At 35.3% G+C, this 144,179-nt stretch overlaps 1 pseudogene; it reads right to left on the reverse strand.

Moving 5' to 3' along the window:
* Positions 1-20,777: 20,777 nt before the first annotated feature.
* Positions 20,778-21,912, reverse strand: LOC109701842 (large ribosomal subunit protein uL4 pseudogene; annotated as a pseudogene).
* Positions 21,913-144,179: the final 122,267 nt, after the last annotated feature.

Here is a 144,179-nt window from a genome sequence, read left to right on the forward strand (position 1 = left end):
GTACAAAAACTTCAAGGAAACAGAAGATAATTCATTTAAAAACCATGGCAGTGATAATTTATGTGGTGAGAAGAAGGGTAATGCTTGTGTAAACACAAGGTGCTTCAAAGGTATATGACAAAATCATCGTTGTTACCAAATGTGTATATTTACAATCTTAAACTGTTTTTTAAGTTAACGGATAATTTTCAAACAATGTTTTTTGATATAAGGTATAATTCTTTTCCAGTTGAAAAATGCTAAGTTACTTAGGGAGGAAAACTTTATAAAAGATCATTAAACTTGGGTGTATCACGTATAAGGTAATTACTCAAAAAGATTTCTACTGGAGCAAGATAAAAATTAAATCTGTTTGCATAATATTAAAGCAAAATAAAGAATCATAGGACAAATTTAGAAATTAATGAGTATTGAGATCTGAATGTACATTGACAAATATATGTGGAAATTGAAAACTCATTTTGCTAGGGAAATAAGTTGCTTCAGAATTCAAACTTTTATTGTCATCTAAATGAACACATTTTCACCTTTTTTATTGAGTTACCCAAGAATTCAACAACAGAGTATTTGCTATTTTATTTTTTGTTTTTCATTGTATCAAGTTCATATCAGCTTTATAATATGTAAGCATATGAAAGATAGCTTAGATTATTATTATTAGAATTTGCTTTTATGAGTACTAGTGGAGTTCTTTAAATACAATAATATTTGCTGTCATGTACTAACTCATTTTGTACTATTAATATCAGCAAGAAAATTAAAATTAAAATAATTAAATCAGTTGCCTCTAAGAATAAACATCTAATATGTGAGCAAACCAGTTATGAGGTTCATGTGTTTATCGGCATTTTTCACAAGCATGCAGGTATTATACAGGAGAAAGTGAGGAAAGCTGCAAATATAAATATAATGCTAAAAATAGTTCAAGAACAGGTTTACCAGAAACTCTAGATGTATAATTGATCATAGGTACAGAAAACAACAACAAGAACTCCTCTCAGACCTAAGAGTAAAAATTTGTCTGTCAAAATCGGTACTTCTATTCAAAAAACAACAGTTATACTAAGTGCTGACAAATTTGTTTCCTTTATTTCTTTTACATTGTGATTGAAGATTTAGAGAGAATATTTGGTTTGATAGACAAAGTGAAAAAGATATACAAACAGGTACTCAGATGTAAGAGACCTTTTCTCCATGCGATGTTAGACACACAAGGAAATGAAAATTCTTGTGACTGGAGTAGATTAATACCAATGACAATGTCAACAAGAAGGAAAGCACTAATGAAGGACAGACTGCAGAGGTCCCAAAAGGTGATACTTGTCCAAGGAGACATTTCTCCTTCCCAGGAAATGTCTGTTTGCACCTGGGAGACATCTCCACCCTCGGGCAATACAAAAAAGGCTATAAAGCCCACTTTCCAACCTGACCCATGGGACCACATATATATTTTCTATAAGAAGAGAGGGAGTGTCTGAAGGCATTGTTTCCCCCTCCCCCCGTGGTAAATGACAAAAACAGAGACCATGAGGCCCCTTAACTCTTTCTGTGCTCAGGGCAGACCATGGGAACCTGCTTAACCAGATCAACTAGATGCCTAACAAAAACAGTTAAGCCCAAGTTAGAGAGCAGCACTTTTTGGTGTCTGTCATAGGGGATGTTGGGATCTCTCCCAGACTCAACTCAAGGAGGAAGCCCACTGCTGCCCAGGACAAAGTGGGAGGCCACTCATCCTGATCAGCTTAGGAAAGAGGAAGGAGAAGCTAAGGATTGGGGGAAGGGAAGGGGAAAAAAGACAGAGACACTGGATACCTAAAAGGGAATCCCGATTGATTCCCAATTCCCACAGGAGATCAAACAGTGCCTAGGTATGATCCTGACTGGGACCTTGAAAATGACAAGAAAGAATGGACCTGTAACTAATTCCTCAACTGCATTCTTGAGGCTCTAAGGAGAGCCAAGATAAAACCCTTTAATCCCAAGTCATGATTGTACAGCAAGGATCCTTAAAAATGCCAGATTTCCTACACGGACTTAAGGATGCTTTACAAAAGCATACCAACATTGTACTGGAGCCACAGGAGTTGGAGATGGTCCTAAAAGATAAATTTCTAACACAATCAGTCCCAGATATCCATAGAAAACTTCAGAAACTGGTGTCTAAAGGGAGCAGAGATCTAGACCAATTGTTCCATGTAGCCACATCCATATACTGTAATAGGGACTTAGAAAAAGAAAAGGACCTGGAGAAGGAAAAGAGAAAGGATAAATGGCAGGAGGCTCTGAATGCAGTGCTCAGAGAGGTTCCCCCAGAACAGAGTCCAAACCTGAGGACATGTTTTCAATGTGGACAGGCAGGTCATTTTAGGAGGGAGTGCCTTCAGAGGAAGCTAACTCAGGGACCCTGTACCATTTGCTAGGAAAATCACAAGAAGTCACACTGCCAGAGCCTCCCACCTGATGATAGGTTCTGGAGCCTCCCACCCAGACTCCTGTGAGCACCATAAAGCAGAGGAGCTCTGGGTGATCCTTAATACTATAAAGTACAAGGTCAGCCTCCTTATCAATACTGGAGCCAACATTTCAGGTATTCCTTTCTTTTCTGGACCCAGGTCCTCCAAGAAAATTATTGTTTGGGGCATATCAGGCTAGCATTTAGAGTGTTATTTCACTCAGCCTCTAGCCTGCTTCTAGGGAGATTTCCACTTCTGTCACTACTTTTTAATTGTCCCAGAAACCCCTACTCCTCTGCTAGGGTGAGGCCTTCTATCTGAATTGGGGTTCCTGCTCCTTATTCCTCCAGGAGAGTACTTTTGCTTGATCCTAATAGAGGAACAAGTAGATCCCATGGGGTGAACACATGGACATGCCATAGGACAAGTGCAAACAGTGGTCCCAGTCCTAATTCATCTCAAGGACCCCTCTTGGTTTCCTCATCAAAACCAATATCCTTTAAGACTAAGAGTTAAGGAGGGGCTAATTCCCATAATCAAAGACTTAAAGAGACAGGGACTGCTAACAGAATGCTCTAATCCATATAATACTCCTATTCTTGGTGTCAGGAAGGGACCTAACAAATGGAGGCTAGTCTAAGAATTCTGCCTGATCAATGAAGCAGGCCTCTCCACCCTGTAGTTTCAAATCCCTCTATGCTTCTACCCCAAATACTCCCAGGTACTGATTACTACTCTGTCCTGGACTTAAAGGATGCCTTTTTTTGCATTCCCATACACCATACAAATCAACTTATCTTTGCCTTTGAGGATCCCACATGAAAGGGAGGACAGGTCACTTGGGCTGTCCTCACCTAGGGATTCAGAGACAGCCCCCCACCTCTTTGGGTTGGCTCTAACCTAAGACTTGACAGAGTAGCAATATCCACAAACTACTCTGCTACAATATGTAGATGACCTCCTCCTCTGTTTACTGACTGAGCCTGTCATTTCTTGAGCCACTAAATCCCTACTAAACTTTCTAGCAGATAAAGGTTATAAAATCCCTTTAAAAAAAAACTCAATTGTGTCAGTCTAGGGTTACATATTTAGGTCTTGTCCTAGAGAAGAAAATGGGGCTCTCAGAGAAAATAGAATCTGTCTAATCTTGATGTTTCCCCTACCTAAGCCTCTAAGATAATTGAGGGCCTTTTTGGAGGTGATAGGACACTGTAGAATTTGGATCCTGGGATACGCAGACCTAGCCAGGCTTCCAGACACTTAAGGAAGCACAGAAGGACCCCAATCCTTTATTGAATGGGCTGACAAATCAAAAAATGCATTTCACCAGTTAAAAAGGCCCTTATAAGAGCTTCAGTCCTGGATCTCGTGGTGAGGGACAAGTTTCAATTACATGCCTATGAAAAGGGAGGATTGGGTCTGAGAGTGCTGACTCAGCTCTGGGGCATCACTCCTCAGCCAGTGGGCTACTTAAGTAAAGAATTAGATCAGGTAGCCAAGGAATGGCCAGGATGGCAGTTGCTACAATTAGCCTTCTAATGCCTGAAGCTCCAAATCTTGTCCTGAACCAGCCCCTGACAGTTTACACCCCACATGACCTAGGGGAAATGTCAAACTCAAAAGAGAGGTTACTCTAATAGTTTTAGGGATAACAACACTGATTACATCCCTAGCTGGATTCAGCTATGGGGTGATTCCTAACCATGTAACTACAAAAAAACCTAAACAAAGTAGTAGAGGGCACCTCAGGCCAGGTAGAATTTGACATTAATGACATGCAAAGGTCTTTGTCCTCCCTAGCAAACATGGTCATGGACCACTGCCTGGCCCTAGATTTTCTTTTGGCTGAGCAAGGAGGGGTATGTGCCATTGCCAATACTTCCTGTTGCACATATATAAACACTGCAGGCATCATAGAGGAACATGAAGACTACATTCTCCAACAAATTAAGTGGCTCCAAGAACAGTCTTTTGAAACTCAGGTTTCTACACAAGTATGGGACCAAATAAAATCCTGGCTCCACTTCAGGTCATGGTTCTTACCCTTTCTGGGGCTTATAGTTGCCATCATTCTCTTACTTGTAATTGGGCCTTGCATTTTAAACTTACTTGTCAAGTTTGTTTCCTCTCGCCTAGAATCCATCAAACTACAGATGCCCCTGATGGAAATGGAAACGACTTGCTATTGTGATCCCCTCGATAACCCCTCTCCTGGTCAGCCTTGATGCTGCGAGCCCCATCATCACCCCCTGTCAGCAAGAAGCAGTCACCAAATAGACTTTGTTGTCCCTATTCCTAACAGCAGTTAGGGTAATCATTGAGAGGAGAAACTTGAAGGATGGACTGCAGGAGGTCCCAAAATGTGATAATTGTCCAAGGAGACATTTCTCCTTCCAGGAAATGTCTGTTTGCACCTGGGAGACATCTCCACCCTCAGGCAATACAAAAAAGACTATAAAGTCCAATTTCCAACCTGACCCATGGGACCACCAGTTTCTAGGTCCTGCTGCTTCCCTCATGCAGACTTTCTCTTCTCTTCTCTACCAATAAAATCTTTCTGACCTCTGCTACTGTAGTTCACCTCTGCTTTCAATCCCAGAGTGGACCCAAGAACCCTGAACACCCAAAAATTCCTGTGTGTCATCTGTGTATCATTAAAAGGACCCAAACTAAAAAGATAGACAATAACAAACATTGGTGAAGATGTAAAACAACCAGAATATGGCTAGTAGGAATATAAATTGGAATGATTAAGCCAGAAACTACATTACTTATGAAAGTTTAACACACACATTTTCTAGATATACCTAGAAACATACTTTACTAGATGTATACCTAATATAAAATATACACTATCAATACAATATATAAATTAATAATACGTATTTCATAAAGTAAAATACTACACCGAATGAAACTAAATAGCATAACTTGACAAAAGAATATATAGGTGACTTCTCAAAGTAATCTTGAGCAAGAGAGTAGAAACTAAGTGGGAAAAAGGCGTGATTTGTGATTCTATTTGATATACATGTTCAAAAATATGAATCATCCTGGGTTACTAACAGTCAGCAGAGAAGTTAGCTTTGTGAAGGAAATACTAGGCATGAGGGTTTATATTCTTTGTCTTACATATTAATTACATGGGTTAAGTCACTTTGTGACACGTCAAGGTACTGTAACAGGAAGAGACATCTATGTATGCTTACAAATGAAGTTGTAGTCTAATAACTAACTCACTTTACCAGCCAGCATGCTTTCAGTTCTGCAATGTTTATTTATTTGTTTATTTTTGTCAGAAAAGCTTTAAACAGACATTGTTTTTTCTTTTCTTTATCTTGGTCTGTCCTCCACCCACCCCATCCTTTTCTCCACTGTGAGGAAACTAGTGAAAGTCTTTTCGGCTCCAAGTGAGGTCATCACTCTCATCTCCTTACCTTGCTGACCAAGAGAGTAAAGGAATATTTAGGACAACAAAAGACCCAACCCTGGGGACTAACACCAGTGCACTGGGAAATGGGAAGCCCCAAGACCACCATCAGGCTTGCAGTCATGCTGAAGCACATACATCTGGATGCTGGGGCTCCTCCTCACCCTTGGGAGTAGGACTGCAGCTTTGAAAGCAGCAGCACATGCAGTCTTCAGTTTTTCCTGGCAAAATTAACAAACTGTCCCTCCCAACTCTGCTCATTGTTTGTGAATTGGCATTCACTCCAGGGCACTGAATTTCTAGTATCGGAACTGAACCCTTATAGTAAGGGGACTTTTTCATCTGTGTGTTAATTATCAATAAACAGAGAAGATATGAATGTATAACTTTGTTGTCTGAAGCTGCTGTAATAGAATTTCACAATCTTGATGGTTTGAACAACTGGGACTTGGCACTCATAGATCAAAGTGCTAGCAAGGGAAATTTCTTTTGGGGGTGTTTTCTCTTGACTTGGACTTGGCCACCTATTTCCTGGGTGGTTATGTGACATCTTTTTAGAACATATGGGGAAGGAAAAAGAGAGACACAGAGAGTGCACAAATTGGTGTCACTTTTTAACAGATGAAGGCTCCTCCTTTACGACCTCATTTAATCTTTGTGAACCTTGAAGGCCACTTTTCACAAAAGTCATATTCGGGCTTAGGGTTTTGACATATGAGTTATGGAAGGACACAACTCAGTCGGTAGCAGTGTATAATTTAAATAATTTTAGCATCTTGAGATTTACATAAAATATACTAAGCCTGTACCATGGAAGTCATAAATCTTTACTGACATCTGTCTGTATTTCTATCATGTCACTATCTAGCTACCAGGAAAGAGAGACATCATGTTCCAGATAGAGGCTTTAATAGTTGCAACATGACATTTCTTCCTAAATTGTACTATAAAATTTATGTACTTTTAATATGTTATAGTGAAAAAATTTAAGATAGTACATTTAAAAACAATGATAGCCAATAAATATTTGAAACAGTAGTAATTTAAGGACCTTATTATTCCAGACATAAAATGGGCCATAAAACATGCCATAAAAATACAATAATTAAAACAGAAATATTAATGAATCAAATGAGAAAAAAACTGCATATGAAATAATGCTAGACCCTATTCTCAAAAACATAAGATAGTTTCAAATGACTCATGTAACTAAGTATATGTTTATAATCTACATTTTGTTTTATATCTATATGTGTGCATATGTAACTTTAAAATATCTTTAAGTAAGGAAGACCTTAGAGAATTTAAAATGAGACAATATAAAAATTGGTTTAAAATCATGACTGTACAAATAGAATGGAAATAGAAACCCAACTTTATAAGATAAGCCAACATAAATTAAAAGGAATATTTTCATAAAACATGATAAAATATAACTTTCTAGTACATATATGTATATATATTCATATATATATATATATATATATATATATATATCAGCTTAAACTATTATAACAAAAAATACTACAGTCTATGTGGTTCACGTGAGACATTTCTCACAGTTATGGAGCCTAAGAAATCCAAGATTAAGACATAGATACATCTGGTGTCTCATGAATGTTCTCCTGTTTTGAAGGCAGACATATTGTCTTTGTGTTATTTTATTTTCACATGCACATGGTGAAAAGGAGAGAGAGAAAGAAAGACACAGAAGACACACAGAGAGAGAGAGAGAGAGAGAGAGAGAGGGAGAGAGAGGTGTCGGTACTTACAAAGGCACTAATCTATTATGAGGACTCCATTTTCAGACTGAATTACCATCCCAAATCTCACATGTTAATACTATAACCTTGGAAGTTAGGATTTCAATATACGCATAGTGAAGTACAAATACTGAGTCCATTCACAAAATATTCAAACATACACCAGTGGTTGTATAAATTGATAAGAAAAAATAAAAATCACCTTGAAGAAAAATGATCATTTCACTACAAAAGCTGCATAAAAAATAAACTGTTTTGGTCAATTGAAACTATTAAGGAAAAAAACTTTATTTAAAACCTTCCATTTTCATTCTTTTCTGTGATTGCTAAGGAAGAAGTAAAAAGGAGAGAAGAACCTTGTAGGACTGGTAGCACATTTATTTCCAGAAACTGAAATTGCTTAACATACATCACAAAACCTGATGTTGTATTTCCACTGGGCATGTCAGTTCTGGCCTATTGATAATTCCCTTTAGGTAGTACTATGCATCTGTGACCTATGTTTCACTCTAATGTATGTATATTCATTTCATTGTGTTTTATAAGCTTTATAATTCTTTAACATAAGTTAGGGAATCATCTGTCTAAACCATATTTTCAACTTCCCTATTTATAAAGGATGTAATTCTCTAAAAAGTTATTTTGATCATGTTCTTTTTTTGGTGGTATAGGGATTTGAACTCAGGGCCTATCCCGTGAGCCAGTCCACCAGTCCATTTATGTGAAGGGGAAGGGTTTTTTTGAGATAAAGTCTTGTAAACTATTTGCCTTGGATGGCTTAGAATCAAGTTCTTCCTGATCTCTGCCTCCTAGTAGCTATTATAGGTGTTAGCCACTGTTGACTGACTTGATATATTTCAATCAGAAAAAAAAGTAAATTAGTGTAATTACAATTATTTTTGAACCATTATGATGTGCATTGTAGATACATGTGTCTTCACTCACTGATGATATGAGCATAAAATGGTGAATCCCTTAGAATAGTGATTTGCTATCACTTAACAGAATCATGCTAAGTAGGATTTTAAGCTAACACTTAAGGATATTCTTCCAATATTTCATGTAGCTTCTACATAAAGCAAATTGATTACAAGTTGCCTGTTGACCTCAAAATAAGAAGTTTTGATGATATATTAATAGAAAAGTAAACAATTCTTTACTAAGACAAGGTATAAAACACTGTGTATAAGTGATATAAAAAGATAATTCATAAAAACATGTATAGAGAAATTAAATACATGTAGAAAGTGAATTAAAAGATTTGAGTAGAAATGTGAGGATAGATTTGAGAGCATTTTGGGTACTAATTATGGCAGAACTTAGTGCTATAATTGAGAAAGAAGTATGTGACAAGGATAATTTTAAGAATTTAAGTAACTATCCACAGCATAAAGAGAACACAAGAAGACAGTAAACGACAGCTAATAACTGACACTTATTCTGCTCCTTCTCCTACCATTGCAATACTACTGTCATATATGTAATCTTCACATTCTATCTGAAATAGGCATTGTTACAGTTTCAATTTTTAAGCTATGAAGCTGAGGCACAAAGAGATTAAGAAACTTGCTAAAGTTGCAGATTTCTAAACATTAAAGCTAGTATGAAGTCCACCCACTTTAAGTATAGGACCTGTTGTTTTAACTGTTATATAAAGTATTATAGATTCAGGGATTTTCATGTTGAGTTAAAATCACCTGTGTGATACAGAAATGGAATAAGAAAGTTAGAAGGGATGTAGCATAAAAGGGTTGTGCTACATGGCAAAGCTGAGATTTTTCTGAGATGACAATTTGAGGGAGGGAGAGGTGCAAAAGACCTGGATTAAGTAAAATAAACCAAGTATTATTGAGCAATAAAAGTACATACAATGGATCCTAAGAAAAAGAAATTTAAGAGCTTTGAGAAATGAAACTTTTAATATGAATCTTAACATCTTTGTGGTCAAAAACTAATGATCCTTATCTTTTCTCTATTTTATATTTTATTTATATCTATTTTGTGTCATTTATTTTACTAATTATGTGATGAAAAGTGGGTATTGTATCATTCTCTTTTTAATAGGAATACGGAATGGACTGGACAGACAACTTTCATATCTTTCTACTCTATTTCTTTCTTTGTCTAGAAAATATTTTTCTATGATTAAAATTCAAATTAGCCCCTCACCCCTAGCATGCAGTCACAATTTCATCTACAAATGCACTCACTCTCTCATTAATGAAAGTGTTGCATCCCAGTTACAGAGGGGTATTCTCTCTAGGTTCCGCTTTTCTTTCCTTGGTCCTTGAGACAGATTAGGTTCTTCTGATTATTCTCCAAGTTTTGGGGTAAATGCAAAATGCAAGCTTTGAGTTAGTTGCAAAATACAACTATCCTCAACACAACAGATAGACCATTTTGGACAAATGAATAGTACAAACATGATTATAAAATGCCTTAAAGAAAAGAATGTCTAAAATTGGATATCTGCTTTTAAATTGCAACTTTACAATTTAGTGCTGATATAACTGTGCTCACATTATTTCTGATTTCCTTCCCTTGTTTCTTGTTCTTTAAGAGAAAGTTTACATGAGAATTTTCTCCATGTGCTTACAATATAGCCAGAATTCTTCAAATAGCTGTACATGTGTTAACTCATATAATCTTTATGAATATCTCATGTACACAATACTGTTCATATATTTATTTTAATGCTGAGAAATATGAATCTCAGATTTTCTTAAAGTCATAACACTAGAAGTTGGTAGTGACAGGGAGAAATCTCTGGTGGCAACAAGTAGCCTGGGCATCAATTCAGAGCACTGTCTTTATCCTACAAGGGAGAGTGTTCTTTTTGAGAAAATTTAACTTCTTTGTAGGTTGTTTACAATGAGGGCTCACTTGGCTCTTGTACTTCAGAATTCCTCTGAGGGTAGTGCTAGAGAAAAAATGTGCAGCTAGGAATGCCCACTTCATTATGATTGCCTTCAGAGCTTTCCTTTGCTTGGAGCTGAGAGGCTTTATTTATTTGGTTCACTTCAAGCAGATGCCCATGTCTGCCAAACCTAATTGTGTGTGTCTGTTTGTGTGTGTGTGCATTGGTTTGGGCTACAAATTCTCTTTTGGGTATGTATTCTCCAAGAATTCTACCAATTCTAGTTGTTTTCCTGGTCTATCTGTCCATGATTCAGTCTCTAGCTTGATGATTTGCAAATAGCTGTTCCAGGAGACAAAACAGAAAACTTTATCACTTAGCAACCTGTGCTTCCCCACCATTCATCTTCCTGCCTGAGGGCACCAGTGGTATATGGTTTTATTTAAGAGTGGGGATTCAGGGACTTTTCCTTCCACAATGTTTTAGCTTATCTCCCCATATTCTTTAGTGTTTAGCAGTGCTAACTAAACTTCACAAACCAATCTATCTACAGAGAGCTTCCACACAGGATACATAGTATCCAGGAAGGTTGTGTTTCTATAGCCTCCTAGCCAATAGGCCATAAACATGTCACCTCATGTTCACTCAAGGCAGCTACAAGACCCTATAAATATTTATCAGTGAACCTTATAAATTTAGGTCAGGCAGCAATGTATCCTGTGGTTCAGAGTGGAAAATGATGGACTTCTGGGACAGCCTCACTTCCAGCTACATAGTCTTATTGTAGCAGTAGTGAAGTTCACATTTTCACTTCCTTTTTAAGCTACCAGAGACTAGAGTTCTTATCATTTCTTATGGTTAAACTACAGTTGTATTTGCTCCCTCTAAAGAATCAACTTCATGTGTCACAAGAGCTAGGCTCCTACAAATTTCAGGGGACAAATTAGATTGTTGATTTGCACTCTGCAGTTCAAAGTGACAGGTTTATGCCCCAGTAGTTGGAGAATACTAATTGTGTTCTATGATGTCTCAGATTAAAGTGTTTGATTTTTGCAACCAAATTCTCTCTCTCACAGTGATGATTGCTGTCAAAGAACAGAGATCAGCTGAAATATAACAGGAGATTCATTGTTTACCTCTCAGTAGTGAAGGACTATATATAACCTGGCTCTGCTAAAGACCTAACACAAGATTTAGTAACTCAGGAGCTAGAGTACACTCAGCCTTTTTGAAGCACATGGGTTCACAGTTCTGTCTTTCTCCTATTTTTACATTACTTATGTTATGGAAATACATTTCTGGGAAATAACATATTACGAGACTAAGTCAGCTGTTCATCCTTTATCAATTTATCTATGGATAGGAGGTAAATTCGTCTGTGCTTACATGGACACCATGGTCATCCTTCAGCAAGGATCTTAGGTGGTGGACAATTATCAGAGACAGTAAGTGGGACCTAGACAGTTTCACAAAACTTCATTGGTTCTGAAACATGAGTGTGAGAAATAAATCACAGCATGTAGAGAAAGTATTTATAGCATTGTTCTGATAATAAAACTGGCAATATACCAAATTGAAATTCACTAAGAAGAAAGCAATCATTCAAAGAAAGTGAAGCAGATGGAGGGTCTGATCCAACATAATCCGATGGCAAAAGATAGAAAGAGTTGTTGGGATCAGATAGCCAATTTTGGTTGGAATACAAGTTCCTCTAGAAACCAGTTATTTGACTTTGGTCAAATTATTTACTCTTTGCAAACACTACTTTTCTTTGTTATAGAATATGCTCAAAGTTCTTAGAAAGCATACAAATTGTATTAATAAAATTTTGTTCAATTAAATCATGAAGTAAACACATAGCTTGCAACAAGATTTATTCTGTCTTATGTGTGGAAAATAGAGATAAGACAAACAGCAATATTATGAAAAACGGTTCATGGTAAGGGGAGGTCACAAATGAGAGAGGTAAGGTAAAACAAGGAAACTAAGAAGGTGAATAAGGTTCATGTACTTTCTATACAAGAATGAAAATAAAGTTTTTAAAACTTTTGGAATCACTATAAGAGGGGGACTTAGGTAGAAAGAAGAAAAATAGAATAGATGAACCAATTTGGGGTACAATACATATATTCATGGATACATCACAAGGAAACTCCCTGTGTAGCTATCTTAAGCAAACAAAAATGTCATTTTATTTTTCTTTTATAAAATTGCAGATAAGTAGAGTGGAACAGGTCTTGTTTGGGGGGGCATTAGTAGCAGTGGGAGGAGGGAGGATGAAGAGAAAGGGATAGAAGGGTGAATGTAGTGTCAATACTGTGTACACATGTATGTAAATGGATGAGACCTCTTGAAACTACTCCAGGAATGGGGGGAAGGTGAGGATAAAGGAGAATGATAGAGGGGGTGAATTCTACTATGATATATTTGATATATGCATGAACTTTTATAAATGTCATAATGAACCCCCACCCAGAACAATAAAAATTAAATTAAATAAAATTCTTAAAAGTCAGTGCTAGCCCACAAAAAATAAAATAGAAATAATATCTTTCAGCAACTATGAAAAAAAGTTAACAATAAGTACAGGAAAAGTTTAGATTAATAAGCACAACAAAATAAGTGATTTTACTCATAAATAGAGTTAGAGTTAAGGAGCAGAAATGTTGATGGAAAGAGAATGAAAAATATCACTTGTGCTTGGTTGCCAATCATAACTCCCATTTTATGAAAGGTTTTTGAGCATGGTGGCTATGGAAAGAGAGAGTAGGAAAGGAAGATGAAAATAAAGAAAATTGCACCTGTATCAAGCCACAGGAACAATGATTAAGGAGAGAGAAGGTACAGGAAAGAAAAGGTGGTGTATGCACACAGTATCTCACTGATATTTATGGGCTTAACGAAGTAAACCATGTGGCATTCAGTCTAAAAAAAAATCTCAACAACCCAATTTTCTCTCAGCATTTCAGATAGAGATTTTAAGGTACAGGGAAGTATGACTAGGGATGCTAAATTACAAGAATTCTTACAATTGTTAAGGGCAAGATCTGTATATCTTTGTTGCTTAGCATTGTACTTGATACATAATTCATGCTTTAAAAGGAAAGAATTATTTCCCCTGTCTTCCTCATATTTATTCAACAAGTAATCGTTTAGCATGGACTGAGTGGATATATGTTATGGAAAAGTTATGAAAAGATAAATGTATGCAAATTTCCTCCTCAACATACATCATGCAAGAGATTGCTGGAAGTATGTTTTGAAACACTATCAGCTGGTGCTCATAAGTAGTATGGGAATGATTAGGTTTGTCTAGAACAATTGAAAAATGCTTTCAGGGGAAATGACATTTAAAATAGGTCTTAGAGGTTGATTGGAAATTCATGCAAGCAAAGACAAAGATTATTCTAGTAAGAGACAGCAGCAAACACAAGTTCAAACAGATGAAAAAGCAGTCTATAAATTATTTGAACTATGCTCTCCATGATTATTTGCAAACCAGCAAGATTTTCAGATGCAGTTTTGATGCTGGAAATGTCTTGACATTTTGGTTATATAATATATTTGAACAAGCCGTAAGCATACCAACTCTTTCTAATGCACGCACTGTGTAGCTATAAGACTTAAGTACCTGAGATTTATAAAATTTCACTGTTTTTCAGAACACAGTGATTTTCAATAACCCAGATTGTTTTCAGAGCTACTCATCTAAATTACTTGAATGAATGAATCTGGACAACTTTAATGTCTCAGAGACTTCTCCTTGTTCAGAGGTTGAAATGGTGAGTACATGAAGCTGAGTGAAGGCCTTATGAGTCAGAAAGGAAGATGTAGGTTGAGTGCAGACCTGCATGAGTCTAGATAAAGCAGATATGGCCTTCTGTAAATAGTTGTGATTTGTAAATAGCTTAAACATTTGGACATACTGATACAGAGAAAATTGTTCTGGCCCTGACTGAGATCAAAATTCTAGAGTCAGCTCTGGTCCATGCTGGAGGTAGAACTTGGGCAGAATTCTTAGACTCTCTGATCCTCAATTTGTTTCTATGGAAAAATGGAATTTTAATATTTATCCTCAGGACTATTTTAATGATCAAACAAAATAACTTGAATAAAAGGATTTTAAAATCATAAAGATCTGGAGAAATGTAAACTATTTCTATAATTTCTAGAAAGTGTTTTCCAGTGACATTAACAATTTTTAAACCAGCAGCTGATTAAATGACAATTAAAGTGTTCATTTAATCCTGAACACTTCATCATAATGTGCTTTGATTTATAGATTATATGAAGAGCTTTGAGGCCATGTGAATATATCATATGATACCTGTTGCAAGTGGTACTGACTGAAGACAGAAAGCAAAAATGTCATTTTTTTCTTTATTTCTTTTCACTTTTTCTTCTACAAAATCAGAGAACAGGAAGGAGGAACAGGTTATGCTTGGTGGGGAGACTGGTAGCAGTGAGAGAGGGGCGGTGGCAGAGAAAGGGGGTGGAAGAGTGAATGCAGCACAAAAATTGTGTATACATGTAAATAAATGCAAAAATGATACCCATTGAAACTATTCCAGGAATCTGGGAAGTGGGGAATAAAGGAGAGCTGGAGGGGTGAATTCAACTATGATATATTTGATACATTGTTAGAACTTTTGTAAATGCCACAAATGTACTCCCACCTAGCAAAACAATAAAGAAAAAGACAGAGATTTTTATTATTAGCAAGTTTAGTCAAAGCCATTAATTAAAAGTATACTTCTCACACTATTATCCATAAAGATATACAATTATTGTCAATTAAAATTAAGAAATAAAAAGAAGATATGTGAAGACAATATTTTTAAAATAAAGCACCCTTCTTATGTGATCAGTGATGATTTTCACAGATTCTGTAGTCGAGTTTGGTTTCTGAAATCGTTTTCATGTTGTGCCACTTTGCTTGCCTGAGCTATTCTGCAAAAACACCTCCTGACACTCCAACATCAAAGAAAACTATGCCGTTTCCCTAAGCAAAAAGGACAGAGCTGTGGCTAGCCCGCTTTACAAGTGCCAACAACATTTTTTCTAAAGCACCTGCTGTTACACATCAGCCTCAGCCAGCAAAGGACACAGACAATGACAGCAATTTTTTATTAGTATTATTCCTTTCCAGTATGTGAAATCAGGGCAATGAATTCCATACAGACAGCATTAATTTATGACATGCAGACAAGCACTTGCTTCTTTAACCTCCAGACTCATGAATCGTAAATATTACTGAGAAAGGTAAGAAAACAAGTAGCTGCTATAGGAAGTAATTGACAGGCAAAACCAAAGAAAGGACTCAGTTCAGAAGGCATTCACTATGTCACTGGATGAGGAGCAGAAAATGAGCTATGCACACAGAAAAAAAAAAAAAGCCACAGAATGGATGAGAGTTTTGCTCATCCATTATCACATCCTTCTACTTATTTTATTCTGTTCCTTATGTATTCTCATTTGATTTTCGAGGATAAAATTTGAACTGAAAACAATCCACATTCTGTTTATATACTCAAATCTAGGCCAGATACACAGGTTTTACTTCCAGCACTCCATAAAATGTAATGTATAAAATTAAATACTCCATTTGGTTCTTGTTTTGAGGTCCTGGTGATCACGCAGATCCTGCAATTTAACCCTCAGAAAATGTCTGGTTTTAAGTATTAAACTTAGTCGTAGGATAATGTCATGTTCCACACAAGCCACTTCACGCAGATATTTTTCTATTGATTTCATAAACTCTTTGAGTTAAAAGTTTTCCTTACAAAGGACCAGCTCTTCCTCAAGTCTCAACTCTTATCCATCTGTTCCTGTCTGTATCACCACTCTCTTTGGAGGAGCTAAGACTTCCTGCTTACAAACTGAATTAGAAGTGTCTTCATCAAAGCTTTACTTACTGCCTTGATTGTTTTTTGTTGTGTTCTAATTCTTCTGCTGATTATTTTCTCCTCAGGTAACTTTAGTGATTTGTGAATTCTCAACTCCTTCCTCTTCTCTCTTTTCTACCTTTTTTTTCCAATAACTTCTCTTTAATTACTCTTTCAACTTATTAATTTAAACAATTAGGTGTTAGAAAAATTAATCAATGCCTTTATTGTTACTCAAAAAAACATGGATTAGTTTTCCTCATATGAAAACAGAGAATCTGACTTATTTTTATTTGAAAGTTGGAGCAGTTATAAAATCCCTCTTGGAAAAATTTCAACCCTGTTCATGTTGTTATTACTGCCTTTATTGATAAACCTGGATCTGTGGACCTCTGTAAAGATAGATTTCTTTATTGATGTTGTCAGAAAGAAATGTGGAAATGCCCACGTGCCTCCTAACTTAGGTAATAGAAGAATCATTTAAAAAGTTGTACATGAAGGGCTCAAATCAGTGACTTCCATTGTTCAGAGAGTTTCTGGGCTGTTTTTTATGTCTCTCCAAGTTCTTCCTGAGATGATAGTACTCTTCTGTTACTAGGATTGTTACTTTATATTCTGCCTGAGTCTTCTATGAAATAAGAAGTAAAAAAATAGTCTCATTACTATTAAATTTATCTGTACTTAAAAATGGCTCATTGATTTCTTTTTTTAATGAAAAACTGTCCACTGTTATAGTCATTGACAGAATAGCGATGCTCAGTCTTGTATTTTTCTTACCTTCTGTATTCAAATTTATTGGCAGAAAAACTGAAATACGTTTTCTTCCCTTATAACAGATGTTGTTCAAGGCATTAATGCTAATGCCATAGTTCCAAAGAAACAATTCATTTTCACAGATTACCTGCTTGGGTTAAATAAATTTGGATGGAATCCTGGGAACTCAAGATGAAGAGGATCAAATAATCAGATAAGTGGACAAAATAATGTAAAGCTAAAAATGATGTCAATATTCAAAGCTTTTTGACCTCTCTCTTTCCCTCCTAGTCAATTTAGCCCACCACCTGCCCTGGCAATCACTTCCTACTTTCTCTTTATTCTCATCATAAGATCTAGACATAGGTTCCTTGGGAAAAGTATGGCTTAGAGATACTACAGGGTCATTCTGTTTACCAGGACTTTGATCTTGGCTCAGGTTGCACAAATTTCTAATTTTCATGTCTTAGTGAGAGCCATAGATAGATATATGGGGGGAGGGGCTCAGGAAATCCCAATGAGGGAGACAGTGTTGTTAGCATCAGCTTTCCTCAGCACTAACACCAGGTATTTGTGAATCAGTGAAACTAAATTCCTGCTGGTCTCTCTCCCTCCAAACAAGCAGGAGATTATCTCTTAAATTTTCCAATGATGGCATCTCCATTCAACTTCATAGGTGCACTTTTACAAACTACTTTTCTTTCTCCCTGAATCAGTAATCTATTTTTCAAACTGCTATCTTTCTCCCTACAGCACAAAATATAAATTCATTAGTGCAACAGAAAGCCCATTTTAATTTGGTACTGACTGACTCTACAGTACCTACAACAACCCAGGCTTCTATGACTGATTTATAAACTCCCTAGATGCTTTCATTCTTGACTTTCATCCCTGTATTTCCTTATGTCTGTAATACCTCACTTTGCTCTTCAATTTGTCCTTTCTGTGAACTCTTGCATGTCTCCACAACTCGGGTTAGGTATTACTTGTTCTGCCAACCTGTCTCTAAATTTGGCCCCCCTATGTGATGCTCTGATTCCACTCAAATGTAAATGATGATACAATTATGGTGTTTATCACATTTTATTGTGTTTGTCTACTGCAGCAATATCCATTGTAACACAAGCACTAAAAATGAATGTTTATTAAATCTTTATATTCACAGGGTTTCATGTAATCACTGGAGCACTTGTGTTTGTCATAAAAAATTCATGGAGGATAGTCTATCAATTGCACTAAAATTTGCATATCAATTTTGACACACTAACAAAGAAACCTTAGTACCTTAGAGCAGCAGACATTTGCTTTTCATTCATATTATGTTTTGGCCACACGAGTCACCTTTGGCTACTTCAGCTATATTGTAGAGCTCTATCTGACCAATCTCATGTGTTTTCTATCCTAGTACCTAGGCAAAAGAGCAGCTTCTACTTAGAACTTGCTTGTCTCATGGCAGAGCAAAATTTCTGACAAAAAATATAAAGCATTCTAAAGTCTCAGCTCATATCTGGCATATTGTCACTTTGACTAACATTCCATTGCCATGTCAATTCCCTTGATCAAGTTTGATAGCAATGGCTTGAAGATGTAACTTCTTCCATGGAACTATGCTTATCTTTTTGTCTGTTGATAGACATTTACGTTGTTTCCGTTTCTTGGCTGCTGTGAATAGTGCTGCAGTAAACCGGGATATGCAGATGTCTTTTGAGATACAGATATCAATTACTCTGGATCTCTGCCCAGAAATAGGACAGCTGGTTTATGTGGAATATTTTTAAGTTTTTCTGCTTTCTTTTGTTTTTCTTGGTGGTACTGAGGTAGTACTCAGGGTCTTTTTAAATACACCACTTGTATATAATGAACTTTGATGAAATTGACCTTAACTGCATTACTCTTTCTTAACTACCATCTCTCTTCCTCTTCTTTTTACAACTTTTGATGGGCTTAATTGTTATATTTTCATACACATATATAATGTACTTCTATATTTTTACTTCTCCCATCTCTCTCTCCTTTTTCCCTTTTTCTTACTTGCTGGTACCTCCTCCTCAAAAAGTCTGCCTTTTACAATCACATAATAATATTTATTGTCTCAATTCCACATATGAGCAAAAATATGTGATATTTGCCTTTCTGAACTCAGGGTCTTACACTTGTCAGGCAAGGACTCTATCACTTCAACCACACCTCCAGTCCTTTTTGCTTTAGTTTATTTTCAGGTAGGGTCTCATTTTGCTCAGGCTGGCCTCAGAACCATCATACTCCTAACTCTCCCTCTGCCTACGGAAGGCTGAGATGATAGCTTATTTTTTCAGATTGAGCCTTTTTTTTTTAATTGTTGTGCAGGGTAGGGGTACATTGGGCATTTATAATAGTATATAGCAAATATATCAGTGTTGAATTCATTCTCTCCACATTCCCCTTTATAATTTCAACAGATATCATTTTTTCATTTATATACATGTGTACACAGCACAGTGTTTGCACTGTTTTCACCCTTCTATACACTTTCCCACCTCCTCCCCATTCCCATTGTCACCAACACTCCTCCCCTGCAGAAAGGATCTTTTCCACACTCCTGTTCTCCCATTTTGTGTAAGAAGAAAAGAAAAAAAAATGACATTTTTGCTTGTTTAAGCTAGTTATAACAGGGAGTTTCCTTGTGGCACTTCATCTCCTCTATTTTTTCTTCTTTCTGCCTTAGTCTATTTCTAATGGTGGTTTCAAACAGTCTAAAAATTCTATACTCATCCTTGTATGCAGAGTACATGAACGATATTCACCTTCTTAACTTCCTTCTTTTATCCTTCTCCCCGGTATGTGACCTCCCCTTAGTGTGACTTGTTTTTCATAATATTGCTGTATTTTTATTAGCTCTATTTTCCACATATGAGAAAAAGTGTGGCTTTTAGCCTTCTGAACCTGGCTAACTTCACTTAAGATGATGTTCTCTATTTCCATCCATTTACCTGAAAATGACAAAATTTCATTCTTTGTGGCTGAATAAAATTCCATTTGTATATAAATACCACATTTTCTTAATCCATTCATTGGTAATGGGGCATCTTGGTCGTTTCCTTATGTAAGCTATTGTGAATAGTACTGCAATAATCATCGGTGTGCAGGTGACTTTAGAGTAACCCAACTTACATTCCTTTGGGTATATTGCTATAAGTGTCTGATAGGAAGGAGCAACATCCATTGCCACCAAGCTCAGATAGTGTCTTGCTAACTTATTTACCTGGACTGGCCATGAATTCTGATCTTCCCATTAATAACTTCCACATAGCTGGGATTACAGGTGTTAGTCGTTACCCCTGGCCCTGATTTAAATGACTTTAGGAATGTCACACTGTAGTGGACAAAATTTCCCTTTTCTCTAAACCTTTTCCAACATCTGTCATGTCTTTTTGTTTTTCTCACAGCTTCTTTGATCAGGTCTTTTTCAGATAAGCTGCCCCGTGTTATTTGACCCTTATGGAATAAAACCAATTTTAATAGAAATGCAGCTGGATTCTTCCATGGCAGCATTCTTTTCTGCAGGTTTCATTTCAGCTGGCTTTTTTTTTTTTAATAGCAGCAAACATTTTCCCCAAAGGCTTCTGCTTCTTAACATCAGCAGCCTTTTTTCCTTTATTAGTCGCACAGTCTTCTTGCCTCCATCCCCCTTCTCTCCAGCTCCTTCTCATCTGATTTGACTGGCTGAATTACTGCTGCTTTCTTCATTTCGATTTTGTGACTTATGACTTGGTGAAGAACGCTGTTCTGGCACATGGTCTTTTCATATGGGTTTAGTTTCTTCATGATTCGCAGGTTTTTCAGAGGGTTCTTTTTCAGAACTCTGCAATGGACCTTCTTGAGTGGTGCTCTAATGGCTCTTTGGCTATCTGGGCTGTACAAGATTTTCCTGAGGTCTATTTGGTCAGCCTGTGCATGGGAAGATTAGAATTATTCTTGAGGGAAGCAGATTTATGCCAAGTGCCATACAATTCATCTAATTTCTTGAAGACACTTTCAGTCTAAATGTAGAAATGTCTCTCATACTCACCAGAAACAAGTACCAAAATGTCTAGTATGTAATTACCAGAGTAATCAATGGGATGTTTCTGAAGATCTTGGTGATGGCATTGTCTTCATTGTACATGATTTAGGATCCTCTTCCCTGGATATGACAACAGTTACTTATTTTTCCTTTGCCAGCTCTCATTTGTTGAGAGGCACAGACGTCTTTGATGTCAGTCCAGCCTTTAAGTTTCTTAAGATGTAAAACTGCCTCCGTAGTCTTTTGCAACCCTCAACTTTACTTTAAACCACCAAAGCAAGTTCAGGAACTTCCTTAATACGATGACCTTTAGATGTGACCAGTGCTGGTAGGGCTGAGGCAGCCAGAGTAGATCAAACTATGTATCGCTTTTGGGTTGTGTTAACTCTACAGTGCTAATGATACCAAGTTTTGGTTGGTGCAAACATGCAACCTCCTCAAAACATATGTCCAAAAGTGCTCTAAAAAATGGTGGGCACCGCCACCTGGAATTCTGGGAATTCAAGTCACAGTTGGACCAGTATCCTAAGAACCAGCACTTGTCTGATGACCTGCTAATTCACTGACAGCATAGGGCAGCTGCCTAGTGTTTTAATGCAAGTTGGTCTGAACAAATTTCACAATATCTTTTCGAAAGGGAATCTTAAACAGATATGGTAAATTGACATTTTTGCCAGACGACTCTCTCTTTGCAGAGCACACTGACATCAGGGAATGAGCGCACACCATGGCAGGGAGAAGAGAATGACACATTCCTGTTGACCTGGCTGTTCCCACCCCTCATGGCTGTTTGGTAATAGTTATTCCAAAAGATATGACCTGGCATCTAATTGTGCTTTGATTTTTACTTCCTTGATTCCATTATTTATTTAGTTTTTTTTGCTATTAAGTTATAGAACTTATGAGATAGATTGATATTAATCATTTATTAGATATATGACTTGAAATTATTTGCTGCCATTGCATAGTCTGTCCTTTCATTTTGTTGATTGTTTGCTAAAAAAGCAATGTGCAGAAGGTTTTGTCGTGATGCTCTTCTTTTTGTCTCTTTTCACTTTGTTACCTGTGATGCGAAATAATCAAAACAATTGTGAGCAAGAACAAAGCTATAATGATCGAACATCTTGATTTAAAAATATATTTGAAAGTTACAGTAATCAACACAGTCTGGTACTAGCATGAAAACATAATTTAACTGATAAAATGAAATACAGGACTAAGAAATAAAATTATACACTTATGTTAAATTGATCTTTTGTGAGCAATAATTTATTATTATTTTCCTTAAACTTAGGAAAAATGCTCACAAAAAGATAAGTTCAAAATGTTAATACCTTACAAACAAAAGAGATGGAAAACCCAATTCAGTATTAAGGCTTTATTTAGCATTTCACTTTGGGAAACATTGCTGAAGATACTCAAAATTCTGTTGTTTTGTAATGTCTTACCCAATGACATACCCTTTTCTATTATTATAGATGGCAGTATGCTAACACATCTTGTCCTATTATTTGTTTGCTAGCACAAGTAATCAGATTACCAGCAACTCAACAAGGCACCTTCCTCCTTGTATGCTAGGAAACTTGTAAATGTGAACAGTATAAAACTCTTGTAAGGCCTTCAGTTGTGATTAGGAACACATGTCTTTGTATCTCATTAGAAGAGCATTTGCTTTTCAATCTCTCTTATGAAGTCTAGCATACTTTGGGAAACTTATGCCCCCACAAGGAAACCATGTATACCTTGGAAGTACTAGATTAACATTATCATCAACTGCTTTTAAACTTATTATGAAATATTACTGAGTAAACAAAATATCCTAAATAAGGGAGAACACTTGCCCCAAATCCTCTTTCGTACCATGTCTGCAATTACACACTCCATTGTCTTATAAAATGATACATAACCTGCTTTTCCAGTTAGGGCTAATGAGACCATGGTATGTTTGTCTCAGGTTTAACAATTTACAGATTCACTTTTTGTAGAGAGTAGTCCAATTTCATGACTGTGAAATGATTAGAACCTGATTCATTTTTTACAAAAATATGAAACTAGGCTAAAATAGTGAAAAAGTATCAGCTAGCTAACTTCTGAGAATTGATGTATTAAAGAAGTCATTTAATTTGTTCTAATTAACACCATGGGGGAGAAATGGCCCAAACAATGTATGCACATATAAATAAATAAATAAATAAGAAAAAAAAATAATTTGTTCTTATTATCAACTCTACCATACATATAACTTGTCATTGTTGAAAGCATTTTTAGATTCCAAGAAATGGATTCTTACTATCAATGACAACACATAGTTTGATGGGAAGGCTCTTATTACAACTCCAGAGGAGATGAATACAGTGTACAGGTTTACATGAGATTCTATATAGGAAGAGTACAAGTGATTCTGTCTGATGGTAGTTGTTACTTAAATGCCCTGGCTATGTCACAACTTAGTCATCAATTATTCAAGTGAAGGCAACATAGAGAGATAGGTGAACTTCATTTTCAAAATTCAAATACTTACTTAATTTAACTATTTAAAAACAAAGCAGCAATAAACATATCTTACAAAGATTGACATAAAGATGCAAGAATTAAAAAAAGAAATTAAGGTAGTATTCTTATTATGAAACCCAAAGTAAAAGAGATAACCTACTAACTGGCAGCAGGAAATTCTCATTTGAAGAAGACCTTTTGATTGAGGTACAAACTATTCTCTTTATTCTTAGACTGAAATTTCTGTTAAGCCCCAAGCGGTGCTCTTGGATGGAGAATGTCTTAAGAGTATTAGGTAAAGTTCTGTTCTGTGCTCCCTCCTGAAGAAGCTTTCTAATAGCTTTTTCTTTGTTGCGTATTTTTAGAAGGCTTGTAAACTGATCTTTGACAAGCGTTCTAAAAATATGCAACAAAGAATGGATATTGTCTTGTATAAATAATGCCTACAAAATTGTGAATCTTCATTGAAAAGATAGAAATTGAATGCTGATCCTACCCATAACAAAAATTACTTCAAAAATGAGTGTAGAAGGCAAGGTGAGGTGGTATATGCCTGTAATCCATACTAATTAGGAATTATAGGCAGGAGAATCATGGTCTAAGGCAAAAACAACAAGACCCTTTCTCAAAAATAACCTAAAGCAAAAGGGTGAGGGGAGTGGCTCAAGTAATAGAGTGCTAAGGGCAGAAGGGCCTAAGTTCAGGCTCCAATACCACCAAAAAAAAAAAAAAAAAAGGGTCATAGTTTTAAACTTACAACATAAAATTCCTAGAAGAAAATATAAAAAGGAAACTTCTTGGCATTGTTCTTGTCAGTGTTTGGGAGGTTTGAAATTTGTTGTTCTTAATACATTTTTTAAAAAAATTATTCATTTATTCACATCTACATTAGTGGTTAGTTTCAGTTTTTGAAGCTCTGCTTAACACTACTTTACCATCTTCATGTTCCTGGACCAAGTCTAAAGGAGCAGATATTGTTTGAGCTATTTATTTTCATAATAGAAGGACAAGAGCAAGAGAGGTTGAATAGCTTAGTTAAATAAGTGACTTGTCTTACAGTTTCTGAAGGGAACCGGCATGATCTTAACTATGCTGATATCTCACCAGCCATTTTATTTTAATCGCATGATTGAGCCCATCACCAGTGGATTGGATAAATACATGTTACCCAGGAGGCACTAAAAGACCCATCACAAAAATCAGCAATGCATAAATCTTTTCTCTTCTTCCCCTTCTACCTTTCCTCCCTGCTCCTTCCTCTCCTCCTCTTCTTCAAATCATAATTACTTACTATATTTTCATGTGAGCTACTTTTGTTAGGACCCGGAATCCTATTCCCCGAGAGACAGAGAGCCAGGCGTGAATGCAATCTACAAAGCAGAGTTTATTGGGCTGGCTAGCCAGGGTCGAGCTCCCACACAGACACGCAGGACCGGTTAGGAAAAACACGACCCTGAGCCTCTTTAGGGGAAATCTTATATAGACCGCGGTGGCGTGCATATTTTCGTTATCAACATTGGGCAAGCAGGCAGAGCACATCTTGCGCATACCTCACATCTTGCACGTACCTCACATCTTGCATGTACCCCCCGCTCACATTCTCCACATTCTATATGCCCTAACTGAGCCCTGCCGCATTGCTTATCTTATCTACACGGGGTGTTTGGTACTGGTTTCTCCAACAAGGGGGTTGGGGCCTGCTGAGACCTCCTATTCCTTTCATTCCCCCCTTTTCTTACGGCCTAAATTGAGGAATCATTCTCAAGGGGATGAAGAGCCTGATATTGTTGGCGGAGGACCAGAAGTTGGATAGTATTAATTCGACTTTTGACAAAAGTCATAAGTCGGTTTAGAATCCAGGGTCCTATGGTAACAAGTAATAGGATGATTATTATTGGCCCTGCCAGTGCAGATAAAAGGGTAGCCAACCATGGGGACTGGTTAAACCAAGACTCGAACCAGCTTTCCCCAGCCTCTCTTTCTCGTTTTCTTTGTTCCAGGCTCTTTCGAAGTTTAGACATGGAGTCACGAACAACTCCGGTATGGTCAGCGTAAAAACAACATTCTTCCCCTAGAGCAACACATAGTCCCCCCTTTTAGAGGAACAACAAGTCCAGACCTCGTCGGTTTTGAAGTACTACCTCAGACAGAGAAGTGAGGGATTTTTCTAGGTGGCTAATGGAGGTTTCTATTCTCTCTATATTTTCGTCTATGGCTGCGTGCAGCGAAGACATCCCTTTCTGCTGGGTGGCCAAAGAAGCTATGCTGGTTCCTGCTCCCGCTAACCCTAGGCTGAGTAGGGTAGCAATAGTTACTGTGGATATAGGTTCTCTCTTTTTCCTTTTTTCAACCATTTTTGTATTCCAGTATGAATATAGACTCTCTTCTGAATGATAGAGGATGCGGGGCAGCACAGTCACTGTAACACAGAATTCTTTAGAGCTGTTAAACACCTTAGTTGATAGGCACGGGGTGAGTCCAGACCGCGAGCATAGCCACCACCCATTGTCCTTTGGAATTACCCATTTAATAGCATTTTCCCAGGTAGAACTGGCGTTAATAACAGTATATAAGTCCCGTCTGTTCTTTGGCACTTTTCCTAAGCAGGTTCCTTGGCCGCTTACCTGCTGTATGGTCAGACCTCTCTTACGGTCTCCCCAGGAACATTGAGTAGGGTTTTCCTCAGATGAGGTATCGTGAGTGGTGTTTAGCCCTATTGCCTCATAGAATGGGGGCCTCACATCATAACATAACCAACAGGAGTTAGTCATGTTAGGGTTGGTGTGGTTTAACGTCAGGAAGGCAGCACCCACTAGTTCCCAGAGGGGGTCTTTAGATCCGGTCATGAGACTGGGCCTCACCAGGGGAGGGCTGGTTTCTGATGGTCTTGGAGTTGTAACATTAGCCCGGGCTATGGTTGAGGGAAGGTGATGAGCTGTGGAAGGTCGGGGAGGTGGCTTTACATAGGGTGGCCTAAGTACCTTATTAGGGCCTATTGTTAGAGTAGAGACTGGTTGTCGCACACGCCGCAAGGTAAAAAGGGCTCCTGGATGATTTGTTTTGTTGAGTCTGACTCCCCAGGATTTACCCAATTCCCAATTCGTTGCCTTTTTTCCTAAATCATTGAAATTTATCATAATGGGATTACAATTGGGGGGAGTTGGGCATCCCTTATTTATAGGTCTAGGTTGGTGGTATGTAATGCCAGATTGAGAGACTCTACTTAATTGAATAAGGTCCCCCTGTTTGGGGGGTGGCCACCATATATCCCCTGAGCTCTCACAACCCCATGACTTACAATAATAGTCTGTGATTCCTCCACATATTTTTCTGTGGTTGGGTTGGGGAGCGGGACAGACATAGAAGTAACTTTGGCGCAAATCCCATTGCCCCCTGCCAGTGAATAAGGCCCTTAAGTCAAAGTATAATTCTGGGAACCAGGTGCTGGGAGGGGTCACCTTGGAGGTCTGGTTAAGAATGTCTCCTGTGGATACATCTACAATCATCCAGGTCAGGTTAAAAGGTTGATGTGGATTTGTATGCCCCCAGCAAGTGGTGGACAAGGTTAGAAAAAGGAATAAAGTTACCGAGGTCCAGTATGAAGTTTGTGTTTGAAAGAATTGTCCTTGTGGTGGGACACCCTTCTTGTTGGCAGGAAGCCTTTCTTCATAGCTACCGGATCTGCCGGTCTGATGTGGGTGTAGTGGACCCAGGTGATAATCCCATTCTAGGAGGGCTGCGGAGCATCTGGGGTGTTCTCATTTTTCGGAGCATCCCGTATCAGCCGGAGCTTGAGTGGGTTTGTTGGATGCTTTCGTGCAGACCAATTTTCCTGTTTTTTCTCCGGAGGGTGAGCCCGTCTTACATGGGAATGGTGTACCCATGCTGCAATCCCGTCGACCTTGAGGGCGGTAGGGGTAGTAAACAGTACAACCTAAGGTCCTTTCCATCTAGGCTCTAGGGTTTTGGACTGATGTCTTTTAACCCATACCATATCCCCCGGGACTATGCCATGCTCCGTGTTCGGGGTCCTCTCTGCAGTATGGTACGCTTGAATTAGGGGCCATATTTGTTGTTGTACTTTAGCTAAAGCTTGTAGAGTAACACAATAATTTGGGGCCAGATCACCTAGTCCCGGGCTTAAGGTCCTCTGAATGATGGGGGGTGGAGCCCCATACAGGATCTCAAAGGGAGTTAGCCCGTGGACATATGGAGAGTTCCGGACTCGGAAGATGGCCAAGGGAAGGAGCGTCACCCAATCACCGCCAGTCTCCAGGGCCAATTTGGCTAAGGTCTCCTTTAGTGTCCTATTCATCCTTTCTACTTGCCCTGAGCTCTGGGGGTTATATTCACAATGTAGCTTCCAATTGGCCCCCATAGTCTGGGCTAGTCCCTGCAGGACTTTACTAACAAAAGCCGGACAGTTATCTGACCCAATTGCCTCGGGCACCCCATATCTGGGTATGATTTCCTCTAGCAAAGCCTTTGCCACTACCTGACTTGTCTCCTTCTTTGTAGGAAAAGCCTCCACCCAGCCCAAAAGGGTATCTATGAATACCAGCAAATATTTGTACCCAAACTTTCCCGGTTTTACCTCAGTAAAATCCACTTCCCAACTTCTTCCCGGAGCCCTCCCCTGTTCCCGAGTACCTGTATGGTGCCCCTCCCTTCGTCCTGGTTTCGTGACTGTGCAGCTGGCACAATCTTCCACAATTTGGTGGACTGCTATGGTCTGGTTCGGAAATTGGAGCTGCGCAGATGTCAACAAGTCTAGTAATTTTCTCCGCCCCAAATGGGTGGACTTATGTAAGTTAGCCAACAGGAATCGTCTGAGTTTTTTAGGCAGAATTAACTTGCCTTCCAAGTCGCTTTTCCATCCGTCTTCCCCTTCTCTAAAGGGGGAGTGGGCTCTCATCCAAGTGAAATCCTCTGTGGAGTATTCTGGTTGGGGGGGGTAGCGGAGGGAGCTCTGGGACTGGCACGTCTTTCGCCGCAACCGTGGAAGGTTGCCCTGTCTCCATGGGAGGACTCACCATTGCTACTCTCTTTGCTTCCTGATCTGCTCTGTTGTTACCGACAGCTTCCGGTGTCTTGGCAGACTGGTGGCCTGGCACATACATCACTGCCACTGCCTTCGGTTTTTCCACTGCCATTAATAGACGCTGGACTTTGGCTAGGTTCTTTAGATGTTTTCCTTCTGCTGTGCGGAATCCTCTTTCGCGATAGATGGCCCCGTGGACATGGATGGTACCGAAAGCATAGCGGCTATCGGTGTAGATATTGACTCGCTTTCCTTTCGCCCTCTCCGGGGCCTCTGCCAAGGCAATTAATTCCGCTTTTTGGGCTGATGTTCCGGGTGGGAGGGCGCTGCTCCATACCGTATTTCCTTCTTGGTCGACTACAGCTGCCCCTGCCCTTCGGGCTCCATCTTGGAAAAAACTACTTCCATCCGTGTACCAGTTTAATTTGCAGCCGGACAGGGGGGTATCCTTTAGGTCAGCCCGTACCTGTGTAACTTCGGAGAGGAATTCTTTGCAGTTATGGACAGGTGTCTGCAGTTCCGGGTTAGGCAACAAGGTGGCAGGGTTCAGGATTACGGGATCTGTGAATGTGATCCGAGGGGAATCCAACAAGAGCCCCTGGTAGTGGGTGAGCCTGGCATTCGTCATCCATTTCCCAGGGGGTTGTTTAAGGATTCCCTCCACCGGGTGAGGGGCCGTTACCCAGAGGGCCTGTCCAAAGGTTAGTTTATCGGCTTCTCTCACCAGCACGGCAATGGCCGCTATGATGCGGAGGCAGGGGGGCCATCCTGCCGCTACTGCGTCTAATTTCTTGGAAAAGTATGCCACTGGTCTCTTCCAGGGACCTAGCTGTTGGGTCAAGACTCCTTTGGCTACCCCCTTTTTCTCATCTACAAACAGAGTGAATGGTCTTGTAGGATCTGGCAAGGCTAAGGCAGGGGCCTGCAAAAGAGCATCTTTTAGCTGATCAAAGGCCTGTTGTTCTCTCTCTCCCCAACTCCAATCTGGAGCTTCTTTGGTGGCCTCATATAGGGGTCTGGTTATTTCTGCAAATCCTGGAATCCAGAGTCTACAGAACCCCACGGAGCCCAGGAATTCTCTCACTCCCCTAGTGGATGTCGGGGATGGGATAGCCAGAATAGTCTGTTTCATGGCATCAGTCAGCCATCTTGCCCCATCTGCAATCCGATAACCCAAATATGTCACTGACCTTTTACAGATGTGAGTTTTCTTGGCACTTGCCCGATACCCCAGCTCATCTAATTCTGTTAGCAGGTGTTCAGTAGCCTTGATGCACTCCTCTCGGGTTTCTGCCACTAACAGTAAGTCATCAACATACTGTAATAGAGTGACTCGTGGGTGGCTCCGGCGAAAAGGTTCCAGGTCCTGGCTCAGGGCCTCATTAAACAGGGTGGGAGAGTTTTTAAATCCTTGCGGCAGTCTGGTCCAAGTGAGCTGTCCGGATTGGCCCCCATCTTCTTGCCATTCAAAAGCAAATAGCGGCTGACTAATTTCTGACAATGGAATGCTGAAGAAAGCATCTTTCAAATCAAGGGTTGTATACCATACTTGCGAGGGGGGTAGGTGGCTGAGCAAGGTATAGGGATTCGGAACGGTGGGATGAATGTCCTCCTTCCGCTCATTTACCTTTCGTAGGTCTTGCACAGGCCTATAGTCCCCGCTTCCCGGCTTTTGGATGGGGAGCAGAGGAGTATTCCAGGCAGACTGACAAGGCCGCAGTACTCCTTCCTTTATTAGCCTGTGAATATGAGGGGCTATGCCTCTTCAGGCCTCCTCAGGCATAGGATACTGTTTCACCCGAATGGGGAGAGCAGAAGCCTTCAATTGTATAACTACGGGCGGGAGGTGTTTGGCGAGGCCGGTTCCCGCAGTCTCTGCCCAGGCCGTGGGAAATCTTTTTACCCAATGAGTCATGTCCCCTCCTGGTTCCTGTTGACTCTCAAACAGATGATGCTCGTCAGCCAATGATAGGGACAAGACATGAATCGGGCTCCCTTCTCGATCAGTCACAATTATTCCATCTGGTTCAAAATGGATATGGGCCCCTATTTTGGTGAGTAGGTCCCGTCTGAGCAGGGGAGCGGGGCTCTCAGGGACAACCAGGAAGGAGTGTGTGACCTGGTGTTTTCCTAAGTTCACCTTTCTTTTGGTAGTCCATGTACATAACTGCATACCGGTGGCCCCCTGAACAACACTTGTTAGTGCCTTGTTCAAAGGTCCATGTGTCTTGTTTAAAACCGAATACTGGGCGCTGGTATCCACCATGAACCCCATCGGCTTCCCCTCCACATGTATTGTTACCCAGGACTCGGGGAGGGGGTCCGAGCCCCGTCTCCTTCAGTCCTCTTCTCCGGCTAGGAGGACTCTGGCCTGCTCTACTGCTCATTCCCTTTCCCTGTTTTCCCCCGGTCTCCTTCCAAACCCTCTTATTCCCTTTAACTTAGGACATTCTCTCTTCCAATGCCCAGTTTCCTTACAGTAAAAACAGTGTTCCGTATCCGGGGTCCTGGTGTGGCCCCCTCCCCTGGGTTGGTCCCGGACACCCGCTAGGAAAATACGGGCCATTTCTCTCTGTTGCTTTTGGTTTTCCTTAGCCTGGAACTCCTGGTCCTCCTTTCTCAATTTCTCCTGGGCCTCCCTGTCTTCCTTTCTCCGTCTTTCCTCCCTTTCTTCTGGAGTTTCCCTAGCGGTAAAGACCTTTTCCGCTACCTGTAGCATTTCCCTTATAGTCATCTCCCCTAAGTTTTCCTGTTTATTGAGTTTTCTCCTAATATCTGGAGCTGCCTGATTAATAAATGAGAGTACCACAGCAGACTGGTGGAGGTCCGCCTCAGGGTCAATAGGGGTATATTGACGGCATGCCTCATAGAGGCACTCTAAGAAACCGGCCGGGCTTTCGTTTTCCCTTTGAATGACTGCTTTCACTTTTGCAAAATTGGTGGGCCTTCTAGCGGCTGCTCGGAGACCGGCCATAAGAGTCTGGCGGTAGATCCGAAGACGCTCCCTACCTTCTGCGGTCCCGAAATCCCAATCAGGGCGGCGTAGGGGAAAAGCCTCGTCTGTGGCCGGTTGGAGAGTTGTGGGTCTCCCATTATCCCCCAAGACGTTCTTCCTCACTTCGTTGAGGATGCGCTCTCGTTCCTCCGTCCTAAAAAGAGTATTGAGCAGCTGATGACAGTCATCCCAAGTGGGACGGTGTGTATGCATGATGGACTCCAAGAGATCTATGAGACACTTGGGGTCTTCAGAAAAGGGCGGGTTCTGCGTCCTCCAGTTATATAGATCACTGGAGGAGAAGGGCCAGTACTGAAACTGTTGCCCTCCTCCCGGTCCCCCTTGGCCCACCATCCGGACTGGAAGTGTAGGGACAATTTCCTCCCCCTGTGTTGATGAGGAGGGCCCGTCTTCCCCCTCCCTTTCCCGGATCCCTCGGGGGCGAAGTCTTCAACTCATTCCTCCTCCAGCTGCCAGTCCTATTGAGGTGGATGAGGAAATTTCCTCCTCCGGGGCACTGGCTTGGCCAGGGGGAGTCATATATGGAGGCGGCCGATCTTCCTCTGCCCCTGCGAGGGATGGGTAAAGGGGGGAACTCTCTGGTAAGACCGGAGATGGTGAAGGAGATGCCCTAATTTGAGGACCGGTCAGGGTGGGAAGAGGAAGTTTTTCCTCCTCCTTTATGACCAGGGTGGGCTTGACTGGGGTTTTAGCCCCAGGGGCCGAACTGGAGGGGTGGGTCAGAAAAACTGTTAACCAAGGGGGAGGGTTCCTCACCAGATCCTCCCAAACCAAAATGTAAGGAACTTGGTGTGGATGTCCTCGATTGTCTGGCTGAAAAATGACTGCTTTAACCTTAGTGATCATGTCTAGGGAGAGGGAACCTTGAATGGGCCACCCGACTCCAAAGGTGGGCCACTCTGTAGAACAAAAGGTGTCGAACTTACCTTTCTTGATGACCAGACCCACATTTAAGGCCCTTTCTTTAACTTCTGAAAAGTGAGAAAGGATCAAAGACTTTGGGGTTGTCTGCCCCTGTCCCATTGTGGAAGGAGAATCAAACACCAGGAGAGAGAGAACAAAAAGGGTGAAGACAACAATAATTCCACACACACAAAACACTCTCCAGCACTCGCTCAGACCGGTCCTTCTCTCACACTGGTGCGCACCCCATTCAACCTCCTCACCGTCCAACTGGGATATCAGGCCGAAAGGCGTCCACTTGACGGGTGGTCGGTCGACTAGTTCAATTAGTTCTTCACCTGGCGCCAGGGTTCCTAAAATGCTCGAGCCCAAATGAGAGGAAAGCCTCTCCCAATAGGACCCTGTGGTCCTCCTTGCAAGATTCCCAGAATGAATCTCCCTGGGGATTGGCCGAATCCCCGCCGCGGCCCAAATGGAACACTCAAGTTCCTCCAAATGAGGGTCTGGGATCCCCTCCCAATGCCTAGGACTTGGGATCGCCCCTGCTTTCTCGCAGGCAGGTTATGTCTCTCGAGAAAATGGAATCTCGGTGGAACCTCCAAATGTTAGGACCCGGAATCCTATTCCCCGAGAGACAGAGAGCCAGGCGTGAATGCAATCTACAAAGCAGAGTTTATTGGGCTGGCTAGCCAGGGTCGAGCTCCCACACGGACACGCAGGACCGGTTAGGAAAAACACGACCCTGAGCCTCTTTAGGGGAAATCATATATAGACCGCAGTGGCGTGCATATTTTCGTTATCAACATTGGGCAAGCAGGCAGAGCACATCTTGCGTGTACCTCACATCTTGCACGTACCTCACATCTTGCACGTACCTCCCGCTCACATTCCCCACATTCTATATGCCCTAACCGAGCCCTGCAGCATTGCTTATCTTATCTACACGGGGGGTTTGGTACTGGTTTCTCCAACAAGGGGGTTGGGGCCCGCTGAGACCTCCTATTCCTTTCACTTTGTAATTTATTTTGTTTCACATTTCCTATAAATCTATCCTTGATTATTATTTTTGAAATAATAGAAAGGTTTTGGTTACTTTCACATATTTAAGAAAAATTAAACTGCTGATGCATGACCAATGATGGCAAAAATTTAAAATTAACTGAAAGTGTGGGGGAATACAAAATATTAATGAATATGAAGAATCTTAATATGTACTATCATGTGTGCATTAGTTCCTCAACTTATTATATAAAAAATCTATTTTTTTCATAGCAGAATGTTTCTATTGCTACTCTAAATGTTACTCAGGATGTATATAAATTCATACTTCAATCTATGTAAAATATTCTTATAGGAACATTCATGACAACACAATGGTGCATTCACTTAATATTTTTAAAGGTGTTTCATTTAACACTTAAAAAGTGTTGAAATACAACCTAAACACATGTTAAATTCCTGGTGCATCAAATGTATTTATATGTATGTGCAATAGCCAATGCATATAAACAGTGTGTGTGTATATTTACATATAAATATTAGTCATGTGGATTATAATATATAATTATCCTGAAGGTAACCATGGAGGATGCAGAAATCGCTGTTATGTGACCCATGGAAAGAGTTCTCCCACTAAGTGCGCCTATGAATACATACGGGTAACAAATTGAGAATCAGTTTCTCCTTTTATTTAATTAAAAACTATTAGACTGGAATGGTCCCTAAAGTAACATGTGAAAGTTGGAAAATAGAGGAACACAACTGATTTAGTTTTCCAATTAGGAATGGAACAGATGGAAACACTGAAACTGCATCTTTACAATTTATTTCAGGGAAGAAATGTTCCATTTTCATCTGTCCAGAACTCTGATTTTATCCACCGTCCTTGAATTTGTAAGGAAGGGTAAAAAGAAGTTCTGTATATCTACTTTATTCTATTTTTGACTTAATACGACTATTTTATCACCATTACCTCTTCATCTCCTCTGAGCAATATAGTCTAGTCTTTTTAATCTCTCCTGCATTTGGAATCCCCTCCCACAGTACTCATGATTACAATTCTTTTCATTTTTTTATTTCTGTTAGGTTTATCTTGAAATAAGGTGACCACAAATGAAAATTTTGTTGAAGGTGAAGACAACTTTTTAAAGCATACTTTATATAATGCAAATGGTATTTATATTTTAATTCCTTTTGTCTGTCTTCAAAGGATTTTAGAATAATGCAAAAATGACAAGAAATGCTAAAAAGTCTGTTTTTTGCCCAGACCTCATTTTAAAATGGAAGCATCTTGAGTTATTAATTAGAGAGTTGAATACAACATTTAGATATGACATATGTTGCTGCCAAATTCATATTTTCCCACAAGGACTGTGCAAAAATTACAAAATTATTCAATTGAAAGATTATATCCCAATTCACATCACACCAGAGTCCAAAGATCCTCAACAATTTCAGAGTTAACTAGAATCCATAAACCATCTAACTGCATGCATTTTACAAATGTATCTGTGGTGTTTGATCTGTGGTGTCTTCGAGATATAACTGTCATGATTTCATCAGGGTTATGGCTGTTGTGACATTGTATATTAAACCAACACAATAATTTTCCTCTAGGCTATTCTATATGATAGAGAAGAATTTTATTTCTCCTCCCTTCCTCAGTATTTTAATATATCATGGCAGAAAAAAGTTGTAGGTTTGTGCTCCATACTGAATTAAGGTAAGTAAGTTACTTTATTTGCTGTAAAGTAAGATGAGGCATATAGGACTAGAAGCTGACACTGACATGAATACTCCATGTTGGCATCATTCTAGTAATTTTTCAATATCATTCTTGCTTTTGACAGTGCATGTGTCAAACAAGTTAGGTAAAAAGAAAATGATAAAATCTGAATGCCTGTTACCTTTTAAGGCACAGATGTGTATACATATGATTACATGCATCAATGAACATGGAATAATGAAACACATTAAAATGTTTAAAATGGGGAAGGAATAAGAAAACCTGATGGAAGGGTTGAACTTGATCAAATTACATTCTATGCATTTTAGAAATCTCATAATGAAATGCCATTCACATTATTAATACGTGTCAATAATAAGAAAAAAAATACAAGTAACCAAAAATAACAATTTCATGCAGTAGATGAAGATAATGAGACACTATGAATATGCATTATTTGTCTAAGAACAGGAATATGTTGTTAGCTTAGTAAACTCCAGTTCAATTAACTTTTAATTTTTATACAGATCCAGCCTCACAGAAGCACAGATACTCATTCTTTAGGAGAACTTATGCAGCAAGACCCTTTCAGCTATTCAACATAGCTTGAGGAGAAATTTTCAAGAATAATTAGAATATTTTGGGGTTCATTTTGAAGACCCAGTGAACTTACCTTCTCTGCTATCTGGATAATGCTGCAGTATTTTAAGAGCCCCATATGAATGTGGCTGCATTTTAACCTGAAATTTATATATGCTCTGCTAATCTTTGTTGAAACTGATTTATGATATATTAATTACAGTGTTATTTGTTTTCTATTTTAACCTTGAAAATATGTTAAGTAAATCACCTGAAAAGTTGTGCTTTTTAACTTCGGTTTGGAGACTAGTAGTCACAACATTGATAAGAAATATTGCCCATAGACATGGAAGTGTAGCATTGTGGGAACAATGTTTGTTAACATGTAAAAAGAGTTTGTTAACATCTAAAACAGAAGTATGTTTCAGTAGTAAAGAGGTAAACTAAATAGAACAAAATGAGAATTAAAATAACTTGTTCATTTCTATGTGTAGGAATATTTTTCATTTGAAGAGGAAAATGATGTTGAATATTACAAATAATAATTTTTGAAAATGTTTTTTCTCCTCCCCTCATTATTACTTTGAATTATTTGAAATTTCAAGTTTTTAAACTTGAAATCTTTTTTCTGTACCTTACTATTTATTATAAAAATTTTAAAACATGTATGTACTACAATTATTTTAAAATATTATAAACTACTTTGATTATACAATGCCTTATTGAATATCAAAAGCAAGATATTTAAGGAAAATGTAGTTGGGATTTCATTATTTTAACAAAAGGGAGAGACATATTTTTTAAAGTTATTTTTGGTGTTTAAATGGAAGATCACTTGTGTATTTAATCTTTTACAATATAGGATGCATATGGACATGAGGGTAAATAAAGGTAATTTTTTGAAACAGATTTCAATGAAAACATAAATTAATGAAGATGAAATATTATATAAAATACACTATTATACACTGAGAAGATGCAATATTACAGTTTTCAGGCCCAAAGAAATGACGAGGGATCAAGTAGAAAGTGAGGATCAATAAAAAAAATACTTAAAAGAAAGACATAAAGGATCCTTGACTGAGGTGAGGATTATTATCACTTGATTTTCTCAACAAGAAGTGGAAAAATGCAGAGGTTGTGATTACAATTGAAGGAAATGAAGGTTTTATCTGGCTTTTAGAAATTGCTATTTGATAATTGCATAGCTTTCTTTCTAGGCTAAGTGAAGTACTTGACTTCCTAAAGAGTAAAAAGAAGTAATTACTCTGAAATCAGTTGGATAAATGACAGACTTTCCATACTCTTTTTTTATTACTCTATTTATTGTCTATTTGGGTTCATGTTTAGAGTAATAAAGTTTTTTTGTGGAAAATTTGGAGAATACTAGAAACTTATAAAGAAGAATTTGATATTCATCTAGTCTCCAAATTGCTTTTTATGCATATGAGTATTCATATATTTTACATAAAATTGTGCTAAATTTGTATGTTTTAAAAATTTACATATTTTAAATATCATCCTAGTGATTGAATAGTCCTCTAAATTTGATTCTTATTATTTCTAGTATTTCCAAACTTTCAGTGTAAAATGAAGAAAAAAATAGAAAAATTTGTTGGCACACATGACCCACCAAAATTGAACCAAGAGGCCATTAACAACTTAAACCGAGCTGTAACAAAAAGCGAAATTGAGACAGTTATAAAGAACCTCCAACAAAACAAAGCCCAAGATTTATTGCTGAAATTTACCAAACAGTTAAGGCACTAACACCAATGCTCCTCAAACTAGTCCATAAAAATACAAAAGGAAGGAATACTACACATTCTTTGAAGCCAGTATTATCTTAATACCAAAACTAGATGCATCCATAAAAGAAAACTGGAGGTCAATACCCCTAATAAACATAGATACAAAAATCCTCAAATACTTGCCAACAGTATCCCACAACATATTTAAAAGTCTTATGAAATGATCCCAGAAATCCAATAATTGTACCACACAGGCAAATTTATAAACATGATTCCTCACATAAAATAATCAAAAACAAAAATCACATCATCATCTCAATAGATGCAGGAAAAGCATTTTATAAAATGTAATGTCCTCTCATAACAAAAGCTCTGAAGAACCGAGGAATAGAAGGAACATTCTTCAACATTATAAAGGCTACATATGACAAATCTATAGGCCTTTAGTCAATATCATACTAAATGGGAAAAATGAAACTCTTTCTTCTAAAATCAAGAAAGAGACAAAGGTGTCCACACTCGACTCTTGTACTCTAGTACAAGAATTCCCAGCTAGAGCAATAAGACAGAAGAAAGAAATTTGAGAGATTGAAATAAGGAAGGAAGAAGTAAAATTATCCCTATTTGCAGATGATATGATCTTATATTTGAAAGATCCTAAAACCTCTTCCAAAGCACACTTAGATCTCATAAACACATTCAACAAATTAGCAGGATATAAAATCAACACAAACATCAGCAATATTTCAAAAATTTAAAATAGGTAGAAATAAATTTAATGGAGGAGGTGACCAACTTATTCATGAAAATTATAAATCACTAAAGAAAGAAATCAATAAAGACATTAGAAAATGGAAGGGCATCCTATGCTCATGGATTGGCAGAATCAATATCATGAAAATATCTATTCTACTGAAAGTGATCTATATATTCAATGTGATCTCTATCAAAACTCCAATGACATTCTTCACTAACATACAAGTCAATCTGAAAATTCACATGGAAACACAAAAGACCTTGAAGATCCAAAGCAATCCTGAGCCAGAAGAGCAACATTGAAGGTACCACAATAATTGACTTTAAACTATACTACAGATCCATAGTAATAAAAACAGCATGGTACTGGCACATAAGCAGATGTGAACACCAATGGAATAGAATAGAAGACCTGACACAACCCCATATAGCTACAGCCATTTGTGTTTTGACCAAATAGGTGTTGCAGAAAAGATAACCTCATCAACAACCCACAGAAGATTGAAATTAGATTCAAGTCCTTTGCCTTATACTAGTATCAATTCAAACTGGATCAAAGATCTTATTGTAAGATGTGAAATTACACCAGGACAAAATAGGGAATACACTGGATCATATAGGCATTATCAATAGAATTCCATTACCTCAGCAAATAAGAGAAAGGATTGATAAATTGAACTGCATGAAACCAAAAACTTCTGCCCAGCAAAGGAAACATTAACTAGACTGAAGAGACAGCCTACAAAATGGGGGAAAATCTTTGTCAGCCATACATCTGAGTTAATAACCAAAATATACAGCAAGCACAAAAAAAATCTCATCCTGACAATAAAAATAAATGATCCACTGAAAAAAGGGGCAAATGCACTGAATAGACAATTCTCCAAAGAAGAAGTAGAAATGGCCAATAAAAACATGAAGAAATGTTCAACATCCATGGACATGAAAGAAATGTAAAACAAAATGACGTTGGGAATCCATCTCACTCCTTAGAATGGATCATCAGTAACACAAACAGCAAATGCTGGTGAGGATGTGGGGGATGTGGCTGTTGGTGGGAATGTAAGTTAGTGCAGCCACTATGGAAAGAACATAGAAGCTCCTCAAAATCTAAAAATAGAACTCTCATACAATATAATCCAAGATACCACACCCATGCATATCCCTGAAGGAATGTATGGCAGGATAAGATAAAGATGATTGCACGCCTTTGTTTATTGCTGCACTATTCACAATAGCCCAGTTTTGGAAACAGCTCAGATGCTTGAGAACTGATGAATGGATTAAGAAAATGTGGTGTTATACACAATGGAGTACTATTCAGCCATGAATAAAATGAATATTATCATTTGCAGGTAAATTGATGGAACTGGAGGAGATCATGTAAAGTGAAGTAACACAGGCTCAAAAGGTCAAAGGTCACACGTTTGCCATAATATGTAGAAGCTAAACCTGTTACTATAAATGTACACAAAAATATATGTATATATATATGATTATATGTATACACACACACTCACACATACATACAGAATATGATTGTGTTAGTGTGTCTGTCTGAACAGGGGAGTGAAAATGAAAGAGTGGTAGAGAGTGAATAACAGTGAAACATCCATCTATGTATAAAGATTTTAAACTATTACAATAATAAGGGAGCAGGGTGATAGAGAAGGAGTCATATGGGGTTAATCTGATTAAAGCACCATATACATGTCTGAAATACCTTGGTGAACCCCCTTGAACTATCAATGTACACTTTAAAAAATGAAGTAGAGGAAGGTAAAATAGGTCCTATCCAGGGTAGATAAAACTGGGAGAGGGAAGAATTGAATTAAGGACCTTAATATCACACCTGAAACTCTGAAGTTTGTGCAGGAAAGAGCAAGGAATATTCTGGAAGCTATAGGTATAAGCAAGGACTTCCTCAATAGAACTCCAGCATCCTAGCAACTAAGAGAAAGGATGGACAAATGGGACTACATGAAATTAAAAAGCTTCTGTACAACAAAAGAAATGGACTCTGAACTGAAGAGACCACCCACAGAGTAGGAGAAAATATTTGCTGACTATTCATCAGACAAAGGACTGATAACCAGAATATACAGGGAGCTCAAAAAAACTAAACTCCCCCCAAACCAATGAACCAACAAAGTGGGCAATTGAACAGAACTTTTTCAAAGGAAGATTCAAATGGCCAAAAAACACAAGAAAAAATGCTCACCATCCCTGGCCAAAAAGGAAATGCGAATCAAAACCTCCCTAAGATTCCACCTCACTCCTGTTAGCACAGCTATCACCAAAAACTCCAACAAAAAATATTGGTAAGGATGTGGGGAAAAAAGAACCCTCATACACTGCTGGTGGGAATGCAAGCTAGTACAATCACTTTGGAAAACGATATGGAGGCTTCTTAAAAAACTAAACATAGATCTGCCATATGATCCAGCAATCCCAGTCCTAGGCATATACCCAAAGGGATGCTACTCAGGTTATTACAAAGGAACCTGCACACCCATGTTTATTGAAGCCCTATTCACAACAGCCAAGTTATGGAAGCAGACAAGATGCCCCACTACTGATGAATGGATTAAGAAAATGTGATATTTATACACAATGGAATTTTACTTAGCCACAAAGAAGAATGAAATTTTGTCATTCACAAGTAAATGGATGGAGCTCAAGAACATTATCTTAAGTGAGGTTAGCCAGGCTCAGAAGGCCAATAATCATATATTATTCCTCATATGTAGATTATAGACATAAAGCAAATGCAGTAATATTATTGGACATGGATCACATGCTAAGGGGAGAAAGTGTACAGGAGGAATAGGGAAAGGGAAGGAAACCTAAAACTTCAAAGTGGTTGATGTGTCCACTGTAGAAGAAAGAATAAAGTAATCTTAAATTGGCAGAGGCCACTAAGGGAAAGAGACTGGGAAGTGGTGAAGAGGTCTGGTAGAGATGAACCAATGTGGGCTGGAATGCACATGTCCATGGAAGCAATGTTAAGAATTTCTCTGTGTAGTTATCTTTGTCTCAAGCTAGCAAAAATGCTATGTATTTCTTATTATCTTTTATGTTTTCTCTTCAACAAAACTGGAGAAGAGGGCAGAATAGAACTGCCTGGAAGTAAGGGGTTTGTGTAGTCTAGAGAGGGGGGTGAGACGAGGGGGTGTAGCTCAAATAATATATGCACATATGAATAAATGAATAAACAACAAAAAAAGAGAAGAAAAAAATAACATTTTTATTTGTTTATGATAACTACACATGGAGTTTCCTTATAACACTTCCATGTATATATGCATTATGCCCCAATTTGGTTCATTTCTTCTGTTTTTCTTTATTCCACCTCAGTCCCTTTCTTACGGTGGTTTCAAGTGGTTTAAAAATTCTATAATCATTCTTGTATAGAAAGTACATCAATCATATTCACCTTCTTACTTCCTTCTTTTACCCTCTTTCTGCCATATGTGACCTCCTGTTAGAGTGACCTGCTCTTCATAATATTGCTGTATTTGTATTGGGTCACATATGAGGAGAACATGTGGCTTTTGGCCTTCTGAACCTGGCTAACTTCACTTAAGATGATGTTCGACAGTTCCATTTGAGAACATGTTGCATTTGTTTTGTCTTCTCCAATTTGCTATATTTTCTTGAGATTCCTTTTTGTCTAAGCCTTGACACTTTTGAATCACACAGTTCTGAAATATTTGATAATTTCTCATAAGCTGTGAGGTTATGAGTGGGAAGAATACCAGGAAGTGACTGCCTTTGTCATAATACAATATCAGGGAGAACATGAGGTCAACCCGAGCTAATATCGGTGATGCCAACTATAATACTTAATTAAAGTGGTGTCTCCCAAGATTCTCTACTCCAAATTTACTTCTTTCACCTTTCCCATTTATAAAAACAAGCAAATTCAGCACAAAGTCAGGAGTGAGTGTTCTCCTGGTAAGACAGGTAAGAGTGAATCTATCTACTTGTGTTAGAACAACCAAAGAAATTGGCAAATATTTTCAAGAATGTATTCTGAGACCACAAAAATATTGTTTTTCCTTAAAATTTCTCCCACGTTTTCATTTGTTTGTAGATTTTGCCTATAATAATTATTCAATTATTGATTTTTAACATTCTTTGTTAGAATTTCTCTATAAAATAATTGTGGTTTTCCCCTGTTAATTTAATTACATAATAATTTATGTCAGATGGACTCATGGATATATTTTATTTTGGGATTTATAATCCAGCATTGTTGCTAGTTATTAGTACAGGTTTGGCCATTGGGAAGTCTTCTTAGTTGCTGACTGTTAGTACAGGTTTGGCCATTGGGAAGTCTTCTTGGTTGCTGACTGTTTTTTTGTGAATAGTGTTTATTATTTCTTCTTTTTCATCTTTTGGGGGGCTCTTGGTTACTTATTTGCTTATTTGCTTGTCTACTGTTTGAGCATGTTTTTCTTATATGGCCCTATTATAGTCTCTAACCTATATTTATACTTATCTTGCCCCCATCTTAGAATAAGCCAGTTTTTCAGAGAACTCAGTTTCTTTTATTGGAGACTGGTATTTAAAAACTAAGATATTGGTGCACTATATGTTCACTGGTACTAGGAAGTCATTATTTCCAGACCTCACAGTTTTCCAACTCACATGACACACTGCATGTATGCTCACTTATGTACATGTGAATATCAATATTCACTTCAATATCTATTCGAATGTGTCTTTTTTTACTGATGTGCTGGGTAGAGGTACATTATGACTTTAATGAAAGTTCTTACAATGTAACAAATATATCATACTTGAATTCATCCTCTCCGCTGCTCTCCTTCATTCCCCCCTCCCCTGATTCCTGGAATAATTTTAACAGGCATCATTTTTTCATTTTATACATGTGTACACATTTTATCACCATATTCACCCTCCTACCACCTTTCCCTACCACTTCCCCTTCCCTTTGGTGCCATACACTCTCCTCCACCCTGTGAAAGACCTGTTCTGTCCCCCTATTCTCTGATTCTGTAGAAGAAAAAAAACAATTTCAAGGGAGTTCCCTTGTGATATTTCCATGTATATATGTATTATAATCCCCATTGATTCATTTACTCTATTTTTCTTCATTCTACTTTAATCACTTTCTTATGATGGTTCCACCTGGTTAAAGAAGTCTATATCCACTCTTATATAGAGAGTATATTAATCATATTCATCTTCTTAGTTTCCTTCTTTTATCCTACCCCTTTCATATGTGACCTCCCTGTAGTGTGACCAGTTTTTCATGATATTGCTATATTTTTATTAGGTCTATATTGCACATATGAGAAAAAAACATTCAGCTTTTGGCTGTCTGAGCCTGGGTAACTTCACTTAAGATGATGTTCTCCAGTTCCACCCATTTACCTGCAAATGACAAAATTTCATTCTCCTTTGTGGCTGAGTAAAACTTCATTGTATTATAAATACCACATTTTCTTCATTCATTCATCAGTAGTGAAGCATCCTTGCTGTTTTCATAGCTTAAATATTGTGAATAGTGCTGCAATAAGCATTGGTGTGCAGGTATATGACTTTGTTGTAACCTGACTCATATTCCTTCAGGCCTATCCCTAGAAGTGGTATTGCTAGATCATGACAGTTTTATTTTTAGTGTTTTGAGGAGCCTCCATACTGTTTTCCTTAGTGGTTGTACTCATTTATATTCCCATCAATTGTGTATAACAGTAATTTGGCCCCATATTTTCACTAATATTTGTTGTTGTTTGTGTTCTTGGTAGTCTCTGTTCTAACAGGAATGAGGTGGAATCTTAAAGTGGTTTTGATTTGCATTTCCTTGTGGCCAGGTATGTTGAGTGTTTTTTCATGGGTTTTTAGGTATTTTCACTTTTTCCTTTGAAAACACTTTTCAGTTCATTTGTCCATTTCTTCAATGAGTTATTGATTTTTTTTTTTGGTGTTTAGTTTTTTGAGCTCCCTGTATATTCTGGTTATCAGTTCCTTGATACATATGACCATCCAAAATTGAACAAAGAGGGTACTAATCACCTAAACAGACCTATAACACATAATGGAATTAAAGTGGCATTATTAAGAGTCTCCCAAAAAAGAAAATTCTGGGATCTAATGGGTTCTCTGCCAATTTCTATCAGATGTTTAAAGAAGTATTATCACTCCTTAAACTTACAGGAGGGAACACTTCCAAACTCTTTCTATAAAGCCAGTATTGCACTTATCCAAAACCAGACAAGGGACACAACAAAAAAGAATTATGGGTCAACAATTTTAATGAACATAAATGCAAAAAGCCTCAATAAAATAATGGCAAACTGAATTTAATATCATATCAAAAAGATCATACACAGACCATATCCAAGTTGGCTTCATTCCAGGGATGCAGGAATGCAGTAGTTCAGCATAAGGAAATCATTAAATGTAATAAAGTCTATTAACAGAAGAAAAGACAAAAACCACTGGATCATCTTAGAAGCAAAAAAAGTCTTTGATAAAAGTCAATATCCTTTCATGATAAAGGCTCTGATGAAATTAAGACTATATATGACAAGCCTGTAGCCAACATCATACTAGATGGGGAAAAACTAAAACCATTTCCTTTAAACTCAGGAAAGAAACAATGGTGTCTACTCTCTCTACTCCTATTCAACAGAGTCTTGGAATTCTTAGCCAGAGCAATAAGAAAGGGAGAGGATATAAAAGGAAGACAAACAGGTAAGGAAGAAGTCAAACTAACTCTATTCGTGGTTGGCATGATCTTATACTCAAAGACTTAAAAAATCTCCAGCAAAAACTCCTAGATACCATAAATAGCTTCAGCAAAGTAGCAGGATACACAATCAATTTACAAAAATCAGTAGCCTTTCTACACACAAACAATGAACAGACTGAAAAAGAATATAGGAAAACAATTCCATTTACAATAGCCTCAAAAAAATACCTAGGAAGAAACTTAACAAAGGATGCATATGACTTCTACAAGTAAAACTACAAACCTTTGAATAAAGAAATTGAAGAAGACTACAGAAAATGGAAAGATCGTCCATGATCATAGATTGGTAGAATCAATATAGTGAAAATGGCTATACTACCAAAAGCAATCTACATGCTCAATGCAATTCCCATCAAAATCTTGATGACATTCATCACAGAGATTGAAAAATCAACCCTAAATTTCATTTGGAAGCACAAAAGACTGTGAATTGACAAAAGTAATACTGAGCAAAAAGAGCAATGCTGGAGGTATCACAATATCTGATTTCAAACTATACTGCAGAGCCATAGCAATAAAAACAGCTTGGTACTGTCACAAAAACAGATATGAAGACCAGTGGAACTGAATAGAAGGCCCAGATACGAATCCACAGAGCTACTCCCACCTAATTTTTGACAAAAGTGCCAAAATAATGTGATGTAGAAAAGACAGTCTCTTCAACAAATGTTGCTCCAAAAAATGGATATCTGTCTGCAGAAAAGTGAAAATAGATCCATGTCTTTCACCCTGTACAAGTATCAACTCAAAACAGATTAAGGACTTTAATATAAGACCTGAAATTTTGAAGCTAGTGCAGGAAAGAGCAGGGAATGTCCTGGAAGCAATAGCCACAGGCAAAGACTTCCTCAATAAACCTCAAATGGCTCAAAGACTAAGAGAAAGGATTAACAAATGGGTGTACATGAAATTAAAAAGCTTCTGCACACAAAAAAAGAAATGATCTATAAATGAAAAGGCTGCCAAAGGAATGAACGTATGTTTGTAAGTACGTTGGCTTATGTGTGCATGTGTTAATCATACTCCATTCCCTTACCAATTTAGCACTGAAGGACTCATTCCAGCTCTTCACCAACTTGCTTATTTGTAACTTGCTTCTCTGGCAGTGAACTGTCTCTATTATCTACAATTCATTTTCTTATTTGTTCAGTTCCAATATACACAGAATTTTCACAATAACTAAACCATACTTCAATGAGGAAGAAATCTATGAATTGGAGTAGCTAACAATTCCTTTTGTCTTCGGCTTTAAAAAATATAGTTAATATACTGTTTTCAAAGTTACTTGTAACAGCTTCTTTCTCCCCTCATCTTTACATGTACCTGTTTCATGTGTTTGTGTAATAGTTGTAAGCAATTGTTACCATGCACATCCCATTCTGGAGTTCTCAGATACACTGATTCATTCTTTCAATTATTTAAATATTGTATTCACTATTTATGAAATTGTATTTCTATTGGTTTTCATAAATACATGCTGCCATATGCACAATGCCATACAGACACTTCCATTACCCTAAAATTTTACATGTAGGTCATTTTTAGTTATCATTTTCCCACAGCAACCAATCTAGGTATGAGTCTCTTTTTTGATGATTGCACCTTTAAATTTTCTAGTTTTACATAAGTTGAGTCACATAATATGTAGCCTTTGGGATCTGGCTTCTTTCACACAGAATAGCTTTTCAGACTCATCCATACATTATGAGAATCAATAGTTCCTTTATTTTTAGTCACTGAAGAGTGTCATTATATGGTTTATCACTTCCTTGCTATGGCATAACAAATTCTTTTTTATGTTTCTTTATTGTAGTTATTGTATTATTGTTATGCTGAGGGTATATGTGACATTTACAAAAGTGCTTATAGTATATCTTTAATCCCCCTCTCCATCATTCTCCTTTATCTCCCCTCCCCTTTCTTAGAACAGTTTTAACAGGTCTCATTTTTCCATTTTCTTACATGAGTACATAGTATTTCTGCCATATTCACCCTTCAGCACCCTTTGCTTATATTCTATCCCCTCCCAGTGGTACCAACCCTCAGATGGGATCTCTTTTACCTTCCTGTTCTCCATTGCTGAAAAAAAAGCATTTTTGTTTAAAATAGGTATAAAGAGAGTTTCATTTTCACATTTCCATATATTTGTATTATAACCCAAATTGGTTCATCTCCTCCATTTTTCTCTTTTATACCTTAGTCCCCACCTTATGGTGATTTCAACAGGATTTAAAAATTCTATATTCATCCTTGTATAAGAAATACATTAACCATATTCACCTTCTTTACTTCTTTCACCCTCCCTTCACCCATTAGTGACCTCCCCTTAGCGTGACCTAAGAATGGATTTTTGGATTTGCAACTATAATTGTAGATTTACCATTCTGATCTGTTTTTAATTCACATATTTAAAGGTCAATTGTATATTGAATACATACTGAGAATTGTTATTGCGTCTTTTTCTTCACTGTTTGTTTAAGACAGGATCTCTTAGCAGAGCTCAGCCTGTCCTGGAACACGCTATGTAGCACAACTGGCCTCGGCTTTGCAATCCTCCTGATTCTGCCTCCCGATTACGGAGACTACGGGCCTGAACCACACACTTAGTCTTCTTAAAAACTGACTGTCATACATTAATTTTTGTATCTTGAAGAATATATCCATCTGCTTTTCAAGTTCAATAAAATTATCTTACTTTTATAACATATTTTGAAAAAATTTAAATGTATCCTTAAACAATATCATAAGGTTTTATTGATAGAATAAGAGATTTATAAGCTTATATTTTCAGTTAGTTCCTCTTATCCTTTGTGTCAGTATTTCCAAACCTTTCACTTTTTCATATGCAATCCATTGTTACAACTTTTGATGAAAATGTCCATTTTCTTTTAAGGCACTTAAAATATATTAAAAGTCTATATTTTATTTTCACTGATTCTATCTTTGAAGCTGGCTATCTCTTTGCAGAAGTCCAAATTTTGACAAAATTGAATGCTTTTTGAATAAAAACTTCTACCCGTAATATCTATGATCACCTAATGGGAATCTCAGAGGAAAAGTCTAAGACATTGCAACTCCCATGTGTCCATTCAACCCAGGGTTTTCAACCTACTATAGTCTCCAACACTAAGCTTTTGTTAATTTGGCAAACATTTTTTGTTAACCATTGTACCAGCTTATATGGAATTATTTAGCATTTGCCTCAGAAAGCAAATTCTAGTATCTTTTTCTTTCAGCAAATGCTTGTCTGTCTCCAGATATAGTGTTAGTTATTGATCCTTTAATGTCAGTTTTCTTGTGACTTTAAGGAAAGTTAATTCACAATTTGCAATTGGAAACACTTGTCCTCTTAAGAAAGATGCAAATAACACTCATTCTAGCTCTACCCTTTTCACCCAAATCCAGAAGTCTGATAATTTCTTTTTGCAAAAAAAAACACAGATAAATATAAAACTTTTATTTCAAAGGCAATGAAATTTATTGCCTTTATACTTAGCTTTCCAATATTTCACAATATTACAAAACATGCCTGCAATAATTCAGAGAATTATTGTTGTTATAAAGTGTTATTAAAATTACAGAATTATGAACACAGTATCATCAATATTAAAAACAGGAAACAGAATGGAATTGTATGGAGGGCAGTTGGAACACTTGAGACTGGATTGTATGATTATATGGAATCCATAGATGAATATTCACTTATTATTAGCTCTTGTCATTCCCAAAAGCTATTAATATAAACACAAAAGGAACATGTTTTGATAATATCTTCTTTTTTATCTGGCAGAGGAGCATGAGAAATTCTGATTTTATTGACAGCTTCTTTGAATTCTGTTTTTGTTGTTATCCCACAGTTCCATCTTCTGCTGTGGTTATAGGTCACAAGAGCCTTGAGACCCCTCTTGATTTTGCCAGTGACTTTTTGGAGTGATGTAGGGGGAAAAATTCTAAGCTTCCCCTTCAATTTTCTTTTTCATCTGAAAATGGGGGATGGCAATAACTTTTTGTGTCTTCCAAGTCTATTTTGATGATTGATGATATGACATTCTAAATTCCTTAGAAGAAAATTGATAGATAAATGTGTGTGTGTAATAGAGACAGCAAGATTATAAGTAAAGTTTAGAAATACAAACAAAATTGGAAAAGTGAAAGTACATTTCAATATGAGTGCCTTAGCCCACTATTCAAACTCATTTTGATTTCACTCTATAAATTGCTTTATATCCCTCACCTGTAACAATTATAGGTCTCACAAACACAGCTTGTCTCACATTAAGTATACCTTCAAGGGGCTGCTTTTGCTGGTCTATCCACTGTCACTAGCTGACTGAGCATTAAAACTCCCTCCTGCTGTGGAACAGCACGCTCCCAAATCTGACTGCCAGAGCAGGAAAAACAGTGACACTGAATTGCACCAAGGGGAGCCTTTCTCCACCTGCCACCTAATTATGTCCGAGAACCCTTGAGGAGGCCTGGGATTGAACACTCTTTAGAAAGACAAATGGAAAATTAATCATGTTTAATTTCAATTTAATTGATTCTGTCATTTTGATGTTATGGAGACATTTTACTATTTAAATTAGATATGCATCTTATTATTGACTGTTGTGATATGAGCTTTAACATTTTGTATTGTTTGAAGCTTACTCTCCCATTATGATCTAAGGGTAGTTCTTTTCCTACTGTAAAGCAATTGGGGAAATTTTAAAATGGATTTTACTTTTACAAACAAAGTATCTTGGATCTAGACTTTGGGCAGAAGACATACACAATGATAACAGCTGGGTGTTCTGTTGAGTTTAGTTTTAATGGCCACAACATTCATGTTGATGACCTCTGATAGAGAATGAAACACTAAAGAGAAAATATTCAGTGTAAGGCAAGGACAAGAAATGGGAAGTAAGACTAAAGCCTAACACCAAAGAAGAGTACAGAGAGAAGAAAAAGCCAGGCAATAAAATTATCTTTGCCATCACACAGAAAAATGCTGCCAGAAGATAATTCATATGTGTATGTGTATAATTAGCCACAGGTTATTTAAGATGAACTTTGCCTTCATCAACAGGCAAATCATAGTATTTTCTCATATGGTGTTTTGGGCAGAACTGATCTTATGCTTTCTCCAGATTCATCTTTTTGAGGTAGAGTAAAGCTGGAATAGTGATATATTTGAAAAGTGAATTACTAAAAATAATTTTGAAAGAAAGTAACACATTTACATAATTTTAAAATCAGACCTTAATACTTCACTATTTAAAGCACAAAAGACCAGTTCTATACGCTATGTAAACCCCATCTTTTGTCTGTCTTAACCCCAAGTTTCTTCTGATAACAAAATCTCCAGTTTTCACTCTAGTACTGTATCTCCCTGTTAAATACCCTTTGTTGCCATTGTCTCCCCTTACTCTGGAAAAGGCAGTTCTTTATAAATTATAATGTCTTTTCAATTTATGATATTCCAACACCTTTTCTTTTCCATCTCTCAGTGTCCCAGATATGCAATGTGAACTTACTTGTACATAACATTAGTGTTAATGATCTTGGCACTATCTCAAGGAAGAAACAATCAGATCACATTGATAAGTTGTGGCAGTGTTTGCACATCCTTGTTCAGTAATGTCAGGGCAATTTTAGGGATCTCTACTCCATGAATCAAAGTGAAAAGTCACAAGTTCATGAATAACAAAGGAGAAGGACAAATATCAATTTTCCAAAACATTATCTTGCAGAGGAAACACTGTTAACTTTATTCGATCTTTAAGTGATTATTTTAATCATATATTATGTGTTATTTTTACTTATTGCTATATGATTTATCACAAACAGTGGCTTAAAATGACAAATTTAATATTTTATGGTTTTACAGGTCAGAAGCACAACCTATATGGCATTGGGGTAAAATCTGTGTAAGCAAAGCTGTGCTCACTTTTGGAGTCTTGAAGGAAGATTCTGTTTTCCTGCCTTTTCCAGCCTCTGAAGCATACCTGTGTGCCCTAGTTCCTGACTTCCTGCTCCATCTTCAAGGCCAGCAACATTGCATGTCTCTGACCTCTTTTCCATTGTCAATATCTTTTTCTGACTCTTTTTCCTTCACTTTCTACTTATAAAGACAATTGTGAATGCATTGGTCCTATCTAGGTAATTTGGGATAATGTCTCTATTTAAAAATGAAAATCTTAATTAAACCTGCTACTTTAATTCCCCTTTGCCACATAAATTAGCATACATACAGATTCTGGGTATTGAGGTTAGGACATCTTTGGGGGGTCACAGTTCTGACTGATGTGGTGATGATTAAATGTCATCTCTTCTATCGCATCTTTTATTTTATATTCCATAATTTTATCTGTGTTAATACTTAATTAAGCCTTTATTCAATAATATCTATTGAAAGTTGCTATATGTAAGAGAAGGAATCCTGCATCATTAGAAGAATCTCTAGAACATAGTATAACTTCAGCATGTAATTGTATAATCTCATTCATGTAAATATGTTCTTTCTTCCTCTCTCTCATTCTGACTGGGTGTTTGCTAGATGAGTTGCATAGATGACATTAAAGTTTTAACTTTGTTCCTTTGTCTTCTGGATTTCATAACATTCTTTTTCCTTGCCTTTATTTCTGATAGCTCATTTTTCTGAAGTGCAACTTCTAGAAGCTTTTAGGAAGAAGAAACAATATTTGGAAATCAGTGTCCATTTTACTTATTGAATATTTTACATTTTTCCAAAATTGTCAGTCCGCACTAATTTTTGCTGTATGCCATTTACAGATTAGGATAATATTATTTCACTTACATTTATTGCATTCTCTAGACAAATAGGATTTTTGTCACTTCTCTTCATGATTATAGATAATCTGTTTATATAAGTGAACTATTATTTTAAATTCCATTTCTTCTTAATTGTAATTTGACTGATTCTTTAAGCAAACAAAATGTGTTTTGTCATTCTGTGGTAATAACTATTTTAATAAGTTTGGTTATATTTTATTATACAAAAACAATTAAATGAAATTAACTAAAGTAATGACATAATAGGTAGCACAATGTAAAGTAGTATAAAGTTGGGAAAGCACTTTATATAAACCATTAAATGACTGAAGAAAGTGAAAGAAATATTTTCAAGTGTGGTATGTATGAAGAAATGTATAGTAATTTAGATATTAATTTTTTACAATGTGTATTTCGATGTTTATTATTTAATAAAGCATATCCTGTGCAAAGTATGTATATTGTTTAATAAATAATAATAAATACACTTTTATTGACTAATTATAACATTTTTAAACTTCAGGAAAGCTCATATTAAGTGTGTCATTTATTATGTTCACAAGCATAAGTAAGCTTTATAACAGGAATAACAATTTGAGAATATTAAAATAGATGTAACAATAAAAACATAACTAAATGTTCCTTTTATATTCTGGAATAAAATATTTAATAATCAATGAATTCATTATAATGCAACGCTATTAGGCCAATATATTTAACCCTTTTATAATCTAAGTCAATTAGATAAAATAAAATTCATCAAAATATTATATTCATGTGTAATCTTATTTATCCACATAACAAATGTATTTGGATTCCTGAATAAGTAGTAAAATGAAATTATCCAATAGCTCCTAAACTTTTCAAAGTTAAACACTTAATGTCTTCTCTAGAAGAGAAAAATACCAGTGCTCATTTTTTTTTTTTTATAAACCTCTCTTTATCAACTTACCTAGCCTCAGGTAAATACGAGTGCGCATAATGGACATATTGTATTAGCCCCAAATTTAGTTTAGTTTTTCTTGCTCAATGAATGGTGAATAAGACCCTCACAAAGATTGAGTAAATATTGAAATGGAAAACCAGTTAATTTATAATGTAGATATTCTTCCTGTGCACAGTTTTATGGAAATGTATAATGTTCATTATATTACTGAATATTTCACAGATTGCTTTTTAAATTATTCTGCTTTGATTTATTATATTTGTATTTTCATAGAATTTCATAATTAATTATGTATTAGAGAAGTAAATTGTGTAGGACAGGCATAAATTTGGTTCAGATACTCTGAAATCCTTTTGCTTAACTCATCTTATACTTTTGAATCAACTCGCACAACCTGACTATTGCACTGATAGAAAGATAAGTAACGTAAGCACAAAACACCATCTACCTCCTTCTTTTAGTCGCTTAATGGCCAAAGAACACAAAAAGAAAAGAACAAGAGAGGACACAGATGAAGGCCCTCTAGCCTCCATCTATTAGATAATGTAACTGAGGAGACAGAGATCACTTCAAGTGAACACCAACTTCTTGAAGCAGGTGTGATAGACTGTTATCGTTCCAGGCAGTTTGAGATAATGGAATCTCCACAAATGAGTGGAGTAATTACTAGATGTGATATGAACTGTTAGAAAATCACTAGATCAATCACAGAAAGACTTTATCGTACCACACAGATATATTTACACTTGGGGTAAAAATCAGAAAAACTCTAAGAAATATAAAGATTAAAAAATAAGAAAGGATGTTAAATAATGATTATAGATGTATAGTTTCTGGTTTTAAACAGAGGAAATTTTCAAGCCATCAATATGAGTAACAATTTTGATGAGGCTTGCCTTTATGTAATTCTGTCACATAAAATCAGAACACAAAAACATTAGGTGGTATTTTGTAGCATAATATAAATTAGCTTGAATCAAAATTGTTTATTATTTTAGAGAAAATTTAAAGTTTTAGTATATTCTATAAAACTTCATGTAGAAGAATGAAGAAGAACAAATGGGACTAGGAGTATAGCTTAGTGATTAAGTATTTGCATTGCATATGCAAAGCCCTGGATTCAATTCTCAGCACTGTTAGAGAAAGGGAAAAGTATGGAGTTTATGTCTTACTCATAGTATTTCTACTTTTCTAATGAGTGAGCAGATGAGGATGAGGTAGAAAGGGCTTAGTCATCTGTGGATATAGATACAATATGAAAAAAATGCCATACCACCACTCCAATATTGGGTTTATGATGGCTAAAGTAGAAAATGTACAGAATACATAAAATTTCATTTCCTTATCCAAAGATATTTTCCATATGTAGTAAGTGAAAAACTAAAACAAAACAAAACAAAACACCATCATCATTACAAATGGAAACCCTAAATACTGCATTATGACTTTATTTCATATGCATAACTTTCCCTAATGGTTGAGGAAAATTTTAGAGGAAAAGACATTATGCTCATAAAGAGTCTGTTTCACTTGCTGAACAGACTCAATCTTCCCCTGATGTGGGGCAACCAAGTTTAAGTGTTTCATCAGCAATTCAATTTAATTCAACAAAACTAAACTCATCATCTTCCTCCCAACAGTCCTGATCCACTTTCATGCTTCTTGTTTTGTTTAATGGTATCATCATTCACCCAATCAACAATTTCAAGATCTTAAGCTCTTCATTAATTTTCTTTCTCTCTCATCATGTCAGTATATCCTGCTGGTATCATCTTGACAAAGTATTTAACTTTTTTCTCTTCCCATTACAACAGAAATGTTCAGGCCAATATTAAAATGTGTTTTTCTTATATGTTTTCAAACACCTTGATCAAGGTAGCATAAGACCCTGTCTGAAAAAATGTTTTAGTGTTGTTAAAGTGCTTTCTTATATGCCCCTCTTCTTATTTATCTTAAATGTTGCTGTCTCAGCAAACATTCTAGTGTTCATCTCCAAGGATGACGACATTAGATAAGGTTCAATTCCAGTTGTGTGCAGCTACCTTGCAATAAAGTTTCTAAGTAGTATGAGGATTTTTGTCAAAGTTATTCCGGGGAGTCTAGCCCCTCCTATCTTCACTTTCCACTATCCCTACTATCACTCAAGGTGGTTTACTATTGTGAGTGTTCCATTAGAGTAACACAATACTTGATAAGTAAATTGAAAGAAGGACAGGTTTGTTTTGTGTTTTCAGACCGTAATCAGTTGTCTTGTTGCTTTGGGCCTATGGTGAGGCAGTATTTCATCTTGGGAAATGAATGGTAGATCCAAGCTAATCACTTCATGGTTACCTAGAAGCCAAGACAGAGACTGCTACTGGAGTGCAAATATTCTCTCCAAGGTAGCACAAAATGACTTAATTTCTTCCCAGTAGGTCCTACATCTTATTGGTCTACCATCTCTCAATAGTGCCATGGAATAGGCACAGAGCTGATAAAACATGAGCCATGGGAGAACCTGACTTATCCAAACAAGCAATGGTGCAAGGTTAAGATGGAGGGAAAAGTCAAAACTTCAACTCATGCTACAGTAGTCAAATCTTGGTAGTTGTACAGGTTTGTGGATGTGCCACTTAGATTTCACTGAAAGAGAGAAATGTAAGTCTCCAGCTGCTACATATCTGGAAACTAAGTCTTCAATGTGAGGTTGTTCTTTTTTGCCAGGCTGTGCACAGATAATGACTTGCAACAAGGAGTGTCTACAGCCAGGTGATTCTTACACAGCTTTTCTACCAACTTCCTTACCAGACAGACTTTGTTGTGGGATGCTCTATCATCCTGAATAACTACATTTTAGAGCTGAGCTACAGTGTGAAACTTTTCCTGTTTCTTTCACTTCACATATCTCAGATCTGAATCTTCACCTGAAGGCTCTGTCTGCCAGTTCATGCTCCCTTCACCCCTCTTAGGCAATTCTTCTCAGCACATCCTTTACACAGATAATACCACCTTATTATGTTCTTAGAGAAACCAAATTTGTTAGCAATGCCCAAACTTAAATGACTAGTTATAATATTATGATTGTAAAAGGCAGGTTAAAATGAAGAGTCATAACTGTCTCTGCTAGAACTCACAAACCTTCAATAAAGGGATGAATATGGTGCAAACAATGTACACACATGTAAGTAAATGCAAAAATGATAATGTTAAAACTATTCCAGGAATCAGGAGAGAAGGGATGAAAAAGAGCAGTGGAGGGGTTTTAAAAAAGAACCCAATGAAAATAGCTTCAGATTTAACTAATTGTTGGAGCATTAGTAGTTTATCAAGACCAAAATTATTCCCAGTGGAACTCTATGAATATTGGCAATAAACAGCATTGCTTTGAGAATTTCCCAAGTATATATGACACAAAATATTTTAAAATGTTCAAAATTAATGAATTCTGATATTAAATAGCATCAGTACAAAAGACGTCTGAAATTGACTACATATAAGACCCAGAGCAAGTCAGTAAGTTTCCTTAAACCTCCAATTCTTGATCCATTAAAAATGAGCTTGAGTAGTTTTCCTCCCATAATGTTATGATGTAGAAACAGTGAGATAATGAATGTAGAATTTAGCTGATTCCATAGTTCTGCTATTGTGAATAGTGATGCTATCATCATGGGTGTGCAGATATCTCTGTAGCACACTGACTTATATTCCTTCAGATATATATACAATAATGAAATCACTGGGTCAGATGGCAGTTCTACTTTTAGGTTTTTAAGGAATATCTGTACAAATTTTCATAGTGGCTGCACTAATTTGCAATCCTATCAGCCTTGTGTAAGAATTCTTTTTCCCCCACATGCTCAGAAGTATTTGTCATTGCTTATTTAATTGATGACAGCCATTATGACTGGGACAAGATAGAAACTCAATGTCATTTTGATTTACATTTCATTTATGGCTAGACTGCCAAATATTTCTTAATGAATTTATTGGCCATTTGTACTTCCTTTGAGAATGATCTGCTCATTTCATTAGCTTCTTTATTAGTTTTGGTAACTTCCAGGAACCTTTTAATTTCCTCTTTTATTTCATCAATGACCCATTGATCATTGAGCAATGTATTGTTCAGCTTCCAATTATTAGCATGTTTTTTACTGCTGTTTTTGTTGTTGAGTTCTAGTTTTAATGCATTGTGGTCATATAGAATACATGGGATTATTTCTATTTTCTTATATTTGCTGAGGCTTGCTTTGTGCCCTAAGATATGTTCAATTTTGAAGAAGGTTCTATGGGCTGCTGAGAAGAATGTATATTGTGCAGAAGTTGGATGAAATACTCTGTAGAAATCAGCTAGGTCCATTTGATCTATGGTGTGATTTAGTTCTAGGATTTCTTTATTGATTTTTTATTTGGACAACCTATCTATTGGTGATGGGGTGTATTAAGGTCTCCCACTACCACTGTGTTGGAGTTTATTTATGTTTTTAGTTCCTTCAGAGTATGTTTGATGAAATTGGGTGCATTGACATTGGATGCATATAGATTGATAATTGTTATTTCCTTTTGGTGTATTTCCCCTTTTATTAGTATGGAGTGTTCTTCTTTATCTCATTTGATCAATGTAAGTTTGAAGTCTACTTTGTCTGAGATAAGTATTGCTAATCCTGCCTCTTTTTGGGGACCATTGGCTTGGTAAATCTTCTTCCAGCATTTCACTCTCAGCTAGTGCTTATTTCTGTCAATGAGGTGGGTTTTCTGTAGGCAGCAGATTTTTGGATCTTCCTTTTTAATCCAGTTTGCCACTCGGTGTCTTTAGATGGGGGAATTTAGTCCATTAACATTCAGTGTTAATATTGATAAGTACATGGTGATCCCTGTCATATAGTTGTCTTTGTTGATTAAGAGTTTGATTATGTGTAGCTAAATCAGGGTTACTCTCTACTTTCTTGTCTTTTCTTCTATGGCTTGGTATTGCATGCCCTTTCATGGTTTTGTTTGCTTTCATTTTCTGTGTGCAGAATTCGTTGGAGAATCTTTTGTAATGGTGAATTGGTGGTCATATATTGCTTTAGTTTCTGCTTATCATGTAAGACTTTTATTTTTCCATCTATTTTGAATGATAGTTTTGCTGGGTAGAGTAGCCTGGATTGAAGTTATTTTAATTCAGTGCCCTGAAGACCTGAGACCATGTTCTTCTTGATTTTAAGATTTCTGTTGAGAAATCTGCTGTGATTTTGATGGGTTTACCTTTGTAGGTTATTTGTTTTTTCTGTCTTACAGCCTTCAATATTCTGTCTCTAGTCTCTGTACTTGTTGTTTTAATGATAATATGTTGTAGGGTAGTTCTATTTTGGTCAAGTCTGTTTGGTGTCCTGGAGGCTTCCTGTACCTGAATTGGCATAGTTTTCTCTAGATTTGGGAAATTTTCTGTTATTTTATTGAATATATTATGCATTCCTTTTGCTTGCACCAAGTGGAGATATGGGTAGTTCTCTCCTTTTTCTTGTCCTTATCTGGTTTTGGTATTAGGGTAATATCAATTTCCTAGGATGAATTTTATAGCGTTCCTTCCCTTTATATTATATGGAATAACTTGAGATGAATTAGTGTTGGTTCTTCTATAAAGATCTGTTAGAATTCAGCAGTGAATTTTTCTGTTCCTGAGCTTTTCTTTATTTTGAGACATTTTATTACTATTTAAATTTCATTGCTTATTATAAATCTGTTTAAGTTGTTTTCATTCTCTTGATTCCATTTTGTTAGGTCCTATGCATCTAGAAATGTATCTATTTCTTCTCAATTTTCCAGTTTTTTCGTATATAGTTTTACAAAGTATTCTTCAATGACACTCTGATTTTTCATTGATATTTGTTGTGATATCTCATTCTCATCTCTTATTTAATTAATTTTTATTTTATTCCTCTTTTTTTTGGTTAGTTTAGTTAAAGATTTGTCAATCTTGTTGATCTTTTCAAATAAGTTTTTGTTTCATTAATTCTTTGTATTATAATTTTAGTCTGCATTTCACTAATTTCTGTCTTGATCTTTATTATTTCTTTCCACCTTCACGTTTTTTGATTTACTTGTTCTTGTTTTTCTAAGAGACTGGCATGCATCCTTACATTATTTTTTAAGATCTCTCTCATCTCTCTTAGCAATTCCTTTGATATTTCCCACAGATCCTGGGAAGTTATATTTCATTTTAATTTGATTCAAGAAAAAGCCCTATGGGGTCCTTGGTAAATGTGTATTCTTTGCCTATTCATTAGAACATTCCATAGATTTCTGTTAATTACATTTGATCTGTATTGTCATTAATTCTGAAGTCTTCTTTTGGGCCTGGGTGATTTAGTTATTGGTGACAGTGGGATATTAAAGTCATTGTGCTGGAGTCTATCTGAGTTTTTATGTTCAGTAGTGCTTTCTTTATTAAATTGGTTGTGTACATGTTTACAACTATTATAAGGTCCTGATGAATTATTTCCTTTATCAATATAAAATTACTTTGTCTCTTCTAATTTTCATTTGAATTTTGCTTTATCAGATATTGGTATAGCTACTCCGAATTGCATTTGGACTCCATTTCCTTGGAAAACCTTTTTCCATCATTCACTTTAAAATGTGTTTGCCTTTTCTCGTGAAGTACATTTCTTGTAAAATGTACTTCATTTACATTTTCAAAACTGGTTGAGTGTTATCTTTTAAGCCAGTCTTTTAGTCTGTGTATTTTGATCGATGAGTTATCATTAACATTCAGAGTTATTATTGCAATGTATGTAGTAATGCTTTTTTGTTGTTTTTGTACTGTTTTTTTTCTTCTGTATTCATCATGCTTTTGTACTTATCTAATAAAATTTATTCCATCCTGTATTTTCCTGGTTGTATTTATATTCTTCTTTCTGTGTGTGTAAGATTCCTTTCAATATCTTCTCAATTGCTGGTTTAGTGGTCAGAATTGCTTTTGGTTTTGTTTATCATGGAAAGCTTTTATTTCTCCTTCAATTTAAGGAAAGCTTTGCTGGATACAGTAATCTAGGTAAGCAGTTATTTTCTTTCAGTGTCAGGTATACAATATCCCATGGCCTCCTTGATTTTTAGGTTTCTGTTGAGAAACATGCTGTTATTCTGATGGGTTTTCCTTTATATGTGACTTGGCATTTCTATCTTGCAGATATCAATATTCTGTTCTTGTTCTGTATGCCTAATATTCTAATGACCATAACCCTTAAGGAGGTTCTTTACTGGTCTTGCATGGTTGGATTCTTATTAGATTCCTGTACCTGGATGGCCATCTATTTCTCAAGTATTGGGAAGTTCTAAAATTATTATTGAATATGTTTTCTATACCTTTAGCTTATGCCTCTTATTATTCTATACCCATGATAGACAGTCTTGGTGTTTTATTGGTGTTCACATTGTACTTTAAAATTCTTTCTTTATCTGCATCTGAATGTTTTCATACATACACCTTGTCCTCTAACCCTGATATTTTTTGTCTACTGAAGAAACTCTAAAATGAACATCATATTTTTCTTATTGAGCTTTTCATTTTTTTGCATTTTAATTTGATATTTTTTCCCAGAATTTCTCTGTTTGTTGAAGTCCTCTTTCATGTCCTGCATTATTTCTTCATTTCATTTAGCTCTTTTCTTGAATTTTCATGAATTCCACTTAAGCATTTATTTGTGTCCTCTTTAGATTCATTAATCATTCTTATTATCATGTTTTTTACTGCTTTGAGATTTCATATACTTCCCTATTGTTAATGTTCATTACAGTGCAGTTGTTATATTTGGAGATATTCTGTTTATTCATATCTATTATGTTTCTGCATGGGGACTTGCACATCTGAGGCCAAGTCATTGGTTGGAAGTTATAATCAACTTTTAGTTGCAGTCGAAATATTCTTAATGTTCAGTCAAGACAGCATGTTGTCCAGGTTGAGCTGTCATTTCTCATCACTGAATTAAGAGTATGACTCAGTAGCAAAGCCTTTTCCTACACACTCTGGGTACCAAGTCTGATCCCATCACTACACAGGTCAAGTAAAACTTGCTGGAGTCTCTGTAGAAAGATTGATTATCTCGTTCTGGGATAATTTTACTATAGAAACTTCTCTCCTTTTTGTCCTATATTTTCTGTTGGCCACAGGGAGCTTTACAGCGATGGGCCATGCAAATTTCCATTGCTCCACAACTCTCTCCCCTCTCTTGAACTAATGTCTCCAGGGAAAGCAAATGTACAAGCCTAGGAATGAACCCCCAATACAGCTGAGAGTGGAGGAAAGCAAATAGAATATTTGGTTCTGCACTGGTATTGGAGAAAAATGAAGAATCTAAGCACATCTTAGTGTTTACAGAGACAACAGTCAGCAGACCACCTCCCTGTGTTGGCAAGGAGGCTATGGAAGTCATGTAATTCAAATGGTCTCGGCTCAGGGTCCTTTGAGCCAACCTGGTAGCCAATACTTCCTGGGATGCAATGCCTGGATATGGGCCTCATTGTTTTCAGACCCTGCACTGCAGGTCACCTTCCTGTTGCCAAAATGAGGCTGTGGAAATCATGTGATCCAGAAGGCCTAGGTACAGGCCCTCAGATTCACCTGGTGGCAAACACACACTGGAATGCAGTCTCAGAAGTGGATCTTAGTGCTTTCTGTCCCTGCCTAGACATCACTTCCCTGTTAGGAGGAAAGTTCTGTGGAAATTCTGTGATTTGTAACACTTGGTTTCCAGGCTCTCAGACCCATAACTAGCCAAGATGCATTTTCTAGAGGCAAGACTTAGTGTTTCCAGATCCTGTCCTATAGGTCACCTCCCTGTTGGGGGGGAAGTAGCTGTGGAGCTCATGTACTTCAGAAGGCCTGAGCTCTGGACCCTCATACCTGCTTGACAGCAAATACACTTCACAATGCAGTTCTCACAAGTGGGTCTTACTGCTTTCTAACCCTGGCCTTCAGCTATTCTCTGTGTGGAGAGGAAGTATCAGTGTAAATCACATGATTCAGATTATGTGAATTCAAGGTTCTCAGAAGCTTACACGTGTAGCCAAGAAGTGGCTCTGAAAGTTTGCATAGCAAACCTAAAAGTTCCAGGATCACTGCTGACTTTCTGACATAACTCTCAGATGATGGGAGTCACTTCTAGCCTTGCAGGGTGGGATCTCCAATCACTATTCCTTTCACTTCTAAAGCTCCTCATTGCTTAAACTCTTCTATGGAAATATGCCAGTCCCTATTCTTCTCCATAAACATGTGCTGTATCCATCTCCCATACAGACATTTTAGCAGGGTGAACCAAGGCTCTCTATGTCATGATTGTTCCTGTTTTCAAGACTCCAGAGAAGCTGAAAGTATCAGTAGGCTCTTTCTCAAAGTGCCACCTTGATACAGCTCTCAGAGATGGGAGGAGAGACAACATGGTTTTCTTTATTGAGACTTGTCTTCCACTCTGGAGTAGTCACTGTGTTTAAGACCTGTGGAAGGTAAGGGCTTCTTCTACAGCTAGAATTGCTAATCTGTCACTGGGATCATCTGGCTTATATTGTGATTGCACCTTCAGCTTCCCTCTCCCTCCTGGGAATCTTGGGATAAGGATTAGAAGTATTTGTTGCTTTTGTTCTGTTTTCTCAGTTTTTCTACACTTTTCTGTTGTCTTGCCATCTCTTTTATAGTCCCCAATACTCTTACCCTCTTTCTCTCTTTGGGATATAATCTTTTTTTATTTCTGTGACCTGACTTATTCATGGAATCAAAACCCTGATCTATTTCTTTGTTTTTTTGGAGTTGCAAGCTACTTTATTCAATAAGTATTCACTTAATCTCTATCATAGTCTGTTTGTTCTGCTCTAACTTAATCACACAAATTTAAATAAATCCCAGAGCCCAAGAGAATGCATCCACATACTATTGTCCTGTTCTACTATCCATATCATCAACACAGTTATGTTTTGTGTTCTTAGATAATTTTATGAGAATTTCTACATATATCTGGAGTAACAGCTTTATAGACATCCCTGATGTTATGCATTAGAAAGTGTGAAAAAGGACTGGACAAAATTTGGATTGTCACATTCTGTGCACAGTCACCTCCAATGTGTTTCGTACTTCAGTGAAGTCTCTGAGCCTTTCAATCATTTTTTAAATCTTACTGAGATTACTATAAATTTTGTTGATACTTCCTTTCTCCCCATCACCAGATTTGTCAAATAAGATCAAAAGGGAATACTTGAAAGAACTCTATTTATTCAATGGTACTGTGGGTGGGCAGAGTTGATCCCTTTGATACCAAATGAAATAAAAGGGAGAAAGTAATGACATTATTGATTCTGTGGGGAAAATGCCTTATCATTTCCTGCCTCAATCTCCTGCTGAAAGAAGCTAATAATAACATTAATTAACATGCTTTGTGGAATGATTAAATCATATACATAAACTAATTATCAGCATGCCTCTTACATACTAAGTGGGGTGATATAATAGGAAAAATTGGAAAGAGAATGAGAGATATGCAGTTGTGTGTGTTGCATCATCTGATGAAATGATCAAAATTTCCCTTGACAATGTCCAGACAAGGAAGGGCTCTGTAACTCATTTAGGTCTGATCCTTCCCTTCCATATGACCTGTGAAAGAACTACGCACCATTGGATTGAACAATAATCCAAGTTCTGGTACAGATATCTAGTTTGAAGAGTCTCAGTAATTAAACTCATGGCTCAGTGAAGGCAATTCAATAAGCAATAAAGCTCACGACAGAAGCTCTATCATGTCAATAATTGCAGTTGTCCTTTGGAAGCATGTAACCAAACTTGAAAGGTAGACTAAGACACTGGGATGTCACAAGCATGGCATTTTCTTGAGGGAGAAAGAAAAGGCAAATGATAATAATTCTCCAGAGTCTTATACTCAAAGCCCCCTTTGTCTTGAGATTTAATGCTCACTGTTAAAGAGCAATTGGACAATTATTTCATAAAGTGAAAAGTCAGTAGGAAGGACATGATGCATTGGCAAACACATTAGAAGAAAGGACAAAAAAAATTTTGCTTTAATAAAATATTTGGGGTACAAGTTTCCCAAAGTGTGCTTTAGTGAATTTTCACATAGTGCTCAGATGAAGAAATAGAACATTATTAAACCCTCAGAAATACTTCTTGATATCCATTTGCAATCACTTTCTCTAAAACATAACACCATTCTCACAGCACAGTAAATGAGCTTCACATGTTTTTCTTAATATAAGTTAAATAGTATAGTTTATACTCTGTACCTGGATTATTTTGCTCAACATTAATATTTGTGAGATTTAAATGTATTTTTGTGTGAAGTTAGTTATTTTCAGCATAAGTTTTTAAATTAATATAATGTGATAAAATTACACATTCATTTTACTGTAAGAAAAATATGTTCTCAAGTTTTTGCCTATTTTGTATAGTTCTGCTATAAACAATCTTATGTGTATCTTTGGTAAATATGTGCATACACATCTACCACTGTAGTCACCCCTTATCTTTAGTTTCATTCTCTGTCCTTTCAGCTACTTGTACTCAAACATGATCCAAGAACACTAAATGGAAAATTCCCCAAATAAACAATATACAATTTTTGAACTAAGTACCCTTCTGAGTAGTACTATGAAAATTCATGCTATCTATTCTGTATTGCCTGGGATGTGCATCACCTCTGTTGTTTAGTAGTTTCCATATCATCTGATCATCTGTTGTGATATCAGGGTGCTTGCACTCAAATAACTCTTATCTTAATAATTGCCCAAAGTGAAAGATGAGTTAATTTCAGATATTTAGAGAAACCCATGGAATTCTTCTTTTAGGAAGCACCACGAGAAGTGTGAATATAGCAAAATAAAACATTTTAAGAGAAAGAACACTCACAAAATAGTTATAATAATAAATTATAATTATTATAACTTATCATTATAATACTAATGTGTACACCACCAAATTTATGAATTCAGAATTATCATTAGTATGTATATATAGGAAAATCACAGAATTATCATTAGTATGTATATATAGGAAAATCAGAATATGTAGGGTTTGGCACCATCTGCATTTCAGGCTACAACTAGAGATAAGAAGGATCTTCTGTATACATATTGAAAATTTTGATATTATTTGTGTACACTCAGTTTAATTCTACTACACATTTTATGAAGTAGTTGAACCAAATTGCACTGTCTCCATATCCTCATGAACCATTGACATTACTCCCATTTAGATTTACAATCATTTTGATAAGCACATAGTGAGAGTAATTTGCATTTTCCTAATGACTCTTGAAGGTTGACACATTTTCAAAAGACCTTTGGTCATTTCCACACTGTTATAGGTTCTAATATTCTAAGAAAATGGCCTTATTATATTTATTTAACACATTAGTCAACAGTAGTTCCTTTTAACATTTATACTAGTCCACCTATGGCACTATTTTCATTTTTTTTTAATTTTCTTTTAAGTCATGTGGTTGTATTTTATGACATGCTCATTACTCTTTTAAAGGATATTGTTCATTCTGTATGAATATTAGAGTCTTTAGATGATTTGATTTCTTTTTTTAAATTGTTTTATTATTCATATGTGCATACAAGGCTTGGGTCTTAATAAACAGATGTGACTAAAGGTCCATCATGATTGAATAGCTCCAACACTTGCATGCGTTTTTGTTTCCAGACCATTCATACTCCTACAAGTGAACCTCTTCCTGAACTTTAGTGTGCATATTTACACAATCTTCTCCTTATGATGTAGAGAAATGTGAAAAGTTCTCAGATTTGGGTGAAAACATGAATTGAAAAAATAAAAACTAAAAGGTTAATAAAACTTTGAAAATCAAAATTAAGATGTAAAGAAAAAACATATTCTGAGAATACTTTATGAAGCAGATAAAAAGATATATTGAGAGAAAATATTTGCAAAGTACATATCCTACAAAAGAACTGCATTTAAGCTGTGTGACTCAAAAATATGTAGAAAAAATACAATTTCAAAACTGTGCATAAAAATACAGCCTAATTAACAATTGGAAAAATAAAAGGACCAAATGAAGATGTTAAGTAAGCCTATAAAAAGTGTGAATTTCCTGTTAGGAAATGCAAATTTAAATCACAATGACATAACTCCATACAAATATCAGATTACCTAAAGTAGAAAATAAAGATATCACTAAGTGCTGGAGAAGATATGGACAGACTGGAAATATAAAATGGTATAGCAATTTTGAAAAGAATATGACAGTTCGTTTTTTGAAAGTTAAACAAACCTGCACAAAAATTTCCATAGCAACTACAGCCAGACAATAAACATCTGTCAATGAACTGAAACTATGGTATGCCCATACAGTGGAATATACTACTCAGAAATAAAATGAGCTGAGCTACTAATATGCACCACAACTGGGATGAATCATAGGGAAATAAGAATGAAATGCAACAGTCAGTCCCACAATTTATATTGTGTGTAAATCTATATTTAATTTATTGTTTGTTTTTATTGTGGATCTGTAATTATGCAAATATGTTACCATTATAGAAATTAAATGAAGGGTATAAAGGATATTTTTAATAAATTTTCATTTTAACTTATGTGATTCTATAATTATCTCAAAATAAAAAGTTGAAAGATATGCATAGCAAATACACTTCTTAAAAATGTGCTAATGTTATTATTAAACAAACTCAGCTTAAATCTAAATAATACCAGTAATGGTGAAATAAATCATGACCTGATATAATAACTATTCTTTACAACAAAAAAGTAAAAATTGCCATCTTTATGAGCCTAGTCACAGAGCCTCAAAATTAATGAAAGTGACATTTTTTAATAAATTGACAAAGCCACACAACTATGTAATTTCTTGTTTTGATCTAAAATGGATGATTTTTGTCATTTGTTTGATTGTGTTTTTGTGAGTGGGGGTGCAGGCTACTTATTGATGAAAATTAATGTGAAATTCTCATTACTTGTAGAGAGATTATATAAATGCAAAAGTTCTCATTTGGAGGGTTTTTTTTCCCCACAGAGCATTTTAAAAAGTTAAAGTTCATCAATGTTAGTTTATCTTGAGTATGAAGCACTCTTCATTGTGCTTTTTCCCTAGCTCTGATTTTATAACATATGACTCTGGATGTTATTGAAGTTATAATAATTCCCACAAACACACAAATTCAGAAAAGTGTTATTTACCTTTTGGTATCTTCAAATGTTTGGTCCATTGAATTCCAATAATTTGTCTTAATGCCATTGGGAGATTCTTATAATGTGTGGATTTATAAAGGAAATTTATATGCCTTGTGGTATATTTAGTATGTATTGACTGTTTTCTTATCTTATTTCTACCTGTCTGTTTATCATTTGCCATTAATCTACCCAACCTTCTAAAGTATCAATGGATATAAATATGGCTATAGTTTGTTATTGACCCAATCTTCAAATATTTATTGACAAGTTTCTATAAGCACTAGGAAATTCTGTACACTAAGGAGAAACCATGATCAATGTTACTATGTTTTTATTTTAGCTCTCTGATAAACCATAGAAATTTGAGTTTATTGTGGTTTAAGCATAGATTTTTTTCTGGTTCAAGGAACGTTTCATGGTTTTTCTTCATAAACTTTGCTAATATATGGCCAAATATGACCCACAGGTTTTTTTGGCACAATTTTGCCTGTAGTCAGAGTTATCTAAAATTGATATACTAATTTTTATGCGTTCAACCTCCTTATTTGTATTCGTATAAATTTAAAACTTTGAAAAATGAGACATTCTATAGCAATTATACATATTGTATTAGTTTTGGGTTCATTTTTTCTACATATATTTTAGTTGCTATTCATTATTTTATGAAACACAGAAAAAATATTTTGACTTATCTGCAGTGTGAATGTCTTCCTCAAAATGTCTTCAGGGACCTGCATATACCCTTCTATAAAATTGTTTCTAAATAAGTTATGTGAATAGTTTTAAAAACTTTCTGACAGTTAGCAAAAAAAACACAGTCATATACAATGAATTGTAATGTTTTTATCATGATTTTGATCCCCTATTGTTGCAATAGTTAGTTATTAATTGTTGCATTTCATCATTGTTAAATACAAGCTATTAAAATTGGTGCATGAAAAATTAAGTTTGGAATTTGACTATTAAGTTTTTAAATTTATATTTGTGTTTATATTGTATTTATATGTCCTCATACAAGGAATATTATATTTATCAATCAATGTACTTCAGATTTTCATAATAAACAAATTCTGTCTTTAATGTTACTGATAGAAGAATTTCTTGCACTGACAGATAAAGAAAAGGCAGGCATCATTAACTGTGTATTTGAAGGAATTATTTTGTTAAAGCATCTTATATACTTTTTTATAATAAATAGATTATTAATTACAAAATAAACTAGATATATTTACTGAAACTTGAGGAAAATGCATATTTATTTAGAGGTCTCAACTGCTCTGTTATCTTGGGAATTATTTTTTGTTACTTTGCTTTATTATCAGTTTAAGTAAATGTTGTCAGAACATTCAGAAATTTTAAAAGTACCTCCACTAGGCTTTCATAAGTAAAATAGAATTACACATTGTTCTAACTAATTTCTAGAGGCATTTTGTAATAATGGGGGCTACATTTAATTCTTACACACGAAAAAGGGGCAGTAAAGATTATCATTGGTGCATGAGGACATAATTTGATATATTTTGCACATAGCTTCTAAATTATGAAGCAAGGTTTTAAGTAAAATTCCATATAATATAAATACTCTGCTTTATAAAGTATGCCTTGTAATGGCAAGTTACTGTGTGGTATGTCACACAAGAATAATAAAATGGCACATTTTCTGCAAATGCTTAAAATAAATAAAACTATTTTCATTTATTTTTCCATTTACATGTCTTCTGATTTGTTTACACTAATTTTTAAAGTTAAAACAATTAGCAATGTATAACAAATTAGACATACAAGAAGAATGTGGAAATAGAATTCATTCAGAGAATTTAAAACAGTAGTAATATAGCAGCTTCTCTACAAAGCATGCTTATTTTATAAGCATGAAAATATTGAACAAGCCAGGAAAAAGAGTAAATCAAATCACAAAACTCAAATACTGGTGAATATATCTAAATATAGAAAATAAAACTGCTAAGGTATTGGCAAATAAAATCAAGGACAAAAAAATAAAATAAGAAAAAGAAAATGAGGAAGACACAAAAAGAAGAAAGGAATTCAGGAATAAACAAGTTGAAAGAATTCCTTTCCATAATCCTTTACTGAATATCTTGGGTCTAGATGTATTTTGATATCAGAACCCTTTGAGAATTTACAATGTAATTTCCTATGTATATTTATATCACATTTTTCTCCTTTATTGTTGTGCTGGGTGGGGGTACATTGTGGCATTTAGAAAGATTCTTACAATGTATCAAATATATCATACTTGAATTCACCTCCTCCACCATTCTTCATTCACCCTTCCCCCATTCCTGGAAAGTTCCAACAAGTATCATTTTTGCATTTACATATTAGTGTAAACATTACTTGCACCATATTCATCCTCTAACTCCCCCACCCACAGAACCTGTTCTCCCCTCCTGTTCTCTGATTTTGTAGAAGAAAAAATCATAAAAGATAGAAAGAAAAACATAACCTTTTGCTGGTTTGAAATAAAGATAGCTACACAGGGAGTTTCCTTGTCTTGTTTCCATGCATATATGCATTACAACCCCAACTGGTTCATCTCTACCACATTTTCTTCATAATTTATTAAACTTTCCGTTTTATTTTAAGAAGCTTTCCATTTTATTTTAAGAAGCTATTATAACTGTAAAATAAGTGATACATAAAAAGAAAATTCTTGCCAAATAACACTGTTAACACTACATTTCAGAATAGCAGTCAAGTTCAGTTTCATATAATTAAAATTGTTCAATATTAGTTCATGCAACATAAGTAGAAAAGTAATATTTGCCTATCAGTCTATGGCAAATATTTTTGATAAAGTTATTCAAGTTCATAAATTAAAATCTTGTTAATGATATCTTTTGTAGAATGGAAAATATACAATTCCAGCACATTTTCAGTCTTTTCTATAATTAAGAGTGGGGATGTGGCACATGAAAGTTGGTCTGCTTTTATTAACACTAAACATTATCCATGGTATTAATGAAACTAGGAACAGAAATTTTAACTTCACAAAAAAAAGGATTGATACATTATTTTCTAAATTTGGAGGTAGAATTTTTGCACGTGAAATTTAAGATTATTAGTTGGCAGGGGCTCCCAGGTTCAGTGACTTACTTATTGCCACATAGTCAAGAGGTGAAAGAGGTTTTCTGATACCACCATGACCAATCATAAAAATGTCTTTATCTATTTATTAAGTATTAAAGATAAAATTTGATGTGACTATTATTTTACAGAATGAATTCTTATTTAATAAAAATGGGATCTTTAGCTATGCTAAAGGATATAAGTCAAGCATACAGTAGAGATTCCTGTACACCCATGATTATTGCAGCACTATTCAAAATAGCAATATTATGGAATTGATGTAGGTGCCCATCAGCAGACAAATGACTAAAGAAACCATGGTATTTATGCACACTGGAGTTTTATTCAGCTATAAAGAAGAACATAGTTCTGAGTTTTGCAGGAAAATGGATGGAACTAAAATCATCTTGTTATGGAAAATAAGGCCAACTCAGAAAGACAAACATGCATGTTTTCTCTCATATGCATAATCTACATTTTTTAAAAAGGAGATGGAAGTAACAATGAGACTATTTTGGAAGAGAATGCAGACCAGCAGGACAAGTAGGGCAGATAAGAGATGATAATGGGGTGTGTGAATATGATCAAAGTAAATTGTATTCATGTATGATGTTTTCATAATGAAACCCATCACTTTGTACAGTTTTGTATGATAATAAAAATCCTCCCAAAAGAAAGTATAGGATTCTTAACAATAAAGACTAATTTGAAGAATAACTTCATCACATTCTGTAATCTCCCAAATCACAGGAAAGGTTTTATTTATGATATCCTTTCTACAAAATATATTATTTTCATCATAATACCACATTAGAAGCTATTAAAGGCTTTTATAGATTTGCAATCTCAGTCTCTCTACCAAAAAATTAGAAATATTCTCATAGTTCTTCACAATTATAGACAGTTGATAATTTGTTATAGATAATATGATAGTTTGAAGGACAACAAATTTATTTTTATTTATCTGAATGCTATAGTTCAAGAGTCAAACCAATACTTAACAGAAAACTTGATAGCTTATGGGCACCAATCCTTTTTTTTTCTTCATAATTTTTGCTGAATTTTTGTTGTTGGAAATGTAGGCCCCAAAGTGATCATGTGGAGAGGAGTGATCTGGCCAAGAGATTCTTTATTGCCAGGTGGGAGAGGGAGAGAGCCAAGAGAGAGAGCCAAGAGAGAGAAGCAGGAAGGGCAGGGGCTTCAATACCCCTCAGTGAGACTCAGCATGATCTGATTGGTTAGGGTCTTATGGTTCATGCTGATTGGAGGTTGGGGCAGGAGGAGGATTCAAGCTAGACTTGAGGCAGGACCATGACCCTGGCAAACAGAAGCTTAAGGGTGCAGTAAGAACCGCAACCTATTGGCGCCATTATTGCCAACATTCCTCCCTTTTTTGTTTGTTAAGGACAGCTTCTTCGAGCTGGCAAGGGGTGGCGTAGGGGAAGGGAGGGTTAGTTGGCAAACAATGTTGGGGTGCTGAGCCTCATGATGGCGTACACCCAGGCTCTAAAAATGAGGATTTCCTCTTCCCTGAAGTTGATGAAGGTCCCTTGTAGCCATAGGTCTCGAGCCAATCCTCTGATCTCTGCATGGTGGGTATCAGCCAACTATCCTGGTGTTTTGGAGAGGTTGGTATCCCTGGAGGTACAACTGGTTAAATTTTTGATTAGCAGGAGCAGACATGCAGTATGATACAAGGGAGGAAGCTTAAGAATAGGAGAGCAAGAACACAGGCATTAGGATGGGCATTGGCCAGGAGAACCACTGTGAAATGCTGTTCCCTAGAGGATTCCAAGAGTCCTCCAATTCCCTTCTCCATTTTTCTAATTATTTCTTGAGAGGTATAGCCATTGGGGGGACCCATTGAGCTTGACAATAGTGGGTGTCATGAGAATGACCAGATGAGGGCTGGTCCATCGAAGTCCCAATGGAGAAGGTAGAAGATCCTTTTAGAGAACAAGATGCCCTGGTTTAACAGAAATTGTTATAGGGTGGGGCAGGATCTGGTTTGCATGCTCTCTGAGAAGTTCCCTGAGAAGGCAGGTAGTCAGCCAGAGGAGCAGAGTCTGTTGGAGGCAAGTTTTCTAAGACAAATGGGTGGCCATACATTATCTAAGACCCAAATAGGAATATTAGGAGGAGCATAAAAAGTGTCTGCTCAGGGACAACATACCTAGGGATCTAAATTCTGCAAAATCCTATAACTGCCAGGAAAGCCGTAAGCTGTCTTATGGTATGGGGGGTTGGGAAATGGAAGATTGGGTTAATGCATTTATGACTCAGGGAGTGAGTCTGTCCCTTTAAGGCCACACCTAGGTAGGTGACCTGTGGGAGGCAGGGGCTGTCAGGATTTAAACATAACACTCTTGGATAAAAGAGAGCCAGCTCATCACTCCACACAAATTGACACTTTGAATCTTTCAAATGTCTGTACCATATTTAGATAAAGTATAACACAACACTGTTACAAGGTGGTCATTCAAGACACATAAGCAACTATGTAAATGAACTCTGATTTAGTACTTAAAGCTTGACAAGATCAGCAGAAAACACAAATAATTTATTTGATAAAATCTTTCTCTGTAATGCCCCTTGTAGATGTTACTCAGAGCAGAACAATACTAATACAACCTTGTTACTTCATAGACAGAGGACCCAACTCTAGTTTGACATGACCCCAAAAATCCTCCAGGCAACTCCCAGAGTATATTCAACCCCAACTCCATCACACACCGAAGTTTTTCAAGTTGTTTACTTTGTAACCTGCATTCCAAAATTAACCTTCATAAGAATTTTAAGTTCATTATAGGGGCTGGAGCAAGTAATTAGTAGCCCTTGTTGTTTTAAGGAATTTATGATAGGCATAAGGCCTCATGGTCCCTCAGGCTTGAGGGGATATTGTTTTGTGTGTGGAAGCTGTGGGGGATTTTTGAGTTTTATTTGAACAGGGAGGGCTGTCCTGGCTCACCCTACACTCATCTCATCAGTCCACACTGTAGAATCTCTTTGTTCCTGAAGGAGGGGGCAGCAGAGATAGCTGCCTGGGGGAAGGTGAATTTGAGCGTTCATTGAGATAGTAAATCCTGTCCCAGCAGGGACTCTGGAGTTTCAGGTACTATGGGGAAAGAGTGTCAGAAGAGAAGGTTTCCCCAAGAGCAGGTCAGAGGCCAGGTAAACTAGCGCTCTAGAGGCTGGCCAGATTTGCCCCAAATGATAACTTTTGTCATTGGATCAGGGACCAGGAGACAAAGGTAAAACAGAGAAATGGGCTCCATTGTCTAGGAGGAAAATGACCTTTTGTTTTTCTGCCATTATGGCTCCTCAACATTGATGCCAAGAAGTGGAGTGTGGACAGGAGGCTTGGACCCATCAATCCATAGAAGGTGACACCTCATCTTCCATCTGGTGAAGGGGGCACTTAGACCTCCAGTGGTTACCCTTGCATTTGGCAGGGTCCTGGTTGAGGGCAGGGCTTTCTCCTGGGCTGTTGCCCCTTAAGCATTCTCTGCAAAAGTGCCCCTCCTGTCCACCACTGTAGCAAGTTCAGGATACAGGCCCCAGTTGGGTGGGGCCCTCTCTGAGAGCACCAATGAGTCCATGGTGTCTCTTATCTTTTTCTCTCCTGTTAATAAGGTCCAGGACATACAGACATAGCCATAAATACAGACATGGCTAGCTGTATTACTTGGTTCAATGACTTTTCTCTTCAGCCACAGTCTGAATTTTTTACGAATATCTGGGGCTGACTGTTAGAAATTTATCTTTAAGGAGAACCTCTCTCACCTGTGACTCTGAGTCCACCGTGATATGCTTTCTGATAGCATCCTTAAGATGCTGTAGAAAGGTAAAAGGATTTTTTTAAGTTGTTGCTGTAAAGTAAAGTTGTTATTTTATATTGATACCTGACATTCTGGAGAGCAAGTCTCTGAACTGTTCTGGGCCTCAGTTTCCTCACTTGAAGAATGAGGGATCTGGTCTAGGTTAAACTATATTTTTCTACTATGAGATGGATGAAGTGACATTAATGCCACTTATCTTCTTTACCATTTTTTTTTTTTTTGGTAATGCTGGGGAGTTGAACCCAGGGCTTTGCACATGCTGGGCAGACATTCTCCCACTGAGCTACTTCCACAGCCCCAAATATTATTATTATTATTTTTTTTACTTTGGCTGTACTGGGCTTGGAACTCAGGACTTTAGGCTTGCAAAGTGGCACTCTACTGCTTGAGCCATATAATCATTTCCAACCTGAATGGCCTGGGCCAGAATCCATTGCTTTTCTAATGAGAGAAATTTGTATAGGGGACCTCAGTTTACTTTTACTTTTATAGAAAAGGTCTAATTGGAGTATGTATTGTAATTTAAGGAACCCTGTGAAGGCCACTTCTCTTGGTCACCCAAGGCATACTGAGGCCAGGCCTCAGTACAAAGCTTCCAACATCTACCAGCCAAAGACTGGAATATGCAGGTCCCATCTAGAAAGAACAAAACGTTAGGATCCTGTCTTTTAGCCAGCAGCAGGCGGCCTCTTTAATAAAGGCTACATTTTTAACAAAGAAATCATTTGTAAAGTTAGAGAAGGGCATTCAGAGGTCATTTCAGGCCAATAACAGTGCCATACGGGACAACTAGTGTTAATATTTGAAGGGAAAAATTTATGCTGAGGCCAAAGGTATAGAAAATTCTAAATGAGAAGTTTAGAGACCACAGAAATGTCTGTTTTGTTATTTCTGGAACTATAACCTTGAGCTAACAATTGGCTTACAAGGGCTGGGTCTGATGTCCTGAGGTGTGAGGTGGGGCTAGGAGCAGGACTTGTGCAAGGCACCACTCCCTCCACACATACCTGGGACAAATGACCTTTACTGCCTAGGCCTGATCCTGCAGCCCGTTGCTCCTCCTCCCTTCCTGTGTACTCTGCGTGCGTTTATTCTAAGGGAAGTGGTGGCGGGCTGCAGCCATTGCCATGTGTGGCTGGTGGCCCAGGATGTACTGGGTCCTCTCTATGGGTTTTCTTAGCTATGGCAGGAGTTTTTGCTGTGTCCAGAAGCCGGCATCCTGTGCACAGGTGTGCCTGTTTGCTTTCCCTCCTCCCCTTGTGGGGGCAAAGTTAGAGCATAAGCTTGGCAGCTGCAGGTTTTTGTAAGCACTTTTGTAGAGCAGCTGACTTAAAATTATTTTAGACTGAGAGGCCTGGCAAACTAGTTGGAATAACTTAAGTCATAAGGTACCATGTTACAGGTTTTTCATGGGAGACAGGGTCCCAGTAAGCCCAGGGAGGGGAAGGCAGACAGAGACAGAGGACATGTGGTGAGACCATGGAGGAGGCAGAAAAGGTGAGTTGACATCTTAGGTAAGGGAGGGGAAGGCAGAGCCTGGAGGCATGACAAACGCTTATGGGATTAGCCATCACCTGTGTCTCCAGGTTGCTCCCATTGATTGGTACTGGCAGGCTTTCAGCAAAATGAAACCTCCACTCTCCAGTCACCAAATATATCCGGGGCTTGGTCTCAGCCCACAGGAAGGGAGCATGAGCTCTCCCAGAGCTGGAATTGCCTTTAGGCCAGAATTGGCAAGAGTGGCTTGCTTAATTCCATGACAGGGAAAGTTTTTCAGGAAGATAGGAGGAGATAGGTATGGTAAGCAATGCAAGAAGTCTGTTTACATGGGGAAGGAGGAGGTTTGGGAGGGGAATTGGATGATTTAGAAACTGGTTTATAGGCTAATAGAATCTGCACAGGGGAACAGAAAGTACAGAGGGAAGGTTTGAGGTGGCTTGCAAGTGGTGCAGAGAACTGGATTTAGATGGAGGTATGAAAAGGCTTGGATATATGGAATCTCTCCCCATCATCCCGATCACTCACATTAGTATATGTCCCGTAAAATGTTGGGATCTAAAAACCCAAAAAGGGGCCAGTGACTTTGGTTGTCTAAAGGATAAGTGTGCCAAATTTGGGTGCAAAAGCGGATCAAGTTTTTCAGTTTTATGTCTGGGGTCAAACCTAAGGTGTCCAAATTATTGAGGAGGCATCTCAGTGGGAAGTCAGATGGCAGAGAAGATGTAGAGGCACCCATTATGAGGGACCCGGTCCTGGAATGGGAGAGGAGGACATTATGTACTGTGGAGCATACCCACGCAGCACAAATATCCGAGAGAACACAAAACGCATGAGAATCAGTCGTTACTGAGTTCAGATGGTTTGTAGGCCACAGGCCAGCGGCTTGGATTACCTAGGCCTAGGTTTTGTAGGGTCCCAGACCCTGTAAAATCCAAGCCCTGAGGAGAAGGGCATTCCTCTACTGTCTGAGCTGCCCAGAGATAGCCCAAAGCAGGGGAAGTGTTCTAAAACCCCAGAGACACCGAAGGGAGAGACCACAAAGGGAGCCCAAGAAGGGTATGTGTACTCACCAAAGAATGTCCGGTGTTGGATGCGAGTGAGGGCAATCTGGAGGATGAGTCCTGGCCACTCACATCCTCAGGGTGGTTGTGGGGTGAGTTGGAATGGGGGTCCCACCAGGATTAGTGGGGAGCCTCCATCTGAGTCATGGCACCAAAATGTTGGAAATGTAGGCCCCAAAGTGACCACATGGAGAGGTGTGATCTGGCCAAGAGATTCTTTATTGCCAGGTGGGAGAGGGAGAAAGCCAAGAGAGAGAAGCAGGAAGGGCAGGGGCTTCAATACCCCTCAGTGGGACTCAGCATGATCTGATTGGTTAGGATCTTATGGTTCATGCTGATTGGAGGTTGGGGCAGAAGGAGGACTCAAGCTAGACTTGAGGAAGGACCGTGACCCTGGAAAACAGAAGCTTAAGGGTGCAGTAAGAACCAAAACTTACTGGCGCCATTATTGCCAACATTTATGAAGATATTTTCAAGCAGGTACATGTTTTATCAATACATATCTACAAATGCTGTGGGATAAAAATCCATTTCATCAGTCTTCCACTCTCATATTATATTTGAGTTTATGTCAACATCCTTAGTAGTGATGTATGGGTAAGGTCATGACATGACTTGTTATTAGAGTAGCTTTGAGTTTATAATTAGATTTTTTTCATTATAAGCAAAAACAATGACTCTCACCTCATTTCAGGATGTTGTCTTTTGATTACTTTGTTGCTCTAAACTTTGATGTGTTAGTTGCTAGCATAAAATATGTCTGGGCAAGTTATGATTGAAAAATGTTCTTGATTATAAAAAAAACTTAAAAATGACCACCTCATTTGAAATTAGAAAAAAACACAAATTTCTTACCTTATGATTAATGTGGCAATTAAGGAGAAAGAATTTGGTTTAGTAGAGATTAAACTTCTATAGAAACATATTTTGCATTATAATATACTGTGAGAATTTATAGCCTCAAATTCATGCTAGAACTGTGGCACAAATGCACTGGTGTTAAGGCTTTATTTCAGAGACCATAAAAAAGAGAAAGAAGAATATTAATTTTTATATTCCTAATATACAGGGTTATGCACTCACCTCATACAAATATATTATCAAATAATTAAGGGAAAACTAGCAAATACAACTCTTTCACCCAAATGCAAATAATTTTCTGAATAACCCAAACATTATTTTAATTAATGTAGTGCCTGGAATAGGGTACATAGTCACTAAGTATCATCAAATATAGCAAAGTACTGCAATTATAATTGTCAAGCTTATTCATATATTAATAAAAGGCAAACTCAGTCAGGTAGTTCATCAAAAATACTTCAAAAAACAAGCATGTAACAATTCTTAAGGACTTCGGTTTTACTCAAATTGAATAGTGTTGCTGTTAGTATGAAATCAGTAATAATTGGTTCTTAGCCTTGAACACGTTTTGTGGAGAGGTTGACTACATAGAGCACGTGAACACTGAACTGCAGTCTTACTGACAACCTCCGATTATCAGTGAAATTTAAAGTCTGGATTTCCCCTCCTAAACTCTGACACATATTGGTACTTAGTTATACTGAAGACTGTTTCTTTACCCTTGAAAGGAAAAGGATCACTTGAGGATACTGTTTCTACCTAAGAACAGTTGAGAACATAACAGTGCTTCTTTTGAGATATGCTATTTTTTCAAAATCTCTACCATAGAATGCACCAAAAATGTAAACTTCTTACCAACAACAGCTGTGTATCACAATGTGATGACCTACATTTACTCAATATGTATTATATGACTTGCACTCCATTAAAGCTTTACACAGATTATCTCACTTATTCCTCATAAAAGTAAATAAATAGATAAACACAGCTGCAACTGCAATATTGGCCTCATCTTTTTATTTACTTGTACTCTTTCTATTTATTGGCAGTTTTGTGGTTCAAACTCAATGCTTGGCAATTGATAGGTAGGTGCTCTATCACTTGCTCCTCTTTGCTCTGGTTATTTTGGAGGTAGACTCCTGCTTTTTGCCCTGCTTGGCCTGGATGGCGATCCTCCTATTTTAATCTCAATCTAGCTAAAATGACAGGTTTGTATCCCAGACTCAGACTTTTTTTTTTTTTTCTGTTGAAACGAGGTTTTGCAAACTTGGAGTCCTGCAAACTTTGGACAAGAATGGCCTGGAATTACAATCCTCCAAATCTCAAACTCCCAAGTAGCTACTATTACAGCCTTGCTCCACAGGTGCACTGTTCTTGTCCTCATTTTAAATATGTGAAAATTAACATGTTGAACACAACTTTTAAGAGTGGAGCTTCCAGTATATTTCAGAATAAATATTCTCTACAAACATCCTTCCTGCCTCTTGTATCTATGCAATTTAGGGAGAGTTTACTATCATTGTCACAAAGTACACTATACTTGTGTAATGTGGACTTAATTTTTACAACCATTTAAACTTACTGGGGAATTTACAAATGATACTGTTCAGTATCAACTTGGTAAGTGGTGATTATTTGCCTGTTCAAATACACGCCTGCAAAGTATACAAATATTTTATTAACAACTCAATCTTGGAATCTGCCAGGAATGTTAAATTACTGAGTAAGCAATTGTAAAGTGTGAGGTAGGGATGATTGGGATTTTGGAAGTACTGGACATTTAACAAATCTATGGTAGTTGTTCTAGCCACTGTATACTAAGAATGTGCATGGAAACAAAATTTCTACAACATTAATGTGCCCACTGTATTAAAACTAAGATTATATTACATTCAACTCTCATATTTCTTTATAATTTTGGAATTCTCTGTATTGCAATATTTAATATGAATGTATTCTTTTTTAATGAATATTAGTTGAGGTATTGTAAACTCAAATTAAGACCACTAATAAAGAAATTATCATTAATTCATTTTCCATTTTTTGTTTTCCTCCATCCTTTCTTCCTGTGTTCTTTATTCCTCCCTTCTCTTCCTTTCTTATTTTTCTCTTCTTTCTTGCTTTGTTCTTTCCTCTTCCTTCTCTCTCTCTCCACCTATCTCTCTTCTAGGTATCTACACAGCTGCAGTCTGAAACCATGACTAGAAGTATAATTTTGGAAATGAGATCAACTATCACAGCATAAAAAATAACCTAAATTCTTGTGTACTTATATTTTTCATGTATGTAGAATAGAAGCAATATCAAATTTAAATCATGAAGAATGACCAAATATTTCTCTACTTTCAAAAGAAAATGCTTCTGAGTTCTGAGATAGTATTTAAATATTATTTAAAATAATCTCATAATAAACAATACACTTATTTTCTCTCACAAAGTTATAAATACTATCAATGTAAATGTGTATCAATTTGTCAATAAGTTTCATTTTGTTCATTTTTAATAAGTTAGAGTTAGAATAACAATTAACTCATGAATTTAGCAAAAAGATATAAAAGCAGAAGGGTCATCATTAAGGAGTAGAAGGGAAATTGGATCTCAGTGTAATGGAGAAAAATATGGTAAAAATACATTTTACACATGTATGAAAATTTGATAATAAAACCCATTATTTTGTACAATTAATATAAACTAATTAAAAAGTGAGGGCTGGTAGAGTGCCACAAGTGGTAGAAGGCCTGCATAGCCAGTGTGAGGCCCTGAGTTCAAACCCCAGTACTGCCAAAAAAATGAAGGACCTTTCATGAGAAAGAAGAAATTCTGCAGCTGATGTTCTTCTGGGAATTTCCCCTGTCACTCAGGCTGCCTATCCAAGTATCCTCAGATTTTGGACATGTCAATGTCCAAACTCACATGAACCAATTCTTTAAGATAAATTATCTATCTATCTATCTATCTATCTGTCTATCTATCATCTATCTATATCTATCTATCTATCTATCTATCTATTCATCTCTCATCTATCAGCCTATAGATATAGATAGACGTGTAGATAAATAAACAAATCTCATTGTTTCTGTTTCCCTGGAGAAATCCTCTTTTAATTCTGATAATTTCTCTCTGTGTTATAAAATTTAGCTTTTGTGAGATGTGTTTCATTTTATGTCTTTGTGAAAAGAAGAGTGTGGTTTTCTTTTGAAGCCTAAAATAAAGTACAATACTGACCTTGAATTTGGAGGTAACACATTTATAGTGATGAAGATTGGAGAAAGCAAAAAACAAAAAATGAAAAAAAAGAAGATACACTGCAATAACTCATTAAGAGAAGGAGCAAATTATTTAGATGTTTGCTGGCTTGGTTACAAAGTACTATCTCAAAATTGTCCATGAAACAAAGAATTGAGGCTGAAAGAATATACTCAGCTTCCTTATTTTTCATATCTATAATTCATTAAGATTAACTTTATAGGGAAGTAGCAATCCCAGATTTCATGGATGTACTGTCTTTGTGATCAGGAAAAACATATTTATTGCCCAATAATGTAGTATTTTGTTCAAGAGTAGAGTATGTACTTTATGTAAATGGGACACCCAAAAAAAGACATTAAATAAGAAAGTAACAAGAGAAACTGAAAAAGTCACAGGCATTTGTCATTCAGATGTCTTCATGACCTATCATTTTATCTTGGTTGCATACTTTCCACATTTACAATATGAAAAAGTCACCTAAGTTAGTCTGGTTTATTTGTTTCATACAGTGGCCAAGATCCTCATCTTTAAGCAGTTTGATACTTCAGTTACACCTTGGGTAATTATTCCCAGGAATGAAACTATGGTTCAATAATTTCCAAATTACAGTCGTACTTTTTGGATTGATTATTCGAGCTGATGGAATTGTTCCTTTTTGTTCGCTAGTATAAATGATGTCAGAAGATCACCATAGCTAATTTATCAACATGGCATACAATTTAGTAGAAGATGTTATTGTGTTTCTTAGTAGAAATATTTCTCAATTTTCATTTGAGCAAACTGGAAATCATAACCCCAAAGAACATAATATTGGGAGAAGGTAGTAAGATTTTAAAAATGTGCCCTTGGGTGTGATTTTTCAAGGATCATTTCTACTCTTCCTCTACTTCCTTGCTTCCGAGATATGTTTATTATAGATAAGGTTTTTGGTTTAAGGTTTATACCACACCCACCATGAATGTTCCATAAATTGATAATATTTTCCCAGAGCTAGTACCTTAGCTGATGCATAGTACTCTATTTAGTTAATAAATTAGTCTTTTCCCAAGAGATAGGGATCATATTAAGATCCATGACACTAAGCCTATTATATGAGTCTCAAGAAATATTTGTAACTGCTACAATGTACTCCACCCAGCACAACAATTAAAAAAAGGAAAAAAAGAAGAAATATTTGTACAAGGCCACATTGATAGAATATGTATTTGGAGGTAATAGACGATGGTGTTGGTAGACATACAGAGAACAGAGATGGTATTACCTCATTATTTCTATACCTGGAGTGCAAGTACAAATTACTGCTTCCTCCAAGTTGGAGATAACAAAACATAATTGCAGACTTTGAAGCAGCTAGATTATCTCACAAAATGGTTCCATTGTGGGCTGACAGAGTTGCTCAACTGGCAGAGCACCTGCCTAGCATGCACAAGGCCCTGATTTCAAACCCCAGTACCTCAGGCAGTAACAAGCCATCTGGAAGTAGGTATTATTTATTTCAATACTCCATTTTTAATTGTCTAAGCATTAATTGATTTTTTTAACTACTCAATCATTTCATCAATTAGTAATGAGTTTTCAAACCTTGAAAATACTTTTCTCATATTAAATCATTTTGTGTTAACATAGTATTGTTAGATGTAGTCTGTTGCTTATAATTCATATATTTTAATAAATTGGATCTGTTAGAAATAAATTTCAAATGGTTCATTAATTTTCCATTTAGCACCATTAAATTTATGTTTAATGATTGTGAGTTTAATATTAACATTTATATTTCATTCCAAGAACTATTTTAGAATGTTGCAAATGACACATACTTTTTATATTTTGCCTTTAGTTTTGAAAATTATTCCACATAATTTCACTGTATTTTGGAGCTGATGAAATTCATTAATGTGCAGTGTGCATTGTATGCATTTTATTTCCTTCTTTTCTTCTGCTGTCTTTTAATTATGTTTGACTTCATCTATACTTGTTCATTTCTGAGATTGAGGTCATAGTTTTTTTTTCAATTTAATCTGTTAATATCTTTGGGACTTAAGTAGAGAAGGACTTCCTCTAAAATGGATTTTAATTGCTTCTGCTTGGTTACCATGAAAACTGCCAACCTGAGGCTTTACATTGAATTTCATTTTTATGTATCAATGTCTGATTTTTATGATAGGTGTAGACAGCTAATTTGATCTTTAGATCCCAGTAAGATATGCAATTGCAAATATTCCAAATATATTGTTTTTACCACAAAGTCATAACAGATAAAAATGGTTTTCTTACAGCCTTTTGTGGCTATAAGCCATGTTCTTATATCATTTTCCTGCCTTACTAAGTCTTTAGTCACCAGTAAGGGTCTTTTGTACTTAATGTGGATCTCGGGTTCAGCCCTCCTCCTTGATATTAGCTCATGATTTAGTTGATTTCCCCTAAACTGATAATGAGTTTCACTCCACAAAAGACCCACATTACTTGTTTGATTAATATCACTTCTCTGATTATAAGTTACTGTGGTGATGATTTCTGTTTTCTTTCTTTTTATTTATTTTTAGAATCTAGGTATTTATCTTTTTAAATTTTTTTAATTATTCATTTATTCACATGTGTATACATTGTTTGGGTCATTTCTCCTTCCTTCTCCAGCCCCTACTTTCTCCCCTCTCCCCCTTCCCTTCCGGGTAGAATCTGTTCTGCGCTTTTCTCCAGTTCTGTTGAAGAGTAGGAAATAAACAATAACAAGAAAGACATAGCATTTTTGCTAGTTGAGATAAGAACAGGTATACAGAGAGATTCCTAGCATTGCTTTTGTGTACAAATGTGTTACAACCCAGGTTGATTCATCTTTAACTGATCTTTACACTGGTTCCTGATCCCCTTCTCTAGTTGACCTCTGTCGCTTTAAGGTTTCTGAATTAATTCCTCTGGAGTGGGGACATCAAATGCTTTCATGTTTTAGGTTTTCTATCTATCTGTTTTCTTTCTTTATGCTTACTTGCTTAACTATCTTGCAAACTCAGCAACATAATAGTTGTTAAGTTTAGTATATTTTATTCCATCTCCACTGACATTATTTTAGAAACATACTCTAATATTCTTATTAATAGAAACAGAATACTTATTATAAAATGTACATTTTATTAATTAATACCTATATTTTAATTAAGTATAAAATATAATTGAAACAATGAAGGAAGAAATTCAACTTGATTCTTCACAGAAAAAATGCATATAGATTTGGTTCAGTTTTCTTGCAGTTTTATAATAATGAAAGACTATATATGGAATCTGTGTGATTCATGGCCCCACCCACTATGTCACACTAATATGTTTTAATAGTTCAATCAGTCTTCATACACTTATACAGTAAATCATAAATTTACTTAGCAGAAGATCCAGTCATTTCTTAGCATCCCTATAAAATGTAGCTAATCACTTAAACTATAGCATTCCTTCCTTTCAATTTTGTTTTTAAACTTCCCATAGGAAACATTTCATAAGCTTCTGAATGACGACCTGAAAACAAATCTCAGAAACACTGGTGAAGTCCTTCTACTTTTCTGTCATGTTTCCTAGTAGTAGAAATACAGTGTTCCTTATACCACGAAGGATCAAGAAAAATTTGCCTTTGGAAAATGTCTTCTACCATATTTAGCAATGATTTTCAAGTGTATTTCTTCTTTCACCATTGATGTGAAAAAAGAAACAAGTAATCTTGATCATTCTTAGTGGTTGTAGTGTATAGTAATTTATAGGGTTTTTAATTTCTTAAACTTTGTTTAACTGGTATATATTATGAGTGCAAGGAGTTTCATCCTGATATGTCCGTATACACATATACTGTGTTTTAATCAAACTCATCCCATCTAATACTTTCTAACCATCCTTCCTCTATTTTTATAATTGCAATGGATTTCACTGCTCTGTATTCACACGTGTATATAAAGTATTTTGAAACAGTTTTAAGATGATATACTTTGGTTGGTAGAACTGAGACACAGCAAAATTTCTTAAGGCTTTATAATTAATCAATTAACTACTGAATTGAAAAACCCAGAAGATTATCTTTCTCTTAGAATTCCCCTACATCAGCCTATACATAACCAGTATTTAAGCTGTTTGAATCTTGAGTCAGAATCCTAATGAATCATATATTTGTGTCAGAATTGGAGAACCAAAAATGATCTGAAATGTGAAATTCATTGAATCTAATTGATACTGGGCAATAATGGTATATTGACAAATCAAATTCTAACAGTGGATAAATTATCAGAGGACTTAAAAAGGAAAACAGGACATCAAAGTAAAGTGTAATTTTTCTTATGATATTTTATGGCATCTTAAATTGTGGAAGAAACTTTGGTCTGCATGTGACCTGATTGTTTTGCAGGTGCAACTGTCTGAAACAAAGCAATGATTTTGCCCCAGGCAATTGGCAAAGTTGCCTGAGCATTGATACCAAGAGGAAAGGAAGGTATTAAATTTAGATCTCAGGATACAGGGCACTTGTTCCTATAATGCAGAACCATCTAAATTCTTAACCTCAAACAATTTCTGATTATTTAAATTTGATCATAGACTTTGTTAAAAACACATAGACTGTGCAAGAATTTTTAAAAGAATTATTTTGTCAATGTGACTTCCAAGCCTGGTTAACATATATGAGTGCTAAACCTCCTAATATAGTAAACACAAGATTTTGCTATACCTGTGCAATATGTGAAATACATTATAGATATCTGCACATTTTCTCATGCTGCACATTTACAAAGAGGAATTTTAATTACCATTATCATCATTACCAAATCACATTTGCTGTATTTAAGTAAATAATTAATACTTTAGCATGACATACCTAGGTCATTGAGAATGACATTTTGACACAATGGAAAGGACTGTTCCTAGAGATAGTACACTTCAGTTTAAGTCAATAATTGTTACTGTACTTTTTCCCTTTGGAGAGAAATTGCACATTTTTCATGTGGGTATGAATATTTAAGAAAAATAATTGTGGGATTGTGAAATAATACATTTGTGAAGTAAGTTCTCAGAAGAAGACAAGGAATCAGAAGAGTGGAAAGGAGAATGTAGAAGAGACAGAGGAGGCTCAGCTGCCATTTTTCATAGTCTATTTCTCTGCTAGAAAATTTATGCCTTTTCCCATCTATCCACCTTTTTGTATAAGGTTTATATAATTTAGTAGAAATTAAGGGGGTCTGTTTAGCCTAAACTAATCATAGTATCCACCTTCCCACTCATCAGTAGAAGTGGTATGGGATTTATTCAGAGTTACAGCATTTGGAAGTCTTCTGAGAGGCTTCTGGAGAGTTTCACCTTGCCCTTCAGGCAGAACCCTTCAGAATTGCAATAGGCCTCTAACACTGGTTGATACTGGCAGTAACTTGTAATTCTGAGGGCATTCAGATTTAGGATAAATCTAATCCTTAGGATAGAAAAGTCAAGAGATAAATAAGACAAATGACTGTGATGACCTTATTGTACCACCTACTCAATGAACTTAAAAACTTTCTGTACTTCCATTTCAATGAGGGAATAATCCTTCTCATAGTTTCAGCAAGCTTAAATATGGCTATTAATTAAGCACTCAATCTAATTTACAGAACTCTTTTGATTTTAGTCCTGTCAGGAAACCCTAAGGATACTTTTCAAGAGATAGTACCTACATCAATTTTTCGGGACCATTCACAGTTGTGCCACTCATCATGGTCTGTTATTGTAGAAGAATTAATCCTTTTTAATTCATCCTATGTCCTTTTCATTGAACTTCTCATATAGCAGGATGAGCAAGCTTGAACCCCTGGACTATTCATATCCATAGCTTGTGGTTCTTGGTTTCTGTGAAGAGAAAAAAATAGGTTGTGCATTTTTTCAATGACTAGAAAGATCATGATGAAATAATCTATTTCACTTAAACTTTAAGTAGACTTTTCTGCACAGAGGATAGAGATAATAAGACAATGCAACATTTTTTTCATGCTTGGGAATAGCAAGGCTGTTATTAATATTTATTTCTTCTTATGAGTTTAAGTTACTGTGTAGTGCCCTTTCATTTTGGTGTACAGAATTCCCTTGAGCATTTCTTGCAAGAAAGAGTTCATGATCACAAATGACCTCAGATTTTGCTTATATGGATATGTTTTAATTCTTCTCTTTTTTGTGAAGAACAGCATTACTGGATGTGGTTCTTAGGTAAAAGTTTTCTTTTTCACTCACATGGAATCTATCATCTCATTGATTCATGCTCTTTAAAGTTTCTGAGGAAAAGCATACTGAGTATTATTATGGATAAACTTTATTGAGGATCCCTCATTTGTGATGGCTTGCTTCTTTTTTGCTATTTTCAAAATTCTCTTTTCATTTTTGTTTTTAGAATGTTCAATTATAATGTGTGTCAACATGTTTTCTTTACCCTCTCAGTTTTATGAAAATTTTTATTCACTTTCAAATAAAATTTGAGAAGTTTTATGTCATTATTTAATTCAATATTTTTTATGCTGCTTTCATCTATCTTTTCTTCCTGAAAATCGACAATGCGTATGTCTTTCCACTTGGTGTGGCTCTATAGGGGTCCATTAAACTCTACTCAATTTCATTCTACCCTTTTTCTTTCCTCTCCTCAGACACAGTGATTTTCATTGCCCATCTTCAGATTCAATGACTCTCTTTGCCTGTTTAAGTGTACTTTCGAATTTCTCTAGAGAAACTTTCATTTCACTTGTACTTTCTGATTCAGTTATTTCTGGTTTCCCTTTACATTTTTTAATTCTTGATTGGTCTTTTTATTTTGGGCATAAACTATTTCTTTTACTTTCTTCACATCTTGCTTCAGTTTTTTGAATATATTTAAAACAGTTGTTTCATAAAGTTTGTCTAAGTAGATTGACTGTCAGGACAGTTTCTACTGATTTATTTCTTTCCCAATGATTGAGTCATATTTTCCTGCTACTGTGTATGTCTTGTGTAGTTTCGTTGAAAACTGGACATTTGAATCTACTAACGTAGCTCTAAAAATCAGGTTGTTTCCCTCACTCAGAGTATGAAGTTTTGGTATAGTTTTTATTGTCAACTTATTTATTTTAATTTTTAGGATGTCTCTATGCCTGAGGTAAAAATGTAAGATCTTCTTGGATGTATCCTGATCCTACACCTGTTCATTTCCTGGGTATGTGTGCTTACTTTCTAACTTCCCAAATGCACATGGTTACTTTCAAGTGTTCTGTCTTTAATGTTTGACTCCCAATGATTAGCAAGAAAACTAAAAGCAGATTACTTCAGAAAAGTGTACCTTTCCTTCAACTTAAGTTGAAATACACTTCAACTTAAAGGGAAAAGACTATCAACAATAAAATCTGTTTGGACAAAAAGGAATATCCGCTTTTGTGTCTGCACCTCTGTGACCAGGTAAAGCAATCAGTGATCAGGGCAAAGAACCCCAATATTTGTAGGACAGAGTAGTTTTGGTCTACAGTGGCTCCTATAAGGAGTATGTAATCTGTTCTAGGAACATGTACATAGCTGAGAAATCAGTACTGTGCTAAGAGCTAAGGACGATTAAAATTTACCACAATTTGCCTTTATAAACTTTCTTCTGGAAATTGCAAATTGTCAATAAACTTCAGGGTTCTAAAGCAGTTTTATAAGATATATTTTGCCAATGCATTTGTTATGTAGGTGAGAAGACAGATTCCTGGTACTGCCTACCCTGCTATTTTCCCAGAATTGTCTTTGATGTTCTTAGACATTGTAAATAATTCTTGTATGTATATTTTAGACATAAGTCAGTATCATTTAATCAAAATATTACTTCAGTGTTTATCTTTTACAAGGGTCTTTGCATTGTAGATTAAACAGACAGTATCCTGTCATCATGGATCTTACCATGGTAATGAGGAAAGAGACATGAAATGAAATCAGATTTTTTTTGTGTGTGAATAAAAACAACTTGAGCAAAGAGTAGGGTCCTGAACAAAAGGCACAGACCCTGTCTGAAAAATACAAACTAAAAAAGTAAAAAAACAAGGTTTTTTATGTGGCTCAAGTAGCAGAGTGCTTGCCTAGCAAGCATGAGGCCCTAGTACTGCCAAAAACTCTACCTGAGATATTTTTCATTTTATGAAAAATAAAAGTGCAATGAAAATATGCTTTGCAGTAAGAAAAGAATCCCCACTTCAGCTTAAGAATCAAAGGAGGACACAATGTTTATAGTGATGTTTTATATTTGTAATGAAGTTTGAACAATGAATTTTAGGAGAGTGAGATATTCAGAGAGAAGAAACAGCCTACATGAATATCTAAATGCAGAAAAGAGCATTCTACATGGGACAAATTGGAAAAAAATCTGAATATGGAAGAAGGAAGAAAGTACACAAGATAAAGTGAAGAAACAGAAAATTCAATTGTGCAAAAATTCAGATTGCCCTGGGTGTGTGGTGGTACAGCAGTATAGTGTGTGAGCATAGGAACTTCTTCATGCATTGAAGAGATCTGATAAATGGTTAAAAATTTTACATAATATTTTTTTCAGCACCTAAACCATACTTAGATTGAATATCATTTGCAGAATAGCTTTATATGCTACTGGATAGTATGTAAAAAAAGAGAATGTATCCAAAAGGACACTCACATTTCTCATATGTATAATTGGGTAGGAAAGGTGGAGGAGTAGTTGTGATGAAAAAAATTACATGACCAAAATACGTTATCAATATAAGAAAGGGAAAGTGTTATTACTTCTATCTTGCATATTAGAGAAGAAGAAGAAAAGAGCAAAATCTGGAACCTGGTCTGAGTGATCTGGAAATGAAAAGAAAAAGTATGGTTTGAGAAAGATCAATTACTGAGATTATTTCCAATAAGTTATTACACAGAAATGATCTGTAGATTTGGTAAGCACAGAATTTTTGGAGTACTCCAAAGAGCAGTTTTAGTGGTGCAGGAGGAGAAAGGCCAAAGTACATCTGATTTAATCACATTTGGTTAATAGTTTGAAAATGATTACACATTAAAAGCCATTCAAGAACTTTGACTGTAAAGTAGATGCAAAAAATACAGTCTACTTGGAAAGGAATACATATAGTAAACAAAAATTGTTTCTTACTTCCTTTAATTTATATAATATAGTTTATAATCCTTATACATCTATAAGAAAATTGACTATGAAACAGAAAAAAGATGATTTCCCCTGATCCATAAAACAAGGAAAAAAAAAGAGACCACATATATCCTAAATAAAATGGCATCAGTTGTTTTGGTTATCTGAAAACTTTGCTGCAAAATACCGTCGTCTTAACTAAATGTGAAATCTAATTTTGTTTGTGCTCACCTTCCTTTCAATAATAAGAGAACCTTGAAAGATTTATAATTATAACATATTGAATATGGAATTCACAATAGTACTGACAGTCAATTAGTCAAGAATTGGTTGAATTAAGTAAGACTGCAATTTACATACTGTAAACAAAATGAAAGCAGAGAAAAGCATTAGAAAACAAAAAGATTTTCAAATCTTGTAGGTAGCTGACCTTTGTATCAGATGACTGCATTATGCACACAGAGACACATTTAAGAGCAGTGGATGTACCTTGAATTCAATGGAGAAATTGGCTAATTGTCCATAATTAGGTTGTTCATTGTATTATGCAATTTTTGTCAGTTTAATGCCTTGCCACTGTGTCATGCTTTAGCAAGTACTCTCTGTGATCATGAATATTGGAAAAAACAAGTCATAAATCTGTAAACTGCACATAAGCATCTTTCAAGCTGCCTGGCTACTTGCATTGTTTGCAAATCTTAACATGTATTTTAATCTGCACACTGCTGTTTTTATTTGGTGCCTTCTATCTTTCTGTCCATCTTCATGACTCCTGTCTTTCCATCGATCCATCATCTTTTCCAATTAAGGCAAAGCAAGATGACAGACATGACAGGCACTCACTGTCCATTGCTACGATTCTGAGTAGAAGTAATTACTGTGTATGAAACTGAAGCAGTCTACCATGGCTACCGCCCCAGGTCTCCACGTCAGTCAGTTTACTGTTGAAATAACAGAGTTGGGGATAAGTGCAGGGTGCAGAGATCCTTATTGCAATTCCGCAGTTGATTATCTACAATAATCCTTTAATTCCTATTTCCATTGACTAAAAATAAATTGTAGCTTATTCTAAAATTGATAATTTTTTAAAAAAATCATGTAATCCTGAATACTGAGCCTAGTCTAAACCATGCATTCCAGAGATTTTGGAGAAAATGCTATAATCTTCACATAACAGAAACAGCCTTGATTTTCTCTTGTTATAGGACTTGTCATAAAACAGTTACTTGTCACTGGATCATGATAATTATATCTACTTGTTCAGCTCTGAGGACAGAGTGAATTGTGTATAAAATATTAGACGGATAACACACAACTTGTACATATCACTACATAAGATTATAAACATTTAGAAAATTTCAGAAGTTTCTGTTTGCAACCGTATGATAGATATATCATTGTTTTAATCAATATATTAATCCATTACTCCTTCAAATGAAAACATCAAGTCAGTTATCTGGCTAAAAATATAAGTTTTATGATATTCAAAAGAAAAACGACATATCCAAGTTACATGTAATAACATATGACAAAAAGAAGTTATTTTACTTCATGCACAGTGATACAAGTTAAAATATTTTATGAAGAAGCAAGGGTGACACTTTTCACTCTGATATAACAGCTGAACCAATGCCGAGACAGTTGTCTTGAATATGAGTCACATGATTAAAAGAGTCTGAGATTTGGTTAGCTCTGTATTTGAGGAAAAAAAAAGAACAAAAAACAACAAAAAAAACCAAGATGAATTTCATACATATTATAGTATTGAAAAAAATAAGCTGACAAAAACTAACTGTACCAAGTCAAGAATCAGCTTAGCAAAATTCCACAGACCAATGATAACATGGTTTGTGAATAATAATAATAATAATTACAATTGATTGACTCCTTAAATTTAGAAACAAACTCATTAAACAAAGTCATAAGGAAAATTAGAACAATAAAAGCAATGATAAAAATCATGGGAGCTAATGAAAGGACCAACTTGTTAGTCTTAAAGTAGACAAGTCAAAGTAAATAAGTAAATGAGAATAAGAATTTTATTGTTTCTGAGAAAAGCTTCATTTCAGGATAATAAAATAGCTTTAAGGGTGATTTTGTGTTAGAAAAACTACATTGAATAAAAGGAGAAGAAATGATCAAATTAGTTAATGTTGCAATCTTTATTGAAATAATTCCTTTTGTGTAAAGATCAGGATGGTTTGTATGACTTGATAAAGCAGAATTTTAAGGGGAAGCGTGATAATGAAGCAGTTATACTGTCACACTGAAATTCATTTATCATGCTTGGTGTTAGAAACAGGCTATCATAAAAGTCATCAAGCTTTAATTTCAAATTCACTTATTTGAAGATGCTATTTCAAAATCCTTAGAAAGGCCAAAACAATATACCATGTTTGGAATAATTTGGAAGATTTTATGAATTTCAATTTTTGTATGTGTCACTTCTTCATTAATTTTAATTAAATACTTATGATTGTAACTAATTGTTAATTTGAACTTTTTGTGTCTGTAATACTGCCAGGTTACCAAAAAGTGATTAAGTGACACCTGGCCAGTCCCAGACATCAAGCACAACCCCATTTACTTCACTTAAACTCCATGTTACCAAAAGAAATCCTAGTCTCTTCATTCACTCTGCCATCAGAACTGTAGTAAATAAAACTATGAGATTCCCAGAAGCAATGTTGCCTAAGAAAAATGTGTCCCAAGAGGATCCAAGATGAAAGATAGTAAAGGGAATCAAAATTCCTGAGGCATGATAGCTGCATTTGGGAAATTCCAATTCTTTTTAGCCAACTAAATAACTACCAACATATAGGGTGTACATAAAATTCAAGGACTGACCCTTAAAGCAGTTTTTAATTACACGTAAGAGCTGGGAAAATCCCAGTGCAGCACAGCCACTGGGGTGTGTCTGTCCTGGGAAAAGCCCCCTGGTTGTTTCTTCCTTTTTTTTTTTTTTCTTTTTTTGGAAAAAGCAGAAGATAGAGTATCAAACAGAACTGAACTCTGTGACATACTGGACCTCTAACCCATGGAAAACCTACCTACACCCCACTGAGCTGAACCAAGTCCCAGTGAGCATCTGCCCTGAGACAAGCCACTGCCATTTCTCCCTGCTGGCCCATTTTCAAAGCTGTCTGCATGAATCTACAAACCCAACAGGTGAGCTTCAACCACCAAACCCTCCAAACCTCCCAAAATAATGGAGTGCAGGCTTGTAGACAGATTGCATTCTCCCTGAGCAAAATTGAAAAACATTGACAGTGAATTGTAATCTAGACACTGACAGTAGGGGCTGGTGGAACACGGAATGAACCTCAGAGAATGGAGTTGTGGCAAGGAGATGAACTCTGCAAGTGGGAGTGAGGTGAGGAACAAGCACTGAGAGTGAGGAGTGGGACAAGTCAATGTCCCAGAGCAGGGGTGTGGCAGATCACTGAGTTGATTTCTTGCAGTGCGAAAAACTGAATTGCCCCATCTTGTCAGGGGAGGAGCTGGCTAGTCAGAGTTGCAGTTGTGGAGTAACTCAGCTGTTCACTGGCAAAAAAAAAAAAAAAAAAACACAACAGGTCAGACCACCTTGCAAAAACAGATAGTGAGCTATCAAAGACCCCAACTGCAACCAGTCATCAGACCAGACAACTTCAGAGCTACCTCTTGTAACAAATGGCACATCAGACCAAGGAAAACAAGACTAAAGAAAACCCCAGCCCTCTCCCCCTCCCCAAATTATCTGACAAGAGTGGCAGAAATAAACAGCCTAGAAAACCAACCTCAGGAAGAGACAGGAGTACTGAGAAACCCCCTGTCATTAGCAGCAATTGGGTTGGATGTCAAAGGAGTAAATCCAGAACTTTCACCAGATTCACTGTACTTTTTATTGTTGCTGTTGCTGTTTCATAGTTTTTCCTCTTTTTTTTAGTATTTTTAATTTTACTATTGATATTTTCTTATCTCTATTCTTATTCCTTTCACTTTCTGTCCTTTTCTTGGGTTACAATACATTGTTCTCCCCCACAATTATTTTTTTCGCCCCTTTGCATCTACTCTCTCCCTCTGACTTCACCTCCCCCTCCTCACCTTCCTCTGCCTATCACCCCACTATGCCTCTCTCCTCCATACTTACCACATGCTGATTAGCCTACTGTACCAACCGTACATTCCACATCCCTCTGCAATCCTTGACACAAGCACCTTCCACAACAACTGAACTATACCTTAACACTCACAAGGCCCCTAAAACCCTATAGCCCCAGTACCTTTTCCTCCCATCCTCTTCTGCTCCTCCTTTTAGTGCCACCTTTTCAAATTATCCAAATATCTGCCTCTATCCAAACAACAATTACTCCATGCCCAAAGTCCCACTGTATGTAGATCTTATCTCCAACAGGTTCTCTATACAATATGTAAACAACTGATCTGGCATTGGACTTGTGAATTTATTATTGCTAATTTATACTTCTAGGCCAGGGACTGAAATAGCACATCCAACTACCTAATGACTGAGCTAGTCACAACACAGTGATTACATCAAGAGAAAGAAAACAGGTGATTAAACTGCCAACTAACCAATCGATAACATGGGACCACATCACAAAGTAGAAACATAGGGAGAAGAATAAGGCAAGGAAATCCCAACCCTCCAAAGAACAATTCAACAGAGGATTTAATGGGAAATGAAGAAAGTGAATTCCTAATTTCTAACACCAACAGAATGATGATAAATATCACCAATGACGTCAATGACATCCACAGAAAAAATCACGCAAAGAGGAAATCATAGATGAGCTCAGGGTGAAGCTGCAAGAAATGGTTAAACAGAATATGCAGGATGAATGCAAGCAATATCAAGACACCACAAATAAAAAACTTGAGAAGACACAGAAAAAAATAAATGAACTCAGAGAGGACTTCAACAAACTCCAAAGTGAAACACAGGAGACTATTAAAAAAAATACAAATATGAAATAAAGAATGCAGCACAAGATATGAAAAAGGAGTTGAACAAAGATACCTCAGCAAACAGAAAGCCTGGAAATAAAAAGTTGTTTTAATCAAATTAAAAATACAGTGGAAGGCCATTCCAGCAGACTAGAATAAGTGGAAGACAGAATCTCAGGGCTCAAAGACAAAATACATATTAAAGAAAAAAAAAAGAAGAAAACTTAGGCAAAAGATACAAGAGTTATGAAAGAAATACTCAAGAACTCAGTGACTCCATCAAAAGACCAAACCTGAAAATCATGGGCTTTGAAGAAGGAGAAGGGTTGCAAGCCAAAGAGATACATATATATTCAACAAAGTAATAGCAGGAAATTCCCCAAATCTCAAGAAAGAGTTGCCTATTCAGGTATAGGAGGTCTCCAGAACATGAAACAGACTTGACCAAAATAGAACCTACTTGTGGCATATTATTGTTAAAACAACTAGCATAGAAAATGAAGAAAGAATCTTGAAGACTGTAAGAGAGCAAAAACATATAACATATAAAGATAAACCCATCAAAATAACAGCAAATTTCTCAATAGAAAAATTAAAAGCAAGAAGGTCATACATTGAGGTATTTCAAGCACTGAAACAAAACAATTCCAGTACCAGGACACTCTACCCAGCAAAAATATCATTCAAAATTGATGGAGGAATTAAAGTCTTCCACAATAAACAGAAACTGAAACATATGACCACTAAGCCACCACTACAGAAGAGTCTGAAAGGAATGCTACACACAGAAGACAAAAACAAATAAAACCATGAAAGGATGGGAAGTACTAATCTCAGGAGACAGTACTCAGAGAGTAGCACTGAGTCAGCTGCACACATTCAAGTCCTTAAACAGCAAACACAACTAAACGGCAGGAGTCACCACTGATCTCTCAATGCTAACACTGAACGCTAATGGACTCAACACCCCATCAAAACACACGGCTTGGCAAAGTGGATTAAAATGGAAAATCCAATAATCTGTTGTTTACAAGAGAACCACCTCATTGACAGAAACAAACACTGGTTTAGGGTAAGATGTTGCAAGATTTACCAAACTAATGGCCCGCAAAAACTGGCAGTAGTAGCAATTCTCATATCAGACAAAGTGGATTTCAACTTTACATTAGTCAAAAGAGGCAAAGAAAGTTTCTTCATACTAAGTGAGCCATGCATCAAAAGGAAATAACAATTATCGACTTATATGCACCCAGTGTCAGAGCACCCAATTTTATTAAACATGCTCTAATGGAGATAAAATCATATATAGACTCCAATCCACATATAGTGGAATTTGGAGACTTTAATACCCCTCTATCACCAAGAGAGGCCATCCAGACAAAAATCAGCAAAAAATCCTAGAATTAAATGACACCATAGATCAAACGGACCTGACAGATGTGTACACAATAATCCACCCTGCAACAGCAAAATATACATTTCTTCTTAGCAATTCAAAGAAATTTCTCCAAAATAGACCATGTCTTAACAAAAATTGAAGTAACCACCTGCTTTCTATCTGATTACAATAAATAAAGCTAGAACTCAACAACAAAACAAGCAGCAGAAAATATGCAAAAAAATGGAGGTTGAACAACACATTGCTCAATGATCAGTGGCTCAGAAGAAATAAGAGAGAAAACTAAAAGTTTCTTGGAATGTAATTAAAATGAAAACACAACCAATCAGAACCAATGGGACTCAGAGAATGCAGTCCTATGAGGAAAATTTATAGCCATGCGTGTATATATTAAAAACACAAAAAGTCTCAAATAAACAAAATTCTATACCTCAAACTCACAGAAAAACAATAACAAGCTAAACCCAAAACAAACAGGAGAGAAATAATAAAAAAAGCATTGATATAGAGAACAAAAAAAAAATACAAGAACCAATGAGACAAAAAGCTGGTTCTTTGAAAAAAATAAACAAGATTGACAAACCCCTGGCAAGTCTGACTAAAATGAGGAGGGAAAATACCAAAATTACTAAAATCAGAAATGAAAAAAGGGAGATAACAACAATCACCAAGGAAATGCAGGAAATCATCAGGACTATTTTGAGAACCTATATTCAAATAAATTGGAAAATCTGGAAGACAAATTTCTAGATACATATAACCATCTAAAACTGAACAAAGAGGCTATTAATCACCTAAACAGATCTATAACATGCAATGAAATTGAAGCAACAATAAAGAGTCTCCCAGAAAAGAAAAGTCCAGGACCTAATGTATTCTCCCTGAATTCTAACAGACCTTTAAAGAAGAACTAATACCAATAATCTTTAAACTTTTCCATGAAATAGAAAGGAAAGGAACAGTACCTAACTCATTCTATGAAGACAGTATTATACTCATCCCAAAACTGGACAAGGACACATCCAAAAAGAGAACTAAAGGCCAATCTCATTAATGAATGTGAAGGTAAAACTCCTCAATAAAATATGGTAAACAAAATCCAACAATATACCAGAAAGGTCATTCACCATGACCAAGTTAGCTTTATCCCAGGTACAGTTAAGCATATGCAAACCATTAAATGTCATACAGAACATTAACAGAAGCAAACACAAAAACACATGTATACACATGAGTAAGTGTAAAACCGATAAAATTAAAAGATAAGAAAAAAGTGATATCAAATAAAAAATCTATGAAACAAAAAGATCTTTGAAACAACAAATAAGATTAATAAGCTCTTTGCAATCCAATAAAATTAGTAATGAAAAAGGAGTCACCACAATAAATACCAATGAAATACAGGTGATCATGAGGGAATATTTCAAAAACCTATATTTGAATAAACTAGAAAATCTAGAAGAAATGAATTACTAGATGCATTTGAACTACTAAAATTGAACCTGAAGCAAATAAACTGTTCAAGTAGATCATAGCAATCAATGAGATTGAGAGTAAATAAAGAGTCTCTCAACAAGGAAAAACCCAGAAGCCGATGGATTCCCTCCCAATTTCTACCAAACCATTAAAGTAGATTTAACACCAACAGTCCTCAAACTTCTCTATGAAAAAGAAAGGCTAGGAACACTACCAAACTCATTCTTTGATGCCATTATTATACTCATTCTAAAACATGATAGAATACAATTTTAGAAAAAGAATGATAGGTCAATCTATTTATTGAACAAACACAAAAATTCTTGATAAAATACATTGCAAACCACATTCAACAATGCATCAAAAAGGTGTGACTGGTCACCACGATCAATTTGGTTTTATTCCAGGGATGCAAGGAGATGGCTCAATAAATGTAACAACATATAAACAGAATTTAGGAAAAAAATCACATGATCATCTCAATGGAGAATAAAAAACTTTTAATAAAATTCAAAATCCTTTTCTGATAAAAAAGTTCTGAAAGACCTGGGAACAAGAGTAAAAAATTTCAACCTAATAAAGACTATATACGAGTAACCTGCAGCCAACCTCATATTAAATGGTGAAAAACTGAAATTATTTCCTCTCTTATTAGAAGTGAGATAATAAGACAGGAGAAATAAAAGACATTCAAATAGGGAAAGAAGAAGTCAAATTTTCCCTATTTTCAGATGACATGACTCTATACTGAAAATACCTTAAAAGTCCCACAAAATAAAAAAAATCCTAAACTTGGAACGCACCTTCAGAAACATAGCAGAATATAAAGCCAATATGCAAATATCAGTAGCTTTTCTATACACCAACAATGTATGGGGTGAGAAAGAAATCAGGAACCAGTCAAAATTGCTTCAAAAAAATACTAAGAATAAACCTGACCAAGGAGGTAAAAGATCTCTGCAATTAGAACACAAAACCTTGAAGCAAAAATTGAAGCAGACACCAGAAGTCCTCCTATGCTCATGACTTGATAGAATTAATATTGTGGAAAAGCTACACTACTGAAAGCAATCAATAGATTTTAAAAATATGCATCAAAATTCCAGTATGATTTCTTTCAGAAATAGACAAATCAAACCCAAAGTTAATATGTTATAGTAAAAGACCCTGAACAGCAAAATAATCCTGAACAAAAAGTAAAACTCTGGAGGTATCACAATACCAGACTTAAATTATACCACAAAGCCATAGCAAAAAACAGCATGGTACTGGCACAAAACCAGAGAAAAAGATGAATGAAACAGAATAGAAGACCCAGAAATAAAGCTGCATATCTATAGTCACCTGATCTTTGACAATGGGCCAAACATACACTGGAGAAAGACAGTCTCTTCCATAAATGGTACTGGGAAAATTGGTTATTTACATAAACAAGACTGAAACTACATCCCTATCTCCCACTCTGGACAAAATCACTCCAAATGGATTAAAGACTTTAAATAACACCTGAAACTTTAATACCATTATAAAAAAAAATAGAGAAAACTCTAAAAGACAAAGGCCTAAGTGATTATTTTCTCAATAAGACACTAATTGCTCAGGAAACAAGAGCAAGAATTGACAAATAAGATTGCATCAAATTAAAAATTTTCTGCATATCCAAAGAAACAGTTACCAGAATGAAGAGATGAGAAACAGAATAGGGGGAAATGTCTCGCAGCTATTCAACAGCTAACAAGTTAATTTCCAGAATATACAAAGAACTCCAAATCGCAACAATTTAATAACTGATTCAATTAACACATGACATAGACAAGTGAATTGAATAGAAGGTTCTCAAAATAAGAGATTGAATTCCTAGTAAATACATGAGTAAGTATTCAAAATCCTTTAGCTACAAAGGAAATGCAAATCAAAACTATACCAATGTCATATCACTCCAGTCAGATTGGCAATTGTTGAGAAAAGAATAAAAAAACCAAAAATGCTGGTTAGGATTTAGGGAAAAAGGAAACCTCATACTTCTGGTGTAAATGTTAACTGTACAACCACTATGAAAATCAGTATAGAGATTCTGCAAAAAACTAAAAGTGGGTATAGCATATGACCTGCCATACCACTTTCAGGCATGTATCTGAAGGACAATAAATCAATAAAGAAGGATAGTTGCATGCACATGTGAATTGAAGCTTTGTTCACAATAGCTAAATTGTGAAATCATCTGAGTTATCCACCAACCAATGACTGGATAAAGAAAATATAGTATGTGTATGTATCATGGAGTATTACTCAGACATAAGGAAAAATGGAATTGTGTCACTGGCAGAAAACCAATGGAATTGGAGTTCATTGTTTGAATGAGGTAAGCCAACCTCACAAGGCCAAATAGTGTATGTTCTTACTCATTTTTGGAAACTAGATATAAATTGATTCTGTTGTCTTTGTTGATGATGATGATAATAACAACAATGGGATATTGTAGTGAGAAGGGGACAATTTGAGAAGTGAGAGGTAGGAGGAAAAAGGAAAGCACACTGAGAAGAAGGAGAATTTAAACAGGCTACTTGTTCATGTCTGAACATGGCATAAAGAAACCCACCAAACACTATTAAAAAAGGGAATGGAAATATAATGGAGAAGGTAGACTTGTTCAAGTTGCTACACTGTACACATGTGTAGAATTACCACAATGAAATCCTTGCATACTGTCAATGTATACTAATTTAAATACAATAAAACTCTTATAAAATGATTCTGAAAACAAACAACAATAATAACCATTGCTGAAAACAATTCTTGGGAAGAGATTTGCTCATGGATATCTAATCCAAATACAAAAATTAAAGTCATATTAGAAAGCAAATTGGCAATGTCTCATGAATTAAATTGGGCATATATCATTTGATTGGGTGTCCCAGTCTTGAAAATCTCTTCCTCAGATGTAATATAGAAATATCTAATAATATTTCTATAAGGACATTTACTGCTTTGTGGTTCATAGAGGTAAAATACTGGAAGCAATACAATCAGAAGAGGAATAGTTGAATATATCAACTATGGACAATTATCCAGCCATTAAAATTAAAACATGAAACTGAGGATGTATCTCACTGATAGAGTGCCAGTGTAACCTGCATGAAGCCCTAGGCTCAAATTCTATTATGGAAAATAAAAGAGAAAGAAGGAACAAAGAAATAAAGCACTACTTGATTGGGAACAATTTTCACAGGGATAAGGGAAAAATACATGCAATAATGACTGTAATATGATCTATCTACTTCTATGAAATAAACTATAATAAATACCCAAAACACTTTTTTCTGCCAAAAATGAAGTCACTCAGTGCTGGGTAATTAATTGGTAATTAATTTATAAATGTAACTGAACTTCTTTTGCGAATGTTTGAAAATTTTCATAACATGGATCTTTAAATTTATCATTAAATTTCATTCTATTTATACCATATTCATGTGGTATATATATCTGGAGTACAAGAATGGCTCAAGATATGAAAATCACTCACTATCATTACCTACGTAATCACAATGAATTAAAAACCTCTGATCAAAAGCTGGAATATTAATCAAGTGCTAGAACACCGGCTTAGCAAGCAGGAGACCCTTAATTCAAAACCCAGTATCAAAAAAAAAAACCTATGATAATCCAAAATACTGCAGAAAAATCACTTGACAAAATTAAATACCATTTCAACATAAAAACACTCCATGAGTTAGGAATGGAAAAAAATTGATTCAACATGATAAAAAGCACATATGAAAAACTCATAGCTAACTTTACATTCATGGTGAAAGACTGAAAACCTTTTTCTCTAAGTGAATAAGACAAGAATAAACTCTTTGCCACTTATTTTTGCATGGTATTAGAAATCTAACCAGCGCAATAGGACAAGTATAAGTAAAAGTGATACAGATTATAAAGGGAAAAAATAGGCATGGAATTTGATTTGAGGAGTGTGAAGAGATTCTGGAGAAGTGTGGTGGTGGCAGTTGCATAACAATGTAGGTGTGTTTTGATGTTCACAAGGCTGTACATTTGTTAATGGTTAGAATATTAGATTTTCTATTGTAGTTTTGGACAATAGAAAAAAATAAATTAAATAAAATAACATATCAACTATATTTAAAGTCATTGTATATGAAAAAATTACCTTATTTGAACACCTACCAAGTCTCTTATGATACAATCATAAGTACTAATCTATAAGTAGCATTTGCACATGCAACCCACATCTGATGCTTATTTGCAGTATATGAGTCTAAATTGATATGATTCCTGTACTTCTACTTATATTTTGGTCATTTAGTATAAAATTATGGATTGCAGTGCATATTTTTATTACAACAGTTTGATTTTATTAGAATATTGGTCAATAAAATTTTAATAATTTTCTAGTCACTAGAAAATTAGTCAATTTTTCTGCTATTTCATGTAATCCAGCTGCTTGCTCATAACTTCAAAAACTTAGAGACAACATTGCTCATTATATGATTTTCAAATCTGTTTTTTCCTTTACTTATATTTCACTGTATTTTTTATTTGCATTTTCCTAGGGAAGGTGATGTAGAACACTTTTTCATAAAACTGGTGGCATGACGGCCGCAGGGGTGCTAGTGGTGGCAGCTCTTGCTATAACAATGGTGACTCTGTTGGGACCACCCAGTCCATGGCCTTGCTAATGTTACTCATTTAATTCATAAGTTGTGCTGCAGTGTGCATTTTATAACACACCTTTCAGCAGAAAGGCATGTTGAAATAGTGCTTATTTTCACGTGAAGAAAAGGAAATGCAAATCAGTCACTTTTCTTCCCCCACCTTTTGAGAAAGATCATCCCAATTATAAAACTTAATGCATTTTATGATAGCTGTATGTAATTTAATAATATAATGATAGAAAGACCTGGAAACAATTTACAAATCTATAAGCCTAAACAAATTGTTAAAACAAATTCAGGTTTATAAAATAAGTCTCACTCACATACTGTTAATTTATGCAGTCCATTATTTCATTATAATATACACTTGATTTTACAGTATTTAACTTAAAACCCTTAATAATTAACATTTTTTATAAGATTCAAACATAGTACTGAATATCCACAGAATTTTAGTTGGGTCTCTGAATTAAATGTACCTCATCATTCTGTAAAACAAAGCATTCAGTATCTTAGTTTATTTTGTGTAAAATTCTGAGAATGTCTGATTATGGATTCCTTGACAGACATATAGACAAATGATGATGATGGTCTGTGAACCCTAAAACTATATTTAATGCTGTCTTAAAGTAGGTTGAACATTAGAAATGAACACTTATTGGTAAAATTTCTAACTCATGCAATGTTGGGGAATGGATGGCAGAGAGCACCAACTCCTGACAACTTGCACACCCCAGAGAAAATATTCACAATGAGCATCTATGTATCCTCAGTCATTTCCTTTTTGCTTTACATTTTGTCACTGCTTTTAATGAATAAATAGGAGCTGGAGTACAGAAAAAAAATCTCTGCAGGGTTGTTCAACTTTTCTTTGCTCTGCACTTCTGTGACTAGCACATCTGCTTGAAATTGTCAGTGGTGATAAGCATGCACTTTGAATCTTGAGAGGATATGCAACTTGAGCACAGACAACACCAAAGTGAAAATCCTATACCATTTTAATGCATGCTTCAAATCCCATTTTAGGCAAATTTGTCCCTAAGATCCGTGTATGTGAAGGCTTATGAGCCCCTAACATCTGCTTAAGATACTGATGTTACCCTGACATCAGAGACAACAGATGTGATGATCCATGATGCATCATTGTATGTCAGTTTAGGAAAAGTGAAGGAATATCAATGACATAGCTGAAGAAATTTAATTACCTGAGTTTTTCTTTTCAGAAAAGTAACTATATTAATTTTTAAAATGTGTTTCTGCCATTTGAGAGAAAATTTTTTAAATTCCTGGATACATAGTGATAACACAACTTGGAGTCTAGGTGCCTTTTATAATACCTTTGATTTCCAAAGTGATTTAAGACATAAACATGTCCATATATCTTTGTTTTGATATTTCTAATGAACCAATTTGTAAATAAATTTACATAATAGACACAATTTTAATATAAAAAGTGTAGAAACAGAGAAACAATTTTATTCACTATGCTAGGAATTTCAAAGTACAAGGTAATGGTGATTCTGACCAAAAAAGAAACTAATTTGAAAGCCAATCAAAGACATTTGTCTATTACTGGGCCTAGAACTTTCTCCTTTTATAGTATGATTATACTAACTTTAGTACAATTTTATTTTTGTGTCTATACATATGTACAGCTTTTTCTCAGTATCAGAGAACAGCCTTATAAAATTACTTATTTGGACAGGATCATTCTCTTTATAAAACTGGAAAGTTGCATGTGAAATTCTATTTAAATTAGGAGTAGTAAATGTGGATGTATCCAACCACAAAGAGGATGTTCAAAATGTTTGTTGAATAAATTATAAAATCATTATGAAATTTGGCTGAGTAAAAAAGTAAGATGAATAAATTTGATAAAAATTAGTCTGTATTACTAAAATACTAATATTTACTAAATATAAAGAATTTGCTATGTTCTAACACTTTTTTATTTTACATATAGTAACTTATTTATTTTCCCCCAAAATGAAATTGCTGTGCTTTTAATAAACATAGTATTTGGTTACAATTTAGCCAAATTTATCAATTTTAGTTACTATTTGTTTTCTATAAAGTTGGTATATATTTCTAAGTTTGATTTTAGGCCTAAATTTAGTGAAGAATTCATCATAGCCATTGTAGTCAGTTTGAGGATTTGTGGCTTCCTCAGGGAAAAGGCAGAGCCAATGGTGGCAGTAGCACACAGTGAACTTTGTTTGGGAGGCTCTTTGAAAGGTTTCAGGTAAGGGAAAACATCCTTCACAGCAGAACTCTTCCTTGAGACTACAGCCACCATCCAGTGGAGGGAAAGAACAATGGGGGAAAAGAGCAGTTGGAGAAGAGACTTAATTTTCTAGGTGGTGTCATTCACTCATCAGATGGTATGATCCTAAGGCAGGAAACTCAAAAGAGCAGATCTTGATATTTTTAATGGCCCTGGATGTTATCTAATTCATGGATAGCAGGTGTTCAGTGCAGTTTTACAGGACATGTAAAACAGGTTCCAAATGGCTAAAATATGCTTCTTTGAGCTATCTTTAAAGCAACTGTGTTTGTAAGAATTTAAATTTGGTACCAGCAAGACTCTGAACTAATAGTCCTTGTTGTGAAGTAAACAACATAGTGGTCAATACATGGGAACTGAATTTGGTTTATGTAATGACTATATGGTAATTTATATTAATACTTTACTGTATAAAAACTATATATATTACTGGTTTAAGGGACTTGGAATAGAAAGATAGGTAAGTAGATAGACAGATACACATAGTTACATTAATCTATGTCTATCTATATTTTCCCAATCTGTATTTTCAAGAGCACACACAAAACCTAAAACAAATAAACACAGAATTATCTGAAAAAAATCTTCATAAATATGCTATTATCGAACTACATTTGTTTAGAGACTTTCTTCTTTTGGGGATTTGGAACTTGGATCAAGCAAGTTAGAAATGACATGGATTAGATGGATTAAACAACATAAATTTATTTTCTCACAGTGCTAGGGACTGGAAGTCCACAGTCAAGGTGGAAGGGCTTAGTTTCTTCTGAGGCCTCTCTCTTGGGTTTTCAGATGGTCTTCTTTTCGCAGTATACTCATGTGACCTTTCCTCTGTGTGAGCACACACTTTTCCTATTCTTATAAGAACACCATTCCTAGAGGATTAAGGTCCTATTTTTATGAATTCATGTGACCCTAATTATGTCTTTAGAGCCTCTATCTCAGAACACAGTCAAATAAGAATTGGGGCTTCAAACGCTATTCACAATAGCAAAGTTATGGAAACAGCCAAGATGCCCACTACTGACGAGTGGATTAAGAAAATGTGGTATTTATACACAATGGAATTTTATGCAGCCATGAAGAAAGATGAAATCTTATCATTTACAAGTAAATGGATGGAACTGGAGAACATTCTGAGTGAGATTAGCCTGGCCCAAAAGACCAAAAATCATATGTCCTCCCTCATATGTGGACATTAGATCAAGGGTAAACACAACAAGGTGATTAGACTTTGATCACATAATAAAGCAAGAGCACACAAGGGAAGTATGAGGATAGGTAGGACACCCAAAAACTAGATAGCATTTGTTGCCCTCAACACAGAGAAACTAAAGCAGATACTTTAAAGCAACCGAGGCCCATAGGAGAAGGGGACTAGGAACTAGAGAAAAGGTTAGTCCGAGAAGAATTAATTTAGAAGGTAGCACACATGTACAGGAAATCAATGCATGTCAACTCCCTTTATAGCTATCTTTATCTCAACCAGCAAAAACCCTTGTTCCTTCCTATTATTGCTTATACTCTCTCTTCAACAAAACTAGAGATAAGGGCAAAATAGTTTCTGCTTGGCGGTGAGGGGGTAGGGGGGAGAGGGAGGGGGCAGGGTAGGTAAAGGATGGCGTGGGGGAAGGGGGGAGAAATGAACCAAACATTGTATGCACATATGAATAAAAGAAAAATTAATAAATAAAAGAATTGGGGCTTCAATATGTGGATTTGGGAAGACATAATTCCATTCATAAGGGTACTTTATCTATGAATTTCTTTTGTTTTTATATTTAAATGAAAAGCCCATTATTTATTTACTACTTTATTTCATAATGTTAATTGCATATGTACACACTTTATCCTACATATGTACTTAAACTGAGTAAGAGTTTCATGCTCATTTAGCTCCTGAAATTCAGTGAGTTAACAAGCACATTGTCATACAACACTTGACTGAGAACTGAAAATTAACTTTCCTAGCTTAGTTAAAGCAAAGTGGAAACAAACTTTAGTGCTTAAAAGAGATTGGTAAATTGATTTGTATCATATATTTCATTTAATTTATTCCAATATTAAAATATCTGTTAAATACTCATCCCTATGAAGATGTTTAGCACTACCAAATGGAGTAGTAATAATTATTAAGACTATAATAAAGTCAACCAATTCCATTATAATGTCATTAAAATGACTAAATTGACAGGACACTCAGAGTAATGAGTAGGAATGATTATGATTTTCTCAAAATTGGGCTCTATTAAGACAACATTTTGTTATCACGGTTTTTGTTCATTCAAACAAATAGGAACAAAGCTGATTGCATCATGTCTTAAAATGATTCTACACCAAATTCTCCTCACTAATGTTCAGCAATTTTAACCATCATCTCTATGAACGAGGCACTTTTCTAAGATTTTGGACAAGAGTGTTCAATAAAGCAAACTCCCCCAATCATAGAAGATTAGTGTAGCATATATATAGGTAACCAAATGCTTCCTTTAGTTTAGGCTCCCCCTTTTAGACTAACAAAGGACCTTACAAGAAGTTTATCAATACCTAATGCTTAAAGATATACCAATAGTAACTAATGTACAAAATGTACATAAAATTGTACATAGAGTTGCATTTGATTATAATGTAAATTACCAGGTCAATATCAATGACACCATACTGATATTTCATGGACACTATCTTTTCCTATCTGATTGGCTAAAAAAAAATCAACAAAGAAAAATCATTTGTAGTTTCCAAATATATTGGTGATAAACAGTGGAGCAAAATGTGAGAAGCTACTAGATGAGAGGTTAAAAAATTAATTTCTTGCTTCACTTGACTCAGTTCTCTGCTACTTACTAACTGTGACACAGGCAATGAATTCCATCTGTGTAAAACGAGACAAATAATAATAACAGAATTAAAGGATAACTCTGAGTATTATGAGAGATAATGTGTGTTTTGTATTTATGATGTTTTACTTGTTAGATTCATTCAAATTCATGGTGACCAAGATTATTACTAAAATATACAGTATTAGTGTTGGCAGGCAGATGATGTGTGCTTTTTTAAAATTTGGGGCATGTGTTTTAGATTTCAACATGGATTTTTAAAAACAAACTCATGCCATGCCATACAGGAAATTCTCCATAGATTATTATTATAATACTAATACCCAGAAAACTGAACATTTAAGCTAAGCTCTTCATACTTACATATAAGTTACAGTTAAAAATCAATTTATTGTACTGTTTGGAGGTCAGATCTCCAGTGGTTGCAATTTTATTTTTATATGTCTATCTGCTCAAGTTCATTTAAAAAGTAAAATTACAATCAGAGATTTTCACTTTTGGAGTGACAAGTTATAGTTAATCAAGGAACGGAGGCAAGAGTGACCTTTGTGTTAATAAATTAGACTTGTCCATATCAAGACTCAGAGCTTCTTGGAGATATGGCTGACTCTAGAATCAGGGAAGGAAATAAACCATAAGAACCTCATTAATAAAGTAGTCTCAAAAAGTGAGAAAGGAAAGAAAATAAAAAAGCAAAACAAAATACATAAGTAATACCTTGATATCCACTAGGATATGGTTCCAAGTAAACTAGTTTTGAGGAAAAACCATATATACTTGGGACACACAGAATTCAGTACTATATTGTAGATGTTTGATTCATTAATTCCACAATTCCTACCAACTTCCACTACATATATGGCTTCAACAAATTTTAAATTCTCACTTTATTACTTAAATTAAGCATATTAACTTTTGCCTAGCTTTTGGAAGGCATATTTTCATAAAATTAAGTGCAGGAAAACACCCAGCAGATCACAAAATGATTTAAACACAGCTGATGGTAATGTGACCGAGAACTTCTCTGCATCAACTGAGCTGTGAAATATGTGCATGAGAATTAAAAACTTTTGATTGTGAAATTTCTTTTGATTATTTTGTTTATTTTTTGACAATACTTGATTAAAACACCTGTAATAAGTCTGTAAATAGTGTACCCTTAATGCTGTACATACAGAATAATAGAGATATGGCAAAGGGACAAAAAACAACTCAAAGAGTTCCTGGTAGCCAAAGGATGTATTAGCTAGAAAATTGACTTGTAACGTATAAAACAAATATCAATGACACCATACAGATATGAATAAATAATTTCAGAATTACAAGTAATTTGTTCAGATACTTCATCCACAAGGAGGTAGAACCATACCATCCATTCCTTATGTGTAGGTTCTGCATAGTGATTTCCTTCCAATTAGTAGAGCATACAAAAGGAGGAGAGTAAATAAAAACTTCACAGTGTGAAAAACCTGAAAGAGACTTTCTCAGCCAAGTGGTTAAAGTCAACATCAAAAATAACAATGTATATTAATAAGAAATATATACAATAAAATTTAATGATAATGTTGCTTTTCTTCTGTAGATATCCTTCCAAAAATTGCAACCTAATAAGGGGACAACATCAAGTAACTTTCAATTGTGGGACATTCTACAAAATACCTAAGTAGTTTCAAAACCATGGAGGTCTTTAAAAGCAATAAAAGTATGAGAATATGTCACAGGTAATTAGAACCTAAGATGACATTATACTGAGAGTAATATTAAATCCTTAATGAGTTCCCAAAAAAGAAGTGGATTAGGTAAAAAATTAAGCAAATATGCATAAAGTACGGATTCTAGTTAATAATTATGTATCAATATAAGTTCATTAAATGTCTTAAGTATACAACTAACATATGGTGTTACTAATAATGACCCTGGGTCTGAAATACATGGAAAATTTGTGTACCATCTTCACAATTTTTCTGTAAATCTATAACTGTATAATTTTTAAAATGAAAACAAGCTGGACATCATTGACTCATGCCTATTATCCTAGCTATTGAGAGGCTAAGATTGGGAGGATCATGGTTCTAGCCCAGCCCTGCCAAAAACTATTTGGGAGATACCATCTCAATGGAAGAAGCTGGGTGTGGTGGCATGCACTATTTTCTAATTGATGGCTGGAAGCTTAAAATAGGAGGGTTAGGGTCCAGGCTGTACTGGGCAAAAAGTGAGATCCTAGTTTCAAAAACATGAGACTCTACCTCAAAATATAGAGTGTTTGCCTAGCAAGCCAAAGCCCCAACTCCAATGCCCCATACTGCAAATGTGAGCAAACAAAACACCTAAAAACTAGAGCTTGCTTGTAATCATGCACTTGCTTTTTAAATTTCCTGATTTGGTATGGTTCAACAACAGAAAGTTGGTGTTCAAGAGACAAATCCTAGAAGTAAACACATTCAAATTTAAGTGCATGTTCAAACATGGTTTTTTCTTTCATATTATGCAAATTTTTTAAATGTTTACATAGTAAGTTAAAATTAAGGGCAAGAAAATGTAATAAGGCTGAAACAGAATTTTTAAAAAGTAATAATAAAAATGGGTATTATAGTTTTCCTTATTGAATATTTTCCATGAAAAGTAGTATACTTAGTTTATAAAGTATGTAATTACTGGTGGAGAACAAAGAATGACAAATTAGAGGAGCTGTGACAATGAGTAGTACTCATACCTTATGTGACATGTGACTATTGGACTAACATTTGTAAACTACAGGCTTTAGTACATTTCAATATTTGCGAATACAAAGACAAAATGCTCAGGCTGAGCACTTGAAAGCTTACCCTGTTTTATACTGGGAGCATGATTATCTTATTAAAACAGAAAGAGTAACATATTTCTTGAATAAAGCCAAGGAAGTCCTGAACAGCAACAAGGAAGAAGCAGGGGACATTACTGCCATCCCTGGCTTCACTGCCCCCACTTCCTGTCACCTGGCAGGTACTTCTTTGGATAGATTTAATGCATCCTTTAAGATCTAGTTCAAATTACTTTTTTTTTTTCCACACTAGGGATTGTCACACATTCTAGGCAAGTGCTCTACTGCTTGAGCCATGTCCCAGCTAATTTGCTTTCATTTCATTTTATGAGACAGGGTTTAGCTACCTTTTTCCCTCCCAGGACTGGATCCCATGACCCTTCTCCTCTTCCTTTCAAGTAGTTGGGATTATTGGCATGTATGATATTGTTCAGACTAAACTACCAGAAGAAATGTCTCTGTCCCCATAATACTGTGTTCAGTGCCTAGAGTGGTGAATGCCTAAAATTTCAGCACTGGGAAATATGAGGTAGGAGGATTGTGAGTTCAAGGCCAGCCTGGGCTATATAGTGAGACCCTGACTCACTAAAAATAAATAAAATATTTAAAAGGTATTGTGTTCACTCTTTTCATCATGCCAACTAAAATTTGTTGAATACCTACTATTTTCTAGGCTTCTGCTTGTATTTCTGTGCCATCATTTTCTGAACTGTAAAACACCCCCTGCCTGGTGACCTTGCTGGACTGGGAAAAGCTCTTTGTGGATTCTTCACAGAATGAAGGGGAAAACAAATCTACACTTAATCTCACAACCAACATTGTAGTATGTTCTGGTATTAACTATGTTTTACAAATATGAAAAATGTAATGTGTGAATACAAGGCAATACGTCAAATCTAATATAAATGCTAAGTAACAGATAAGAGTGGACCAGGACTGCCTTGAACAATTGAGAGCCATATTAGCTGCATAATCTTGTCCTGCATATTTAGATATATGTTAATCACTATGATATTATACACTTATGTTAACACTATGATATTGTACAAATCAATGGCTTTTGTTGTATTAAAAATTAGGCATTTGTCATCACTGGAATTTCAGACCATTTCTGCAGCACCCAAAAGAAAATCTATATTCATTAGCTGTCATTCACCAGGCCTCTTCCCTCAAGGTGTTGACAACCATGAATCTTGAATCTGTCTGTCCAGGCTACTATATACACATGGAATCATAGAATAGTATGCATGCTTTCATGTCTGACTTCTTTTGCTTAGCTTATGGTTTTAAAGGCTGAACCCTCCTGAGGCCTAAATGAGAATGTCATTACATTTATGGCTGAAAAATACTCTTTTAGGAAAAAAATCACAATGTCTTTCTCCTTTTTTTACACATATGATACATATGTGGAATGTTTCTACTTTTAGCTATTTTGTATATTGCTACTATGAAGACTTGTGTAAAAGCATTGACATGTGTTTTCAATCACCTTAAAAATGTATCTAAGTTGAGGAATCGCTGGTAACAAGGTAGCTCTATACTTTCCTGTTGAGTAACTACCTAATAATTCTACATTTAATGCTTCTTCTCTGACCAGTATTTGGCCATTCTTCTAATATTCTTTTCTGTTCATTTATCTCTCACCTCCTCTGTTAATCTTCTCATACACATATCATGCTGTATTGGATGGCGTCCCACATTTTTCTTCCCTCTTTTATTTTTCTTTGTTTTCTTATTCTTTAAACTGGATGACAATTCTTCAAGTTCACTGTTTTTCTCTTTTTGCCTGCCAACTTTTCTTTTCGATGGTTACTTAGGTTAGAAATCAGGGCCTTGCCATTGCTAGGAAAGCTCTCTATCACTGGAGCCATGCCCCCAACCCTGTCTACCAACTATTATCTGCTGTTGAGCACTTCTAGCAAAGTTTTCATTATAATAATTGTAATATTAAAATTCAGAATTTATTTTTTGAAGATTGTTTATTATTCTGTCTTTTGACAGTATCTGTTTCATGATACACTTTTTAATATTTTCTTTTAGTTCTTTAGTCACAGTTTATGGGTTTCTTGAACGCATTGAAATAACTGTTTAAAGGTGTTTGTTTATAGACACTATGCTGTAGAGTAGCTGTGTTCATTTCATGTCACAGAAACTTTGTACCATTTTATTGGCTACAAATATTGTATTGAAACCTGAAAAACATTCTGAGAAAGCAAATCTTAGCTTTAGTTTTCCAAACATACAAATAAAAATAAAGTAATAGGAGTAAAACTTTTGAAGGTGATGAATTCCTTTGTGCCATGGATTATGTTGATAATTTCAGAGATTTATGAACATAAATACCTCCAAACAGTTTCAGATGTATTTGTTAATTATGTACAATTATGTACAATTTTTGTGTCCTGTTAAAATTTATTTATGGGAACAAATTTGAATATACATAATTTTCATATTTCATAAAATATTTTCCTTTTCAATATTTTAGTCATGTTTAATGAATATGATAGTTGAATTCACATTTCCATTATGCATAAAATTTGTATGTGAAAAATTTTAAAGAATTTTAGTACTGTCTGAAGCTTGAATTTCTTCAGTGACAGTTTGTATTGATTATTTTTTCTTCTCTGAATATGGTCCAAAAATTAATTGTGTATCTCATATTTTGATTTTGCTAAAAACAGAATAGTGAAATTAATAGGGCAACTCTGGGAATCATATTCATCCTTGCTCTGTTTTATTATTTTTTGTCATTTTTTATATTTGCTATTATTTCTTGATTTGGACTTTTATTGTCTAACTTTATTTAGGTTGTTTCTTTGATGTGCGTATTAATAAATTCTCTACGTGGCGAATCTTACTGAAGAGAGATTTCTTTAAATACCCCAAAACAACAAATTTTTGAATCATTTCAGTGGCCTCTGTGAAGGTTGAGGTATATTCATTGCTCCATGCAGTGATCAATAGCCTTCACTTCCTGCTTGTGTAGGGACTCAAGTTGAAGCAGAAGTTAGGAGGTGGTATTGACTCAGGTTTTTGGGGTCATGAGTAAAGCCCTATGCATGGATATGTTCTCCTATATTCCAAGGAAAATGGTGAAAGTTTTCAATGCCTGTTATGGATAAGTCAACTTCAGTTTTTCTTTTCACTGATTTTGTTTTTTCTTTTGTTAACTTCAAATAGTAATGCCACCTTTTATAATTTCAATATTATACAATTGCTGCTGATTACTTCTGACAAATTCTCTGTGGGTAAGACTCTTGTCACACGGAAAGCTCCTAGTGAGATCAAATAAAGAAAACTCTTGGGAGGAGAACTTTTCAATTAACCCCAGAGTAGTCAAAAAACAACAAAACTCTATTAGTGAGGATGTAGGTAACTGCACACCTGTGCTCCCCTCTGTATTTTTGCTCGTGTTTCTACCTTGTAATTCTATTGGTTTTCAAGGCTGTCATTATGAAGGATAGAGGGGGATTTGATCAGGGCAAATTAAAACACCACAAGTTCTTCTGTTTATACTCATATTCAGTTATTTTTCTTCAATATACAGTATTTAGGTTGTAATAAGTCTTGAGATAATTTTCAGCATTTCAAAATATGCTTTGACTTTTCAGCCCATGTTCCCATTCATTAAAAAGGAACAGCAAGTTTTCATAAGTCTTTACTCTGCCATTCCAGAAAGATGTTGGTCCCCAAGCAGATGTTTTTTGTGTTTACTGCAATTAAACATTCTTCAAACTTAAGAAAAGACAACATGATCTAATTATAACTAAAGTTTGTGCTTCTCAGTTCTTTGAAGAGAGGACAGGGAAAAAAAGAGTTTTAGATTCGTTCCTACTCTGATCCAGTGTTGTCAGCAGAAATGATTATAGAGGTCCATGTAGGGTGACTGGTCTTTGATGATGAGTAGGTTATTCAAAGAGAATTAGAAAGGAAGAGAAAATGCATGGTTTCAATTCATAAGATGAAACTATAGTGGGGTCAAAATCTACAATAATATAATGCACAGGAACATAACTTGATACCCTTGAAGCACTGGTAAAAATCCTTCAAATGAAATGTATGGTTAAATCCCTTGAATTATGAAATTACAGTGTCTGAAAATTACTTGGAGAAACATTATTTCAGATATTTTCAAATCTTTGAATAATTAGCAATATTCTACTAGAGTAAGAATGTATTTTCAATGTGACCTGGTTCAAGATGAAAGTTAGCAGGTTAGTCTCACTAAAATAACAAAGTCTAACAAGTTTACAAATACACTCAATAGTTTTTCTAAGGAATGAACTTCTCATTGTTTTTAAGCAATATTTTGAAAAGTTAAAAAATGTGTTTACCTTGTACCTGTTAAACATTTTATTCAGTCTCTCTGGATTACTGAAAATTTCTCAAAATTTAGGAAAAAAGAATGACTGACAAGAAAAAAATTTGCAATCTAGGAAAAAAAAACAGTAGTTTTCTTGTAAAATTAAGGTCATTCTGTGTCCCATGTAATGGTAAGTTCCATTTGGCAAAGGTTTATTTCTGACCTAATAAACTATAATTATTTTATCAACATAAAACATTCTTACCACTTTTTCCTTAGACATTCCATATACTTTAAAACCCATAAAACACTATGACTATAGCCATAAGGTAAAGCATTACAAAATTGTCTAAATTGTCATATTTAAATGCAAAATTTATGTTGAATGCATTTGCTCATGCTTGTAATCCTACGTACTCAGGAGGCAGTGATCAGAACCATACTGGTTTGAGGCCACCATGAGCAAAATGTTTTAAAGGACCTAACTCTACCAATAAAACAGTGGGTGTGGCTGGTGATGTGTACTTACTACCCTATGTCGGAAACATAAATAGGAGCATTGTGCTCCAAGTCAGCCTGGCATAAATATGAGACCTCTCCCAAAATAATCAAAGCACTTCCTTCCTTCCTTCCTTCCTTCCTTCCTTCCTTCCTTCCTTCCTTCCTTCCTTCTTTTCCTTCCTTCCTTTCCTTCCTTTCTTTCTTCCTTCCTTCCTTCCTTCCTTCCTTCCTTCCTTCCTTCCTTCCTTCCTTCCTTCCTTATTTTCATTAGTACTGGAGCATTAGTAAATAAAAAGCTATGTATGTCTTAATATTATAATTCTATGGGATATTTTTGCAAAACTAGCTTAATTTTTGAAAATGTGAATTTTTATGCTGTTTTTACAATAAGGACCTTCAAATGAGAGTGTTTGTATACAACATCCTACAATTTTACCTGTTTTACTTATTATACAAAAGGTACTCATACGAAAGGCAGGAATGGAGGGTTCCTACCAGAATAATGTAAAACCTTGTACAATTAAAATAAATCTCTATTTTCTGTGAACTTAAAGTTCACTGTTATGAGAAACAATAATTATTGATAAGAAAATCCTTAGCCTGCTTTCTGTGGAAATCAGAGATTACAGATTTATGTTTATCTAGTGGGGAGGACTGAGACAGGAATCACTTAACCATTACTTTAAATTTTTGCATTTTATTTTTTTACTATTCTTAGTATTTTTATTTAAGCCATTCTTTGCCATATGCAAAGGGTTGGAAGTTCAGTAAATTTGTCATCACTTGATACAAGGAGAATTGAAAACCCCTTATACCTTGTTAGTTACTGGCCCCATCTGCAAAGTACTGGTCCACGGAGCATTTAGTCACAGGAGGTAGGAAGAATGTTATTATGACAGTTAACTGAGTCAAGTATGGTCACCATCTACCCAGAGAAGGGGCTTGAGCCTGATGTAGAAGGGTACAGAAAATGAAAGTGGGACTGTCGGGCTCTGCCTTGCATGACTTCAGTAAGAAAGGCATTTAGCAAACTGACCTCCATTGCAGAGCAGGAAAAAGAGGATGCTGGCCTTTCACCTGCCTACTGAAGTCTATCTCCTGGGGAAGGCCTGATCCCAGTTGAGGTCCTGCTAGTCCGGACACCCAAACATAACCACTGCCTCTGTTTTCCACCTGGGGCCAGGGCTTATCACTGCATCTTAATTCAACTATTCTAGAGACTAGAAAGAAAATACTTATCACTGACTGAAGCAGAATTATCTAATTTAAAATTATTGCTATGTCAACAAATAATAAGTTATATTCCTCAGAAAATAACAAAATATTTATTTTGTAAATATGTCAGAATTCAGAATGAAAAAATAGAAAGTAAGCACAATGGGAGAAATTGAGAGGAAAACTGTAAAATAAAATTCAATAGCATAAAATTGCATGTTCATGAAAAACAGAATTGACAAAATATTGATTTAAAACAATGCTCAATATGAAAGAATTAAAAGTTTCATAAGCAACAGGCCAAATTAATGAATCACCATTCAAGTATATTCTGGCTTCTTTTGGAAATTATAAAAATATTTTTCAGGCAGTACTGAGGTTTGAATGCAGGGCCTGACACATGCAAGGCAGGAGCTCTACCACTTAAGCCATTCCATCAGTCCAAAGATATTTTCTTAATGCAGAATGTAATATAACAATTTATCAGCTAGTAGGTGCAATTTCCTTCCTACTATTTGAAATACAAGGCAAGATGATGATGACAAACTCTAAATATGCTCATGGAAGCAAATCTAGGAATGTCTCTGTATAGCTATCTTTATCTCAAGCTAACAAAAATGCTATGTCTTTCTTATCTCTTATGTTTTCTATTCAACAAAATTGGAGAATAGGGCAGAACAAGTTCTGTCTGGAAGTGGGGGAGGGAGAGGAAGGGGTGGGGGGCAGTGGGGAAAATGCCCCAAACAATGTATGCACATTATGAATAAATGAATAAATAATTAAAAAAGTGATTCTACATGAACAAGCAAAAGAAGACAGAAGGGTAAAAACCTAAGCAAGTTTCCTATCTGTCAAAACAGAGTATAGAGAACACATGAAATAATGAAAATAAAAATCTTAGTGAGTTATTTGCATAAGTTTAAGTAGGCATTTAAAGTTTTCCAAAACAACGAACTGAAGCTCATTTTCATAGGATCAGCAATTAGATATTGGGATTTTGTAACATCTTGTCCCTTACTGTTAATGTAAGTGATTGATATTTTTTTAAATAGTAAAGAGAATGAGATTAGAAACTACAAATGAGCTTTCTCTTATGCAACAAAAAAAATCTTCCGGGTAGGGGCAGGGGGGACAAATGACCCAAGCATTGAATGCACATATGAATAATAAAAAAATAAAAATTAAAAAAAAGAGAAAGCTGAAAAAAAAAATCCATATAGAGAAAATTGAACGAACAAAAATAAATAAATAAATAAATAAAGTTATCAAAAAAAAAAAAAAAATCTTCCATGTCTGTGTTCTCACTGAGGTCCTACTCTGCAAACATTCTGTCCATAACAGAAAGAATACTCCTTTTTTAAAAATTTTTTCAGTGCTGTGGATTAATCCCAGTCCTCACATGTGCTAGACAACTGTACAACCAATGATACTCCCCACCAGTATTCACTTTAAAAATCATGATCCCCTACTCAAAAATGCAAATGTAATAAAAGATTTAATTAACTATTTGAAACTCCAAATATACTGACGAATCTATAAAGAAGAAATAATGTTTGCAATGTAAAACAGTCACAACCAGTAATTTGCATTAAACTAATAGCAGATAAATATTACCATGGACCAATGCCAGGAGGAGTGATTCAAAAAGGTAACTATATAAAAGTCAATAAATACATTAATAAGTCCAAATCATCTACCATTTAGTGAATGAAATAAAAACTGAATAAGTAAAGCACATTATTGTTTATGCATTATTATTATAATTTGTGAAATATATTCAAATAGGTATAAGAGCAAAGATTAGAAAATAAAAAGAAAAACTTCCCTTCATCTCACCTGGTGTTGTAATGCTTTTACTCTCTTTGAAAGACTTCTGTTAACATTCAAATACATGCATTTTTATTTGTAAGCTCTTAGATAAACTCCCTGCATTCCTTTGCATTTTGCTATTTCACTTAATAATAAGAATGAAACTTATTCCTCTGTCTGTGCATATAGATTTATAACTTGTTCAAAATACCTTCAGAATGTTACATACTCTGTCTGAATTCTTTGTTACTTATTCACCATTCCTTTAGAGATAATGAGTTGTCCTTACTTGGTTGCCATGGAAACAATTCTATTGCAGACAACTTTATCCAGACCATTTGGTTCAGTGGATATGTGTGTTGACAGCACTCATCCTTTCTCCTAGGATAACATTGCTCCTTTCCCCAAGCTTCAATTCAGGAAAATTATAGTATTAGTGACTTATTTTTAAGGCTTGATACTATCCTGTGGAGTTGTTTATAAAACAAATGCAAGTACCATTACTCAATGAAATTGAGTATAATTCATAATATGAATTCATCGCCAGTGTGATAATTCCATATTCAAATAACAGACAAGTGTGATTACATCAGATTAAAAAGCTTCTGTACAGTAAAGTATATAATTACCAGAGTAAAGAGACAATCCATAGAATTGAAGAAATATCAAAAATCATTTACCAAGGGATTAATAACTGTGTTGTATAAAGAAAATAAAAATATTAAACACCAGAAGAACAAATAATACAATTGAAAAATAAGAAATTTAATTGAACAGTTTACAAAATAAGTAAAACTATGGCCAATAAATACATGTAAAAGTGAAAGAAATATTCAACATCCTTGGCTACAAAGGAAATGCAAATTAAAACTACATTAAGAATCTGTTTTGGTTGGATGTGATGACTCACTCCTGTAATCTAGTTACACAGGAGGTGGAGATATGGAAGATTATGGTTATTTTTGCACATCTGTGCAAAAATAAATCAGCAAGACCCTACCTCAATAATAAGCCAAATGTGTGGTGTACATCTGCAATCCTAGCTACCTAGGAGGCATGTGAAGGAGGATCATGGTCCAACTCTGATACTGGGTAAAATCGAGGACTTATTTGAAAATCACTAAAAGCCAAAAAGGACTGTGAGGGTAAACATGATTGAAGCAATTTGTGTACTTGAATAAATATGTCATAATGAACCCTATTATTTTATATGATTAATATATGCTGATCAGACACACTTATTAAAATTATTCTCAATATTGCCTGTTCTACATTAATAATACTGAATGTGTCACAAAATTTATATAATATTAGCAATCTATTTAGGTTGACTAAAGCATGGATTCCAATTAGAAATAAGATATGCTGTATGCCCTCAAAATCATAGAGAACACAGCATGTCAGAATGGAATAATGCTTAAGAATTATAGCATGTCTGAGGACATTTGAAGTAAACCAACCTGTTCGTCAATTTGGCCTGCATGTTTGTAATGCTGGTAGGCAAACCCAGGGCCTTGCACATAACAGTAAGTGTTCTATCACTGAACTACACCCTCAGCTTTCACACTGATCAACTTTAAGAATAATTTTGGTGACAATCAGGTATTATATTTTAGCTAATGTGGAAATATAAGGAGGACCTATGAAGTGCAATTACAGAACAATCTTTTAAATCTAATCAATACCTTAATTCAAAATTAGTTTATAGGAAAAAAACATGAAAGTCTAAATATCCTAAAAATAAAATCTATTGAAATACAAAGATAAAAAGATCCAGAATTTGTTCACTTTCCAAGACATAAGATATCCTAAAGGAAAAATAAACTTTATGGACAAAAAGAGAAAGATACAATGTATAGATCAAAGGACAAGAGAATCATTATTAGTCAATCTATTATTTTGGCCCCATCAATATCCCAACTTTCATGAAATAATTTTCCAGACTGCTATAACAAGAATACCACAGAATAAGTGGTCTACAAACAACCAATCTTTATTTCTTACAGCCCTACAGACTGGAAAGTTCCAAGTGTAGGCAAATTCAGTTACTTTGTAGATTCGTGTCCTAGTGAGGGGTGGCTTCCTCATTTCTTGATGGTTGTCTTTTGGCAGTGTCTGCAAATGGTAGAAAAGAAGAGAACTCTCTGGGAATCCTTTCATGAGGTGATTAAACCCATTCATAACAGATGCATGCTCATAATTTCCCCCCAGGGCTCTTTCTAATATCATAACTTTGGGGTTAAAAATCAAATATATGAATTTGGGGAGACAAACATTGAGTCCATCGCACTAACTAAATTTTGATAGTACTAAGCATAGTCTGTAAAATTTGTAGCTGAACACTGGAAAAAAAGTTTCATTTTTTTGTTTCTTTTTTTTGTGCTTTTACTAATATTTTCCAATGACGTGCTATGATATGTGGAATCTGTATTCATACTTCTCAAAAGATAAGGAAATTTGCTGGTAAGAACTCAAACATGATTGGCTCCATGTTGAGAAATGCTAAAGTTGATGTTGTTCTTTTCTACATATGTTTTGTAAATATAGATATCAAAACATTACCTAACCTGCCAAAAAAGGCAAAAATAGAAATGAGTTAAATATTTAGGTAAGAAAGAGGTAATACAGAGCCTTTATAGTGCTTATATATGAGAAAATGACTTATCTTGAAGATACTTGAAATGAAATCATCAGCTTTCCATCAGAATACAATATTACCAATCTGGACATAAATTGGTCCAGAAGGGGAGATCAGTACAACCACCATGATTCCCAATTCCCTCTCTGGCACACTTATGTGTTAAGTGAGAAGGGAAGTAGTAAATGATTTTACATGATGAGTAAAAGCCAAAGGGGCTGCTTGATAGAGTGGCAAAAAAGCCTCATGTCGTATATTAGGAGTGTAGAGAACTAAGCATGATGCCTGATACTTACTGGTTTGTGTTATTAACTTAAAAGAAGACTCTGGCCTCGAAGAAGGCAGGTTTGACATGGCAAGAAAAGTGCTTAACTGGGAAAACCTAAGGCTATTTAAAGCTTGAGATATCTGTGATTCTTGCTAAAGATTTTGATTGCTCAAACTCTTCTGAAAGTTCTCACCTGCAGAAATGCCCCACTCCTCACTATTAAGAGTAAATTGTCTCAATAATTTAGAAAAGAAACATACCATTCAACATTTGATCACATTTGTCTTGTTGGTTACTTGATCTAGGTTTATGTCAAAGCATTCTTCATCCAGCTAAAGAAGCACTGGGCTGCATGAACCAAGAAAGAACTATAATTTAAAGACCTATAAACTTAAATGACTTGTGTTAACTGTACTGTGGGAGGAACTGGTTGTACTGGATTAGATAATTCTTCTTCATCAAAGACTGAAACACAAAGCTTGAAAGGAAAATGTTTATTTACCTCAAAATATTTTCTGGTGATATCACAAACTAATAAAATGGCTCCAAGAATTATGATTTATTCAATGGCCAAAATGAACAAAATAAAATGCCTGAATTGCCATGTCAGATGACGGATAAAGAGATTAAAGAGTTCAGAGAAGAGGACATGCTAGAATGGATCTAATATGTACGATCAGAAGACCAGCAAAATGATAAAGTTCTTTCAGAAGACCCAGAGGACATCAATTCATCAAGGCCAAGAGACTGCCCTGCTGGGAAAGCAGCAAAAATACCAAAAATTCAGTGTGGCTCTACTTAATGGTTCAAGGCTGTAGGGAAGAAATACTGTTAAAGAACTTGTCTTGCTGAAAACAATGGGGTTGAATGAACTGTGAAATATTATAGACCAGGTGGCAGCACTTAAATGACAGCAGCCAGGAAGTAGTTAACCACAGTCTAGCATCCATCCCCAAACACCCAATTCATAAAGACTTACACTCTTACTCAATAGAAACCTGACTTCACTAGGGTAAATTATTTTAATAGAAAACAGTGCACAATTCATTTTAAACCAGAAGAAATCAAGGTTTCATCACAAAGATTCTAAGGGAAGTCATCTCAACAAAAATAAGGGAAGTTGCATAGCTTCAACTTGAGACGTTGTTCAGACCGAGACCCACTGACCAAATATGAGAGTTCTTCAGACATAGTGATTCTCCAGAACCATACTATGCATGTGTACTACAGAATTTCTCAGTCTTTACCCAAAGTCAGGTATGCCCAATTTATTGGTCAACTATACTTTGGGAAATGGGGAATATTCATATATTTCTAGCACTGTTGGTACAGAGTCTACGTGATGTTAAATTATGGAAAATTTGAAACATTGTTAAGGTCTTCTTATTTCTTGGGAGTGTATAGGAGCCAGGTAATAAACAGCTTACATGGATCACTTTGGTGGTCACTTCCATGAACTCTGAATATTTAATTGGTATTCTCATACTTGGAAATCAGCACAGCCTTCAAATTGGATACTTGGTTGTGGAGCAGAACTGCTGCCATAATAGAAAAAGCTCAGTGAAAGCCTCTGTTATGTTCTCCCTCATATGTGGACATTAGATCAAGGGCAAACACAACAAGGGAATTGGACTTTGATCACATGATAAAGCGAGAGCACACAAGGGAGAGGTGAGGATAGGTAAGACACCTAAAAAATTAGCTAGCATTTGTTGCCCTTAACTCAGAGAAACTAAAGCAGATACCTTAAAAGCAACTGAGGCCAATAGGAAAAGGGGACCAGGAACTAGAGAAAAGGTTAGATCATAAAGAATTAACCTAGAAGGTAACACCCACACACAGAAAATCAATGTGAGTCAATGCCCTGTATAGCTATCCTTATCTCAACCAGCAAAAACCCTGGTTCCTTCCTATTATTGCTTATACTCTCTCTACAACAAAATTAGAAATAAGGGCAAAATAGTTTTTGCTGGGTATTGAGGGGGTGGGGGGAGAGGGAGGGGGCGGAATGGGTGGTAAGGGAGGGGTGGGGGCAGGGGGGTGAAATGACCCAAGCTTTGTATGCACATACGAATAATAAAAGAAAAAAAAAAGCCTCTGAAACTGGTCCTTCAAAATCACATCCCTAAAAATACAAATATAAGAATTGTATCTTGTGGGTGTGTTGAAGATTAGTATATTTGTGCCAGTCTCATTCATCTAAGAATTTCAAGGATGTTCGTCCTTATCCATCTCAACTTAAGTTAGCTAGTATTTCCTTTGCATAAGCCAAGAGGACCTTGGAGGATGATTATAGGTTACTATCAGTTCAGCCCAGTACTTTCCCTGATTAAAACTGCTTGGGCAGACATTAAGCAGTCTTTCTTATAGCTAATATTGCCTCAGGTTCATGATATGTGTATGTTGATATGAAACATGCTTTCTTTTCTATTTCAATGAATAAATATTTTCAGGAATAATTTTTAATCACATAAATGCACAATAAAGCTCTATAGAATTTTCCCTCAGGCTTGGTTAACTCCTCTTCCCTGTGTTATTATATACTCCAAAGAGACCTGAACTATATAGACATTGCAGAGAACAGAACATGAATCCATTGCATTGAGAATAGCATGATGATCTATAAAATGGCTAGAATCCTGAAAATGGAAGATACCTGCACTCCACAGGATGAAGTAGACTGATGCCGGAGATGAAGGCCAGCAACATGGATTCTCACTTAGCTTCAGAGGCAGTTAACATGGTAATGGGAGAACTTTATACAGACACATTTATCACTTAAATTAAGCATATTACTTTTACCATGCTTTATGGGCACCATTTGTTTTGGAGAGGCATATTTACACAAAAATAAGTGCAGGAGAACATTTAGCAGATCACACAATCTAAACAAAACTGATGACAACATGGGACTGACCGAGAGCTTCTGTGTATCAATCAAGCTGCATAATGTACACATGGGAAATTAAATTTTTTGTTTTGGATATTTCATTGACATTTTTGATGCTACTTGGTCAAACCATGTGTGATAAATTTGTGAATAAGGTGAGCGTATATATATATATATATATATATATATATATATATATATATATATAAAATGCATATATATGCATATATACAATCATATTTATAACACAAAATCATGTATAATGATATAATATGCATTACAGATATTAAAATGTAGATATAAATTACATTGAATTATATTAAAATTATTCTCATATATATATATACATATATGTACATCATCTTTTGTAGTAAGCTGTGATTAGATCCATGCTCAAGAATGATGCTTCCTTCTGTTGTTGCTCAGTATTTAACAATAGTCTTTTCCTGCAGTCTTTGCTCTACATATCAGGAAAAATCTGATTCAGGAAAGCTCTATATCTCTAACTGCATTCATGCTGAATGTTATAGACTTACCTATAAAGTCAAGATTCATTTTCAATGTTACATTAGTTTATGATATTGTTTTCTGAGATCTGTTTATTTTCAATTCATTTGTCCTTAGCATCTAAGCAATCATTCCCGAGGATTCTGCTATTCTGATCTTCTCAGACTCGACTAGATTCCAAAATTTTTCCTACGGTACTGGTTTCTATCTTTTAACAGAGTATTTGTACTACTTCCCCTGATGAATGGGGATTTAGTCTGCCAAGTTTGATCTTTTGATTGTCCCATCATGAGTCTCTGAGTCTGTTTTACAAAGAATTGCAACCCTCACATCTTACAGTTTTTCACTTTGTTCTACATCATTTTGAGAGCTCATCTTTGTTTGTCTTATTTCTGGGTCAACATACCTCTATAGCCCTTTCGAACCTTTTTTTTTTACCTGTCAATGTGTATTAGCCAATCCAGATCCAAACCCATGGAGTGCTGTAGTCACACAAGTCACCCTCAGATGATCCTGTGGATTTAAGAAACTTGCATGTAGCTTCAGTGAATATGTCACCTGTGAGTTACTTATTTTTTCTGCCTTTATTCTGTTTTTTTGTATAAACTAGGACTCTGAAACACTTAAAGAAATTACTGCAGTCAGGACCCTATTGTCAGTGGCTCAGAATTACATTTTTATATTTATTCATAATATTAAAATATATATTCCTTCTTAAAGTCTACTAAATTTGGTATGTGTTCATGAAGAAGATAAATTCTTGCATGTATTAATGAATTATATCATATATTGATTTTGTATTCTCTATTATGTATTACATTTTATGCATGATGCACTATATATCAGGTTTAACATACAGCATAGATTGATTTAAATCTAGTATTAATTTCCAACATAAATTTTTGTAATTTTATTTTTATCTTATCATAATGAAATATAGTTAATTCATACAACTTACTCCCTCATTAGATCATAAGCCATTTCAGAACCGAAGTAATATTAGATTAATTTTTATAATACAAGTGACTAAAATAGTATTTAAGCTATATTTAGTAATTAAAGTATGATTTCAAAAGTTTTTCTGATACAAACTTAAAGTATTTTATAATGTAAGATTCAGTAATTTCAATAATCAACATAAACACAGGAATATATATATATTTACATAAAAGCAATCATGATTTGAAAAAATGTATAATTACAAAAGTTAAGCCATATGATCCATATCATTCTGCTGAATAATTAATATGCATATTAATTCTATGCAGAATCTAGTTTTTTTAAATTTCTGTACACAGGTAAGTTCTGGTGGAATAGCAAATTTGATGGTCATTTTCTCCAAAATTTCATTTTACAAATACATTTTTGATGAGTGGAGGAAAAGAAATATTTGATTTAAATATTGAAACATTTCCTTTTCTAGACATCATCCTATGCCCTATAAAATAACAGAGTAGCAAAAACTTACTTAATGAATGCAGATGTGGGAAAATAATACTTTTTGTAGAAAAAACAGCTTGCATTTTAAACAATCATTTTCTTTTCTCCTTAATTGTTACCAATATTCTTTTTTCTATAATTTGGAAATAAATAAGTACCTTACATAATAAGTCAGTTCCTTAAATCTTATAATTTTTATGAAAAGAAAAGAAAATTGCAGGTGAAAGTTTTATATTGTGTTGTGTTTCATTTGTTCCTTTACATCATTGAAGGTATGGACCAGAGTTGGCTGTCCAGGTCTATAGTCTCCACCATCCTGTCACTAGTTTTTTTGCAATACCAAGGCACATTATTCTAACCTAGAACGTTTGAAATGAATCTTCAAAATAGGACTTTCTGGAAAGATTTTACATTTTTTAATACAATTACCTTTGGAGTTTAAAGACAAAAGGATCTACAGTCAAGGCTTTCCTATTCCTGGAGGACAAATCCTAGTACATTTTCTATAATCTATTTGATTTTCACTGTCCAATTCTTCCAAGCATCAATTTAGCTTCCTCTGTGGACTTTTCTGAGTAAGACTCCATTGCCAATGGACCGCTGGCAGAGATTTCCCTGGATAGCTGCCCCTTTGCTCTTTTTCCAGGGCTGTCACAAGAGAGAAATGACTCTATAATTTGGTAAAGAAAACAGTCTCTGACAAATGGTGCTATCCATATATAAGGAAAGTTTACATGTGACATGGATTCCACATTTACTTACAGATCTGCATATATGCTAAATTTTCCAAGGTGTGTGAATTTTTTTGTATTAACTTTTATATACAAGTTTTGATTATATAGTAATCAATGCATTTTTGTCATTTGTTTTGCTTTCATGTGTTTTAAGAGACTATAAAATGATTTGAGAGAAGGGTAGATTTTCCTGCTTCCCATTAAGAGTGGTCATTTTCAAAGCAAACAATGTAACAAATGTCCTTGAAAATGGCACATACACTAACAAGGTTTGTATTTATATATTCAGTGAAATCCTGTCTTGAAGCAGTACAATATTTCATAGCAAACAAATATTTTAAAACACACTCACAACATTCTGTATTCAATAACTCCCTTGTAAATAAATTTATTATATTTTGGTCAAATGATTTATTACAAAAAGTGGGATAATAAAAGTCCTTCAGAACCAATGGTGAGAAATTTGGATTTCAAATATTGTTTTACCTACAAAATACCAATACATTTTGCCTATAGACCTAAGAATCTTTTTGTATCATAAGACAGTTTTAATTTTTCATCTTTGTACCCTCAGAAAAGAACTATGCTTTGCACTTTTTCCATAGTCAATAAACTTTCTTTGGGAAAAATTAGGAACCAATAGTTAAGAACGTATTAATCCAGTTTAGATTTCAAGTTAGCACTCTCATTGAATGTCGTTATTGCAGTAATCCTGAATTCCCACTGCCTCAGTATGGACCTGCATTTCCTATTGAAATTTGTGCATGCTTAGCAGCATTAGGATGGTTATGCGGAAGCCGCTAAACTACCTTTCCTCCAGGAATATTGCTGCAGCAAGGTAGCTTGGTGCCTCCATGCTCCCGGGTTAAACTATGGCTCTCCTGTTACTGTATATGCTTCCTTGAAAAGTTACATGACTTAAAAAAATATTAGCACCCTCATCTATAAAATGGGGTAAATCTATATTTTTGTAAGATTTAATTTTATAGAATTTATGAGGTGATTAGACTAATTCTAGAAAAGAACAGCATGCCATATTTAATTTGTGAGATAGATCAAGACATTAGCTCTGCATCTTCTTCTGGGATCAAGATAATCACAAAATAACACTTAAAATTCTAAAATGATTTATTTTTCTTTTAATAGCTCAAAAAACAAGTTATGTTGAGCCTTGTTGAGGAGATAGCATCAGAATCTTTCATTTTACCACACTGGCATCATTTCTTTGGCACAGGAAAGTTGATTCTTGGCTATCATGCAGCTAATTTACCTTGGTTGCCTTTTGAAAATTTAGGCTTCTATTAAACATCAAAAACTGTGCCACATGGAAATATCTTCCTGGCAGGGTATGTTGTTACTGTTGAATCATCTGTTTGTGCTATCATTAAGTACAAAAGCTTTGAAGTAAGACCTGAAGCCAAAATGAAGCTCACAGATGTTGCCTGGAAATAATCTTCAAAAAGGATGCACAGTTCTCCTTCATAGACAGGTAAACATCTGTGAGAGAGAGAAAGGAATGCAACAGAGACAGAGAGAGACTTAAAGGCTTAGCTTTGAATATAACAGGCTCTAGGCCTTCTCGTTCATATTTATCTCTGTTTATGTGACTTCTGGCCTCTCTTCTGGTTGACTATTGAAGTTTCATATTTTGAACTAATTTACATTGGCTTGTTCTTAAGCTACAAATAGTTTTTCTTTCAGTGAAGTTTGTTTTCTGTAATGCTGCTCAGCTGTGAGTAAAGGGTAGGAGAAGAAAGTAGTTCCCATTAACAAGCCCTATCTCTGCTTAAGCAGATATTTGGAGAAGAGGCAAGACCAATGATGAATAAAAGACCTCCTTGAATCTGCAGGTTTGAAACTGGATATCTAATAAATGCAGTGTGTTCAGACTCATCAATTATTTCATCAAGAAAAATATTAGGATTAAATGTTAAAGCTGCAAAAGGGCATAAATAAAGCTGTAAGAAGAATGTCCACATTTGATAATTCTCAGGCCATGAAATGAACTTTATCTGTTTTGAAAAAGTGGCCAAGACTTGGATCAAATTTTACTTTAATAAAATTATTTTTGTTCTTTTTCCTCTTTCATTTAATCATCCAGTGCCCTAGAAATCCTGGTGCCATCACAAAATGAAGAACAGGAAAATGAAACTAAAAATTAGAACGGGTCAATCTATCAGCACTGAAGCTTGATATCTGAAAACCTTAAAGCTTACTCATAACTCCAAAATAATTTTATCAAACAATGTTATAACTGGAGAAAAATAACCCAGTTTCCTTTGAGTTTTCAAGACTGTTTTCTTCTATTATTAGTTTATCATATGATTTATTTTTCAAAAAACATGGATCTATCAAATTCATGCCGCTAAATCTCTTTAGCTCTTTGATCTTCACTTATGCTTTAAGGCAAAACAGCCTGTGTGATGCAAAGCTTTTGAAATGTAGATTCTTTGCCCTTCATGTACAAGGTTGAATTTTCCTCACCTCCAAGCATTCTGGATTGGATCGATGAATGGCAAGGTCAACTTCAAAATGTCTTTTCTCTTCTTTTCCCCAGTAAGAATGTATCAATAAATAGGAAGAGATGATGGTGCCTCTGAAGCCTGGGAGCACAACTTCTCATTTCATCAGCTCTACTGATGTTACCTCTGGCTCAGAGTTTCCATTTTCTCTCTGCCTGTATGGGTTGCATGAGGACTGCTTTGACTGCAAGCCTCACAGGCATGTGATAGACAGCCTCTTGTTTTTTAAGTCATTTTTTACTAGCTTACCACTTAAATGTAGTAGCAGGTATAATGATAACTAAGGAACTGATGAAATAATGCATATACTACTGTCCTCAAATTCTGAGTTAATCAAAAGGAAACAAATATATTAAGGTAAATGCATATTATTCTGAAGATAAGAAAAAATATAGTACTCTTCTGGTTCATACTATCTTTATATTACTATTATTATTATTATTATTATTATTACTATTATTTTGTGCTCACTTTAAAAATTTCATAAACTTTTTTTCCTGAAAATATGATTGGATTTATATCACTCAGAAGGATTACAATACTTGATGTTAGTATAATTTTATATCCTTTATGAAAGTCATGTGTTGATTATTTCAAACTTGGATAAAAACAGTTGGGCTAATCATAACACTAATCCAGGTTTTATGTTAACCAAATATCATAATATGTGCTTATATTTTTGTGTTAAAAAAGACACTAAAATATTCACTTAAATGGATTTTTTTTGTCTAAATAAACACTAAAACACCCCTAAAACTCTTTCTCTCTATTATACTAAATATCATTTCATGTGTTCATAGTCTTCTGATTTCTTTCTTTATTCCTATAGAGGCTAGTATTTTAGTGTTTGGAGTCATTGCCCCTGAAAAATATTTCCATGCCATAAATCCAGAATTTGGGAATATTACATTTCATGGCAAAAGATGACATTATGTTAAAGATGCTCATAGAAACAATTCATCTTGGATTATCCAGGTAGCCTCTAAATGCAATCATATTTATTCTTATGAGGTAAAAATAAAGAGAGTTTTGAGACTGATGAAAAGGCAGAGACACTGGAAGAAACAGAAGAGACCATAAGACCAGAGAGATTGGAGTGACAAAGCCACAAGCCATGAACATCTGGAGACACAAGAAGCTGAAAGAAACAAAGACAAAGGCAACCTTAAAAGGGGTCTGATTTAAAATTTTATCACCATAGTTGTGTAAAATTGTGTATATATAAGCCAATCAGCTTGGTCCTTTTTTTTACATCTGTCAGAGGAAATGAACACATAGCCATTCTACAACTTTGCATAGTCTATGATGTGTGTTGTCAATATCTGGTCAGTGAAATTTTAGGACCTAAAAAGTGAAAATCATATTTTTTTCATCTTTGTGTTTGACTCAGTATGTAGGATCAACCTTTACACATAGCAAAGGGCAGAAGAAAGTTCCCAAATTGATGATCTTCAGTGTCAGTAAGAGAATTATTCTGGACACTTCCTAATCACAATTAAGAGGGGATTGAAGAAAAGGTAGAAAAAAATGACTGATTATTTAGACTGTGCCTTGGGGGTGGGGTACAATGAAATGTGAATTTTTTCACTCAAGAATTAAGTATCATCTCAAAGTGGATTAAAGACCATAATATCAGACCTGAAATCTTGAAGTTAGTAAAGGAAAGAGCATGGAATACACTGGAAGCAATAGGCATGGGCAACTGAACTGAACAGAACTTTTTCAAAGGAGGACATCCAAATGTCTTAAAAACATATGAAAAAATGCTTATCTCCCTGGCCATAAAAGAAATGCAAATCAAAACTACACTAAGATTCCATCTCATTCCTGTTAGAATAGCAACCATCAAAAGCACCATTAACAACAAATGTTGGTGAGGATGCGGGAAAGAAGGAACCCTCATACCCTGCTGGTGGGAATGTAAGCTATAGTACAACCGCTATGGCAAACAGTATGGATGCTCCCTAAAAGACTAAAAATAGATCTGCCATAGGATCCAGCAATACCCCTCGCAGGGATGTAACTGAAGGAATGTGAATCAACTTATAACAAAAGCAACTGCATCCATGTTTATTGCAGAATTAGCAATAGCTAAACCATGGAAACAGCCAAGATGCCCCACTGCTGATGAATAGATTAAGGAAATGTGGTATTTATACTCAATGGAATTTTACTCAGCCACAAAGAACAATGAAATTTTGTTATTCACAGGTAAGTGGATGGAATTAGAGAATATCATCTTATGTAAAGCTAGCTAGGTTCAGAAGGCCAAAAGCCGCATGTTCTCCCTCATATGTGTATTGTAGTCTAAAACCAAATGTGACACACAAGAGTCACACTAAGGGGAGGCTGTGCAAGGGAGGGATAGGGCAAGAGAAGGAAACCAAAATCTTGAATGATGTTGATGTGCTCACTCTAAGGAATGAATACAGAACGGATGCAGACTAGGGATGATGAAGAGGTCTGGAAGAGGCTAATCAACTGGAACTGTAATACACATATGCATAGGAACAGGAGAAGGAAACTCCCTATGTAGCTGTCTTTATCTCAAGCAAGCAAAACATCATGTTTTTCATTTTATCTTTTATGTTTTATCTTCCACAAAATCAGAAAACAGGAGAGTGGAACAGATTCTGCCCAGGTTGGGGGTGGGGAAATGGGGGGTTAGGGGAGTTTGAAATGGTTGGCACAGATGGGAGGGTGGCAGGTGGTGGAGAAAGGGGTAGGAGGATGAACATGGTGCAAACAATGTAGACACATATATGTAAATCCAAAATGATACTTGTTGAAACTCTTCCAGGAATCAGAGGAGGTGGAATGGGGGAGAGAAGTGGAGGGGAGGAATCCATTTAAGATATATTTGATACATTGTAAGAACCTTTGTAAATGTTACAATGTACCCACACCCTGCACAATGAAGAAATTATATAAAAAAACCTTGACATAGTATATATCGGCAATTGACACATCTAGAAGAGCTGACAACTGAAGACAGGAATTAGTTCTAGGATTTTTTGTATACAATGTTGATTGCTCTGATAACTTTTTGTACATCTTGTAGGAGCTTAGATATTGTTGCTCCCATCCTTATAAGAAAAAACAAGGTTGTCAAACTGAAAATTGGTAACTATTTTTATAGGCAATATAAAATTGAAGCCACAGGGCAAATTGCTGCCTCTATAACTGGAGATATAGACATGTGAATACAGAAAATTACAGGTCATTGAGAACCTATTGAGAACAGAGACCAGGAGTAGATTCCCATCCCTGTACTAATCCTCTCCAAAAACCTATTTTATTTTTAACTAAAAAGTTGCTGGAGGTTCAGTATGGATTATCTTTAACTCTAAAAATCTCCATGTTGATCCAGTGTTTCATTAATTTTACTTCCAGGAGGCCTACCATGCTTTCACTGTGAAGACTGGAGAAAAATCTTCTCATTTTTTTGGCAGACTGAGGGTAAAATAGTTATTTTTAAATATGACCATATTGCATTGTTTTTCTTAATGAAAGTTGCCTTAAAACACACTATTTTAGCAGAGCCTGTCTGATATTCAATGAAACCTAAACTAGTAGTAGTGGAAGTTAACTACCCAGTTTCAACCCCTTTTAGTTTTTCTATCTAACCTAAGAGGATGATATTTTTCACCAAACTGGAAAGAAGAATTTTAAAATTCATACAGAATAACAAAGGTCCTAAATAGTCAAAGAAATCCTGAGGAAAATGAACAAAGCAGGAGGCATTAAACACTACTGACTTCAAAGCGTTCTACAAGAGCTGGGCATGGTGATGCATGCCTGTAATTCCAATGCTTGAGAGTCAGCAGTAAGTGGATCATGAGATTCAGGACAGCCCATTCTATATAGAAAACTCTAAGCCAGTATGGGAAACATAGCAAGAGCCTACCTCAAACTAAATAAAAACAAGAACAAAAAATCTACAGTGCTATAACAATGAACAGCATAGTACTGACATGTGAATAACATGGAGACCAATTTAATAGAATAAGGAGCCCAGAAATACATGCACATTGACATAGCCAACTGATTTTTTGTCAAAGGTATTAAGAAAGTACATTGGAGAAAGGAGTATCTTAAATAAATGGCACTGAAGAAATTGGATATCCTCATGCAGAAGAATAGGACTAGATGTCTATCCATCACCATATACAAAATCAACTGAAAATGAATGGATCAAAGACTTGAACATAATGTCTAAAACTATGGAACTACTAGAAGAAAATAGAAGACATACTTAATGATAGAGGATTGGGTGAGGATTTATTTTGTTAAGACTCCAAACACACAAGCAATAAATTAAAAACAATATGCAAAGAGAATCTCATCTAATTAACAATTAGACTGAAAAGAAAACTTACTGAATGGCAGAAAGGATTTGCAAAACCATATACCCAACAAAAGGTTAATATCTAGTAACTATGTCATGAGTTTGGAGACTTCATAAATGAGATTACAAGAGATTTCAAAGGAGCTTGATGGCCCATCTACTGTATGAGGATTCAGCAGGAAAGAACTTTATGGAAAATCAGACCTCATTAGACACAGAAACTACTGGTTCCTTGATCTTGGGAATATACCATGGAGCAGGAAAAAATAAATTTGTTTTATTTGTAAGTGATATAATTTGTGGTATTTTGTTAAAGCAATACAAATAACTATGATACTTCACTACAAATGCAAAATGTCTTTTATGGGCTTAACTACAGACTGTATATAGCTGCCAAGATTTGAATATAAAATATCCTCATAAGCTCATGTAATGAATGCTTGTTCCCTGAGCTGGTGTTTCTGTTTTGGGAGGTTGCAAAAGTTTGTGGAGGTGGGGTGTACCTGGAAGAAGTGGGTCAGTGGAGGTGAATTTTGAAGGTTATACCTGGTCTCTGCTGACTTCACTTTCTATGGTTCTTGTCTGCCATGAGCTGAACACCCTCCTCCTCCACTTACTCTTACTAGCATGATGTTCTTCTCATCACAGGCCCAAAATTCAAGAGTCAAGGACTATGGGATGAAACTGCTAAAATTGTGAGTCAAAATAAATGTTTCCTGCTTTAATTTGTTCTCTCAGTTATTCTGGTTACAGATACACAAAAATGACTAACAGAATGGTTGAGAAAAAAACATTGAGCATGAAAATACATCAATAGAAAGTTATCACATTGAAATGAACAGAGAAAACCAACAAAAAATAAAATGGAGTGCTGGGTTTTGTGGTGCACACCTGTAGGCTGAAGCAGGAGGATCATGAGTTAAAAGCCAATCTGGGCAAAGTAGTGTGTTCAAAGACAGCCTGAGTTACATAGTGAGAACCTATACCAAAAAATTTAAATAAATTTAAAAAGTTATAAGGGAACATGAAAACCAAGTACCATGGACAATTATAAAGCATATAAGACAGATATAAGAATTACAGAAAAAGGAAAGAAAGAAGGACTATTTTAAATAACAATGGCTGAAAATTCTCCATAACTAATGATGGACACCAACATACTAACGCAATAAGTTTAGATGACACTAAGAATCAAAAATAGTGAACAAATAAACAATAATCTTGACATTAGCATGTTATTTTCAAAATGAAGGAAACAAAAACAAAAAAGCCAAGAAGTGGGTGGGTGAAGAGGTCATCTTACACAGACCTAAGGATAGACTTGACTTCAGAAACCATGCAAGCAGAAAAGAGGTGGAGTGAAACACTTGAAGTGTTAAGAGAGGATGTCAACTCAAAGTTCAAAGTTCTATTTTCAGAGAAATTAATTGTTGAAAAAGAAAGAGATAAGAATACTTTCTCAAACAGAAAATTGTTGCCAGTGGCCTGGTCATAAAGTGAGACCCTATAAAAAATTAAAAAGCAAAAAGGGCTGGGGACATGGCTCAAGTGATAAAGCCTGGCTAGCCAGTGCAAAACACTGAAATCAACCTCCAGTACTTCCCCCTGCCCCCAAAAGATGTGTTAAAACAGTTCTCCAGAGAAAAGTGAAATTGTACAAGTCAGATACTGGGATCTCAGCTATCTGTATTGACAGTAACCAAGGATAAAAGACTCTTTCTGAAATGACTGACTTCTACCTCTGAAAATGTCTTTCTATTCTAATAAACCATATTCTTTGCTACTCTTGAAAAATTGATATAGGTCAGAAACATGGACCTAAACAAAGGAAAGAAGAATATTAGAGATGGAACAAATGAAAGATGAGTAATTGCTTAGGAAGACATAGTTAATAAGCTGCTAAACTTGAAACAAGTACATTTAAACTTATACATATTTATTAGCCAAATGTTATACTTTTTGTTAATACATATTCTTATTGCTTATAAAATATCGATGTTGTGAATATTGATAAATGTTAGTGAAAATGTTTTATTTCATGAAAATTTACATTTTATATTTATTTGGTTTTGGCTTTTTTAAGCCTCACAATAGACTGACCAAAAGAAAAAAACTGATTTTTTTTACAATGAGTTATTTTGTTAATCTATAAATGTGAAATTCAAAGCTAAACATAAAATATCAATTTACATATAATAACAGATGGTACTACTTGTTACATTGTCAAAAGTAAATATGTTGACAGGTTTTTGTAGAAGATTTAATTATGAGTTCAAATAGCTCCATCCTTACAAGCAATATATAGTGTTTTTACTGATGGGCTTTACAGTCCCGGCTATTGAATTTCTTTCAAAAGGTAAAGATGCATTTCTCCCCTCTTCCCCCTGCCCCCTCCCTTACCTACCCCACCGGGGAGAAGGGGGGAGAAATGACCCAAACATTATATGCACGTATGAATAAAAGAAAAATAAATAAAATTTAAAAATTTTAAAAAAAGCTAAAGATGCATTCAAGAATTTGGTGACTTAAATGTTTAATTTTCCAAAAATATTAGGGTGAATATACAGTGGAATGAGAATTACACACACAAATGCAATTCTTATTATAGCCAAACACTGCAAAGGGACATAAAATAAGGTCTGCATGAGCTGAGCTATTTAGCATGCTCTCATGAGACTGCCCAATATTGTAAATATATTATTTTCCCTGTGTGGATACACATATTCTATAAAATAAAATGAATAAAAATGAACATTTTAGCAAAACATTTTTAAAATGATTCTGGAAAGGGAGTTTAGACACTTACCATACTGTTTATTCTGTAGTTTGTCATCTGAACATACATGTTCTGCATTGAGATTTGCAGTCCAAGAACATTTGCATGTATTTTTTATTGTCGTGCTGGGGGTACATTGTAGAATTTACAAAAGTTATTATATCAAGTTATTATACTTGAATTCACCCCCTCCATTGTTTTCCTTTATACCTCTTCCATTCCTGGAATAGTTTCAACAGGTCTTCTTTTTCCATTTGCAAATGTGTACACATATTCAGCCTCCTACACATTTTCCCCATACCCTCCTCCCTTCTACTGGTACCAATCTCTCCGAAAAGACTTGTTCTGCCCTCTCATTCTCTGATTTTATATATAAAAAAAGAAATAATAAAAATGTTGTTTGTTTAAAATAACTATACAGGGAATTTTCTTGTGACATTTCCATGTATAGATGTATTATAAACTCCTTTATTTTTCTTCTTTCTAACTCAGTCCCCTTCATATGATTTCAACAGGTTTAAAAATTATATATTCATTCTTGTATAGGAAGTACCTCAACCATACTAACCATCTTAGCTTCATTCTTTTACCTTCTCTCCATATGTGAACTTCCCTTAGCACAAACTGTTTTTTATAATATTGCTTGTATTTGTATTTGATCTATATTCCACATATGAGGGAAAATATGTGGCTTTTGACTCTCTGAACTTGACTAACCTTACCCAAGATGATGCTCTCTAGTTCCACCCATTTACCTGGTAATGACAAAATTTCATTCTTCTTTGTGACTGTATAAAATTCCTTTATATATAAATACACATTCTCTTAATTCATTCATCAGTAATGGGACATCTTGACTGTTTCCATAGCTTAGCTATTGTGAATAATGCTGAAATAAACATGGATGTGCAGGTTCCTTTATTGTAATTTGACTTACATTCCCTCAGGCATTTCCCTAGGAGTGGAAATGCTGGATCAGGTGGCAGTTCTATTTTTAGTTTTTAAGGTGTCTCCATACTGTTTTCCATAATGGTTGTACTAATTTCCATTCCCACCAGCAGTGTATGAGGGCTTCTTTCTCCCCACATCCTTGCCAACATTTGTTATTGTTTGTGTTCTTGATGGTAATCATTCTAACAGGAGTGAGGTAGAATCTTAAAGTGGTTTTGATTTGCATTTCCTTCATGGGCAGTTATGTTGAAAATTTCTTCATGTGTTTTTTTGGTCATTTGGATGTCTTAGTTTCAAAAAGCTCTGTTAAGTTCATTTGCTTATTTCTTCATCTGGTCATTGATATTATTTTTTGAGCTCCCTGTACATTATGGTTCAATATACACAAATCACTAAATGTAATACAGCATATTAACAGAAGCAAAGGATAAAAAACAAATGATCATCTCACTAGATGCAGAAAAAGCCTTCAACAAAATTCTACATTCTTTCATGACAAAAGCTCTGGTGAATCTAGGAATAGAAGGAATGTAATTCAACATAATAAAGGTTATATATGACAAACCTATACCCAACATCATACTTAATGGGAAAAACTGAAATCATTCCCTATAAAGTCAGGAATGAGACAATGGTGTTCACTCTCTCCACTCTTTTTAAACATAGACTTGGAATTCCTGGCCAGAGGAATAAGATAGGAAGAAAAATAAAAAGAATATAAATTGGAAAGGAAGAAGTCAAACTACCCTTATTTGCAGATGACATGATCTCACACCTAAACAACCCCAAAACTCCTAGATATTATAAACAGCTTCAACAAAGTAGTAGGATACAAAACAAATTTACAAAAATTGCTAGCTTTTCTATATACCAACAATGGATATATTGAAAAAGAATATAGGAAAACAATTCCATTACAGTAACCTCAAAACAATAAAAAATGTTGAGCAACAAACTTAAAAAATGATGTAAACGACCTCTATAAGGAAAACTAAACCACTGAAGAAAGAAATTAAAGACATCTACAGAAGATGGAAAGATCTCTCATGCTCATGAATTTGTAGAATCAATATTGTGAAAATGGCTATACTAACATGTTCAATGTAATCCCTATCAAAATTCCAATGATATTCATCATACAGTTTTAAAAATCAACCTTGAAGTTCATTTGGAAACACAAAACTACAAATAGCCAAAGCAGTACTGAGCAAAAAAAACAAAACTGGAGGTATTATAATACATGACTTCAAACTATATTATGGAGTCATAGTAATAAAAACAGCATGGTACTGGTATGAAGACCAGTGGAATAGAATAGAATACTCAAATAGGAATCCATGCAGCTACTCCCACCTAATTTTTGACAAAGTTGTCAAAAATATAATGGAGAAAAGACAGCCTCTTCAACAATATTGCTCCAAAAGTGGATATCTGCCTCCAAAAAAGTGAAACTACATCCATGTCTTTCACCCTATATAAGTATCAACTCAAAGTAGATTAAGGACCTTATCACAAGACTCAAAACTTTCAAGCTAGTGCAAGAAATCACCAAATTGAAGAGGCAAGCCTACAGAATGTGAGAATATCTTTGCCAGCTTTACATGTGACAGGGGATTAATACTCCATGTATTTCTATTAATTCCTCGATTGCTGATTCAAATACTTCTCTTGCTAGTGCTTGAAACTGTTTTGCAATTTGTCCTAGCTGCATTAAGCCCCTCTCACTTCTTTCTCTAGGTCTATAACTGGAGCAGTGAGGTAATGCAAAGCAGTCATAGATGGAAGTAGGCGGACAACCTTGTGAATTGTCTCCAATTATCTGAAAACACCTTCCCTCTTCTCACTTTTCTCACGACCATTGGGGAAGAGATAAAGCTAAATTTCTCAATCCTGTTTAGCCTTCATTTTGCTTTTCACTTTTAGCCAATGACATTTTTCCACTTGCTACACAGAAAATGGAATGCCTGAGAAGACCACCTCTTCACACAGCACCAAATCAACAAATGTACCTAAGTAGGGATCTATGGTTTTACTTTCTTTCACACTGTTACCCAGCAAATGCCATCTTTTGTATGAGTGCCCTGAAAATGACAACCTTTTCAGGAAGTATATGGTTGCTATCAGTATGCACATATTAAGTTCCAGACTTACACTGTGTACTGCATACCTTCTATGCTTTAAAAATTCTCATCTATCTCTCATAAAAATGTTTTACAAAAGCATCCATACTGTTTACTTTTTAAAATCTAAAACTTCTGCAGCTTTTCTCTAAGCCTAAAATTATTTCAACACAAAATATACATAAAGAAGATCTTAGAATTTTACCATCTCTCTCCAACTTTTGTTGCATTTTCACTATTTTTCATAGACAACCTATGGAATTTTTGTTTTTTCTCAATTTATTTCATTTTCACATTCTAGTTCATGTTTCAACATCCCAAAAGTCCATAAAAATGATTCCCAAATAATTAAGTTCATCAGCATTTTTAGATACAAGTTTCTTATTCAATAGCAGAATTCCACAAAGCCAACCTTCCTTCCTTTTGGCATGTCTCTGTTTTCACTTTTTTTTGGAAGTGTGGGGATTACAATATGATCTGGGATTTTAGCTCTCTAAATTCCTTTGCTTTGTGGGCATTTCTGCATATGAACTCCAACTGCCATGTAGGAGTTTCACTGGGCTCTGTGACTTAATTAGCATTCATGAATATGATATCTTCTCACTCAGAATCTCTAGGTTAGACAACATTTTTGGTGTTAAATCTGTTTATAATTGGTATGTTTTTAATAGTTTTTATAGCATGCCTAAAAGAAACCTCCACATTAAGACATTCAGTTCTTACTTTCTGAACCTTCTCTTCACTCAGACTGTCATTCATGCTCTTCAATCTCACCGGATGTGCAGCCATCTACCAAAGTGCTTAAACTAAACATCTCAGAGTTATCCATAAACCACTGCTGCAATTATCTTTCAAATTTATTACTAAATTCTTTTATCTGATAACTCCTAACTGTTCCCAGTTTCATTCACTATTTTTCATCCATACTTGGATAGTTTCCATGACTGAAAACATCTTTTCCCACACTTCTTTTCTCCCTGGATACAACTCCACATACTTTAATCAGCATTATCCACAAAAATTCAAGTCTGATAATGCAGCTCCACACTTAAATTCCAATTCTTTTGTTACTTCTAATATTGAATAAGATCTATATATCTATTATGTGGAATAAGCCTGTGCACAAGTAGCCCATACTGAAGCTCTCCCATTTTTCCTTTCTTTTTTTTTATTGTTGTGTTGGGTGGGGGTACATTATGGCATTTACAAAAGTTCACATCTTTCCTTTCTTTCTCTTCTGTATTCAGCAGTATTGCTGTATTCTGCTTAATTTCATAGGTTTACTATGCATCTTCACATGTTGTTTTCCCCCTTGTTGGAAGATGCTCCCACCACATTGTCCACTGTTCATAGTAGTCAATGTCCGGTTTTTTGCTTACATTGCAGTTTAAATGTCCTCTGAGAATCACTGCCTTACTGCCTCACTGCTTTTATTGTCCTAAGTTTCCAAATCATCAAAGTGCTTTCCCCAGTGCTCTGTATTGTGACAGATTAGGGAACTTGTTGTGACAGACACATATACCACACATATACTTACACCACACAGTAAGTTTCCACCTAAAATATTTTCAATAAATTTAAACAGTTCTCTAAAAGTTATCTATTTGGAAATAACTTATTTTTTTATTAGTTCTATAAACATGGTCTTCTGGCACCAATCTCATTAGATAGATAAAGCAAAAATGTTAGAAAGTATAGAAATGTACACCTATATTTATTTTTTACTATTTAAATTTTTCAGTTATTAATATTTAGCATGTTTTAAATAATGTAGTTTATTCTATTAAAGCAATAAGAGACCTGATTTGGGTTTGAAGGTAAAGGTAAATCCTACCTAGTAAATTATGCCAAAATAATTTGCTCAGCTTTCCAATTATTTGACTCATGTAATCTCAAGTTTCAGAGTAAAAAAAAGACTGAATTAATCATTCCTTCAACTCTAATGCTGAACAATTTGCATGTATGTTTATCACATCTTTGACCATATCATATTACACTTATTTATGACAGGCTAATCTTTCTGCTTGAATATGAGATCACACAGTTACGGAGTTTCATGATTTCCCAGCAAGAAGCAAGATGCTTAGCAGTAAAAAGAGCTCATATTTGCCATGTCAAGGGTGTGAATATTATTTCAATCATTTTACCTTAAATAAAATATGGTGAGGCAAGCCGCAGATCAAGAGACAGAAATTGAAAAGAGATTTACAGTTTTGTTATACTCACTGTTCCCTGGAGGAGACTGCAGCTTCCCATGAATTGCTTGAAGTACCATGATGCTCACAGGGCAGGTAGAGATGAGGGAACTATGGCAAGGCACCACTATTATCATTTCTGCTAGAAGAAATAGGAGAGGCAAGGCAAGCAGGGTATTTCAGACAAAGTTGAAGAATTTCAGCAACTCTGGGGTATCCCTAGCAATCTGATGCTTGACTCTGGAATGATTAGCATAAGTGTATCAAAACCTATCATATAAGAACATGATAAGGCAAGTGCTGGGGTTGTGGATTTGATCAGTTATTCAAGAAGTTGTAATTAAATGGTCTCTGACCATGGTTTTAAACTTAGCCAAGGAAGATCAACAAAATCCATCATATTACAGACACATGCACTAAGAATATGCCTTAATTATACTCCTAAACCTCCAATGATATAATTACAAGCGAACAATCTAAGGCATTTTACAATGTAGCTCAAACATGGCTTAAATGACAGATATTAATGAAAAAATATAAAGGGTAAAGAGGTCAGCCTATGATGCCATTCAAATATATAATAATATCCTTATTAGTTTAGCCTAATATTTTAGTTATATCAATAGGAAATTATTTTTAAATATGATACTGGTTAAGTGGAAAAGAAAATAACATTCCCCAGTGAGAGCAGCATGTGAATCACATTTAGTTACATCTTTATGTCTAGCAATAGCTGCATAATTCATGGTTTATCACTCATAATATTTGAAATACATTCTAATAGAAGATAAGTAACTTGTATTTCTTTTATGAGGATCAGTATAGGAGCAAATTTCACTCTCTGAAACAGTTAAAGTTAATTGAGAATTTACTTTGATGAAGTCAGCATGGGACCTGCTGTAATTATTTTTTTCTATTGTGACAAAAATATGTATTAGATTTTCTCTAGAGACACTGGGAATACAAGAGCCCTTGATAAAAATTTAATCAAGATGTTATCAGCATAATTAATGAGAGATATTATGAAATATCTAAAAATTCCTCAAAAATTCCATTTATATAAAAATTCTAAGATTGAGAAATGTATATAAGTACTAACAATGATTTCATAATAACATGATTCACCCCCAAATTATAAGCAGTTTGGTGGTTGTGAAGGAGTCTGAGAAATATATTTTTCTTATTGATTGATTCAGTTGAAACTGAATCAAGTGATTACTAATCACACTTGATCAAAAATTCTTACGGATAATTGAATGAAAAAGTCTGGTTAAAATCATTATTTATCTTTCATGATTGACATTTTTGGAAGATTTGAGGTTTGAAAGGCAGATCAGATGTTTGTAAAAAGAAATACTCTTGAAAGTCATCATAAAATGACAGATACTTGAATAAGGATCATTTCCTGTGGAGAGAAGGCTTAGGTTTTCAGGAGATAAATGGAGTTTCATTGAAAGAAAAAGAATATGAAAGAATATCTCATAAAATAATTGAAGACTAGACAAAAGGAATGAGGTTAGTAAACAGAGTGTGACTGAAATATTATCAATGTATAGCAAAATATGTTTTGAAGAACTTTTCTTATGGCATTAATAAATATGTGCAGTTTTCAGACTCTTCAAATTTTTCTCTCCTATAATGTAATACTCCACTAAATTTCTTTTTCCATAAGGGGGTGAGAAATATATTGTGTGAGAAATAGTGAACACTCTGGTAAATAATGTTTTTTGATATTTATTATATTTTATATGTTTATCAGCATAAATTTATTATACAAAGGTATTTCATTGTGGTTACTTATTGCATGTGTGTAATGTATTTTGATCAAATTTGTCCCATCTATCTTTTTCTTTCTTAACTACCTTTCTCCTTCTCCCTGCTTTCTAACAGATTTTGGTGGTTTCATTGTGTTATTTTCATGCATGTATATATAAGGTGCTTCTATAAAATCCACTCCCAATACCCTTTCCTTTCTCCTTTTGTGTTTCTGATTTTACTGATTTGGGTTTTTTCTCTCCTCATTTTAGTCAGATTTTCCAGGGATCTGTCAATTTTATTTTTTCAAAGAAACAGCTTTTTATTTCATTGATTCTTTCTATAGTTTCTTTGGTCTCTATTTAATAAATTTAGGGCCTTTTATTTTTTATTATTTCTCTCTCTCCTGCTTGTTTTGGGTTTTGCTTGTTCTTGTTTTTCAAGGAGTTTGAGATGCAGCATCAGGTCATTTATTTGAGATTTTTCTGTTCTTTTAATATATGCACTCATGGCTATGAACTTTCCTCTTAGGACTGCCTTTGCTGTGTCCCCATAAGTTCTAGTAGGTTGTGTTCTCATTTTCATTAACTTCCAGGAACCTTTAAATTTTCTATTTTATTTCATCCATGACCAACTGATCATTAAGCAATGTGATGTTTAGCTTCCAATTGTTTGCATATTTTCTGCTGTCATTTTTGTTGTTGAGTTCTACTTTTAATGGATTGTGATCAGATAGAATGCATGGCATTATTTCTATTTTCTTATATTTGCTGAAGCTTGCTTGGTGCCCTATGATATGATCAATTTTGGAGAAAGTTCTATAGGCTGCTGAAAAGAATGTAATTGTGCTAAAGTTGGATGAAATATTGTGTAGACATCAGCTAGGTCCATTTGATCTATGGTGTGATTTAGTTCTAGAATTTCTTTATTGATTTTTTTTTGAATGACCTATCTATTGGTGACAGAGGGTATT

Source organism: Castor canadensis, chromosome 6, assembly GCF_047511655.1.
Source record: "Castor canadensis chromosome 6, mCasCan1.hap1v2, whole genome shotgun sequence".
Classification (NCBI taxonomy): Eukaryota; Metazoa; Chordata; class Mammalia; order Rodentia; family Castoridae; genus Castor; species Castor canadensis.